The sequence below is a fragment of the Delphinus delphis genome, chromosome 5 (genome assembly GCF_949987515.2).
Source record: "Delphinus delphis chromosome 5, mDelDel1.2, whole genome shotgun sequence".
Lineage (NCBI taxonomy): Eukaryota > Metazoa > Chordata > Mammalia > Artiodactyla > Delphinidae > Delphinus > Delphinus delphis.
The window spans coordinates 65,946,375-66,090,553 of NC_082687.1; the positions used below are offsets into that span (position 1 = coordinate 65,946,375).

The following is a 144,179-nucleotide window of genomic DNA, read 5'->3' on the forward strand; positions in this document are numbered from 1 at the left end:
CGTTGCAAGGTTCAAATAGTGCCTAATGAAACTGACTACACGCTTCTTCCTCCACCGCCACCGTCGGGGGAGCCCTTCCGCCGGCCTTCAAAGCCGAAGCGCTTTCCCGCTCCCGGTCCTCCGGACCCTTAAAAAAAAAAAAAAAAAGATTTCTTTGGCAGGAAAAAAAAATCTAAACTGTCAATAACTCCTGATCCAGCCGGTGAACACTGCTGCCCACTCACTTCCCGCCACTGAGGACGCGGTGAGATTCGGAGCTGCTGGCCGGTGCCCTGGGTGAGGGCCTCATGGGCATCCTCCCCTCTCCCGGGACAGCTGGGGTCCTAGAGTTGGGAGGGTTGAGCCAGGGCCAAGGGATATTGGAGGAGGATGGGGAGATCAGCCTGGAGAACAAAGAGGGGAAACATTAGAGAGACAGAGACAGAGACACACCAAGGCAGGAAGAGTAGGAGAGACAGAAAAAAAGCAGAGGCAGAGACCTAGAGGGAAGCAGATAATAGAGACACAGACTACACTGCCAACTTTCAACTTTCTTCTCAAGTTAGAACCACGTGCCTGGCTCAAGCAACTCATCACCCCGGGGGGGGGAGGTGATTTGAAGTCTTGAGATGTAAGACCCTAATAATTAATCGTGGTCATTAATTAATTAAGGAGGAAAGGGGGGAGGTGGCTTGCTGCTGCTTGACCCCAAACAATTTAAATTAGGCTTTGTGAAGGTGGACTCCAAAAGCCTGCCGTCCCCCTCCTTCCTATTATTTCTCTTTCAAGCTCTCAAAATTTCCATTATAATCCTCAGCGGCCTGGGGCCGGTAGAGCTGTGCATCCCTCTCCAGCCCTTCCCAGCCAACTGAGGCCAAGCTGGCTTTAACTCCTCGGAGCCGGCTGCTGCGCACGGGGCAGGGAGCTCTTTCCCATAAGGAGCAGCTCCCACCTGCCTTTTTTCTCTGCACCTGCTGTGGGTTGTTTCTCCCTGAACTTCAGAAACCAAATAGTTGCCTAAGAATTAGTCCCGCTGCAGTGCTCACACAGGCTAAATATCACCACATTCTCTGTTCTCTCTCTCTCTCTCTCTCCCTCTCTCCCTCCACCCCCCTCCTTCTCCCTCTCCCTCTCCCTCTCACAGTCTTCTTTTTCCTCCCTCTCACTAGAGACTTGAGTTCCTTATTTGAAATGGGGCAGCTAATACAAAGTCATCAAAGCACTATGGTTCTTGTCTTAAAGTGACAGCCCTCTTTATGGGGCTGTTTGAAATACGCCCCCTGCTTTTCAATGTCTCTCTATCCATCTTTGTCTGCTCTTCAGAAAAGCGGACAATATAAAGCCCAGCCTGGCGAGCTCCCCACGCTCAGGCCTGGGCAGTGCCAACCTCCGCCTTTAAGCAGATTGAAATTGTCACTGCTTCATTAATCTGAAACTAGTTACTTTCCTAAGCACACAGCACACACTTCCGATCTGTCAGGATTCACTCAGAGGAGCCCCTGGGGCCTTCCTGGGTTTAGGATTTGGAAGACTCAACAAAGGTAGGACAAGGGTTCAGGAAAACATAGGGCTCTGCTTGAAGAAATGCAATGCCTGGTGCAGAAGGGCAGGCAGCGACATCAATATAAGGGCAGACAAAACACCTTTTCAGAGACAATGGGATGCCCAAGCTTTTGGAGGGTGCACTTGAGAACAAGGAGTCCAGCTATGGGAGCAGACAAGGATATCTACCTCCATGTAGAATAGCTTATGGGACTGTGAGAGCTCACAGGCTTTGGATTTTTCTCTCCCCAAACAGAAGAAACTTGCTTCCACATATGAGTCAGGGTTGGCTCTAGTTTTTTCATCTGAGCTCTGATTCATCTCTGTTCCTAAGAGATCTCTTTAACCTCCTGTTCCAGTTCTAGCCTGTGTTAACCACTCCAAGTGCCAGGCCCTTGGGTGAGAAGCCCTCATCTTCTGTGAGACAAGCTGACTCTTTTCTTCATACCTCCACCATTAACAAAAGATAATACAAAAAATTCTTCTACTTTTAATATTTCCAGCTGGCTTAGAATAGCAAGTTTTTGGATTCTATTCCATCTAATTTAGGGAAGAGACATAGGTATTTTTTTTTTCAGAGATGCTCAGTTTTCGGTAATGTGAGCCTAAAGATTTATAAAATAGATTTATATTAAATTATGTTAATAGAAGCCTAGTAAATGCACCATTTAATTGCATGGAAAAAAATGTTCCCTTTTAAGAGGTCTGTTACCTTAACAGGTACATTCAAAGATTCCCTGTGAATAATGAAAATAGGAACAATTGCTTTGATGCACTGAGCTGCATTCATGTCTAGGACAGCTTTAGGCTGTGTTTGGAGAGGATGGGAGGAGCTCCTTTTAAAGCAGTGATTGCTCCTTTAAACCCAATTTCCTCTAGCAAATAGGTTCTATTGGAAGTGTCATTCTCCCTCTCTCTTACACCCTTAAGCCTGGACCTGAGATCTTACCCAGAGCTCACTACAGTCTTCCCTGAGGTTCAGCCTTTTGCTCCTTCCCCTAGCCCAACTCTGAGCCTCTTCCTGCCTCCCTCAAAGAAATCTCCCAAGCAGTGCCATGAAAAATGAGTGGAAACTGCACGAAAGATAGAAGTGCGAAGCAAAAAAATAAGAAAAAAAATTCTAGTGAAAATAACTCTCTTCTTCCCACATACATTAACACCACCAAGAGTCCACACACACTTGTGTACATGCACACACACACACAGACCCCGTTGCCCTCTGTGACCACTTTGAGTTGGAACAATCACCCTTCTGGCAATTCCCTGACCACAGTCAGGGTGGGCCAAGCAAACTGCATTTCTAATCCTGATTAGATGTAACTGGGCAGCAGTGGTGAGGAGTGGGGGTGAGGGGAGGGAGGAGGAAGCCAGAAAGTCAAAGACTTCACAGCCCCAACTTTTTGTTTCTCCTAAAATATCTATGGATATCCTTGGGGGGGATATGGTGGGGGGTTGGGAGGGGGCAGTAAGCTATGATGGCCACTTCAGAATTAGGAGAGGAGGTGGGATCTACCATCACCAGTGTCTCTATCACCTGGGGCCATGAACACCCCAGGGATGGGCTGCTGGGTCCTTTCTGCCCTGGGCATGGTTTGCAATCAAGAAGCCTTGCTGGGGCTTCCCTGGTGGCGCAGTGGTTGAGAGTCCACCTGCCGATGCAGGGGACACCGGTTCGTGCCCCGGTCCGGGGAGATCCCACATGCCGCGGAGTGGCTGGGCCTGTGAGCCATGGCCACTGAGCCTGCGCGTCCGGAGCCTGTGCTCTGCAACAGGAGAGGCCACAGCAGTGGGAGGCCCGCGTACCGCCAAAAAAAAAAAAAAGCCGTGCTGTGTGCCACCGTCATTGTTAGACCCTTGGCCTTGGGCTTGGTTTGGTCACTGAGTGGGAGGGTGAAGGGGAAAGGTCTCTGCTCCTCCTCTTTGCTGGGAATTCTGGACTGGGTCAGGGCACAATGGCAGGAGGTTATTCTTCCCACTGTCCATCCTCCCCAGCCCCCAGCTCTTTTCCTGTTTAAAGAGGTGGATTCATCCATGCTAATGGTTCCTGCTGCTCACTTCTTTTCTCCTAATGGAGCAAGGTCCTGATTTTTAATTCTCATTTTTATTCTCTTTCTCTCTTTCCATCATGTGGTTATAGGCCCCTAAGAGGCCATGTTTTGGAGGAACAGAGTTCTGTGTTTCAAGTGGGGCGTATTGAAAAACTAGCATCTAGTGCTTCCCAGATAGAAATAGTCAAGCGTGACTCCACACATCTTAAACATTCCTCTTTTAATAAATCTGGGGACACTTCTCTTAGAGTGTTTGATATCAAGATTGTTTAACAGAATATTTGTACATCTGAGTGTTGGCTTAGGTGTTCTTACCCTAAGATGAAACTGTAGGCCTTTAAAATCAGACAGATTCCCAAAACCTTATTCCCAATCTTCAAAAACATCAACTGATTTTTTTTGGGGGGGGCGGGTGTTGGGGACGTGTAAAATAGGAGACAAGGAGACTTCATGGTTCACTCTGAAAGTGACAAGAAGATTCACCGGAGAATGTTTCTTTGGAGAATGTCCAGCGTCTTTGCCTGAATCTTTTTGCCTCTGGTGCAGGATTCACTGTTTCTCCTCTCTTCCCTAAGGAATATCCCTGAAGACAGGAAGGAAAGGTACCGAGCAGCCAACCCCAAACCAGGCACGGAGGGCTGGCCCCGCGTCTCCGTTGCCGGGTCGTAGAGCTGGGCGAGTGCAGCATCGGTGTGGCAAGCGGGCGGCTCAGCACTCTGGGCGCAGGGCCTGGGTGCGGGTAGCGAGGAGAAGTGCAGATGCTCTGGTCCCTACTGGGCAGGGACTTGGGGAGGGCCAGGCCCGAGTGCGGGACAACAGAGAGGCCGGGCTGAGAGTGGATGGGTAGGGGACGGGGTTGCCTGTCCACCTCTCAGATGAGGCTTCGCTTTGGGCAGGAGCGCAAAGAGGTGCGGCCGGGGCTCTTTGGCCTTCTTGTTATTTCCTGTGAAGGAATTCTTCCTTAGCTGCCAGTTTTTTGCGCTACGAAACTCCCTTCCTCCCAGCCCTGTACCGGTGCCCGGAGACGCCTGTTTATTGGGAAGGAGGGAGACGGAATCTTTGGAAAAGGCAGTGGGTCAGCGCCCCTCCTCCTTCGCGGTGGGCAGGGCGAGGGGGCCCAAAGCTTTGCTTGTGTGTGAAAGAGAGAGGGCAATCCAGAGCCTGAGCCTCCCAGGCCCGGGCCAGGAGCGAGTCAGATGCCTGTGACTGCTGCGCAGGATCGGGCCCAGGTCACTGCACAAAGCGGCGGCAGCTCCCCATTCAGTACGCACCGTCCAGCCTCTCCTCTCCCCTGCCTGCCCTGGCCAGCACCAGAATGAGAGATGACGACGGGCCTCAGGAGTGTGTGTGTGTGTGTGTGTGTGTGTGTGTGTGTGTGTGAGAGAGAGAGAGAGAGAGAGAGAGAGAGAGGAGAGATCAGAGAGAGAGAGAGAGAGAGAGAGAGAGAGAGTGAGGGAGTGTCTGGGCGGGGAAACCCATACTAGAGCCCAGCCCCACCTGGTGAGGTTTCAGTTCCTACAGACCTAAAGTAAATCAGACCTAAAGAAGTGTGAGTATGTGTGTTGTAAACAGTTCCTATGGCTTGGACTTTTTAGGTGGCATCTTTAGAGAAAATAATCAAAAACAACCCCAGCGGGTGTTTGTGGAACTCAGCTTGCAGGGAATGAGATTGCAGGGAATGAGATCTCCTAGTTTCCATGTTTCCAGCTTCACTCTCTCCCTTAAAGAACAGAACCTGGCTGTGCTGAAGAGAGAGCCAGGTTGCCTTGCTGAGGGCAAAGCCAAAGTAAGTCTTCTCCAGGGCCAGGATTGCGGGAATGCACTCTGCAAGGTGGTGGGAAGAGAGGGACTAGAAAGGAACTAATTTAGGTTAAAGTTAGGGAGACCAGAGAAAAAAACCAGAAGTCCGAAGGCACCTGTGAGCTATTTTGGAAAAGTGAGAATGTAAGTCTTTGGACAAAATAATTCCCTATTCCTGAACTTTTGTTTTCTCAGCAGTGGTGGAAACCAGCTAATTTCTTAGCTAGACAAACTCGGAAAAACGGTATTGTTTCTAGTCACTTGTAGCATCATTTGTAACTTTGCATGTGTTTGCTTCAAACCTGTTTGATGAATTGTTGCCCTTCCTAAAACAATTCCTACTATTCAGATTCCTTTACATAATTCAGGTTTTAGTACTGAGAGAGATGAAGAAGGAAAGAAAGGGAGGAGGGACTGATACAGAAAATAAATACTAGGTAAGGGATTTTCACCCTCTCCTGCTAAATAAATTTAAAGGTTTGCCTGTCATTCATTGTCAGTGTCACTCTAAATGGAGTGATGTATCCTGTCAATTGTGAGGAATTGAGCTATTTTAAGAATGGGGAGTACTACCTGGTAGGCAGCATCATGATGGAAGGTGTCTTCTTGGCAGAAGTTTCAGTGACACAGAAATCCTATAGAGCCACAAACTCCCTCAACCAAGAGACCCACATTACCAAGTTATAGTCATTACTTTGCTCTAAATTCTCAGACACTTTTATTCCCTGTCCATAAGGGGGAGAGAAAGACGGGGGAAGATGGAGAAAGCAAACATCACAAATTTAAAACCTTGATTTTGTTTCATTTATTTAAATAAATATAAATATAAATTTTATATAAAACTATTCACAAGGAGACTTCCAGTGACTTGGATTTTAAACTCTCCCCAGGCAAATTTTCAGAAAGCAAGACCTACAGGGTTTAATTTTCTAAGTTATTTGCAATTCAATACTTTCATTAAAAACAAAACAAAACAAAAAGAATCAAGAAACGCCGTGTTCTTATCAGGTTCTGAAAGACAGGGAAAGGGAAATTACATGCGCTTTCAAAAACCCACATACAGTTTTAAACTTAAACCAACCCTTTTTTCTTTGTTATATGACGAGACTTAGTTGAATCTAGATTATTTACATTTTAAAAAAATGATCTATAACTGCGAGTGGAGTCCCAAACAAATAGATCAAGTAGGAGACGGAAGTGACAGGCCCGTCATGTAAGCCCCCGGGAATACCTGTCTCCACCTTCTCCAGGCAGAACAACCGAAAGGCCAAGGATTTTGGCCCCTGGGTGCCTGCCGCGTCGCGTTGTGTGTGTGTGGGGGGGGGGATTACGGGAGCGTGTAGGGAGAGGTGGGGCAGCCCTCCCTCATAATGGGGAAATCTCCTTGTCATCGTTGGCCGAGACCGGCGACAAGGAGTCCTCATCCTCTGAGCGCGCGTAGTGCGCCTGGCTGCCGACGCACTTACAGCCCGTGTGGCTGTTCCTCTGTGTGCCCTTCCCTTCCTTCTTATGCTTCACCCTGCGGTTCTGAAACCAGATTTTCACCTGCTTCTCTGACAGGTTCAGGTACGTGGCGATCTCGATCCTCCGGAGTCGAGACAAGTACATATTGGAAGAGAATTCCCGCTCCAGCTCCAGGAGCTGCGTGCTAGTGAACGCCGTCCTCATCCTCTTGCCATTGGGTACCTGGCTGGCCTCCGAACCCCCTGCAGACGGGCCAAGAGAGGGCAGAGAGGTAATTCTCGGGGGTGGGTGTGGGGAGGCGCTCCCACCCCACGTGCCATCCCTTGGAAAGGATGCCTCGCAGGGACTCACCCGTGAAGCTCAACTAAATACCTGTATCCATCTCTCACTCTTTCTCATTTCAAGACACATCGTTACTTAACCGGGAAGGACAGGGACGCCCAAAGCAAGTGAAGGCCTTTGATGTTCGGGACGTAAAGTCAGAGGATTAAAGTGGGGGGCGGGGGAGGGGTTGCATTGTCCGGTCGTCTCCCTTCAAGCCTAGCGGAAAGGCAGGCAGGCTTAGCCCAAAGCAACGAAACCCAGCCAGCCTCGACGCCGGAATGCCACACTTAAATACAAATACACCCACCCCGGACCTCAGTCAGTTAACCTCCGATTTCTCAGCCCTCAAGTTCGAAGTCCTAAAGGCCCCGATGTTATGCAAGACTCGGGCACCAGATACCGGGAGTGAAGCTCACCAGGCTGCTTGGAGAGGCTGAGAAGGCTAACTCCCACCTTCGTGGAACTTCTGGGGACGACTCCACAGTTATACTAAAAGCCCCTCCTCCCTCCCTATCCCGCCCCCAGGCTCCCACTTCATCCACTGAAGGCGGAAAGTTTGCTCCCGGGAGCCGGCAAGGCACAGCGCGCAGGTGCCCAGAAACCCGGCCCTACCCATGGTGAGGCAGTGGAATCTCCGCGGGTCCGCCACGTTGTAGGTGGTGGCGGTGCAGACAGGTGCGTGGTGCTGCGGGTGCCCCAAGGCCGCCGCGGCCGCCGCCGCCGCAGCCGCCGCAGCCGCCGCCGCTGCAGCGCCGGGCTGCTGGGGCTGGTGGTGGTGATGGTGGTGCTGCGGAGGGTGGTGGTGATGGTGCGCGTGGCTCACACGCGGGCAAAATTGTGCGTCCCCAGGACCCGAAGAGAACTGACTCTTGAGCAGGGGCAACGCCCCGGCGGCTGCCGCCGCCCCGCCACCCCCGGCCCCGGCACTCCCGGTCCCTGCGCTCCCGCAGTTGGAGCTCGCGGGCCCCCGAGGGGAGTGCAGGTGCGAAGTGACGCAGAGCGGGCAAACGCAGAACGCACCGCTCTTGCGGGACGGGCAGCCCGTCCCGGACACGGACATCACCAACGGGGATGGCATGCCCAGCGGGATGAAGAAATCTGGCCCGGGGTGCGGCTCAGGAAGCGAGGGCGCGGGCCGTGAGGAGTCCTTGATGATGAGCGAGTCGACATAGAAGGAGCGCGACATGTCGCGAGGGGTGGGTGGCTGGAGGGCCCGGCCGGCCGTGGCGCCCCCTCCCCTCTCCTGTCCTGAGCTCTGCCCCGGGCGCGGCGCGAACGCAGGCGGTCAAGCCCTTGGGGACTTGGAGGTGTCGGCGTCTGGGCTGCGAACAAAGGGGTCCCTGGAGAGGGCTGGTCCTCACGTCCCCCGCCCGACGCCCAGGCTCCGGGATTTTATAGCCCCCACCCCGACACGTGATGCTGCGGAGTACCGCTCGGCTCAGGCTCCTCAGCAGCTCCCCACCCTCGGGATAGGCTGCCCGAGTCACAACAGAAGCGGCGAGGAGGGGCGGGTGCGCGGCGGGGAAGAATTCGGAGGAGGGGGATGGGGGAGACTTTGCAAAGTGTAGGTTTTGTTAATTTCGCGGGGAGGCCGGCCTCCTCCCCTTCTTTCTCCACGCTTTCCCGAGAAATCACAGAGCTGCATCCTCCATCCCACCCCTCTCCCTAGCCTGGGCCCCGGCCCAACTCTTCCTCGCTTCCGGTCACAGATCGCACCAGGTGGGGACTTTGAGGCCTTTCTAATAGGAATGCCTAGTGCTCCTTGCTCTTCTGTGCCAGCCGCGGATAAGTCACGGCATAGTGTGAAGCCTACGGTTTAGAACAGGATTGTGTGGCGGTGGACTGGCAGGGACCCAGTCCCGGAGCGCAGCTTGGGACACGGACGGACACACACACACACACACACACACACACACACACTCACACACTCACACAGAGTCCCCTAGCTTTTGGAACTGGCCAAGGTCATTCAGGTGGTTGGCTGGTGAGGGATCCGGGGGGCATAGCAGAGAGGCCTCCCAGCTCAGAAGTGGAGCTTTTCATTCTGATGCTTGGGAAGTTCTAAAATGCCTTTGCACTTGGGGCCTTCTGGGGCCACTCAGATCAACGACCCTTCCTTGTGCCTCTTTCTAACCTGAAACCACCCCCCTTAGCAAAGAGAGACATTGAAGATACGCTCTTGTTTTTCTCCGAGTGGTCCCACTGCTGCATTTGCAGACCAATCCTACAAACTCCATCTCAAGGACTTTGGGGAGAGGACCAAATCCCGGCCCTTCTAGAGACTGGGCAGGGGTTGAGGGAAGCCTTCGTTCTGAGTCCTGCTATCTACTGCTTAGGCAGCTAACCAGGAAGTTCTCTCCCCTATGCACGCCTTTTAAAGCCCATAAAGGTTTTGAAGGGAATTGAGTCACTCAGTGAATCCTGCCTCAGGATGGGAGAAGTGGCTTGGTAAAGGAAACCTCTCTGAGTGCCGGTGGAAGACTGGTGCACCAGTGGCTGGTGAGAGAGGGTGGCTGCTCACCTAAGGGCTATTGATCTTTCTGGGGAAGCAAGGCTGCAGAAGTGACAGCTTTCTCTTCTTTTTCCTTGTGGAAAATCTGGCTGGAGCAGGGAGGGTGAGCAACAGCTACAAGTCCAATCCTTTCCCCCAAACAGCAAACTTCAGGCCTGAGATAACAAAAGTGCTAAGAAACTTGGGGACGGGACTCCCTCCACCTGTGAGAACCAAGGGCCCAAATGCTAGGGGAGCATCAGCTTCTCAGCTGGTGACATGGCTGTCTCTCTGTCCTCTCTCCTTCCCCCTTTCCGTCTCTGTGACCGTCTCTCTTGCCTGCTAGAGAAGTGTAATTGGGTTGTAGGGACGACCCGCTCTGGGGAGCCCAGGATTTATGGATGGCAATTAAAGTTTTATGAATTGCAGCTGAGGCTGGTTATTGAGCTATTTGAATGTGATTAGAATTCAATTAGAAAGCGGTTAGTGGACGGTGGGTCTCCAGAGTGTAAACAGACAGCTATTCCAGAAATGTGCTAATCCAACATCTTGTGACAACAATTAAGGAGTCTCAGGGCTTAACTCAGGGCAGCTCAGCTGTAACTACTTTTGTACCACAAGGTTTGCTGCTGCAGCCATCGCAGGCGCTCAGCCTCAACCCAGCCTGCCTGGCCCAGCCCGCCCTCGCTCACAATGGGAGAATCCGGGAAGTTCCCGAATCATTCCAGCCTCAGAAAGAAAACTGGGAGCTCAACCATTGGGAGGTGCTTAATGGCAGGATGTTTGTATAGGCCTAAATTGTCCAAACAGGTGACGTGATTTCCCTGTTGACTTTGCAAGTGTATATATACATTTCACTTAAAATTTTGTATAATATATATTTATATGTATCTATTCACTTTGATCTGCAGTGGTTCTAGTTCTGCTCTTGGGAAGAACTTCTAATGTGCTGGGAGTTGTGCTTACGTGAGGATCATTTTATTTTAGAGAATCCTAATTATGATGCTTCAGCATCTAACTCGATTTATGTCTGCCTACAGAAACCTCTGGTTGGTGTGCTGGTGAATTTTGAGAAAAGTGAGAGGCCCATAGGGTTACTTAGGGCTGCGAGGGGAGTAGCGGCTTGGGGCCAGACTGAGGCTGAAAGCAGACCACGACCAAGAAATTTGTCTATTAGGATACTCGGTTAACTGCTTGAGCCCACCAAGAGCAAGTATTTTGGGGTCACGTTCCACATTGGAGTCTCTTTTCTCAGACTCTTCTCTTCAGTTCTCTTTGGATCTCTCAGTCTCTCTCCCCACCCCCTCCCCCTTTCCTCCACTCCAGCCCCGTCTTCAGAAGCTTCCCAACCCCGTGTGCCTTGCCATCGTTCCCCTGCCCAATGACCCTGTGGACAGCTTTGCGGCTGGCCCTGCCCAGACCTGCCCTCCCCCAGGACTGCAGTGCTTCCAACCCATTCGGAGCAGAAAGGGACCCTGGGCACACCATCGGCGTGCCCCCATGGTGCCCTCGCTAACACCCAATTTTATTTCTCAGTGATTCTGTCCGATAAAATTTCATCGTCCATTAAGTAATCCCTGAAATGAGAGCTCTTATGAGCCTATAATGAGCTCTAATTGCCACGACTCGGGGAGCCACGTGGAAGGATTTATTCGGTATTAAGCAGTTGGGTACAGAGTACAGGCTGTTACCTAAGCCATTACTTTCATAATTCAAGGAGAAAATTAGCTCTTTTAAAGGGGGGGGAATCCTTTGATTTTTTTCCCCCTTTTGCTGGGGATGACAGAGATGGCTTTGCTTTGTCTTTTATGATGTCACAAATGCGAAGGTAACAGAAATTGTCCCCACCATCCCGCAGCCTTGCCCAGTCAGGACACCCCACCCTTACCCTCAACTGAGGAAAAAAAAATCAAAGCAGTTCAGAGGCACCACCTTCTTGCCTCTGGACTCTCCAGCTTGAGTCTGGATGAGCAGTCTCCTCGCAGCCCAACCCTGAGATTCGAATTCTTGGATATACCTTTCAGAAAGTCTCCCAGTACTTTCCCCCATCTGGGATCACACCGGATCTGAACCGCACATTTTCCTCTTCCTTCTCTCTCTTCCTGTTTCTTTTCACAGGCAAAAACAGGGAAATAAAGGGCGTGGACTAAACCTTACTTATTCCGCAACCCTAGCGTTCTGACCCATTGATGTGCTTACTGCTCTTCTCCGGCTGGAAGTCTTACTTTGCCCCTCCCTCTGCTCCCCCTAAAGCTTCGCCCCCTCCACCCCAAGTCCGTTTTTTCCCTCTCAGTTGCAGCATTTGCCCACACGGTTCTCCCGCCCCAAACAGAGGAGGCCGCGAGCAGGGCGGGACAGCCGGGAGTTGGCGGGGCCGCCTTGGATTTATTTGCTCCTCTTACATTGATTTCATATTAGTTTCCAAAGCAATGAATGATCTCAAAGCTGGGTTTTGTTAGCCGAACACAAACAGGAGACAGGACTTACTTGCCCCCAGCTCCCTTTAATGAGGTCATTATCAAAGCGTGAACAAGTCTATGAATGTTTTATTGAAAGCTCATCGTTAACTTGTATCCATCCTTTTCTCTGAGTGGCATTGTGATATTGCTGTCTGTGGCACATCTTACCCGATATAGCCAGAGATTTCCCCATTCTCTGTAACCAGGCAACCCTTTCTGAATACCCAAAAATTGAAAAGAACTGCTTAGTCTTCAAGAAAGTCCTCAATAATAGTGGAAAAGAACAAAGATCCAGGAGACAACAAAATGCCACAGGGGTGACTTTTCATGAGCAATTATCTCTCATTAATCAGAAGAACAGCTGCAATATTAATTTTCTCTCTTTCTTCCTCTTTTTTCACAGTCCCCAACATTTGAATAATCATAAATTTTGATTTTATGAAGGAGTCACATTTTCAGAGGCTAGAGGAAAGCAGCTACCTAGGTGAGGACAAGGAGAAAATGCTCTCATTTGATTTTTGTTGTTGTTTGGGTAAAGCTGCCAACAAAGCAAAATGAAAAGAATATTTAAGTAAGAGAGAAAAATACCAGAGAAAATGGTCCTTCCCCTCCAGCCCCTCCCTTCCTCTAGATGGTGGCTGAGAATCAGGACTGTTTTCCTGCTCCCCCTTCTTTCCTCCCGCTGCTCAGACCCATTCCCCAGTTCTGGTCAGATCAGGGTGGAGGGAAATGTCCCGGCGTCTGGCGTGGGAGTTTCAGCCGGGGTTCTGCCTGTTTAACTTGCAAACGTGAAGCCAAGCGTTGTCGATATGACCAAAGAGACACTCTTTGGGCGTAACTTGCATTGTGGCCATCAAAAGCCCGCCAGCTTTGGATGAACCAAGACGTGCATTCAGCAGAAATGGGGTGCTCGCTCTCTTTTCAGGAGCCAGAGAGGCAATTGTTCACAGGATGTGTAGCCAGGGTGGAAAACGGGGGTCCCCAGATAAGGCTGTAACCTACAAACGGGCTTGGGGGAGTTAAAAGACTCTCATTAAAGCCGAGGCTGCAATTAGCAAATACACACTCTTAGGGAACCCAAGCTCCTCTTGAAAAAGCGCGAGTCGGGATGAAAGAGGGGCAGTTGGGAGTCAGCCCTCACAATTCTGCGCTGGCTGAGCGGTGAGGGACTCAGGTCCTGGCTTCCCCTTCAGCTGCCCCACTACTGTTACTTTTAATCCATGGTCGGGGGAGGCCGGTCCATGGAGAGGGCAGGCTGCGGGCCTTGGGCTCAGCCACTACCGAGAAATGATCTTGCTTCTCCCCAGTGTTTACTCAGAACCGACGGGCCTTTGAGAAACCTGAATTCGCCTTTGTGCTCACCACAGGCACAAGAGTTCAATTCGGCCCTCAGAGAGGAAGGGGGGGAAGGTTCTGGGAAAGAAGCGAGGAGCTTGGCTGAGAATCTCAGGAACAGCCTCTGAGCAGAGTTTTGATGGCACCCCGTCCCCACCACACAGCCTTTCTGCTCCCCCCTCCCCTGAATTAATATTCGCCCAGCCCCAATCCTTAAGCCTAACGAGGCATCCCTCCCCCACCCTTAAAGCTCCTCTCTGTCATCAGAATAAAATTTATTGAGCACCAACTCAGTGCCCAGCGTGCGCTAGGCGCTGCAGGGAGCAAGCCTGAAAAGGCCGAGACTGTATCCAATAGAATATTGTTTCACTTTACTAACAATGGTCTGAGGTGGGGAACAATTATCCGGATAATTGAAGCAAATGCTGCACCGCCCTCCTTCTCCCGTTCTCTCTCGGCGCTTACCATTTTTTAAAAAATCTACGTTTTTCAAAGTTGGTGGTTTTGAGTTAGAATCGGGTAGCTGGGAGTGTAAGGGGAGGGCTGAATTAGCACCAATTCTCCACTTCCCTTGGCCTAAGTTTGCTGAAAGCACTGGGCCTAAATAGCTGCTTAGTAATGGGATTCAAGACAGTTTTTTATATATAAAAAAATTGTTACTAAAAAGAGAGAGAACCTTTATAATTTTTAGCAATCTGGCCTTTCTGGTGTTCAACCTTGGTCATCTACAAAAATCTCCTGGAGAGTACGGATGCCCTAGAGATTTTGATTTAATGGTGTGTGGCCAGAACACAACTTAAAAACAAAAAGCATGGGTCACTTTCTGTGTGGTCCTGAAGGTGGTGAGAGTTGAGAAATAACAGATAAATTCTACCCTCATTTATCCAAGGTAGTAACCCCTCTGAGCCTCATTCAACAATTGATAGTTGTTGAAAGTGTGTAATGAGCGCCTACTATATGTCAAGTTTGGTGCCAGGGAATTCCCTTGCACAAGACCCGCCCCCCTGGGTGCTTCCTGTACATCAAAAGAATCGACAAATCAACTCAGATCTGGTGAATCCCAAAAAGTCGCGTGAATATGAAAGTAAAGCCCTCAAGGCTCTGGGAGTGGATAAAGCCGAAGGCTGAAGTGACCTGCTGGACAACCGGGTAGCCTCGGCCTGGGACGGGGTTGGGGGGAGGGGATGGGGAATGTGTCAGGACACCGAAGGGTGGGCACAAAAGCCGAGAAGAGTTTCTCTTGGCTAACTGCAAAAACTGAAGCGAGGCCAGGGAGACTGGTAGAAGAATCTCAGTTTCCGCATCTGTGAACTAGGAAAAATGCACACAGCTCTCGAATCTAGATAAATGAGGGTAGAAGAATTAAGCACTGCCTAGCACCTGGCCTGGTGCTTGGTAAGAGCTCGTGGCGTCTCTTGTTTTTGTTATTATCTGCGACCTGCAGCTCCATGGGTCCTGAGGCTTGGGAATGAGGTACCAGAGCCCCGGGTTTCCTAATGAGTAACCAGGGAGCCGGAGCCTCTGCCCAATCCCTTCTCCGCCCCCAGCAAAGGCTCCTCCGCAGCCTGGCGTCCGCACCCTAGAGCCACCCATCCGGGCGTTTCTCTGGCCCTCGGTTTCTGGGCGTACCGTCAACCTGGGCCTGGCTGGAGAGCCTCGCCACCTCCTGTTCCCCATCCACGTCAAAGGCCTCGAGCTCCATCCTGCTAGTCCCCACTTGGGACTGAGCTCCAAATTTCAAGGCTCCTTTGGCCCGGAGAAACCTTCCAGCTTTGTTGACTTGTTTTACAGGGGAGGCAACAGGAGGGTATGAGAATCCTCATAGCCATCATTTCCCGAGCTCTCATTGTGCGCCTTGCCCTTAACCAGGAGACTTTGCCCACAAAACCTCATTTAATTTGCATAACTGCCCTACCAGATAAAGCACTATTTTTATGGTTGTTTCTCTGATGAGAATCCCGAGCCTTATGGAAGTTCAAAGGCTTATCCGAGGTCACAGAGCTAGAGATGACACAGCCAGGATTCAGATCCTGTCTGTAGAATGCGGAAGCCTGAAGTTTTAGGCACTAGGCGATACTGTCTCCTAATAATATCTAGCATTTATTGAGCACCTACTATGTTTTTTAGAAACAATTTTTATTGGAGTATAGTCGATTTACAATGTTGTGTTTCAGGTGTACAGCAAAGTGAATCAGTTATATATATATGTGTGTATATATATATATATCCACTCTTTTTTAGATTCTTTTCCCATATAAGTCATTACAGAGTATTGAGTAGAGTTCCCTGTGCTACACAGTAGGTCCTTATTAGTTATCTATTTTATATATAGTAGTGGAGCACCTACCATGTGCCCAGCTATGAGTTAAGCCTTCAATGCATCATTTATTTCTAGCAATGACCCTGTGAGGTAGGTACTTTTATTATTTCTCATTTGTCTATTGTCCACTCCTTGGTTAACGTGGTTTTCCTATATATCAAAGATAACAAAGGCCAGTCTAATGTGGCCCATATGACAGAAAAGGCAGACTGGAATTGGGATGAGATAGGGAATGTGACTGTTTTTATTCACTTGCTCCCAGAACATAGTAAGTGTTGAAAGACATTTGGGCAGGTGTAAAAAAATCTTATTCTTTTACTTCAAAAGCCTTCCTCATAATCAATATGTATGTCTGCAGGTTTATTTCAGTGCTGGTTGAGTACCTCCCCCAGTTGACTGCAAGCTGCACTGAGCAGAAACTGGGTCTGTTTCGTTTATTCGCCAGTGTATATAAAACATCCAGCTCAGAGGTGACATATATTAGGAGTGGAATAAGTATTTATTGAATGAGTAATCCCTCATTTTACAGATAGGAAAAATGAGGCTCAGAGAGGTTATGCAACTTGTTCAAGGCCACACAGCTTAGAAATAGCAGAGGGCGAATTCAAACTGAGGACTTTCTAATGCTGACCCTGTCCCCCTTTTCACCCTAGCCCACAGCTTCCTGAGCTATGTCCTGTAGGTCACAGGGACTGAGCACGGGAACAGGGCTGCTCTGCCAGGGGCTGTCCGAAATCCGTGCTCAGTCACTCCTCTCTCCAGGTCTGGGTGAAGCCGAGGGAGGCAGAAGTTGCAAGAAGCCCGCGAGGCCAATCCCTAGTTGGGGGTAAATAGGCTCCGAGATTTTGCCGCGCTCACCGCGTGCCTTGCCCCTTCCCGGCGTTCTGGCTGCCACCGCGGGAGAACTGCAACCTACACCTGCTTGTGTCTGTCGCCCTCTCTGCGTCTCGGTCTCCCCCTGTCCCTGCCTAGCATTTCTTACTGGAAAACGCAGCGGCTCTAAGAGAGCTCATTGAACCCACAGCCTGAAAACGGTTCCAGCAGCAGCAGCCCCCAAACTCCAAGCACACCGGCGGCATTCACGCTCCGCTCAGCGGCCTCGCCTTGGCAGATGCGCAAGCGCGAGCGTGAGTGCAGGGCGGGGGAACTGAGTGCGATTCTGTATGTGCGCAAGAGCGTGTGAGACAGTGAGGGGGTGAGCGTGCGTGAGCGTGAGAATGAGTGCGTGCTGGAGGGTGTGTATGATGTAAATGTGTATATCAGCAAGTGTGTGAAGAGGTGAAGAGTGAATATGAGTAGCGTGTGTGTAAGTGTAAAAGTGAAGAGTAGGTGTTTAGAAGTTTGGGGGGTTGTAAGCATCAGTGTGCGTGTGACTATAGGAGTGTGTGGATATATGAATGTGAGAATTAGAGAGGCTGAGTGTGTGAGAGGACGTGTGAATGTGAGTGTGTGAGAAGCGTGGGGTCCCATGAGTGTGCGTTTGTGGAAGCTGGTGTGTGTGCGGGCCTGCCAGGGTGTCTGTGAAGAGTGTGACTGGGGAGTGTGCACGTTTGAGTACGAGTGTGGACGTGGAAGAGGGCGTGTGTGCGCGTGTATATATGTGTGTGTGTGAGAGAGAGAGAGAAGTTGGCATTTGAGAGCGCGTGCGTGCGTGGGGTGGGTGCGCGGGGCGTGGCTCCTCCCGCGGGCCGGGCCTCTTGGCTGCTCGCTCCTGCTTACGCAGTGGGCATACACCGCAGGGCAAGCTCCTCTGTCTGCATGGAGCCTTGGAACCTGCGACCTCAGAGGGAGGGAGGGGGGGGTGGGGGAGGAGGGAACCTCACGTTTAAAGGTGGACGTGCTAAGCGGGCGGGGCTCTGGAGCAATGGCTCCTGGAGTCCCCTTCTTTTCTGCCGCCGGTTTTTTTCACTCCCATCTGGATCGTCTTTCCATCCATTTTCTCAGTGAGCATTTATGGAGTGCCTACAGTATGCCAGGCTCTGCTTTAGGCCGCTGGGGAAACCAGGAGAACAAGATAGCTTAGGTCTCACTCATCGTGGAGTTTTCACAGGGCTTTCTGTTCATGGGTAACTACTTTGCCAAATGGTGATGATACAAACATAAATTTTGGCCTGTGCCCTCCAGCAGAAGGGCTTATAAGACAGACAATGATAGCAATGAGACAATGCACTGTAGTAAGTGTGTGTGCATTCTGCTCCATCCCAGCCTCAACCCTTTCACTGCACTATTGAGCTTGGGCATAGGGTTAGGAGGTCCTGGGTGTGAATCTCCTCTCCTTTGACAATGAAAATAATAATGACTCTTCTCATAGGGTGGCTGTGGGTGTTAAATGAGTTGCTATGACAACCGTGGGAAAATGCCTGGTGCATGGTTAGCCCTCAATATATACAAACCATGATGATGGCGATGATGGTGTTCCCCAGGCCTGATGGAATGTGGGAGAAGGGGAGATGCTGTGTTTGTGGGCTACAAGTTTAAGAGATTATCCATGGATTTAAATTAAATTAAATGAATCTGTGTATGTTTATACTGCATTCCTCTCTAGAATCAGGCTGTGAGTATCAGATACTTGGTCTTCATTCTTCTCTAGTGACTTCTCCTGAACCAATGGTATCAGTAGTGCTGTTGTCAAGAGGAAATGGAAAAGTATTGAGGGAAGACAGCGAGAATCTACAGGAGCCAAATGTTCTTTCAGGCAGCCTTAGAAGCATTTTGAGTCCACTCAGGTACCATTAAAGTGAAAGGGAATATTTTCACAGTGACACAAAATGCGTGCTGTAATTTAAACTTGTGAGCAAGGTTTCCGATGAAATATGACATAGGAAATCTGTTTCCTGATTAGCCATGTGCCTCCCTGGAACAAGATACTGTATAAACAATTGCAGGACATAATTTTTCTTTTTAAAGAAGGCTGTCTTATTAAGATTCTTTTATTTATTTATTTTGATGTTCTAACTAGGATCACAAAATAATTTTATTTTAAACCAAAAAGATCATGTTCAAAGATTTAATTTCCTTACTTTTTTCAAGAGAAAATAAAACAGAAAGAACTCTTGAAAAGTGCGAGAATTGTTTGCAACATCTAGGTTCTTGAATTTAGCAGCTGAAAAGGAATTTTGCCATTATCCTGCTGGCCCATCTCATATTATAGCCAGAGAAACTGACGTCCCGGGAGATGAATGGTCAGTCCCTTTAGCAGTCACCAATTAGTCACAATTTTATCCACAATTTTACATTTGCAGGAAGAATTCCTGCAACTAGGAGGGAAAAAGGGAGTTCCAGCTCCCTTCCATTTGGACACATCTCTGTTGCTGGCAGCTCTATCTTCTGGTGGGTCAGAACCAAACTTTTGGACTCTTCCTGACTCCTCTCTTTCCCTCTGTACATTTACTCCATTGGAAGTCCTGATGGCTCTACCTTTAAAAATATCCAGAACTTGGGCTTCCCTGGTGACGCAGTGGTTGAGCGTCTGCCTGCCGATGCAGGGGACACGGGTTCGTGCCCCGGTCCGGGAAGATCCCACGTGCCGCGGAGCGGCTGGGCCCGTGAGCCATGGCTGCTGAGCCTGCGCGTCCGGAGCCTGTGCTCCGCAACGGGAGAGGCCACAACTGTGAGAGACCCACGTACCGCAAAAAAAAAAAAAAAAGAAAAAAATCCAGAACTTGACCACTCTCAACACTCCCACCACTGTCACACTGGTCCACATCACAGTCTAGTCTCCTGACTGGGCTTTTTTCTCCTATACTTGCCTCTATAGTCTGTTCTCAACCCAGCAGCTAGAAGATCCTCTAAAAACAGAAGTCAGATCACGTCAGAGCAAAAACCGAATATATTACAATGGCCAGAAAGGCCCTCCATGATCTGGCCGTGTCTGTCTCTCTGACCCCCTCTTCTCCTGTTGACCTACGTGCTTGCTCTACTTTCCTTGCTTGTCTGGCCCTCTCTTGCACTGGCCTTCCCCTCTGGCGAGAATTCTTCCCCACAAGCTCACTTCCTCACCTTCTGGTCTTCCCTCAAATGTCATTTTCTCACTATTTTAAAAATACCAAAGCCCCTACTGTGCCCTCTGTACGCCCAACCCCCGCACCATGCTCTGTTTTGTTCTCCCATAGCACTTATCACTTTCCGGCATACTCTATAATGTATAATGTGTACTGTGTTTGTGTGTTTATTGTCAGAATCTCCCTGCTAGACTGAAAGCTCCTGGAGGATATTTATGTCTGTTGGGGTCACTGAGAACAGTAGGTGCTCAATCAGTACTAAGTACAGGATTGAAAGAAGAATGCCAGTGTTCTGGGTAGATGCCTAACCACAACTCTATCTTACCTCTACATAGCATTTTGGAGTTTACAAAGAATATGTTGTAAATATGTCTTAAATATGTTGTGTCATTGGATCTCACAATTAATATAAGCTAGACAGGATTTTTTTTTTTCCCAACAGTTATTTCCACAATGAGGTATTCACAGGTTAAAGGACTTGTCCAAATCAGATCCAGGACTAGGCTCTAAATCAGAGTGTCTTTTTGGGTGGGAGACACTTGGCTCAATGAGGAGAACTAATAGGTTACTGGTTCACTGTGGGTCGCTCTAAAATCTGGCCCCAGGATGAAGGTTGGGGTCCTCTGTCTACTGTCTGTCTTTAGTATTATGTATCTGCTCAAGCCCCAGCTAAATGAGTGGTGCTTGGGGGAACATAACACAATGGCCACATCCTCTTGTGTTCATAATTTGCACAGGGTTGAAAACAAGAGATATTGTCTTGTTAGCTCGAGCTCATTTGGAGTCTGCCCCGATTCCCTGGACTTGGCTGGATGCCCTACCTTGTCTGACTTGCTCTGGGCAAACCAACATACTGTCTTAGTCAGTGTATTATAGTTCCTTCCTCATGTTTGGTTTCTCTGTCAGTCCATCAGATTTAGCTGATGAGCTCATTGACTGCAAACTGATTTAGCAAGACAATGTCCCTCATTCTCTGGGCATACACAGCACCACTGTCTTCCCAGATATTATGAAAAATTGACATCTCCTTTTGAGAGCATTGATACCTCAATAGCCATTCATCAATAACTGGTGTTAGAGCAACAATTAATTATATCGAACTCTAAAATCAGTAAAAGAAAAAGTAATGTGATTCAGAAAATAGATGTAAATATAAAATTACCAATTCTGAACAAATTTTTAAAGATAGTACTTTTTCCTCAAAGATGTTCACGTGTAGTGAATGACAGTTGCTTCTTTGTTATCCCTCGAATGGCATAAATTGTTCCTTTTTTATGTGAATGGGGAAAATTAAAACATTTTGAGACAAGAAAAGGAAAAGAACAATTTAATTGTTTGTTGAAATATTAATTCAATGTTTGGTTATTCACAGATTATCGCCATGCCATCTCCATTTAGAATTTAATACATGTCTCAGTTATACACTGTTTTTCAGTTCCAGGTGCTCTACGGCAACAGAGATGTTAATTATGAATGCAGAAGGCATAGTTCAGAAAGGAACAATGGCAGCCAAAGTTAACTGCATCGTTGCTGTTCTAAAAAAGGCTTTTTACCTGTGCTTTTTCTGAGATCAGGCAAGTTAATGGAGTTCCAAACAGCGTAACTAATAAAGATCACAATACCATTTATATTGGCCAGAGAATGACCCCTACCCAGACAGGACTCGCTGGTGTATTTAGTTGTAAACACAAGCAAAGCATGTCAGAATAATGGCCAATTTTAAATATAAGGTCTAGGCCATATTGCTGGAGGAACTTCTGGAAGTAGAGCTACAGTTGCTATTAAAATTCAGTTCAGTTCAATTCACCATTATTTACTGAGTGCCTACTTGTGCTAGGTGCTAGGGTAACAAAGATGGCCAGAATCTAACCACAACCCTTGATGAATTCTAATGGAATACAACAATCTATGAAACCATGGAGAAGAGAGCCATTCTTTCTTCTAGCTGGCATCAGGGATTCTGAGATTGGGCCTTGAACTGTTTGTAGGACATGCTCAGCTTCAAAACAACACAACATCACCACAACAGCAGTGAGAGAAGAGACTTTTAGGCCAAAGGTCTGCTAGTGAGCACAGGCCTAGAAGGTGGATGTCTGTTATGTGGAGGTGGAATGGCTGCACGCAGCAGGGAGAAACAGCAAGGGCTGCTGAGCGCTAGAAAGCAAATGGTCTGAGTGGCAAGTGAAGTACTATGAGATACCTCCATATTAGATGGACAGTCATTGACGGTGCTAAGCAGAAAATTGCAATGATTATATTGTAATCATTGTAAAGGAATGATTGGAAAAGAGAGAAACCAGAGGCAGTTAAAGTCTTAAAGTCCAGTCCTGAGATGAAGAGGGTCACATTAATCAGTGGTGGCAGGAAAGGAGAAGGGAGGATAAATTCAAGAGTCATTTGGAAGAGAGCACCAACAGTCCTTGGTTACTAATTAGATGGAATGTGGGTACAGGAAGAGAAATGAGTCAGTGGGGAATTTGGATTTCTAGCTCAGGTATCTGTGTTAATGATGATGGTATTAACAAACATAGTGGTTACAGATGGAAGATAAGCAGTTTTTCGTTATTTCAGGTGGGCTTGTGGTTGGAGTGGGTGGAAGAGGAAGAAGAAAAAGTATTTGGTTTTAAACATTTTGAGTTGTTAGTACTTTGGGAACAGTCAAGGAGAAATTTTTTATGTATAGGAGTAGTTGGAAAAATGGATCTGAACTTAAGAGAAATTGGGGCTGGAAGTAAAAATGGCATCAGTTGGACTTCCCTGGTGGCGCAGTGGTTAAGAATCCGCCTGCCAATGCAGGGGACATGGGTTCGAGCCCTGATCCGGGAAGATCCCACGTGCCACGGAGCAACTAAGCCTGTGCGCCACAACTACTGAGCCTGTGCTCTAGAGCCTGTGAACCACAACTACTGAGCCCACGTGCCACAACTACTGAAGCCCCCGCGCCTAGAGCCCGTGCTCTGCAACAAGAGAAGCTACCGCAATGAGAAGCCCATGCACGCAACCAAGAGTAGCCCCCGTAACCCCCACTCGCCGCAACTAGAGAAAGCTCACACGCAGCAACGAAGACCCAATGAAGCCAAAAATAAATAAATAAATAAATAAATGGCGTCAGTCTACAGTATTTAAACTGTATTCGAATAATAGTTGCAGCATTAAGATAAGATGAAATTACTGCGGGTTGAGGTGATGGTTAGGACGGTGGTCAGGAAAGGCCGCAAGGTCTGATGGGTATAGTGCCCACCAGAGTAATTGGCACACAGTATTTAACATGTTTGTTGAAAGCTGATTCTGTTCCAGAGGCTCACTTCCCTGCTCTCAGGAACTGTATAATCTCTTGGTCAGTCTATCTAGTGGTAATCAAGTCCTTGCCAGTTGACAATGGGACTGGAATACAGTAGATTTGGAAACCAAATCAAGGTTGGAAGGTGGCTTGGTGGGAATTTGGGATTAAAGTTCGAAATAGCCTCCTTTAGCCAACCAGGTGCCTTAGAAAGTTGGCCTGAGCACTCTTTCTTCATCCCAGCCCATCTAATAGAAACAGAGTGAAGTAGGGAAATCTTAATGTAGTCTTCAGATACCCCGCCTTGTTTCCTTTCCAAAAGACTTCCTTTTCCATGTAGACCTTACACGTTTTCTGATTGATACAACTTTGAAGGGCCTATTGCCAACTTAGCATGCCAAGGACTCATCAAGTAGGGCAGTCAGATGTTTCTGGCTTGGTCCTAAGCAACAGCATTGCTCAGATTCGCAGTGTGAGTCACAATCCTAAGGGACTGCTCCGGGTCACAAGGTGTTTGTGTTTCGTGAACGACTTCAGGTGCTTGCAAAATGGTCTGTCATTTTGCAAACCTCCAGAAAGAAGGTTGCTCACCTTTGAGACCCCAGGTAGATGGAAAAAGCAGGGAGAAATGGTAAATCAATGCATATACATTATCACCATTTATCATCAGCTATAACTTTTAATTTATTTTCCATCCATCACCTCATTACCTATCTAATTGCCCTCATCCTAGTACATTCTGGACCAACATCTCTGCTTTAAGCAGGCAGGCCTGTTTGTGGTCCACAGCACACAGAGCTCCATGTCTGGGGCTTCCTACTGACATCTTTCCCCACTTAAAGTGCTTCTACCCTGTTTTTCTACCTTTTTCTTCCTAATGGTGAAAACACGAATCTAAAATTCCTCAGTGTTTACATATATAGTAACTATAAGTTTTATCTCTTCATAGTCTATACTGGGGCATAATTTCTCAGGATCTGTTTATGCAGATGCTAATCTTTCAAGAGCAATATCTTATAGACTAACCCTCAGCATCATCTAGAGAGATGGTTGAGTTAAATGAACTATTCAACTAAGTCAATTTGAAGTTTCTTAGATGATGAGAATAATAATGCTAATAACTATCATTTATTGTGTCTGCTATGCCAGAATAAGCATTTTGCCATGTTATTACATTTGGCTGAGTGAAGAGGATATCATCCTCATTTTACGGACGAGGAAACTGAAGTTCACAGAGCTTAATTTGCCTGAGGTCACATGATTAGTAAAGAGCAGAACCTGGATTCAAACCCATGCCTTTGAGACTCTGCAGTTCAAAATCTTGCCAAAGCACCATATTTTTAGTGTTCATTTTTTAAAGGACAAAAATAGTTCCTGGTATTTTCTTTATCTCTTTGCATTCCTCCTTGTACAGGGCTGTGTATTGAACATTGTAATGAAATGGGCTTTTTTAAGGTTGCAGGAACACATGGATACCCAATTTCCCTCAGCTGACTTGAGTGTTTTGGTAAGGATAGACAGGGAGGTAAAGGAAAGTAGGGTATGTCTCAGCAACTGCAAAGCCAGACCTCATGGAGAATTGGAAAAATCATTCCTTCTTATGCCCATTTCCTCAGAAGGGGAACTTAGAGATTTATGGATCCTTCCTCCCTTTGAGAACAAAGTTTGCTGATGTTCAGATCAAAGGCCCTTCATTAGAAACCAGTTACTTCATTAACTCCACAAATATTTATTGAGCGCTTACTGTATGTCAAGCAGTCTTCATGGCACCAGGGAAAAGAAAACAGGTAAAGTTTTCTCCTAATGGGGCTTATGTTCTAACAGTTCCTTATATTAAGTTTTAGGGGTATGCTGATAAATCTCATGGGACTGGTCTCTTGTTAATGCTTATTCTCCAGGTTTGGAGTCGTCTTCATTTTCAAGATTATACTTGAATTAAGAAGTAGGTATAAGTCAATATTTTCCAAATATATTTATAGTGGACAGCAGTTAGTTATTTCTACAGCATTGGTAGTGTTGTTGTTTCAGCCTTGGAATTCCAGGGAAGCTGATACTATCTATGGCTCCAAAGAGGGAAATATGATCTAGGGTAAGCCAGTCAGTATATGTTATCCCTTGCGTAATGATAGGCTTGGTAAACAGCCTGTGACCTGAGAGGATCCAATAAAAGCAAGTCTCAGAACTTTTGGTGGTGGGGGGGCGGGGTGGTGGAGTTTAAGAACACTGATCCTCTCTCATGCTCTGGAGAGTGTGATGTGTATATGTGAGGGCTGGATCTGCTGCAGTCATTTTGCAGAGAAGAGGAAGAATATAACACACAGATATAAACAGAATCCAGAAATGGAGCTTGAGGCCTGATCGCATTGTACCTTGCCTGCCCCACCTCTAGACTTTATCAGTGAAGTCAACAAATGTCTACTTATTGAAACAGTTTGAATTCAGTTTTGAAGGAAGGAAGGAAGAAAGGAAGAGAAAAACACTTATCTTCTCCCTTTGTTTTTTTCTAGAAGCATTTCACAGGACTAGATTTTCTCAGAGTAAAACATTGGGAAATGCTGATCTTGACAGTTGATGGCTGTTAGCCAAAGTCCTAGACAGGATAAAATATGCATCCCTTTGATCAAGATCTCTCCAAGTTTTAAGAAGTATCTTTATACCCACTGTTATGTAGTCTAAGTGCAAAGAGATGTTCTTAAATGCTGATCTTTTTTTTTTTTTAACATCTTTATTGGGGTATAATTGCTTTACAATGGTGCATTAGTTTCTGCTTTATAACAAAGTGAATCAGTTATACATATACATATGTTCCCATATCTCTTCCCTCTTGCATCTCCCTCCCTCCCACCCTCCCTATCCCACCCCTCCAGGTGGTCACAAAGCACCGAGCTGATCTCCCTGTGCTATGAGGCTGCTTCCCACTAGCTATCTATTTTACGTTTGGTAGTGTCTATATGTCCATGCCACTCTATCACTTCGTCCCAGCTTACCCTTCCCCCTCCCCGCGTCCTCAAGTCCATTCTCTACGTCTGTGTCTTTATTCCTGTCCTGCCCCTAGGTTCTTCAGAACCTTTTTTTTTTTTTTAGATTCCATATATATGTATTAGCATACGGTATTTATTTTTCTCTTTCTGACTTACTTCACTCTGTATGACAGACTCTAGTCTGTCCACCTCATTACAAATAGCTCAATTTCATTTCTTTTTATGGCCGAGTAATATTCCATTGTATATATGTGCCACATCTTCTTTATCCATTCATCCAATGATGGGCGCTTAGGTTGTTTCCATCTCCAGGCTGTTGTAAATAGAGCTGCAATTAACATTTTGGTACATGACTCTTTTTGAATTTTGGTTTTCTCAGGGTATACCTCTCATACTGTTGCAGTCAGGATGTTAGCTGGAGTTGCCACCATCTGAAGGCTTGACTAGGATGGCTCACTCACAGGAGTGGTGGGAGGCCTCAGTTCCTCTCTTGTGAGCCTTCCCGTAGAGTTCTTTGAGTGTCTTCATGACATGGCTACTAGCTTCCCCCAGAGCGAGTGATTTAAGAGAGTAAGGTGGGTGCTGCCATGTCTTTTATAACCTAGCCTCAGAAATCACATACTGTCACTTTCACAATCCTGTTGGTCGCACAGGTCAACTCTATTCAATGTGGGAGGGACTACAGGAAGGTGTGAATACCAGATGATGGGGCTCATTAGGGATCAGCCTGGGGGCTGGCTATCATACTAGTCAAATCATACTATTTCTGGTTCTGAGCCCCAAATAATAAAATGGCTATTGACCCAGCAAAGCTGATAAGAGGCATATACAGCCTCTGAAAAGAGTCAGGAACTTGAAACTACCTTCTTGGAGGAAAAATGATTGAAGTAAGTGGGCATGTTTAGCTCAAAGAAAAAATTTTGGGTGGAGATATCTTCACTTATTTGAAGGACTGTCATATAGAAGAAAGAGTAAACTTGATTTATGTCTCCCCAGAGATTGGAAAGAGAATTAATGGATGAAGATATATTGAATGACTCTTGAATTCCAGGCAATATTAAAGGGCTTGGAATAAAAAAATAGCAAAGACACAGTCCCAGACCTTAAAGAATCCAGTCTTTAAGAGCTGTGGAAGAACATAATACAGCATTTTTGTCTATGCTCAGTATGGTTACAGATATTTAATATAATTATCGAAGATGTTCAATAGAGAAGGAAGCACCACATGATTTAGACTGAAGCATGGTTTTGGAGGTTAGTGTGGATAAGATGACTTTGGGCTTCATTCTGATCTTATGAGCCTATGATTTTAGTAGTCTCTAGACATTTGTGAATTTAAAAGACGGCAGTGAGGGGCTTCCCTGGTGGCGCAGTGGTTGAGAGTCTGCCTGCCGATGCAGGGGACACGGGTTCGTGCCCTGGTCCGGGAAGATCCCACATGCCATGGAGCAACTAGGCCCGTGAGCCATGGCCGCTGAGCCTGCGCGTCCGGAGCCTGTGCTCCGCAACGAGAGGGGCCACAACAGTGAGAGGTCCACGTACCGCAAAAAAAAAAAAAAAAGATGGCAGTGAGGAAAACCCAGTACAAATTATATGTCATATTTACAGCATTGGTTTAAATCAGGTGAGCAGCTGTAGATATTATTCTAGGGTAATCTAGGAAAATCCATATGGATTTTACAGATTTATTATAAAAATATTTGGAGACATTGAACTAAATATGTATATACAGTGTGAAATGATCAAAGAACAATGAAAGCAATGAGTTCATATCTGTAGTCATCTAATATTTATAAAGCACTAACTGTATACTAGGCACTGTTGTAGGTGTTGGGAAGATGGAAGTGATCTGAATATTTCTCTGCTGGTGTTTAAAACTGGAGAGCATAGTGGTAAGGTCATGGGGTGAGGAAACGTACTGTTTAGGCTCAAATCCTGGTTCTACCATTTCCTAGTTGTGTGGCCTTGGGCCAAGTTACTTTAATTTCCTTTTGCCTCAGTTTGCATATGTGTAAAATAGGAATGAAAATGGTACCTATGTTATAGGGATGTTTGTGAGGCTAAATGTGTTGATATATGCAAAGTGCTTAGATATATGCAAATGTGTTGATATATGCAAAGTGCTTAGAATAGTGCACTATTCTAGTTGCACAGCTAGTTGCACATCTAGTTTCTCTGCAACTAGAGAAAGCCCGTGCACTGTATACTATATAAGCATTTGTTTCTTTTCCTAAGTAGAATAGCGTCTGCCCTCAGGAAGCTCCCACTCTAGTTTAGATCACCTTCTTTCTCTCTTCCTCAGTCACCACAGTTGTTCAGATGACTGTGGAAGCAGAAGAGGATAACTGGTGCTCCCCAAAGGCCTTTCACACACTTGTATTGCACACGACCTTTCCTTAATCCTAGGGCACTGGAGCAGCAGTGCTATTTTTCACTAGTAATACTCTGAGCACCACAGACTCTAAGATTGGGACACATAGTGTCAATTTTATGTTAAAAAAGATTTTAAAAATGATCAGTGTGGGGGGGGGGGCTTCCCTGATGGCGCAGTGGTTAAGAATCCGCCTGCCATTGCAGGGGACATGGGTTCGAGCCCCGGTCCAGGAAGATCCCACATGCCGCGGAGCAACTAAGCCCTTGTGCCACAACTACTGAAGCCTGCGTGCCTAGAGCCTGTGCTCCGCAGCAAGAGAAGCCGCAGCAAGAGAAGCCACCGCAATGAGAAGCCTGTGCACCACAATGAAGAGTAGCCCCCGCTCAATTCAACTAGAGAAAGCCCGCGCACAACAACAAAAACCCAACGCAGCCAAAAATAAATAAATAAAATACATAAATTTAAAAAAAAGTGCTAATGATCAGTGTGGGTTGAGAAGATTAACTTCTTTTTGGGAATTATACCTATGAGTAAAGACTAAGTAAGACATTTTATTTGTTTTTCCAGAGAACCAAGAAATTTGAATTTCTCCAGACAATTTAAAATTCTCCTGATGCAATTTAAACTTCTTCCTCTCACCTAGAAAGATGGTACTCATGGCTGGCACCAAACATTTCTGCTCCTAAGGCCATGTTCCCTAATACCACATCTACCCTATCCAAATATTAATAAATTAGGCTCTAGAACATACAAAATCATACGTTAGTTTTATTGTCCCTATCACTCTTCTTAGATAGTAACAGAGATAGAGTAATAAGAAGAAAAATAGTTGGGGCTTCCCTGGTGGCACAGTGGTTAAGCATCTGCCTGCTAATGCAGGGGACATGGGTTCCAGCCCTGGTCCGGGAAGATCCCACATGCCGCGGAGCAACTAAGCCCGTGCACCACAACTACTGAGCCCGTGTGACACAACTACTGAAGCCTGCGTGCCTGGAGCTTGTGCTCCGCAAGCCACCGCAATGAGAAGCCCCCTGCAACTAGAGAAAGCCCGTGCACAGCCACGGAAGACACAACACAGCCAATAAATAAATAAAATCTATTTAAAAAAAGAAAAGAAAAGAAAAATAGCTAACATCTTCTGTGAGGTTCCAGGCACTGTATGCTAGATCCCAACCCATTTGCCTTTTTTGAAAATCATATGCTAGAAATGATTCCTCCCTCAACTAATGTCTTAGGTCAGCCATTCCTGTATTACAAGTTTGGTGTAAATTTGCATATGGCAGTTAAGCAAGGTGTAGGCCTGGGCCTTTGATTTTTCACCAGAGATCTTTATCTCCTCAGCCCAGAATTCCACGAGAAAAATTTTCCATGTTGCTTCCTTTGCCCATGGGCAGAGTTTTTCTGGTTTCTGTCTTGCTGCCCTTCCTGGTTAGATGCCATGGTCCTGCCTTGAACCTGCCCAGGGCCAGGTCTCCTATCACAGCATATTGAAACTCCTGCCTTTAGCTGCTGGGACCTACTTCTGGTCCAGTAATTCCCCCTAACCCTTCCCCTCCCAGCCCCATGATGTAGTCTATGAGTCTATCACTCAAGCTTAAAGCTTCATCTTTGCTTCTGGCACTAAAAAGCTTTCTCTGTCTCTCTTTTAAATTCAGTATTTACTATATTACTAATTTTTAAAACTTAGGCTTTATTTTTTAAGAGATGTTTTAGACTTTAAGGAAAATTGAGAAGATAATACAGAATGTTCCCTACACTACTGCATGCAAGTTTTCTGTTATTAACATGTTACAGTATGTTTGCTAAAATGAATGAACCAACATTAATACATTATTATTAACGGAAGTCCATAGTTTATTCAGATTTTCTTAGTTTTTACCTAAGTTCCGTTTTCTGTTCCAAAATCCCATCCAGGATGCCACATTACCTTTAGTTGTTATGTCTTCTTAGGCTCCTCTTGGCTGTGACAGTTTCTCAGAGTTTCCTTGTTCTTGATGACCTAGGCAGTCTTCAGGAGTACTGTTAAGGTATTTTGTAGGATGCATCACTACTGGAATTTGTCTAATGTTTTTCTTATGATTAGAATGGGCTTATGGGTTTTGGGGAGGAAGATCAGAAAGGTTAAGTGCCATTGTCATCATATCATAACAAACGTACATACTATCAACATAATTTATGGTCAGCATGATGTTGACTTTGATTAGCTGGCTGCAGTGTTTGTCAGGTGTCACCACTGTAAAGTTAGTCTTCCCCCCTTTGCTTTGGAAGGAAGTCTCTATGTATGGTCCACACTTAAGGAGTGGGGAGTTATGCTCCCCTTTATTACTGTTTTTTTTAATGGTTATATTTAATCAAGGGGTTCTGTGTTGGCTCTATCAAATTGCTGGTTGTAGAAATTGAGTCCTTCCTCAGGATTTGCTGTTCTCCTTAATACAGTGGACACTGGTTTCTTACATTATCTCTGCAGCATCTCACTTGAACAGCTACTACCTCCTTCTTTTACTTTTTTCTCTCCCTTTACTTGTAACACCACACTCTCTGAGTTTGCCTCTCACCACTTTGACTAGTTTCTCTCAATTTCCTTTGTCAGTCCTTCCTCCTGTCTCCATCCCTACTCACTGTAATTCCTTCACCCTACATCATCTTATCTTCTCACTCTCTCCCGGGGACCTCACCTCTTGGCTTTTGAGCCATCTAGGGCACTTCTATGGCTACCTTTACCATCTATGAGTTGATGGGTCCCAAATGTTTTTATTTCCTGCCAAGACTTATCTTTTGAGCCTCTCCCTCTCCTCATTCTCTCTTCTCCCTGTCTTATCTATCTCTTCATTCATCTACCCACATATCTATCCATCTGTCTGTCTAATATCCGTGTCTATCTAACTATGTTCTACTGGGCATCTCCACTGGGTGTCCACTAAATCCATTATTCTCGCCTACAAACCAGGGAAATTTTTAGGAGTAGCTGAACTCAGGGGACTCAGGACATGGTCATCAGGAAAAGTCATGTCTGCTTCATTCCTTGGTTCTGCTTCCCCCAGTGTTGGCATCATTCTTAGACTGTTTCTACTACTGTAAGAGCGACATGGTTCCTAGTAGATTCATAGAAAAAGAGATCCCCCTCTTCCCAATAGTTATGTTAAAAGTTCTGGTATTGAATCTCATTGGTTCTGTCTGAATCATGTATCTGTTCAAACCAATCACTCTGCCCCAAGGTATCCCATGCTCTCTGACTTGACACCCTAGGTCATATGCACACTCTTGGAATTGGGGATGTGCCCAGCTTAACCCAATCATCTGTACTGAGAGTAGGGGAGATATGGTTTACCACAAACTGTCCAGGGAGGGGAGGATGAGTGCTGTTTCCAGAAGAAGTAGGGTATACATGCTGGGTAAGTTGGACTACTGGTCTCCCATTTGCAGATTTTAAAATGCACATCTGATAATGTCATGGCTTGGCTTCACATCCTCAGTGTATCTTCCTTACTTTTAGGATGAACTTCTGGCTCTTTATCAAGGCCTTCAAGTTTCTCTCAGCCTCTTTTATCCCATTGCATTTTGGCTCTGCCTTCCTTCCTATGGTTCAACCACACTTTGGTTTTTACCTGATTTGGATCATGTGCTTTTCTGCCTCAGAGTCTTTAAGTATTGCTATAGACTGAATGTTTGTGTTCTCCTCAAATTCCTATGTTGAAATCTTACCCCCCAATGTGATGGTATCAGGAGGTGGGGCCTTTGGTAGACGATTAGGTCATGAGGGCGGATAAATCTCTGTTGTTCATAAGCCACCTAGTCTGTGGTATTCTGTGACAGCAGCCCAAACTAAGACAAACATGCCATTTTCACTGCCTTAGAACTTTCTCCTCTTTTCTATTTCCCCACCCTCATACTTTTGCTTAGCTCATTATCTTAAATGTCATTTCCCCAGAGGAGAATTCCTGATTTCTCAGGATAAGTTAGGTCCATTAGCCCTCATGGTCCCCTGTACTTCTCCACAGGATTGATCACAACTCTGATAGTTAATTATTTTTATAGTTGTCTGTCACCCTTCCCCCATGGACTTTATGCTTCATGAAGGCAGGGACTGTGTTTCATTCACTACCTTATTGCTAAACCCTAGTTCCTGGTGCAGAGTACGGCACACGGGAGTAATTCAGTGCGTATTTGTTTAATGAATGAATGAGTGAACAAATGAGGGTTTACATGCTGTCTTAGCTCGGGCTGCTGTAACAAAATACCATAGAATGGTTGGCTTAAACAACAGAAATGTATTTCTCACAAGTTCTGGAGACACTGGAAGTCTGCAGAAAGATCAAAGTGCTTGCCAGTTTGGTTCCTGGTGAGAACCAGCTGCCTGGCTTGCAGGTGGAAGTCTTCCTTCTGTGTCCTCACACCAAGGCAAGGGTGTTGGGGAGAGTAAGCTCTCTGGTGACTTCTTATAAGGACACTAACCCTGTCCTGAGGACCCCAGCCTCATGATCTCATCTAAACCTAATTACCTCCCAAAGGCCCTATCTCCAAATACCGTCCCCTTGGGGGTTAGAGCTTCTGTATATAAATTTTGGGGAGACACGATTCACCTCATAGCACATGCATTATCTCATTTGACCCTTGATAACCCCATGACATAGGTCCCATTTCAGGATGAAGAAAAGGAAGCTTAGAAAGTTGAAACTACCCAAGGCCACTCAGCTAGGTAATGACAGAACTTGGAAGTTTTCAAATCTAGGGATATTTGCCTTAAAAGCAACTGTAGATTTGCTGCCTCATGAGGCCTCTGAGGCATCTTCCTGTTTGGTTTTGAGCCTTTTGGTGTGAGGGTACATGTGAAAGTGTGTGAAGCAGGAATGTAAAGGGGAGCTCAAATGGAGGGGAGTCCATACTGCAGAGCGCAGGAGAGCACCTGAAAGCTGAGGGAAAAGATACTGAGAAGGGAGATTTGTCCCCAGGAAGAGACTGGAAAAGGAGTGTGACAGGAAGCTGGACCCTGGAGGGCTGGAAATGGAGTTTGGGATTATGATGTCAACCATCATCAGGGAAATGTTTGACTCATCTTCCCTTTACCCTCTCGCCCTTGTTCCCAGGTCCTACACCCTTTTGCTGGCTGTGACAGGGTTTTCAGAACAGGAAAAAGAAGCGTGAAATAGGAGGAGCAAAAATAAGGTAGCCCCCGCCTTACACTGAGGCAGTGGGAGTTACAAAGTTCTCTCTGTTGGATAGATCTTAGAATAAGAACATTTCTCCCACACAGAACCAGTGTTAAGATAAGGGTGAGATTTGCACAGTCCTCAAAAGCCTAATTAACTCATGATGTTCTGGAAACAGCACCAGTAACAATATATCTCAATTCAGAAAGCATTTATTGAGCTCCTCCTCTGAAGCAGGAGCTATGGAAAGTGCTGGAGATTTAAAGGGCCGTGGGTGACTTCCCCTGCCCTTGTGTGATGATTTAGAAACTTTGGGGCACCAGCCCCTTATCTTTGCCATTATTTCTACAGAAAGGTGAATTCTCAGTCACGGCACACAGGGTGTGGGCCATGTCTGGAACATACTGACCTTTCTTCCTCTGGTTCCCTTTTCTCACCCTCCCATCTGCAGCCATTCCTTTAACTGAGCGCAGCCACTTGGCCTCCTAGTTCCTGCCAAGAAAGAAATTCAGGAGCTTGGCCTACCCAGTGCACTGAATTGAAGCCCTGAGTTTGACTCTTAGATAGCCATTTGGCTGTAGGACAGTCACATAGCATCTCTGAAACTCAGGAATCAATTACATCCTAGATTACCTCACAGAGTTCTTGGGGAATATTAAATGATATGTATGTGCTTCATAAACAGTAAAGCATTACATAATGCAAAACAATTGTGCTGATCCTCATAGAGTTGATTAGTCGGATGGGGCCTTAGAGATCTCCTATTGCCACCCAATATTTACTGTGTGCCAGGCTTTCTTCTATGCATTTCACATGTAGTAGTCTGTTTAATCTGCAGAGCAGCCCAGTGGGGTAGTACTATTATTATCCTCAACTTACACATGAGGAGCAGAGAAGTTAAATGACTTGTCCAGTGTCACATTGTAAGTAGCAGAGCTGAGATTCAAAGACAGGCAGTCAGGCAGGCAGTTAATCACCAAACCAAGCTGCCTCCTGTGTGCTCTGTTACCGCCGCCCTCTGATACTCCTCTGGGAGCACTCGACAGGATTATGATTGCTTGCCTTAGTGATAAATAAGCTACTGGAAGGCAGGAACTGTACCTCATTACACACACACACACACACACACACACACACACACACACAGTGCCTGCCACATGGTTGGAGCTCAGTAAATGTTTGTCGAATGCATAAATGTACTCAGGAGAGATACATAGCAAGTCTGATACTATCTACTATGTTTTTCCTTCATCTTTTCTTGGCTAACTATGCTCATTTTCTTCAGCCATTACCAGTAGGAGGTTCTTTGGCATTTCTCACTCACTATCCTAATTGCCCTCCCCTGCACTTTCTCAACTTTAACAACGACCCACCTAAACTGGTAGAAGTGAACACTGTACTTGGAGAATATTCTCACCAGCACTGGGTATGACTACCCTTTCCTGCCCGCACAGTGTATGTTCCTTGTCCTGGACTCTCTCAGGAGCCTACTCCTGCCCCTGAACTATTTGCCTGGGCAGGTTCTTGACCATGAAGCCAAGTGGCCAATGTGAACCTTAAGCCTTTACTGGTAGTCTAGACTGGTAAGGGGAATCCATTAAACGGTACCTCCCCTCTCCTTCCTTCACTTTTCCTTTCCTGGGAGGAGCTTAAGAACTTAGGGATTTCCTAAGTTCTTACGGGAGAAAAGAGGTTATAGCTGGTGAGGAAGCTGGGGCAGGAGAATGCTTCTTCTAATCTGGAATCCAGAGAATTTGCCAATTTTGCTTCATGGCATGACTAAAATGAGTTTTCTTGTAGGGAAAAAAAATCAGCATAATTGGCCTCATCTACTGGACTATATTTAAGGGGATAATGGGACAAGATGTTTGATTTTAGATATGTTTTGAAAAATCCTGTATTATAGTGGACAAAAAATATTTGCAGTGTGTCTGTTGAGTTCCTCAAATTGGAAAAGTACAGACTCTGGTTCTCATCACAGACTAAAAAGACTGACGAAAAGTGAGATTCGATTGTTAGATAAACTGGCAACCACATACACAATAAATTCTCTATTCCAATCAGGGTTTTTATCTTTTGTTGTTTCGGTTAGACATTACTCTGGGGAACTAAGTGCCCCACTGGACACTCAGAGATCTGTTCTTTGAGTCGGGGTCAACGCCACCAGCTCCCAGAGACACTCCCCTCTGTGGGTCCGCGACCCCTCTGCTGGGGAGCGGTGCCGCGCCTGCGGGAGCGCGCGTCCGAGGAGCCGTCGGCGAGTGGAAGTGGAGGAACGAAAGCGACCTGGGGGAGCTAGCGAGGCCTCACGTGCGCGCTCCCGCCATCCAGCCCGCGTGCTCGCGCGCCCGTTCGCCCGCCCGCCCTCCCGGGAAGTCTCGCGATGCCGTAGCCCGGTGCTCCCGCTGCAGGAGGCGCAGGCTGTTGCTGTGGTTGCCTGAGTTGCTGCTGAGGCGGCGGCGACGGCGGCGGAGGCGGTGGCGGCGGCGGCGCTGGTGGAGGTGTCGGCTCTTGGGCGGATGTTGACATTGTGTTGTTGTTATTGCTGACGGTAATGGCGGCGGCGACGGCCGGGACCCCATCTCCTCTGTAGCCGACGCCGAGACAGCCCGGAGTGAACTCCGCGGCCTCGGAGCCCGCGGCAGCGACTCCCTTCAGCCTCCGCCGCCTTGCCAGCCCGTATCCCGGCCTCAGCCCCTGGACAGGCCCCTTCGGGCAGGGGGCCTCGGAGGCTCAGGATGGCGGATTTCGACGAGATCTATGAGGAGGAGGAGGACGAGGAGCGGGCCTTGGAGGAGCAGCTGCTCAAGTACTCGCCGGACCCGGTGGTGGTCCGCGGCTCCGGTCACGTCACCGTGTAAGGCCCGGAGGAGGGCGAGGGCGAGGCCGGGAGGTGCAGGGCTGGGGCGGGCCCCTTACTCCGCGGGGGCCCTCTCGCCCCGGTGTGCGTCTGGTGTCGGAGGCCTGCGGGAGGAGTAGGCGACCAGGAAGTGAAAACTTGCTTTATTTTCATTGGTTTCGGTCTCTGAAGTGGGGACAGACGCTGCCCTCCCTTCCCCCGCACCCCTCTTAGTAGGCCCTTCGGGCCTGGGCGCCTTGACGGATCCCAGAAGGAAGGTTATTCTTCAGGGTCTGCCCTTCCGGCCACCCCTTCAGCTTTGGGGTGGAAATACGCATTTCTGAGGTGTCTCCCCCTGTTTTCTCATCCAGTTACCCTGTGCTTCTGTCTCCTCGTCTGTGCCTTTGAGCCTAGTGACATATGGCTCAGAGGCCAGATGTGGGCCGGGTGAGACCCCAGTGACGATCGGTAATGAGTGGTTCCCTGTCCTTGTGTATTTCACACACCCACAGGTCTTCCCAGTTTCTTGGCAGAGTCAGTTTCTGCGGAACTAGTGCAAGTTCCTGTAATTGTATATGATAAAAAGTATAGATGAACATATATATTTAAGATGCAGAACGATGTATGCTTACACATAATTAAAAAAAAAAATCTATGTGATGGGCACACACCGCTCAGGTTACTGAGGGTTCTCAGTATTCTAAGTCCCTCCTTTGGGCATGAACTCTGGGATGGCTTCTTCATTTGATAAGGGTTTCTGTAAGTCCAACTGGCAACATTTTAAAAGCGCAATATTATTCAAACAATAAGGAAGGAGAGCTTTCTGAAAGGTCATGACTAATAAAGGAATGTGAAGACTTGAACCAAATAATGAGCTGTCCGGAAGCAGGAAGTTTTGTAATGTTTCTCTGAGAAGTCCAGAGTTTTGTACAACTTGAAGTATTTATACTGTTTTTCATTTTAGATCTCTGTTCAAATCCTAGGTCAAACTTCATGCTTGTCAGATATCTCCCCACTTCACCTTTTTAGTAAAATAAAAGGGCCAGCAAGTCTGAGACTGCCTGGAACACTTTTCATTATATTTTTGGTTTAGGGTGAGTGGGTCTTGCAGTGAATAACTTTCAGTGAAACAGTAAGACTTTTCATATAAGACCGTCAGCAAAACCCTTGCATTTCTCAATACATGATGTGATCAGCCATATTGTTGTTTGGGTGTGCTTATGTAATGCTTTGATTTCTTTAGCACCTGTTAGTTTATATTCAGGTGACTTAACCAGGGTGAAAACGCTGCCTAAGTGCTGTCACAGTGCCATGAGAAGACAATGGAATTTATCACCACAATAACAGTTACTTAGTATTTTAACTGTTATCACCAGCAGAATTAAGACATGTAACCAAATATAGTGGGATATTAAATCTTTTTTTAACACATATCACAGAAATTTTTAAGTCTTCAGAGCCTGCCATTTAAGTTTTGTTTGACTATTAGGACCTTTTTACATTCTTTTAAACCTGAGGAGTGCTTAAAGAAGAGTTTTCAAACTTTATCATGTTGTCTGCCCACCCTGCCCCTTACATTCCTCTTGTCAAAAAAAAAGCTGGCAATATTTTATTTAAAAAGGTGCAACTCTAGTTATAATGTTTCCTCTGTTTAAGGGAAAGAAAAGCTAAGTACTTTCTTGGGCATGATGGAAAATATAATAGGCGAAGTGCTCAGAACCAAATAGGTGATTAGCAAATTTGATTTTAGTTGGCTGCTTAGAGAGGTTAACAGAGTGGAGAGAATTAGTGGTGGTTCTCAACGTTAGTTGCCCATTAGAATCACCTGGGGAGCTTTAAAAAAAAAAAAGCCGTGTCTTTGGCCCAGGTGAAAGCCAGTTATCTAAGTGAGTGTCCCAGGCTTGCATAGCTTGTTTAAAAAGTTCCACAGGTGATTCAAATATGTACCCAGGATTGAAAACCATTATTCCAGAGTATAAGAGGAACTATATGCCACCAGTAAACAGTATGCCTTTCTACGAGGGGAGTTAATTTTTCTGCGATCTCCCTCAGCAACTTCTCTTTCTTTCCTGTTACCTTGGTTCCAGGCTCTGGGTTCAGATCTATCCTCTGCCACTTTTTGGGTAAATTATTTATATCTAAGACTCTTCATTTAAGATGGGGATAGTTATAGTCCCTCACTGTTAAAATTATTAAGGATTAATTGAGAAAATACATGCAAAGAATTCATCACATTGTATGGTAATGTGCTCAATAGATATTAGCCTTTATTATCATTCACACACACAGTGTTCCACTTTGAGAAACATAGGAGTAAAGCACAGTACTAAGCAATCCGAACTGCCGTTTTCAAACCTAATAGTGATTCACTTTAGTCTTGTTTTTCCATTTCTAGACAATTTGTATGAGGTTAAATTATTGTGTGAAATATTTCAGTGAGGATTAATAAGAATCTTTCTGCATTGAAAACCTAATCCTGTTTTGTGGCGCCATATATAAATATAGTAACTAATGCAAAACTTTTTTTACATGACTCTGTCATACATAATTCACAGGCTTACTATGCCAGTAGGAACCCAGTTAACACCTATAAAGGTTTCTGAAATTGGTGTTTATGGGTTGCTATACCTGTTGAGCATATTCAGTTTTTCTTGCCTTTAAGTACAAATGTGGGGACTTCTCTGGCGGTCCAGTGGTTAAGACTTCGCCTTCCAATGCAGGGGGTGTGGGTTCGATCCCTGGTTGGGGAGCTAAGATCCCATATGCCTTGCGGCCAAAAAACCAAAATATAAAATAGAAGCAATATTGTAACAAATTCAATAAAGACTTGAAAAATTGTCCACATCAAAAAAAAATCTTAAGTATAAATGGGAAGAGCTATTAAAATAGTTATAATAAGACTGGTTAAGCTTATCACTGCAGCTGCCCTACCCCCTACCCATTTATTTAAACTAAGGAACTGTTCAGAGCCCTTTTCCCTTGAAAGGCAATTATAGTGTAATGTATAGAATCATCTGTAATACAGATCAATCTGAAAAGATATAGATCCATCCATATGTGTTTTTCACAGATTTCACTTTTGAGTAGACGCTTATAGTTGAATATTTCTACTCGTTTCTCCCCCTATGATTTACTACATCGTATTATACTATTACTCTCATTTTAGACATCACTATATTCTCATATGATGTAATTTGGCACGTCATTATAGTGACGTGAGAAATTAAGTCACCTTCCATTTTCTACTACACAGGCAGGTCTTGGTTAGTTTTGTGGCATAATCAGATTTTGGGAACATAAGTATTTAAAATGTATAATTTGCCTAAACGAAGCCTGCTTTAATGTAGTTTCTAATAAAATATTTTCATGTTGACCCCAAATCAGGCTTAAACTGTGTACCTCCATTAAGATCAGTATTCTTTCTTGATATTCTTCTAGATGAGTATAATAATTTCCTTCATTTTTGGATTTGCATGTAGCAATATGAAACAGGGTGGCAGCTCCAACAGGAAGAAATCTTGTGCAGAAGCATATTTTGAGGAAAGTGGCATTTGAAGGAAGAGAGGGAAATGATAAGTTCCTGTTATTGCATAATGTTTATGTACATGTAATTTAAAAGGCTTGAACTCCCACTTCAATTAAAAGTAGATTTCCTGTGTGTGTGTGTGTGTGTGTGTGTGTGTGTGTGTGTGTGTGTGTGTGTGTGTATTATGATGTAATGAAGATGAGGGGAAAAAACTGATTAACTTATTAGGTGGTATTGGCCAAATTTGTTAATATTTTTAAATTATGGTGTTCTTTGCCCCTTAGAATAAATTTGTGTAAAATGTAATGATCATTTGTTGAAGAGTTTAATTTTTTACAATGATGATAGTGATGTGTTAATATAAAAATTAGAATTTAAAACTGGTTTTAGGCCAGTATTTCCTATCTAAACTATCGTTATAACTGACATTAGTTCCTGTCTCATTTCATGCCCTCCCATATCAGAATCAAACCTGGAGCTTTCATAGGGCATGTATAATCTTTGACTTCTAAAATAAGCCCAGTCATAGAGCCAACTTATTTTACTGGGGTTTGTTTCTAATTTCACTAAATTATTGTGTCTTCGGGTACTTTCTTCTGAGGTATAATCTTCCTGTCATGTCCACAAATAATTCCTCATCCTTTACCAGTTTTTATCAATGGCTGTGGGACATCATTCTCTTTGTCTTCATCTCAGTTAAGCTGTGAAAATTGAAAGATTTAGAAATGTGACTTGAAAAAATATGGGAACACTTGGGATACAATAGGATCTTTGCATAGGAGACATCACAGGAACACTTTAGTGTATACTGACCTTTCAGATGGTAGAGTTAAAAAAAAATTGTCTTGAAATGTATTGGACCAAGACTGCTTCTAGATGCTGTGGTTAGCAACAAGAGACCTGAATATGATTTGCCCAAATAACAGATTCACTTTAGTTTAACAGTTTGTTTTAAACTTTATAACTCCCACCTCCTCTCTTCCACCCGACATAATTCCATTTTTAAAGATTAAATTTTTTGTTTGGAGATTTTTGAAGATCTTATTGATATTTCTGCACAAAACTGGATAGTTCTTTGAGGGCAGGAATTATGCTTCTTGGTTTTTATTTCTCCATTGCTTCATATAGTGTCTGGAATGTTATAGGTCCTGAAATGTTCTCTAAATAAATGAGGTGATTGCATACATCTTTGGATCTTATTAGAATTGTCAAAGGAATAACTGTTTTTTTTTGTTTTTTCTGTACCTACCAATGAAGGCAAACAATATTTTACAATAGAACTCTTATGAAATCACATTTATAAGATAAGTGGCCAGTCTTATTTCATTGATTTATTTATTGGCCGTGCTGTGCGGCTTGCAGGAGCTTAGTTCCCTGACCAGGGATTGAACCCGTGCCCTCGGCAGTGAAAGCACAGAGTCTTAACCACTGGACCGCCAGGAAATTCTCTGGCTTCTCTTTTTTTTTGTTGTAATGTATATATTCGTTTATTAAAAATCCATGCACAACCATATTCATTTTTGTAAAAACACATACAAATGAAAAGATGCATGTTAAATACATTTAATTGATTGCCTAAGAGGAGAGGAAGAAAATACTAGCAATGTAAATAGGAATAAAAGGAAATTAATTCCCATGTCATATACCTATCATTTTAAAATAACAATAAAATAAGAATGCCAGGGAATTGAGAAGCCAGGATACCAAAGGCAGAGAAGAATAGGGGTTGATGCCCAAGTCTGGGCTTCTATTTGCTCCACATGATTCACAGGGCAGGCTGATGTCTTTTCTTAAAAAACAAAGTTTGGTGAATGTGAGGAAATTGTCACCTAAAGTAGATATTTTTTTCCCAGAGAATTTTCTTACTCCGTATAATTTGAGAGGAAATTAGTTTGATTTAGAACATAGCATTGAATGTATCTCTGATAATATGAAGGAAAAAAAATGCTAAATGTTTTAACTGGATTAACTGCCAAAAATTCTCAATGGGTAAACTTTCTTGAAGAAATGAGAAATATGGTAGTAAACTGAAGTTTCAAAATTTTACTGTATTTGAATTTGAAATTCACATGATATTCCAGTCCAAACAGTTCAATGTGGAATTTCTGCCTGCCAACAGATGTGAAATTAACCAGTACTTAAGATTTTATGTGTCTAGCTAAGTGGAATATAGGAACTAAATGGTGGGACGTAAATGATATGAAATTATTTATGATGGTAAATAATCAAATACTAAATATTATTATTCTAAATAACATTACTCTAAATAATAATGTTATATGAGAGCTGCTCTTGAATTCCAACTTGAGTTTATTTTCCTAGCAGGTTAAACACCTAGGATATTAGACTAACTATATACTCAGAAGGGAATCTTTTAAGTCTCTCTAGTATCTATGTCTGGCTTAGCTTTCAAATCTGTTATAAAGCTACTTAAGATTTCATTCACGATAAAATTAAGCTTTAAAATATAACAGCAACAGATGCTGTTAGGTATCCTTACTCCAGTATCTTCTGTGTAAGATTTGTTGGTGACTTTTCATAATTTGTTTCAGAATCCACTTGTAAAATCAGATCTTATACCAGTGTTTCCGTGTTCATGCAGTCTAGCTTAATCCCAGTACAATATTTTTTAAACTTGCCTAATCATCAGAATCACTAAGGACATTTTAAAAAATATACATTTCGAGTTCTTACCCAAGACATCCCCAATCAGAATCTTTAGGGGAAGACTAGGAATTTTTATTTTTAATAAGACCTTGGGTGATTCTTATATCAGATGCATTTGGAAAACAATAGATGGTACTGTGGAAAGAGTGTGGTCTTGGATGTCAGGCAGATTGATTTCAGTTCTCAGAAACTTCCTAACTGTAACCATTAACCTTTCTGAACTTTAGTTTTCTCATCTGCAAAAGGGATATCTACCTCAGAGATTAGGTGTGACAGTCAGAAATAATTTATCTGATTACCTGGACCCATAGTAGGCATTCAGCAAATGATTACCATATATTTTGATATTTATCCCTTCATGCATATTTTTTGGTTAATCTTTACTGTTTTCTTGGAAATCAGTCTGAAATGTGACATATGCTTTCCTGCTTTAAAGCAAGATCCTGAGCATAAATCAGAATTATCTGATTGAGTAGGGGAAACATTTAATCAAAAGAAGATACTAACAGATTGGTACACAGTGATGTTCTTCGAGGCTGTTGAGGTATTTTGGGGTTTGAGGATCTTCTCTGAATGGCACTTTCTTTTGAATTTCACATGTGAGAGATTTTACTTTCTGTTTACATTCTTCTTTTCTTTCTAATTGATCAGCTGTAGGTTGGAAATGAGACAACCAACCTTATTAGAGCTATGTGTGAAGTAAGAGAAGTTGGTTCTGAGTGCTAGACTTAGATGCTTGAATTTTAATACTTGGGTTTTAAGATACTTGTTTGCTCAGAGTATTTTTGACTAATCATTATCAACTGTCTTATTGAGGTTTCCTGATAAGTAATTTAACAAGTATTTATTAAATTTTATGCTAAATGTCATGTGAGTCTCTGGGTATATAGTTACGAATGAAACATGCATAGTTCCTCTGCCCTCCTGGAGCTTACAACTAATAGACAAATTATGTCTGAGAAAATTGCTGTGAAGGAGACCATTAGAGTCTCTGATAGAAAATAATGTGATTAGGGAGAACCCCTCTGAGAAGGAAACATTTAGGAAGGGTGAAAGAGTCCTGTGAAGAGCACTGCAAGTCTGGAGAACAGCAAAATAAGTTCAGCTTCCCTGAGGAACTGAAAGAATACTACTGTATTGTGGCTAGAATGTAGGAAACAAAGGAGATAGTGCCTTGAAATGAGATTGGCGAGCTCAGGTAGGGGCCAGAAAGGATTGCAGAGAGATTAGAGTGAAACTAGGAAGAGTAGTTAGGAGCTCTTGGAACAGTAAAGATGAAATGATAGTGGCTTGGTCTAGGGTGATGGACTTTAGATAAAGGAGGTATTTCAGTTCTAACTGTAAACCATCAAATTTAGCAACTTTCCTATGAGGTATGGCAGAACTCGCATTGGCCACTTTTGCCATCTCATTCCCCAATTGTGGTATTTTTTGTTTTGTTTTTGGTTTTTGTTTTGGCTTTGTGGAGGGTGAGGTCAAAGAACTGTGGCTGCCCTTACTGTTGACTGGAGACTGTCTTGATGACATACCTACATTTCCTGTTCTGCTGCCACATGGCAACTAGTATGCCAAGAGAACAGCATGTGGCAGAAGTGGAGAGGGGCTTTCCCACAAGATCGTGGATTTTGAAGTGAGGACCTTTGTACCCTTTAGCTACAAGATGTGTGATGTTTGACAATGATCTGTTCATTAGGAGGAAAACACTATGCTTTTTACATGTTTACACTTAAAACTGAATTGTCTACATAAGGATTGAAATTTTCTCAAAGATCTGGAAAAATGATTTTCTTCTTCTTGAGCTCTTTTCCATCCTACATCTAGTAAGTGAAGTTTACTTAGGGTAGAGTTGGTTGGACTTTGTGTTAACTTACCTTTGTTCTTTTGATTGATAAGAAGTGAATGTTTATGTGTATCTCTATTTGTCTGTCTGTCTGCTTCCTGCAAGAGCACCTTGTTTTATTCTCTTTGATCTTGCATTGTATTGATAATTACAATGGAGTCCTTGATTAGTGCAGTGAAGGAGTTCCTGTGTATCCAGCCTTCTTTCTCTGCCCTTTCTAAACTATTCAATTATAAATGTTACTTGAAATTGATATGTTGGTAGTCTGTACTATAAACCAATTCAACTATATATTATTTCTTAAATGAACATAATTTATTGTATTGCTCATAGTATTTATATAAATATGAAGAATATTCTACAATATATATAAATTAGATATATAAGGTCTTTTTTCCTTGGTCTGGTACAGGTAATGTAAAGTAGTTGAGTTGGATTAGTTGAATCTCTAAATCATCAGACGTTAATACCATGAAGTTTAATCAGTATACATTTACATAACTTTATTGCTTTATATGTAATCGTCTCTTAATACTTGAAAATACCTTAATAATTGAAACTTAGTAAAATTCTAATGCTAGAATATTATAGAACTGTGTATAATTATGAGGTTATGATAGACTGATTGTAATACATGATTTAAATAAATTTTTGATTTCACTAGTTTATGAATGAGATTATACTCTCACAGAGCTGGTTGAACCCAAATGTATAGAATTTGGTCACACAGTTAAAATTTTTAGAGTTATATTATGAGACATATATATGTCTCCAACTCCAGGGGTTCTGTATCTTCTGGGTAAATATAGTACACTTTCAGTTCTATCCTTCCATGAGCCACATTGATATTCAGATGTGTATTAAGGCAGCCAGATGAATTTAAAGCGTGATTTTTATGCTTTGAAATCTGTTAATTTCTTCTATGGTTATGGCTTCATCTCCCAAAATAGCGAAAAAGCTGATTCCATTGAGCTCAGAGTTCAGCATTAGGAAATAAGTGTTGTCTTCACTTGCCATTTGCATAACCCATGTGTTCAGGTTGAATCTGAAATTTCTATTTCATATGTGTTGTCATATCGACAGGAAGATAAAATTCTCTTAGTCTATAGATTTGTACAGGTCAAGTGTCTCAGAGTTCAAAATATCCAAAACTGAATTTATAATCTTCCCCCCAAATCAGCTTCAAGTGCAGCCTTCCCATTTTCAGTTGATGACAGACCTGGCATCCTATTTGCTTAGACTAAAAAATCTGTGACACATTCTTGATGTCCCCGTTTCTCTTTCACTGCCTCTAATCTGTCAAGAAATCAATCTCTTGGCTCCGTCTTCAAAATATATCCAAACTCTGACCACTTTTTACCATCTGTACTGCTGGTGTGAATTATCATTTTCTCTCTTCTGCCTTGTACTCAATACTTTTCTTCCCCCTGCTCCCACCTTTGCCTCTCAACCTTTACGGTCTCTTTGGTACATCTGCCACAGTGATTCTTTTAAAACATAAGTCAGATCACGTCTCTTTTCTGTATCAAGACTCCCTGAAGCTCCCCATCTTCAGAACTAAAGTTCCTTTTAATGGCCTGTAAGACCCTACCTGATCTGGCCCATTTCTCTGCCTTCTACCATTCTTTCACTTGTTTACCCCAGTCTAGGCACACAAGCCTCCTTTCCATTCCCCGAGTTATTCTAGGCACACTTCTGGTTAGGGCTTTGCACTGGCTGGTTCCACTTTCTGGAATATTCCCCTCCAGATACCCAAATGGCTAACTCCTTCACCTTCAGATCTTTCACAATTATCTTAATGCATCCTACCCTACTTTCTACTTAAAATTAAAACTCCTCTACTTCCTCTTACTCTGTGCTTTCTCTTTTTTCATAGTTCTTCCTCTGTCAGAACGTGAGGTGAGCCAGGCTTGGTAGAGTACAAACTTTAGACAACTTTCTCTTGCAAAGAGGAAAACTCTCAAACTTTTTTGACAAGAATAAATGTTTAAAACTTTCTTGCTTTTTTACAGCAGCTGTTCCACCTATAAAATGTGAACCCAGAAAATATTGCCTTTTTTTTTTTTCTTAAAAACTTTGAGACTGCATTTGACTTTTGGGCCATAAATGACCCCGAGAAGCATGTTGTCTTACCCGAGGCAAATAAAACCAAAAGGTAGATTTGCTTTGTTGAGATAATATACCTAGTTCATACCTGAACCAGGGTTAGAATTCAGGCATTCTGTCTCTCCATTGTGTTGCTCTTATATTTTCACCACAGTAACTTCTTTGTGCTTTCAAACTTTGTCTCACCTGCCTGGATTCCTGGCCTCATGCTTGTCCATGATGGCTACAACTGTTTAATTTTGCCTGGCTTTCCTGAACCCAGCACCTCTCTATGTACCCTGTTTCCTCCACATTACTCCTGACCTTGACGAGGTTGGCAGAAAGTTGGAATATCTTTGACAGTTAACAGTAGCCAGTTTTATCATCGGCTATTCTATTTGCTAAGATATTTGAAGAGGATATTTGTGAAGTCATCGAGATCTGGACATTCTCTAATTTAGCATTATCTATAGTGGACATTAAATGATAATATTGTCAACTTTATTAGAAGGATGATAACCATAATAAAAAGTAAGCATACATTTACATTGTTTTATAATAATGAAAGCAGTTAAACATACAGAGTTTATACTGTGCACTGTTGGTGCTTTATGTATATGAACTCATTTAATGAGTTAGGGGTGATTATTATCCCTGGTATATAAATAGGGAAACTGAGGCTCAGAAAAGGTAAACTTGATCAAAGTGACACATCTAGAAAAGGCAGTATCAAGATTTCTATCAAGGCAGTCTGGCTCCAGGGTATTGTTTACTTAATTGCTTTTATTTTATTGAACCAGAGCAACAAACTTAAGCATTCTCTATATTATTCATCAACAGAAACACTTATAACAAAATCCTATACATTTTGGGATTTTAGATACAAATGTGAAAAGCTCAAAAACAGATTTTTTCCCCTAGATCCGTATGAGAATTTTAACATTTGTTATGTGTTAGTTTTATAATCTCTGTTTGATGGAAAAAGTTTTTTCCCTCCAATTCTCAAATATTTTCTCAATTTAGAGTTTCCAGTTCAAGGAGATAAACATTTTCTATGCTTACAGAGAAAGTTATTAGAGGCATTGTCCTGTAGTAGAAATTGCCCCGGGCTTGGGTTCAGGAAAATAAGGCTCTAGCCTAGATCCTACATATTAATTAGCTATGAGACCCAAGCTGTTTGCCTTTTATGCATCAATTTCTTCATCTGTAAAATTAAATGTTTGGACTAAATGATAGTTGTGGTCCTTTCTAGCTCTCAGATTCTGAGATTCTGTTGTGGAATTAGGAATTATTTTTTTCTATTTAATTTTAAAATTCTTTACAGTATACTTAATATGTATTTAAATATACTTTAAAAATCCTTAAAATATACTCTAAAATATACTTAAAAACTAGTAGAATTATCTTGAAATCTAGACATGTCAATTGCACATATATTTCCTTAGGCTGAGTTAAAAGTAAAAACAAAACTCCTTTAATCATCTACTTTTTCTTCAGGTTTAATGCTTTTTCTAATTATAATGAAAAACATAAAGATTATTAAAAATTGGAAAGTAGTACTTCCCAGTGAAGCAGAAAATAAACCATCTATAATCACCAAGAGGAAAAGGTCATTTAATATTTTGGTGTGTTTGTTCCTAGTCCTTATTAAAATATTTTGTTTAGTTTAAAATACTAATATATGTAATTATTGAAAATTTGGAAAACATGAAATTATGAAAATGAAATGTCACCCATAATATTTTTGCCTAGGGTTAGCCACTATTAATATTTTGATGGATAAACTTTTTCTGTTTTTCTATGTATATATAAATATTTTTATTAAAAATTGAGACCATACTTATAAAGTATTTTGTACTCTGCATTTTTCATTTAACATATTGGGAACATTTGCCAATTTATTACAGGTTCTTACATAGTCTGAAACATTAGGCTCTGTTAGATTTCAAAGAACAGAACCACCCAGGGGGCCTTAAGCAGTGCACGTTTTTTGTAAGAAGACAGGAAACTTTGCCATTGTATAGCCAGACTTCAAGGAGACTGGAATATTATTATTTTGGATAATTGAGTGCAGCTCTGGTGATGAAGTTATTCTGTCATTTTTCTCAGCAGCAAGTGTCCTTTGGTCTAGTGGTCTGTCACAGTGACTTACCTTCTTTCAGTTCTAGCTTCTGCTGTTGCAGTTGTGAACTGGCAGATTCCTTTTTGCCTCTGTCTCATAGTTTCTGCTTACTGTTGGCTTCAGCTTATTCTTTTTTTTAAAAATTCTTTTTAACCTCTACTTACATGACTTTACTGTATCTCTGCTTCCGCTTAAGCTTCATGTTACCAGTCTCTTATTCAGATACCTCAAGAAAGAGGGTCAGATTGAGTTAGTTAATGTTGTCCAAGTTGGGTAGGCCCTGCCATCCCATATGCTGCTAGCCAGCCCAGGAATTAGCTGTTCTTAAAGCAGATGCCTGTTTGTGGTCTAATTCACCAGAGCTTAGGGAGCTCCTAGTCAGGCACGCAGAGTAACAGGCTACTCTCTAGTGTACATGGTTTTGAGCTGTGTAGTATCTTTCAAATTGGTATATCATAATTAATTTCATACAGTTTTAGTCTTTCAATTGTTTTAAAACCTTCACTGGTAAAAATAGCACTGCAACTCAGAAACAAGGAAAATAAACATAGCACAAAACAAAGTTGAAGAAATCAGGTTCTTGTACTTCTGTATTTAAAAGACAAAATTCAAAATAACAATGCATTAGTGAATTCTAAGAGACATTAATATGAGGAGATACAAGGAACACAGAAAAATTAAAAATCGAAGTTAAAAAAAAGGTCTGGGGATTATGTAGACTAGAACTATAGAAAAGGTTGAAATGCATTCAGGAAAGCTATTGATTAGTGAACCCCAAACTTGTTTACTTATGATAACATACCTAGTTAATGCCAAATAAAAGATTCAAGTAGAAAAAAAATTATATTGATGTTATCGTATATTATAAAATGTGTTTGCATAGCAATTACTGTACATCTGCTGAAAAACAGATCCTATTTTAAGAAACAACAAATGAAACAAAATGTCTTTAATACTCCCTCACCAAAATAGCACTGCAGAATACTTGATTATTTGTGAACATATCTGTGCCACTGTAATTATTTTCTTCTAATACATTTCTAGAAGTAGAATTATTAGGTCAAAAGGTATGAACTTTTTTTAAGACTCTTTTTACATACTATCAAATTGTGCCCTTGAAAGGTCTTTCATTTTGTAAGTTTTTTTCCTTTACATTCTAGATCATATGTTACATGTATGTTTTTGTATTTTCTTTTTATTTAACAGTATATTATATGTACTTTCCATGTTATTAGTTTGCAAACTTCATTTTTAATAGTTGTCTAATATTCTATTATGCTGAGATACTGTAATTTACTTAACATTCCCATTATTTTATTCTTCTCTATTGTGAATAAAGTTTCAGGGAGCTTGTTTATGCATATATTTTTATTCACATTTCAGATTATTTTTTAGGCAGGATCCCTAAAGGAGAAATTACTGTGCCAAAGGTATAAATATTTTTAATGCCAAATTGATTTCTGGAATGGTTGTAATAATTTATAGTTCCACCGACAGTACATGATATTTTCCATCTTAAGACCTTCTTGCCAACATAAAGTGTTTTTTTTAATTTCATTTATTAGTCTTTGTAGATAACTAAGATGCCACCCGTCTTGAATTATATCTTTTAAAATTATTAAGTGCTACTTCTAGTTTTTTGGGTTAACAGAATGTTAGGTTATTAGGTTTGAAGGGAGTTCAGCTTCCTACCCATTACTCTTCTTTCCAGCATATCGAATTATTATTTTAAGAAATTTGACCTTTCCATTACTGTCCAGGGCCAACTGTACTTTGACTTAGAATAAACTAAATTATTATCATTATATTTTAAAACTTTAAACTTGAAGGAACATAATGGATAAAAGGAGTAATTTATAATGCTGTCCAGTTAAACTGAAACATACCTCTCATTTTCATTGCTAACAAACCCCATCTCCCACCAAACTTAAAAAAACAAAACCAGCACCACCACCCCCCAAACTGGAACTAAGGTAGTATCAAAATTAAGTAACTTAATGTCACATCAAAACCATCAAAGATGATATTTTGTAGTTATATTAACGAACATGAAGTGTGTGGCTTTTCTTATCCATTTAATAAAAAAGGATGGTTTTGTTAAAACTTTATCTGACAGTATTGTTTGGTTGGCACAGCAAAGGAGGTATTTGCTGTAGCCAATAACAAGTAAAAGACTTGCCACTCTGGTACTCGAGCTCTTTGCTAGGAGAAAGCATGCTATATGAAGTGGGACTCACTGAAGAGAGTGTTTTCAGCTGTTCTGTTGAGAGCAGTCTCATTTGTAAAGAAATGTGAATTAAACCCTGGATTGTAGTGGTTTGAATAATGAATGGGAGGTGAGATAAAGAGGTGAATGTGGAAGACTCTTTCAAGACACTGGATGAGGAAGGAGAAGAGATGGATGCCATCATACCTTGAGAGAGAAGAAAATAGGGGTTCAGATCTCAGGCTGGGTAGACTTATGCAGGATTGTAAGCTATGTGTAAGGAGCCAGAGAGAGGGAGAAACGAGTGGATTGCAGAGGAGACTGAAGGAGATGCAACCAGGAGCAAATGATTAGTTTGCCTCCATTGAGAAAGATGGTAAAGATACTGAAAACATAGGTAAATCTAAAAATGAAAGGGAGAGAAGGCATAGCAGTTTATGTTCTTGATCTTTTTTCCTCTGGTTGGAGGAACCATGGTTATCTGCAAAAAAGTGGGTTGGGAGGAAAAGGCTGAGCACATAGAGGAGCAATTGTGAAGTATGGAAAAGGGAGTTGATTAGGAATGAATTGCTATAGCATTAATCTAACTGAAGTTAGAAATAATTTGTATGATTTTTTTCTATTGTAGCTCCAGGCAGTGGGAATTGAGGTGAAGAAAGTAAACATTTCAATTAAATTGGATTGACAAGAGACACTCTAGAGGTGCAGAAAATAAAGGGTTTTGTTGGAGTATGGTTAAAGGATTGATTGTGTAGTTCTGGCAGATAAAGGAGGAAGTGGAGTCATAGGGAGCAGATTTGGAGTAGAAAAGTAAGGAGGAGTGGTAAGGAGTAGGTTACAACCAGAGACAAAAAAGCAAATTTGATAAGGGTGGGAGAAATGAAATGATTGATGGTAGTGGTAAGAGGAGAAATTTACAGTTCAGAATTTCAGAGGTGATACAGTTCCAGATGATGGTGTGGGTTGCTGAATTAAATAGAGGTGAATTTCCTCAGAGTAGATGAGGTCAGTTAATCAGTTAGGTTTTGGTGCTGAGTACTGAATTATTTGGGATGAAGACAAGAGTTCTTGTAGAAAGAAAAAACTGTGATGTGAATGTCTGTGTCATTAGAGAGTGTGAAGTTGTGCCAAAAAGAGCACAGCAGACTTGAGACTGCTATCCTTAAAAAGCCTTGCTTGCTGTGTCGGCTTTTGGTTGGTTGTCTGAGAACTTGGACTTTGGAAGCATTCCCAGTATGCCCAGAATTGATAAGAATGGCTCACTGTGCCTAAACTGTTTGTACAAACAGTATGGTGTATACTGAACACCTGCTTTCCTTCTGGGAGTCTGGAATTTTGGTACATGCTAAGTAGAGGGGGCCTACATGACTAGTCCATGGTAAAAGCTTTGGCACTGACTCTCTAATGACCTTTCCTGGTAGACAACATTATACACATGTTGTGAAAACTAGTTGCAGGAGGAATTAAGCACATCCTGTGTTCTTCACTGAGAAGAGACTCTTGCACGCTTGCTTCTGGTTTCCTCTGGATTTCACCCCATATGCCTTATCCCATTGCTGATTTTGCTTTGTATCCTTTTGCTGTAGTAAATCTAGCTGTGAGTATAGATTTATACTCACAGGACTGTATGCTGAGTCCTGTGAGTCCTCCTAGTGAATCATCAAACCTGAGGGTGGCCTTGGGGACCCCCAACACAGAGGGAGCGACCTGGAAGGCTGAAAATGACGGTTGGGCTTGGAACATGTGGAAATCATGTGTATCAGAGGAAGAGAGAGCAGTGGTGTGGAATTTTGCAATGAGGAGGTAGTGGAATGTAGACATTTCTTCTTGCTTGGAAATTATTTAGCAAATATTTCATGAATATTTATCAGGCATTGGACCAGACATTTAGGATATAAAGATTATTAAGATATCGTGCCTACCTATAACCAACTCATTGACTATCAGAGTAGGGAGTTAGGCTTATGACATAATTATAATGAGATATGATAAGGACTGTGCAAGAGAGAATATAGTCAAGTATTATGAGGACATGGAAGATGGAGTCTGGAAGATGAACTCCAGGGAATGAGCTATAGTTGAGAATTTCTAAGGAAAGAGTGTCATTTCAACAGGATTTTTGGTTAAAGAGAAGATATAAATAGGTATCCAGGTAGCAGATCAATAGATCAGGGGTTCCAAAGTTAAATATTAAAAGAGGTTTGGAAGGGGAAGAATCTATCAGGAAAGGGAAGTTCTGAATTAGATGAAGATGAGAGTGCAGGGTAACAGATGAGTTTACTCTTTGAATTTTGGCTATAGATTTAGGAACGAGGCGACAGTGAAATGGAAGTAAGTGAGTAAAACAAGCCTATTTCAAGATTCCATTTAGATTTAGGTGTAAAGTTGCAGTCCCTTTGCCGAGCTTTACCAGGTGTAAGAGCTTTGAAAATTACCTCAATTTATATAAAAGTAAAAATTGGGGGAATTCCCTGGCGGTCCAGTGGTTAGCACTCTGCACTTTCACTGCTGAGGGCCCAGGTTCAGTCCCCGGTCGGCAAACTATGATCCCGCAAAAAAAAAAAAAAAAAGTAAAAATTGGCCTCTTACCTGCTTGCTTCCTTTCTTTTTCTTTTCTTTTTTTTTTTTTTTTTTTTTTTTTTGCCGCACTGTGCGGCATGCGGGATCCTAATTCCCTGACCAAGGATTGAACCCGTGCCCCCTGCATTGGGAGCGCAGAGTCTTAACCACTGGACTGCCAGGGAAATCCCATGCTTTCTTTCTTAAAAAAATTTTTTTAAAGCTATATAAGCCTTCTGTTGTAGGACTTTGTGATCATAAAATGTTACATAGAAGGTGCTCAATAGTTTGATTTGAATGAATTTCTCTTTTTCTCCAAGTACTAGTAGACTTGTAAACTTGTAATAGGTAAAATAGGTTGTTTAATGTGTTTTATCTTCTTGTCATATATGTCATTCTTTGAAAATAGTTTACATCGTTTATCACTTCTAAAGCCGTATTTTAAGAGTGATTAAGGACAAGGTCTTTCATAGGAATAGATGTAGATGTAGCACATGTCTACATTTTTCAGGCATCTAATGGACTGACAGTTAATAGGTATTGAATGGTAAATAAGACAGTTGTTGGTAGCACTTTGCCAACCCTCACTTTCTTCTTCATTTCTTCTCTCCCTCTTTCCTTCTACTTCCCCTTTCCAACTTTTCCCTGTATTTTTCCTTCTCCTGCTTTTATTGCTTATGCATATCAAGGACACCTATTAAAATCCACAGCCATTGCCTATCTCCATTAGTAACATTCAAAGCTAGGAAAAAAAGTCATCTATTTTTTTTAAAATTTATTTTATTGAAGTATAGTTGATTTACAATGTTTTGTTAATTTCTGCTATACAGCAAAGAGATTCAGTTATACATATATATATTCTTCTTCATATTTTTTCCATTGTGGTTTATCACAGGATATTGAATATAATTCCCTTTGCTATACAGTAGGACCTTGTTGTTTATCCATTCTATATATTAAAATAATATGCTTTGAAGTTAGTTTTAAGGTATAGGTGGTAGCTCAAATTAACCTTTTTTGTTTTGTTTTGTTGGTTATCATTCAGCCTCTTATTTATTTTTTTTTAAGTAAAGCAAGACTATCACTTCAAGTAAAACAGCTGATAGCATTTGTTGTCAATAATTCCAGCTTTCAGATGAAAATTGGAATTTGGGAAAACTTACATCTGCCTCTGTGAGCTTGACAGCTTCTCAATACTTAGGATGAGATCAGTGGTCATGTTAATGAATGTAATGATTCTGATATCACACAATGAAGTGTGTCAACATTTGGAAATCTGCATAACTCAATCTACCAGTATTTTCCAAGGGACAAATATATGAAGTTATAAAATCAGGTATGGGTAAGAAAAAAAAAATCCATTTAAAATGCAAGATATACAATGGATTTTAATTGAACAGAGTATTCAAAGTTCATTGATAAAGCTTGTTTCCTCCTTACAAGAAATCCTTAATAAGGTAGCACTTACAAGTTTTGTTATAGTATCAAAGAATATATACAATTTTCCAACTACATATCTGGTGAAACTCAATTTTCTTTATAAACATTAATCAAAAGAGCATATCACTACAGATTGAATGCAGAAAGAGATGTGAGAATTCAGTGTCTTCCATTGTGTGACATTAAAGAGATGTGAGAAAATCTCACTAAAGTTTTTTGTTTTGAAAAATATTTCTCATAAAAACATTATTTTTGTTAGCGTAAAAATGAGCATTTTGGGCTCATTTATGAATAAAAATTTTAAGTGTTTTGGATGTCTCAGTTCTAATGTATAATCTGAAATAGTGATAAATCTAAATCACATAAGCTTAAGCTCACTGAGGTCCTCAAGGATTTAAGAGACCAAAGAAGTCCGAACACCAAATGTTTGAACACCCCTTGTTCACCCAAATGTTTGAATATAGTAGAGTACTATATTCCAAATGGAAATGAGGAAAGGGTGCCTGGGTATCATGGCTCAATCTGCCTATAATCATGAAGTACTTGATTTGAATATTAAATGTCTTTAAACTTTTTTTTTTTTTTTTTTGCGGGGCCTCTCACTGCTGTGGCCTCTCCCGTTGCGGAGCACAGGCTCCGGACGCGCAGGCTCAGCGGCCATGGCTCACGGGCCCAGCCGCTCCGTGGCACGTGGGATCTTCCCGGACTGGGGCACGAACCCATGTCCCCTGCATCGGCAGACGGACTCTCAACCACTGCGCCACCAGGGAAGCCCCAGTCTTTAAACATTTTTAAAGCGAAAGCAGATTGCAGTTGGGGTTCACTCCTGTGGCCTGGGGAGACTCCAAGGCCTTCAACAGCAGCATCTTCTTGCCCCTCTTTACAGGTATTCTTGTTAAGCAGGTGGGAAAGAAAAGTGAGGGGAAATGGGGCTTCCTTGGTGGCGCAGTGGTTAAGAATCCACCTGCCAATGCAGGGGACACAGGTTTGAGCCCTGGTCCGGGAAGAGCCCATGTGCCGTGGAGCAGCTGAGCCCGTGCGCCACAACTACTGAGGCTGTGCTCTAGAGCCCGCGAGCCACAAGTACTGAAGCCCGCACACCTAGAGCCCATGCTCCGCAACAAGAGAAGCCACTGCAGTGAGACGCCCTCGCACCGCAACAAAGAGTAGCCCCCGCTCGCCGCAACTCAAGAAAGCCCCCGCACAGCAACGAAGACCCAACGCAGCCATAAATAAATAAAGGAAGGAAGAAAGGAGGGAAGAAGGGAAGGCTGGTGGCAAAGCTAAGCACTCCCATCTGTTGTGAACCATGTCATTCTTTTGGGGGTGAGATGAAGAAAGAGAAAGGATTACTGTCTGTTGTTAAGACACAACAAAATTATGACTGAAGAGGACAGTGCCTAAAGAATGTCCTTGGAACTGCTAGTTCTTACTCAGAAGAATAACTACTAGCCTGACTTACAAGGAGCCCTGGCTTGCAGGAACAGCAGGGCAATTAGCTGGTAGTGCTCCCTGGGCAAAGCATCAACACTCAGCCTTATTATAAGGAAGTATCCAGGCTTGGAAGAGAAAGGAAATTAAGGTTTATACTCATACTGGATTGCTCCCTCTAAATTAGCATATTACTGGCAAATATAGGTATTTGATAAAATAATCTGTTCCAAATATTTAATGGCTGAAGGTGGAAGAGGAAGATACTTATCTTTAGGAGACTTGGAGGTATCTGGTTGTTGCTTTTCTAAAAAAATTTGAGGACCGGTTGGAAGGAGATGGTTAATTGCAATAATAAACATGGTTGAAGTGAAACCTGTTGCTTGAAGGAGAAGATCTTCAGACCAAGGGAGATAACACACGAGATGGAAGTGTATAATCTAGAAGGTCCAGTATTCTATAAACATTTGTTGAATGGTATCTCCTCTAAGGCAAATAGATGAAAAGGGAGTCCATTATCTAGAGACCTCATAAAACTGTCAGCGAGTACTGCATACCTCTTCCTCATGCTAGGGCCTTTACAGTTGTAGGTGAGTTATCTGTAGGGGCATTTTCAAGTAGAACCACATTGCTCTGAGGCCCCCACAGAAAAAACAGGTTTAGCTCAGAGTCTTAGAAAGAGAATATCACCAATGCCAGAATTATAGTAAACACTAATGGTTGCCAATTTACGTTTAGGGTCAAAACTTTTTTCATAAATAGTATTCATTGTTTACAAAGACATATTGATGTTATTTCAGTGCTGCTATTAAGTAATTTTTGAAAGTACTTTAAGATGATGACAGAATGGTCTCAGATGCCACCATCTACATGTTGTAAGGAAGTCTAGATCATGATGCAAACGACAACCTGACCCACAGAAGTGTTGTGATTGACTTGCACAGTATTATAAAGGTGGGAAATTTTGCAGAGAAATCTGGTTTTCCATCTCCTCTTAGAAGAAGAAAAATACAACCTGTCAAAGGTGGACCTGCATTCTAGTGTGACAGTAATCAGCTGGATCTGACTCATTACATTCACACACACACAAATTGTATACCTCTGCTTGGCTGGTCTCCACCACTCCTTATTGACTGCACACAGCCTACCTTATTTGATTTCTCTCTCTAGCTCCACTGATGGTTGAGTTAGAAACCCTTGACCTGGCCAGCTGTTTCATACAGAATATCTTAGGGGATCCCTCTTACCAGTGCCAGCTACCCAAGATGCAGTATTGTGTATTCAAGTGTTGCTAAGAGAGTGAATTTTAAGCATTTTCTTCACAGGAAAAAAAAAATATAACAGTGAGGTGATGGATGTGAACTAAACTTACTGTGGTAATCATTTCACAATGCATGCATGTATCGGATCATTAGGTTGTACACCTTAAATTAATGCAGTGTTAAATGTCAAGTATATCTCAATAAAACCGGAAAAAAAATTTGGCTCCAGGGTCCACTAAAAGTCATATGTAAGCATCTCAATTTTATTTCCAGGGTGCAGTCTGCTATTACCAATGTTGTCTGTGAATGTTTTATTCTTTCCCACTAACTTATGCAAAGAAATAGTCAAGTGCCCAGTCAATCCTCATGATCTTTAAAGACACTTAAAAGCTTAAAGATGTTAAAATGCACTACCTTGGTTTCATTTCTTTGGGGGTATGTGTAGCAAATGTCTTGGTATTTGAAAGTTGTAGTAGCTGTTTTGTTCCAGGTGTTTTTGACATTCTGTAGCTGTAATAGCAGTGTAGATATGCTGATCTCAGAAAATGTAATTTGCGTTCTTAGACATGTTATCCCTTTTTTGAGAGTTAACAAAATGCTCTTGACCTAAAGAGTAATTAATAGCAGAGATTTTAGCTTCCTGTTACTTAATTGGAAGAATCTTAGTAATTTTGACAGAATTGGACAGTTGTGTTGTTTTCCACAGTACTATTTGGCTCACAAAGATAGCTCCAAAGAAGTCATGTCTTTGTATATTCTCAGCCTCTTGTATAAAAGTTTTGATTCAGCTGCTAAAATTGCTTGTTACATTTCATAAATTGCTGATGACAGTGTGTCTCAAACTTCCATTGTTATTCTGTGTATAAAGTTGTACTCTATTTACTTGACATTTGATTAAGTTAAATGGTGTATTTGTTGCAACAATGACATGTAATAACATATTTTTCTTTTTTTAAAAAATAGATTTGGACTGAGCAACAAATTTGAATCAGAATTCCCTTCTTCATTAACTGGAAAAGTGAGTGTCAATTATTTAGGTATTATTTGTATGCCTCAAAACTAAAGTCTTTTCCTAACAAATTAGAAAAATTTATGCTAATGAGACATGTTTATTGACATTAATACTGCAGTGTTGTTATTTCTTAAAATTTTTCTTTAGGTAGCTCCTGAAGAATTTAAAGCCAGCATCAACAGAGTTAACAGTTGTCTTAAGAAGAACCTTCCTGTTAATGTACGTTGGCTACTTTGTGGCTGCCTTTGTTGCTGCTGCACACTAGGCTGCAGTATGTGGCCAGTTATTTGCCTCAGTAAAAGAGTAAGTTGAATTATATATTTTAATTTAAATATAGAAGTTGACAAGCCAAATCTTGCATTTACCTAGTTTTTATTTTTTTTATTGAATGCGTCACACTATTCTGAATACTATACAGAAATAATTTGATCCAATAGAGGAGTGATTAAGTTATGTCCACATGCTGTTAAATAGCAATCTGAAAATTATAATTTTTATGACATAGGACATTACGTTAGGGTAGAATATAGCGTTCTCTATGTATACATTCATGGTGGTAATTGAAAATTTGGGTTCAGGTCTGCCACTTATCTCTGACCTTCTAGGCATGTTTCCTAACCTATTTATTTATTTGTTTGTTTGTTTATTTATTGCTGCATTGGGTCTTTGTTGCTGTGTGCAGGCTTTCTCTAGTCGTGGTGAGCGGGGGCTACTCTTTGTTGCGAAGCTCGGGCTTCTCATTGTGGTGGCTTTCTCTTGTTGCAGAGCATGGGCTCTAGGCAGGCAGGCTTCAGTAGTTGTGGCACGCGGGCTCTAGAGCGCAGGCTCAGTAGTTGTGGCGCACGGGCTCTAGAGCGCAGGCTCAGTAGTTGTGGCGCACGGGCTTAGTTGCTCTGTGGCATGCGGGATTTTCCCGGACCAGGGCTCAAACCCACGTCCCCTGCATTGGCAGGTGGATTCTTAACCACTGTGCCACCAGGAAAGTCCCTTCCTAACCTCTTTAAACTGTAGTTGACATATTTGTAAAATGGCAATATTTACCTCCCTACTTGAATAGGACTGTTGTAAGGATAAAATAAAATAGTGTTTGTAAAACTTTTAGTTGAATAGCTCAGAGCAAGAGTCTAATATATGTTGATTAATAGCATTATTACTGAAATGTAAGATAGTACCCATGGAAGAAATAAAATGGTAATAGTGCTTATTTTTATTTGGTGAAATTATGGGGAATTCTGTTTTCTTTTTTTATTGAAAGAAAATTTTTTTGTTATTTTACAAGTTTCCTGTGATGAGTACATAATAATCCTGTAATCTGAAAAAATGATCTAAAGTGTAATAATTTTGACTGCTTATAATAAAAAATTTCCAAGATGTGGGTAGAGATAAGGCAAATTAGTATAGATTGAATGTGTTATATTTTTGTTAAAAAGCTTTAAAAAATTGTGTAATTAAATGTATAAAAATGAAATACCATTACATTGAAATTGTATAGTTTTGTGTGGCTACATTTCATTTTGTCATCAAATGATAGGAAATATGGAAAAGCAAATTTTATTTGTCCTTTTTTGTTTTACATAATAAGATATATATTTCTACTGGAAAAATATTTAACTAGTGCATTTTATTAATAGGAAGTAGATATTGCCTTCATAATAAAATTACTATTGTAATATTTACTTTTTTATATTCCAAGAATATCTTCCCCCCCCCCCCCATAGTTCTCACCAGATCATCTTCCTACCATAGATTAAAAGGAAAAAAAAATATGGTTGTACCTGCATCCACAGTTGAATTTGTAGCTCTTATAGTTTAGAGCCTCTCACTCCCTCCTACTGTTTGGGCATTTCCATTGTATAAGTGACTGCTATATCTTACTTGGTTGGCCATTTGCTGTTATTTAACCCAAGGAATCAGAGAGTTTTATTACTGTAGAAACCTTTGTGACCTAGTTATTTTTATTTTTTTGAGGTTTTGAGATTCTGTTTTTTACTTTTTAAATGAGTAAACAAGACATTGCAATGTGCACACAGTGTAGGATTTAGAAACCAAAAGTAAACTTCCTACCCTTCTCCATGAATTCTTAGTAAGAAGATCATATTTCAGATGCTTTCATTAAATTCCTTCTTATTTGAGACATAAGGTAGATTGACTTTTTAGGTTATTTCAGTCTGTAGTTTCAGAAAGTACACTTCATTCAACTGTGTATTATTACGTTTAAGGTCTTTCTTGTATTTATATGATTTAATTTTTTATGGACTCTACTGTCCAGTGGGCATAAAAAATTTGACTACTGCTTAAAAAACTGTTCATTTCCCTGTCGAGGGTTTAAACTATTATATAATTGGAGAGAGGGACTCTTCATGCATGTATGAAGAGTATTAGAGGCCCTGAAAAAAGGGGTGCTTTGTAAGATGGGGGCAGGATGATTTGGAGCAGGGATTTTTAACCTTTTATTTATCATAGACCCCTTTGATAGTCTGAGGAAGCCTATGAACCCTTTCTTAGAATAATGTTTTATTTGTGTTTGGAAAGGTTTAATGTATCTTAAATGTGTTTTCAAATACATTGGATTATTGAGGAAACCAATTACATAGTTATCAAAATACTGAAACCTCTCAAATGTGTGCTTTATAAATATTTATTAATGCATGCAAAATAAAATAGCAGGGGACTCATGGTAGTATGATGTTATAGGAAAAATCTGTGATTTCTATGAGTGATAAATATACAGGTCCTATTTAAACTACCACAGTTAGTTGCATGCATTCATAGCCTAAGGAAATATACTACATTTCAGTTAGAGGTTAGTGAAATTAAAGATGAATTTTTGTTCTGTCCACTTTCACAGACTGCTGGAATTCTATCTAGGTATTCCATGTTAAGAACCCTTGATTTAGAGGTACTAGTATAAATAAAAGCTAAAACCCAGCCTGATTGCCAGCCTCTGAACCCCTCTGAACCTCTGCTTTGTCCTCGTTTGTGATGTGGAATCGTCTTATACGGTTAGAATTGTCTCACTCTAAGGCAAATCAGGACCAAAGGCATACTCCATATGCAGCTTAGCGTTTTCACCTTCCTAACATTACTTAATAGTTTGAATAACTAGATTTCTGCCTTGTCTTTGAAACCCATCCCCAAATGAGTGATCCTTTTTATGACCTGGCCATGTTCCAGAGACCTGGTTTTTAATCTGTCCTATCGTTATTATTTTTAGGTCTTCCAAATTGCCTTTTCCTTTTAATTTTTTTTAAAATTTATTTATTTTTTGGCTGCGTTGGGTCTTCGTTGCCGTGTTTAGGCTTTCTCTAGTTGCGGCGAGTGGGGGCTCCTCTTCGTTGTGGTGCACGGACTTCTCATTGCGGTGGCTTCTCTTGTTGCAGAGCATGGGCTCTAAGTGTGTGGGCTCAGTAGTTGTGGCTCGCGGGCTCTATAGTGTAGGCTCAGTAGTTGTAGTGCACGGGCTTAGTTTCTCTGGGGCATGTGGGATCTTCCTGGACCAGGGCTTGAACCTGTGTCCCCTGCACTGGCAGGCAGATTCTCAACCACTGTGCCACCAGGGAAGTCTGCCTTTTCCTTTTAAAAAAATTACCTTAGCCTATTTTTGAAAATTATTTAATATACAGTAAAATTTTCTCTTTTTGATGTACAGTTCTATGATTTTTGACAAATGGATAGAGTTGTGTAACTACTGCCACAATCAAGATACATTACAGTTCTTTCACTTCAAAAAACTTCCTTTTTCTGTCCCACTGCAGTCACACCCTCTTCGGTTTTTAAACCCTGGCAACACTGATCTGTTCTCTATCCCTATGGTTCTGCCTTTTCTAGAATATTGTATGAATGGAAGTATGCAGCGTATATAGCCACTTGAATCTGGCTTCTTTCATTCAGGTAGTGCATTTTAGAGTCATCTATTTTGTTTCATGTATCAATAGTTTATTCTTTTTTATTGCTGAGTAGCATTCTATTGTATGGATGTATCACAATTTGTTTATCCATTCACCAATTGAAGGACATCCCTTGTCAGATATATAACTTGCAAATATATTTTTGCAGTCTGTAATTGTCTTTTCATTCTCTTAATGTCTTTGGCAGAGCAAAAGTATTTTATTTTGCTTAAGTCCAATTTGTTAATTTTAAAAAAATTGATTGTGCATTTGGTGTCATATCTAAGAATTCTTTGCCTAAATTAGGGTCACAACATTTTTCTCCTGTGATCTCTTCTGCATTTTACTTTTAGGTCTATCACCCATTTTGAGTCAGTATTTGTACAGGTGTGAGTAGATCAAAGTTCATTTTTTGCATATGACTTCAAGTTTTCCAGGGTGATTTGTTGAAAAGACTATCCTTTTTCCATTAAATTGCCATTGTATGGGTACATTGTCAAAAGTCAATCAACCATATATATGTGGATCTATTTCTGTACTCTGTTCTGTTCTATTGACTTGTGTCCATCTTGATTTCAATACCATGTGATCTTATTTATAATATTTTATAGCTGTATAGTATATAGTATATATATATGCTATAGTGCTGTAGTACCTACTATAAAACTATAAAGTACTATATACAAGATACATCTATATATATGTATATATAGTATCTAGTGTGTGTGTATATATATATATACATATATATGTGTGTGTGTGTGTGTGTGTGTGTATATATATATATAGTTTAGTACCTTATACCTTCATAGTAAGTGTGGAATCAGGTAGGGCAAGTCTTCCAAACTTCATTCTTCTTTTTCAGGATTGTTTTGGCTATTCTAATTTCTTTCATTTTTCATATATGTTTTAGAATCAGGTTGTTGTGTCTAAAAAAATATGCTGGGATTTTGATGGATTGAAATTATAGATCAATATGGAGAAAATAGACATCTTAACAACAAGTCTTCTAAACCATTAATGTGGCATACCTCTCTATTTATTTAGGTCTTCTTTGATTTCTTTTTCATCAGTATTTTGTAATTTTTTTGCATAGCATACAGATCATGCACATATTTTGTTAGCTTTATATGTACTTATTTCTTTGGTTTTGGTGCTATTAATGGTATTTTTAAATTTTTGATTTCCAGTTGTTCATTGCTAGTACATAAAAAATACAATTGATTTTTGTATATTGACATTGTGTCCTGTGATCTTATTATATTACAGGAATGTTTTTGTACATTCTATGGGATTTTCTACATAGATAACTATGTTGTTTTATTTCTTGATTTCTAATCTGTATACCTTTTATTTCTTTCTCTCTTTTTTCACTGAGTAGGATTTCCAGTAAAATGTTGAATAGGAGTGATGAGAGTGGACTCCTTTAGGCCTGATTTTCTCTATTTTTCTGTTTTCAATTTCACTGCTTTTTGCTCTTATTTTTATTATTTCTTCTTCTTGCTTTGGATTTAATTTATTTATTTCTAACTGCACTGACTAGAATCTCCAGAAAAACACTGATTAGAAGCAGTGAGAACATATGTCCTTGTCTTGCTCCTGATATTAGGGGGAATGCATTCTCACTTTCATCATTCCATATCATATTAATGACAGGGTTTTGTAGATGTCCTTTATCATCTGAGTAAGTTTTATTCTACTAGTTTGTGGAGAGTTTTTATCAGGAATAGATGGTGGATTTTGTCAGATACCTTTTCTGCTTCTTTAGAGTGGTTATATGGTTTTTCGTTTTTAGTTTAGAAATATGTGGAATTGATTGGATTTTTGGATGTTAAACCAACCTTGCATTCCTGGAATGAACCTCACTTGGTCTATTTTTCTTTTAATATTTTTGTTGGATTTGATAGACTATAAGTTTGTTTAGAAGTCTTATATCTGTGTTCATGAGGGATATTTTTCTGTAGTCTTTTCTCGTAATGTCTGATTTTGGCATTGGGGTAGTGATAGCCTCACAAAATGAGTTGGGAAGTATTCCCTCCTCTTTAGTTTTCTGGATGAGTTTGTGCAGAATATGCATTATTTTTTCCTTAAATTTTAGGAGCACTCATCAAGGTTCCTCTGTGTTGTAATGTGTATCAATTCTCCATTCTTTTTTATGGTTGAATAATATCCCATTATGCATATATATCACAGTTTGTGCTTAACTTCTCGAGGAACCAGAGCAGTGTTTAGTCTAGGGCTGAGCACTAGTGAGGCAAGACCTTCCTGGTTACTTTACTCAGTAGCTTGTTAATTGTGATGTTCTCTAGTATGGCTCATGGAAAGAGGCTTTGTGCTGGATATTTGTCAGTTTGGGATACTCTTCCTGTAATCCTTTCTAGTAGTTCTTTGCTCTACCTTTGGTAGTTTCCTTACCCATGTGTGCTGCTCAGCACTCACCTTGATACTCAGTAGAGACTATCTGCAGATCTTTGGAGTTCTTTGCAGCACTTTCCTCTCTGGTACTCTGTTCTGTGGCTTCTAGCTGCCTTGGTTTCCTCAGATTCTCAGCTCAGTCTCCTTAACTCGGAGTTGCCGGCTTTGTCTGGGCTCTCCCTCCATTCACTGTGGCCTGGAAGCTCTCTGACATCAGTAATCATGGGAAAGCATAGGGCCTTTCTCATTTGTCTCTGTCTCCCAGGAATTCTGGTCTTTCCTTGTCTGTTGTCCATTGTCTTGAAAACAGTTTCATATGCTTTGAGGGGTATTTTGGGTTTTTGTTTGTTTGTTTTGGTGGTTTCAGGCCAGAGGGTAAATCTGGTGCCTATTGCTGCATCGTTGCTGAAAATGAAAGTTTGAATGTCCTCTTTCTATAGAAGTGTTTTGACAAATAACTACTGTGCTGCGGATTGAAAGATTTATATTAACGCTATACTCAAAGAGCATGTAGTCTATTTGGAGAATTGGCTAGATGAGTGCAGAGATAGTTTAAGTTTGTAAGTACTTGTCATGTTTTTCATGAGGTAGCTCTAATAACAAAAGACAATAAATATATGTCCTTAGGGTCTAGAAATATGAGGTAGCCACCTGCAATCACAAAATATGTTTGAAGTCTTGTGTTACATCTCAGACACTCATCTGAATTTTACATTCTATTACATAACATATATTTGTTTTAATAGAAAATGTTTAAAATGACTTATTGAATAAAGTTGATACTCTTAGAATATAAGCATATGTGTCTTATGAAATTGCTGGTTTTAGCTACCACTTCTTTATGCTGCTAGTATGCCATTCTCTGGAAGTTACTTATTCATTAATTCAATTAATATTTCTAAAGCTGCACTGTGGACTTGGTACTGTTTAAGCTGCTGTTTAGATACTGTTTAGAGGTTATATGTTTCCTCTTGTAGACTTAAAAAGTAGACAGAAAGCAATGAGGTAATTACAGATAGTGATAAGTGCTTGGAAGACAATAAAGCAGAAAACCTCAGCCTTTTGCTGTTCTTTGTAAGAGCTTGAGGAGCTTACAAGCAAATAAAATGCTTCAGCTTCATTAAATAGATCTTATGGCCTTTACTTTGCAAAAGCTTATTTTCATTGATACTTGTGATTATACTTTGCTTTTTGATTGTGCCTTAATTGTAATATTATAGTTTTGAAAATTGATGTCTAAGTAAGTGAACTCTTTATGACTTGTTTTTCTTTCAGCCTGGCTTATTTATTGAGGAAACAAGTTTCATAATTTTACTGTACGTTGTGTTACAGTATTTTTTGTTTTAGCTTGTTTTCCATCCTAAAGTAACTATTAGTTTCAGTCTTCTAAGATTTTGCATATATATATAAAATATCCCACATTTAGTGGTTTTATAGACTTTGTTTATATATGCTCTCAACCATTATCCTTTCTGACTGAAGAACTCTTAAGTTTTAGAATGTTTATACACCAATTTCTTTTTTTTTTTTTTTTTTTTTTCCGCAGTACGCGGGCCTCTCACTGTTGTGGCCTTTCCCGTTGCGGAGTACAGGCTCCGGACGCACAGGCTCAGCGGCCATGGCTCACGGGCCCAGCCGCTCCGCAGCATGTGGGATCTTCCCAGACCGGGACACGAACCCGCGTCCCCTGTATCGGCAGGCGGACTCTCAACCACTGCGGCACCAGGGAAGCCCTATACACCAATTTCTTAATCTAATGAGTTGTCTTACCTCCTTTTCTTAGTGCTTTAATCTGTCTCTTACATATGATGACCAAAATTGTGTGGCTTTCTAAAAGTGCTCTCTGTATGGATTTGTTGTAAATAGTGTATATTTCCATTCCCTTTATACTTTTATTTGTATGTTGTCCTGTATCAGGGAATCATTTCTTTAGGAATAGGGAAATAGGCTGCAACATGTGGTAGCTGAGACCTGCACTTTGGTGCTAGAGGAACTGGTTTGGAAAGTGGTACTTACTCAGAATGACTGATCAGTTCACTCTCTCTAAACCTCAGTTCTTACCTCTCTAAGATGGCGTTAATCTCTTCTTTGCAGTGTTGTTTTAAAAATTAGAGCAAGTGCATGTAGGGTACTTAGTATAGCATTTTGGCTATAGTGTGTGCTTAGTTAATGGCAGTTGCTATTAATATCATTTTATTATTCTTCCCAGTGTCTGTCTTGCTAACTACTATATCCCCAGTGCCTCTCACAGTGCCTCTCGTCTACTTTATGTTCAATAAGTATTTGCTGAATGAATGTACCTTTTGGCTTTTGAAATTTGTGAGTAGTAAGAACGTAACATTTCAGAAGATATAGTCCTCACTATTCAAAATAATATTCCTAAGTAAATAAAAGCATCTTGTCTTTTAGAGTAAATAACATTTTTTTTTTTTCTGCAGGAGCAGTGTGATAAAGTATAAACAATAGTAAATTAGTGTTTGAAGCTGAGTGACTTTGAGAGAGTCGCTTAAAACCTCTCTGAGACTGGACTTTCACCACCATCCCCCCCACATCTTCTTTTTCTTTTAATCTCAGAAGAAGAGAGGCTGACTGATCTCTCTAGGTACTCTCCAGCCCTAAAAATCTATAATCCTTTGAAAATTGAGCTGTGTAGGTCTACAAAACATCGCTATTTCCAAGCTCTAAGTAAAGAAGTTCTCAATATTGATTTTTATTTCAAATCTAAAGATTTAACATTTTAGTAAAATATTTTCTTTCTTTGTTTTTTTTTAGTTTTCCTTTTACTTTTTTGGCTTCTCTGAGTTTTTTTTTGGATAATTGCTATTTAGTTTTGAAACTTTGATTAAAAAAAAAAAAGGCCTGTATCTCATCTGTTTTACTTTAAGTTGTATTATGCTTAGATTTACTTCTAGATATCTTTTCTCTCAACCTCAAGTTTAGTTATCCAATAATTGTGAGTCACTTTGGTTGGGGTATAGAAGGGGTGGAAAATCCAAATGGAAGAGGTCAAGAGTAGAGGGTTTTGAGTGAGAATGCAGCCTTGTAAGACTTAAAAAAATTCAAGGGAAAGTGAACCTAGGACAGTCATAACCAAAGAGCTGCAAATATTTGTATATGAGAGGAATTTGAAGTATACTTACTCAGTTATACTAACAGTATTAAAAGTTACCCAAAACTTTTAGAACTCTAATTTACTCTGTGTTTGGGATTTGAGCATGTGTATTCAGTAACTCTGAATCATAAGATGAGAATGTCAGTGAACCTTTGGATGAAGAATTAGATGAAGAAAAATGCTAACATGTTTCAGGTAGTGAAAGCAAAACAAACTTAAAAACATCATAATGAAATTTTAGTGAAGGGCGATCTTGAAAAGTTTCTGGTAAACAAAAGAGATGATGAGTTAAATGTAGTCTTATGACAATCATTATTATTAATTGAAAGTATAGGAAAACCAGTGCTAACTTTTTTTTAACGAATGCTATCCAATTGCTTTATTTCTATAAATATAACATATTTATAAGGGCTTTCATATGTTCAAGATAAGTATACATCTGTGAAACCAACATTATAAGCGGTGCTGTAAACCCAACCATCACCTCTAATAATTCACTCCTTTCCTCCCTCTTTTTTTGTGTATGTATGTGTGACAAGAACATTTAATGTAAGATCTGCCCCATGCATTCTTCCCCCACCCCCAGCTTTACTGAGATGTAATTGACACATAACATTGCATAAGTTTAAAGTGTATAACATGATGATCTGATACACATATATATTGCAAAACCCAAACGTTCTCTTCTAATCTTGAGTGTTCACTTTATGCCAGGGTCATTGAGTTAATCAATTTACTTGTACTGTGTCATTCAATCTTCCCCAAATTCCAAGAGTAGGCATTCATATTATTCCTATTTTAAGGATGAGAAAACTGAGGCTCAGAAGTTAAGTAATCTGTTTGAGATCCCACAGTCTACAAAGCTAGGCCATAATTTGAACCCCAGGCGTAAAGCCTCAGATATGCTTTTTTTTCACTCTTTGATAAGGATACAAAATCAAGCTGTTTTTTATTACTTATCATAATTTAATTTTATACCTGGAAGCAGGGGGATTTTAGAGGTTTGGAAGAAACTTAAAAGATCATTATTTCACAAGATAGGAGATTCAGGCCCATTGAGTGTTGTAAGTTTATCCAGTTGATTTATAAATGGTAACAGTGTTCAAGCATTTTATATTAGCTTTTGCAGTACTTTAGTTTTTCAGCAGATTTAGCTTTCCAATTATTTTTTCCCTAATATTTAAACAAATTTGTATTTTTTTGTGTGTGTGTGGTACGTGGGCCTCTCACTGCTGTGGCCTCTCCCGTTGCGGAGCACAGGCTCTGGACGCGCAGGCTCAGCGGCCATGGCTCATGGGCCCAGCCACTCCGCGGCATGTGGGATCTTCCCGGACCGGGCCATGAACCCGTGTCCCCTGCATCGGCAGGCGGACTCCCAACCACTGCGCCACCAGGGAAGCCCATAAACAAATTTGTATTTCTTGAAAATACAAACTAACAGTAAAGGAAGGAGGCCATAAAGGAGGTAAAGATGCAGGAAAACAGTATATTTTAATCAGATTTTATACAAAGTTCCAGTTGGACAACTAAGAGTTGATATATTGCTTTTGCTTCTGTTTTACTTTTATAAAAACAAAAATCAACATCCCTGTCTTTGAAAAATTATCAGGGTCTCACTTCCTAATAAATAAGTACACATTATTTCTGGTAAAGTTTTTTCTTTTTATAATATTACACCCTTCCTTAAAACTTGTGTATTTACTCTTAGAGAGACTGAGAATGTCATGTAAGGAGTTAATGCAAAGTAGGGGGGACAGGGACTCGCACTGAAGGTAGAGTCCGGTATTCTAACACCCATCTATCCTTAAGTGTTCAATTTGCAGTTTCTTGCCTCTTTAGTATCTCCCACATTATAAGGATAAATAGGTTTAACCTCTTTCAAATCTTACTTCAATTGCTGTGGAAAAGGGATCTCGTGTAAAAAATTTCTTAGGACCAGAAGAATATATTTATTGCTGTTTCATTTTAAAGAATACTTTAGGCGTGAAACTTAGAAAACTGATTCTTACATAAACTAAATAAATTACTTCCGTTAGTGTGAATGGCACTGATGATTTGTTTTTAGCTGGAGTAAAAACATGTTACTAAATTAAATTCTCATTATGAAAGAAGATATGCAAGAAAGAAGTGTAAACTTTGAGTCTTAAATGTGCAGAGATTGCACTGGGACTTTAAAGATGTGTTCGACTCCTTTAAAATGTGTTTTGCCTAGAGCTGGCTGACATTCAGTTCCCTCTGAATATTTAGAACATGGTATTGGTGTGGTGGTTTATAGAAAGATTTGCTCACCTTCTTCAGTGTCCAGTCTGCTGTTACCCCATGCCATGAGTTCTTAATTTCAGATGGTGTATTTTTCAGTTCTAGAAGGTCCATTTGATGTTTTTATAGAGGCTAGTCCTCTTTTGAAATTCTTCATCTTTTCACCCATTTTGTCCGTCTTTTCCCTCTATTTAATTGAACATACTAATCATAGTTAATTTAAATTCCTGTCAGCTAATACCCATACTTGGATTATCTGTGGATCTGTTTCTGTGGGTTTTTTCTTTTGATTATTGGTCATTTTTTCCTGACTCTTAAAGTTTTAAATTTTATGGTAGATGTTATAAACAGAATGAAGTAGAAACTCCAGAAAAAATCTTCCACAATCAAGGGTCCCATCTGTTCTGTATTAGGCAGATAGCTTGAGGAGAACGATCACTTTGATCTAATGAGAGATTGGGGTGGGTTGGGCTGGGTTGCAAGTTTAGTAGATTCAGTCCATCTCTGGTTTTCTATTTCTTGGGTATGACCCTTTCAGACTTTTGATTGAGGCCTGGCAGGTCTTTGTCCCCTCTCCTCAGGAGGTTGTATCCTTCGGATATTTTGAGTTTAGCTTTCCATCTTATGCAGGTTCAGGTGTTTTGAGGGGGAGACCAATCATGAGTTTGTTGCAGATCCTCCTCCATCTAGCAGAATTTTGTCTCCTAAATACTAGGAGACTATGAGTAATTTTTCTCTGCCTTTTTGTCTTGGTCCCCCATCCTTCCATGCTGCCCCAGAATTCAGTAGTGTCTCTAGGGAAAACTGGCTTTGCATTTTAGGGTACATCTAATTTCCAGTCCATTGGGCCAGGCTGTACAACCTACAAAAGCTCTGTTGATTTCCCTTTTCCCTAGTAGAGTCCCACTGGTGCCAAGCCTAATCCTCAGCTGACCTCTCTAATCAACAAAGAAAGAAAATGGCCAGTACATAATCATCAAATGATTTAGAAAGCGCTCTTTCCTTCTCTGGATTTTATTTCATCTAGTCCTTGTTGCTTCCAGAATTTTCTGATGTTTTAAAAATAATGGGGTTTTTTTCTTCTTCAGTTTATCCGTTTCTATTTGTGATGGGAGTGTTGGCTTGAGTTTGACATCCTACACAGAAATATAAGTCTCTAGTTACCTTGACTTTACATAAAGATTATGCTGTTCTTTGCATGTGGGGAAGGAAAGAATGGTGTGATTATCACTCTCTTGTTTTTTAACATTTTGTTTGAAATTTCTTCGTGTTTGGAATTGAAGAAATCGTATTTTAAGGACGTTGTATTCATTTTATGTTTGTGCCTTGATTGGGAGGATTTATAAATTGATGTCTCTTAATTCAGTTGCAAGTAAAAATAGTTATGCTTGCTGATCCCAAGTAAAAAGAATGTTGGGTTTAAAGTTTAGAGATCTGAGTTTGAATCCTGTCATTACCCTTACTGGCTGTGTGACCTTGGGCAAACTATTTAACTTCTTTAAGCCTGTGTACTTAATCTATAAAATAATAATATACCTCAATTCATGTTTTGTTGCACAAAGCAAGATATAAACAAAAACAAAATACATTTTGGATAAATCTCATTGAGACTTAAGAATAAAGTAGAATGAGTACTTCTAGACCTTAGAGCTGGAGAAAATTTAGTTTTAGATTAGGTTGGCTGTTCAAGGCCGATAGCCTAGTTAGTGGCTTAAGATACCTTGCGTGTCATAGACATGTTATTCAACAAGTTACAAATTCTTTACAAATTCATAGTTCGTTGAATAATGGAGAGAGCATGATGTTGAAAGCCATACAATCCCGGTTTCAAATCGCAGCTCCACCATTTCCTAGTGTAGCTTTAAGTTTCTTAACCCCACTAAGACACAGTTTTCATATGTAAAATAAAAGTTATACAAGCTGCCTTCTAGGTTTATTGTGAAGATTAAATAAGGTAACAAAGGGAAGACACATGGCATGGGGTCACATCCAAAGTGAGGATCAACAAATACTATTCCTTACTCCTTTTTTGTTTCTGTTTCTCCAGTTGTCCATTATAATTAATCAGCAGTAATTTTTTTTTAACCCCACCTGTTGGTTCTAGCCAGTGATTCTTCCTTGTGTAGTTATATAGATTTTAAAAATCCCTGATAGTAATACATTTGACTCTATTAGCTTAGTGAAATTCATTTGTCTTATGAATAATTTTTCTAATTTTCTGCTGTCAGTTGAAACTCAGTTTTAGTTTTTTGATATGTTATCAGTATTTTCTGAAAAGTTATCAGAGGTTTGTGGATAACCCCTTAAAATTGTGTGCAACATTTTACATATTGGTGCATAAATGCTTTTTTCATCATTCACAGGGTAGTCAGAGTAACGTTAAAAAGTTAAGAACCACAAGCCTAGTCATACACTCTTTTTTTTAATATAAATTTATTTATTTATTTATTTTTGGCTGTGTTGGGTCTTCTTGCTGCATATGGGCTTTCTCTAGTTGCAGCGAGTGGGGGCTACTCTTCATTGGGGTGTGAGGGCTTCTCACTGCGGTGGCTTCTCTTGTTGTGGAGCACGGGCTGTAGGCTCTCGGGCTTCAGTAGTTGTGGCTCGCGGGCTCTAGAGCGCAGGCTCGGTAGTTGTGGTGCACGGGCTTAGTTGCTCCGAGGCATGTGGACTTAGTTGCTCCGAGGCATGTGGGATCTTCCCGGACCAGGGCTCGAACCCATGTCCCCAGCATTGGCAGGTGGATTCTTAACCACTGCGCCACCAGGGAAGCCCTAGTCATATACTCTTGATTAAATTGTATTTAAGCATACCTTGTTTAAGATTAGTACCTGTAAGTCACTGCTCAGTACTAAGTTAAAAGGGCACTTTTGATACACAAAATATTTGCAGTTGTTTAGTTTATCTTCATCTAAAAATAGTACTTTTAACAAACAGTATGAAAAGGATTGTTCTGAATATACTTTAGTGGATATTTAGTTTAGGTTACTTAAAAGTTAATATTCACATAAAATTTTTAAAAGCGGCCTTTAAGTACAGGAAGGGAATTTGTTTAAAAATCCTTTTGAGGAATCTAATCATATTCTAGTTTGTCTTTTGGTGAATATAGAGTTTTCATGTATCATAATACTGAGATATGCCATTTAATTTTCTGCACATAACTGCAGTATAAGATTTATATTAATCCAGAACAGACAGAGGTGAATCAAGTAATTTTCTCTTAAGTTAAAATAATTATTTAAAATTTTGTATGGTTTCTTTCTAATGACTTATAACTAAGAACATTTTTGTTTCACTTATTTTAATGATTTGAATTTGCACAGATGTCAAAAGATAAGTATAGTTTTTATTTGAAAATACTTAAAAGTTTAAAAAATTATGAATACATTCAAAGCATTATTTTAGCTAAAGCTTAATTAATGCATTATAAACGTAGGAGTTTAAAACTAAAACTTGTTTTAAATAAGACATTGAACATTGTGATGTTATGAATAAATCCTGTTCAAATAAGCTTTAATTTTAAGTAGTTGAACTTTTACAAATAGTTATTAGTGAGCTACCCTATTTATACATTTTGTTAACATATCTTAGCATCTTATGTTCTAAAGACTGATAAGAATGCCATTTCTTTGAGAAAAATTCAGAGAAATTTTGTTACAGCTTCCACATTAAACGTTTTTCCTTTGGTTTTAAGTACTTTAAAATCTGTGAAATTTCTATTGATTTTATTAGCAAGTTCTAGAAAACTACTTCTTTGAAAAACCGTTTTTTCAAACAATTGATTGTGAGTAAATGAATCGTTGGTAATGAGTATGCTGTTAAGTAATAGTGGTAACAAAGTAGAGAAGTAATACATTGAAGATTTGCTAAATGATTTCTTGCTGTCCTGAAAGACTTATTTATATCTAGTGGCACATAATTTGTTTATAGGGAATAATAACATATTCCTTAGAAAGTATGATATTAGAAAAAAATTACAAAAATGTTTCTTCTAATAATATGTCAAATTTGAATTTTCAGGAAATCCTGATTTTCAATTGCAGTAACATAACTTTATTTAGGTGTTTCATATGTATTTTTCTATTGTAAGCTTACTCTAGATGCTTCTTTGGAAATTGATAGGGCTATATCATACCTAATATTAATTGTTGATTAATCATTATTTAATTAGCCTTTTATGTGAATTATCCAGGCTATTTTACCTCTTTTGCAGTTGGCATGTTTTGACTTATTTCCACAATTCTGCCAAAAATGTAAAGGAACCAAAGGAGTAGAAGCCAAAATTTCTATCCTCCTGTTATTACTACTTACTACTCAAGTTGAGTCTATTTAATAAATAAGTCTATTTATAATTGTAATGATGTTTTTAAACCTCTATTATTTTTTACTTTAACATTGCTGAACAGCTATATTAGAACTAGTTCACCAGTGAGAAAAATAAAATTAGCAAGGTGCTGAAATGAGGAAATGTGTTAAAAAAAAAGTTAAAGTGAGAGCTCTGTGATGAGGGAGATGGGTAGGAGTCCAGATGCTTGGAGCAGTCCTTTTCCCAACCAGGTTAGTTGACATGATGTTATTCTCATAAAAAACTTGTTTTGATTACATGGTATGAGTTGATGGTCTTGGTCCTTTTAATTAAGGATAAGAATCCATGATAAAACTAGATTTCTTATTGATCATCTTATGCAGAAGGACTGAGGATTCATTGGTTAAGAACCACTAACCTGTCCTCTCGCCCCCAGGGTGTGAGCACTGAAAAGGATTAAGGCCCACTGTAGGGAAGCTTGCACTGAAGCCTGCACTGCCCTTTCCCCTGTTCTTTCAGTTAAATAGAAGATTTTTAGTTCCCATGACTGTCAGTCTGGTGCTTTTCACAAGCACCAAATTCTTTTAAGAAAATTAAGATGACTTATTTTTAGATCCACTGACCTAGAATACCGAAAGATGATATATTTTTTTGGTACTTCATGTTGACAGACCTTATACATATTGTTTTTTTTTCTGATGCATATTAGTTTGCTTTAATTTATGTTGAATTTGGTGATCGATACAAACTTTTAAAAATCAAGGACAGATATTTATATGGTTAAGTTTGTTTGTCCAGTAGTAATCACAGAGTTAGGCAATGTTAAATCTTATATTTCATTAGAAATAGCTATCTGACAACCCTGTGGACATAAACTCTTAACTTTTATTTCTAGATTACTGCAATAATAAGGTACTTTCTTTTCATGTTTAAAGGCTTTAAATAGCTTTTATAAATGCTGAAGTGTCATATTTTTTTCAATATCTGCCAAATTGGTATTGTATTTAATTGTGAAAATATATTTTGATTTTGTTAACTAAAATAATTGCAAAGTATTAAACATTCTCAGTAGTTAAAGCTTTTTTTCCCCCCATTTAATTTGAGCTTTTGTTGTTACTAACAAATAATTTGTGGCACAGTTTCTTTTCTTTCTTTCTTTTCTTTCTTTTTTTTTTTTAATGACTGTTACAATCTATATACTTGTCACCTTAGTGTGCTAGAAATGTTCCACTCAGATGAAGGGTTCCTTTCTGGTTTTGTATGTTCTCACCTGCTCCTCACTGTAAATCATTGAGATGTCAAGTGCAGTGATTAATTAAGCTGCACGTGCAAGTGCTTTTTTTTTCACCTGTCAAGCAGGAAAGAAGTCTTATAGCAAGATTAGATGGTGTTAATTCACAGCTATTACTCCAGACTGTGAAGTGTGTAAAAATATTTTATATTTAGATGCTTACTTAGAATATGGCATACCACCGTTTGTTTGGTTTAGAATTCTTAAATATTGTAAGATATAATTATTATATCATCAAACCTTGTCATTAAACTTTCAATTAGAGGCAAAGGATAAATTCAGAATTCCTACATGAATATTTTGGAATTTAAGGTTCATACTTTATAATTACCTTTTATTCAAATACTGGTAGTTGATTTATTTAAAGTAAATATTTAAGTTTCTAAATTTATGTGTGTGTGTATGTATGATATACACCATGAGATCCATTCATAATGAGATTTGTTCTTGTTATAATATAGTATGGGTTTAAATTTGTGATGAAACGATGATTGTGGTAACTACCCTTTTTTCTGTGAGTAATGAATATTTGCAGATTGTAATGTCAGCCTTTTAATTTTTATACATTAATATGAAACAAGAGACTTGGAAAGCTTGTTCTCCCCACCTTACTTCTTTCATACCCCCTGCCCCCTTTTTAAACCATCAGTAAAAAGTAAAACCTCAAATTGTATAGTAATCTTAATCTATTATTAAAAGGTCCTAGAAAGGAAGATTACAAGGTAGATTCAGGTTTTGAATCGGTTTTGCCATTGGTTTAGCAGCGGGTGGGCAGGCAGATGCCTGCTCAGAGTAGAACCTATTGCCATTTTTCACCATTGATAGAGTAGCCTTTCAGAGTCAATGAGCTCTGTCAATGTGAGCTTGTCAAGGCTACAACTTCATAGACCTGAGAGGCGGTTTGAGAGGTCAGCCCTTTTCAGGTTCGCTGTGATGCAAATGAACTTTAATGCTTAAACAACTATTGGAATTTTTATGTCTGCTCCTTGTTCTTTTTTCTTCACAAAGTCATTGACGAGACATTCAGTGCTTTTTAAATTGGAAGTTGCATTGTGCTAAAGACCTAGTACAGATTTACGGAGGGCTGAAAGCAGTTAGATCATGTTCTTTTCATGGTGCGATTAGAATCAAATCGATTTCCCTACAGCCTTCAGCATTCAGATGGCAATTTTAACAAAGCTTGGGGGCTAGACAAGGGACAAAACGACTGAACTGAATGTTAATTACACTCTGCAGCCTTATTTTCTTTTGATTTGGGGCTGACTGGCAACTAAATTAACAAAAAGTGTGACCATAACTGCTGCCCTATTTTCATTTAAAAGGAGAGCTGCCTCTAAAAGGCTATCTTTACAAAGAAACAAGTGAGGTTTGCTGATCATTGTTAACAAGGGCACTTTTTTCCTTTAAAATTCTTGCCAAAAAACTGTTCAAAAAAAGTAATGTAATAAATTAGTCATTGGCATATTATTATCCAGGGAGTTAGTTGATTTTCTGATTTTTATGACATAAGCTTAGAAAATGTAAGGCAGTAAGTAGTAGTTATGAATTATAATTGGCACCTCTGTGACTGTGGTGTCTTTAGCATGTTTAACATGCTAAGAGGTAATATGGTAACTAAATTATAGTAGGTACTTTAAATAAATATTAAACATTTTATTATGTAACATTCAAAACCAGCTTGATCCTAACAGTTTTTCACCTAGCTCATCCTTGTTTGACATGAAGATTTTCGTATTTGATGATTAGTACTTATTTAGTTGTGCCACATTAATGGAGCTGTATGCTTTTCTCCTTTCCTTGCAAGGAAACTGCAGCTGCAGCAAGTTGCAGTTGCTTCTTGTGGCAACACTGTCCTGTTTGCACCTGCATCTGTGTCAGTCTCATCCTAACACCTGGCACCATGAATTATCCTCCCCTTTATTCCTCCCAAGCAAGAAACATTTCATGCTGCATAGTATATATTGCAAAAATCAAGTGATCTTAAATATAAATTTCTTAGTTGGTTCCTTTTACAGTAGTATTGAAGAGTTTGATTTTCAAATAAAACCAATTTTGTTTGAAAACCAACAAAAATGATTGGAGACTGAATGAAGCTGCAGCTGCAGCAAGTTGCAGTTGCTTCTTGTGGCAACACTGTCCTGTTTGCACCTGCATCTGTGTCAGTCTCATCCTAACACCTGGCACCATGAATTATCCTCCCCTTTATTCCTCCCAAGCAAGAAACATTTCATGCTGCATAGTATATATTGCAAAAATCAAGTGATCTTAAATATAAATTTCTTAGTTGATTCCTTTAACAGTAGTATTGAATAGTTTGATTTTCAAGTAAAACCAGTTTTGTTTGAAAACCAACAAAAATGATTGGTTTAAATGCAGTTTTGCCTCTGTTGGAAAATCTTTATCTGTGGAATAATAAACTAGCTCTTAAATTTGGACATTATTTTTAAGTATGAGGTAAAAATTAGTTTGATTTGTTAGCAAATTGATTTTTTTATTAACCTTTAATTATTTCCTTTTTAAATTTACTATAAAGGCCCTTTTCATTTCGTTAACTAATGTGTAAATAACCTTTGCTTTAAAATATATATATATTAAGATATTCTTGTTTTACTACTTAAGTATTACAATATTTTTGAAAGAAATGGGGATTTAAATTTGTGTCATTTGGTAGATATCATTAGCTGTTTAGACTTTGATAGTTTTAATCAGAGGCTAGTAAGTTCGAAACAGTTAAAAAATACAATGCCAAAAACCAAAACCATATCTTTATCAAAACAAAGTACTATTTCTGTTCAGGCTACAATTTAGTGCTTGAATATTGATAGTGTTATAGACCACCCTATACTCAGTCACTGTCTTATACCTCTTTCCTTTTCACACAAAAAGCAGCTGCAAAACAAAGTTTTTCTAAAACCAGTCAAGAGTAAACTTTTTTCTCATTTGTCTTCCAGACACGAAGATCGATTGAGAAGTTATTAGAATGGGAAAACAATAGGTTATACCACAAGGTGAGTACCACAGGGAGCAGCTTCGTACCGTTGGGGTCTGAATTGCACAGTATGGAAACAGATGCTTTTGTTGAACTAAAAATATGAAAGGTGGACAAATGGGTTAGTCTGTGTGCTGCAATAAAATAGAGCTCATTTTTCTTCTTTTACTCTCCTTCTTGTCTAGCTGTGCTTGCACTGGAGACTGAGCAAAAGGAAATGTGAAACGAATAACATGATGGAATATGTAAGTTAAAGGGCTGTTTTGTGAGTTTCTCTATTAAATGATCATTTATTTTGCTTCTGATCTTATTCTTTCCATGATTATTAATCAGCAAAGGTGTCAGGAGCTTAATCTCCTGAGTGCAAGGATTTTCTACGGTTCACAGATGCATGGTTTCATGTGCAAGACTGATTTATAAAGTTATGAATGACTTGAAAACAAGGCTTCACTGTGTTCTGAAAAATAATAAATTAATTGCCAAGATAAAATAGGCTGAACATGTGTTGATGGAGTGTGAAATTTTAGATGCTGTATAAAGAATAACCACAACTTTGGTTACGCAGCAAGTCAGATATGGCTTTTTTATATAATGCTAATCAGATTTCCAAGTATGGAAGAAAACCTTTCAGTCAAGCCGCTGGAGCTTAAGAAACCTTTAGCCTTTATAGATTTTAACTGCCCATACCTCAGTGGCCTTTAAAGAGTCTTTTAAAGTGTTATTGGAATATTATTTTGTAAAAATTATCTTAAAAGTAAACAGGAGATGAGATGTTGCTCATCCTGTGTTTATTCTTTAAACGACGTCTAATGGGCATGTATATACAATGATTTTAGAGCTTAGAATGGGATTTAATTTACTGACTGCTTGATTTACTTGAACAGTTTTTCTCCTTTTGAAAAGTTCAGAATACTATAGAAAATTATGAATCTTTATTCTCCCTCGAGCTTGGGTGTTTTATTTTAAATATGGAAAGGTAATATACAAAAATAAAAAGATCTGAGGAAGAGTTAACTATCTGACACATCATTTCTGACAAATTTTGTCTATTCTTTGAAATAGTATAGACATCATAGGTTTTGTGTGTGTGTGTGTGTGTGTGTGTGTATGTGTATAAAAGATTGATGAAAACAGTGCTTAGATACTGGAAATAGTTGGAAATTATCATAAAATTTTTTTCTCTGTAGCATTTTCTCTTTCATTAGCACAATCAAATCCCATTTCTAGCCTTGAACATAAAAGATATCTTTAAAATGTCTCTTCTTTCATAGAATATCTCTATTCAGTGAACCAAATAATGTAGATTTTATCATTATCTATTATATTAAGCATGTTAATTTATGATGATAAAAAGACACTCGATACTTCTTTATAATAATAAAAGCACATTCAAATAACTTGTTTTGAGATTGACCTATGAATATGCTAGTCTTATATTTTCATCATAGATGGTGAGAGAGTTTATGTATTTTGTGAGGAGGGATGGATATGTAAGAGATTTAAAGGATTTTGTGAAAAGAATATTTGCTATATTTATAAACCCAAACACTAAGCTTAAAATGGAGCTTTTTATTTATTTATTTATTTTGCACATTTCTAAATTTACTTTGGAAAGAAAAACATAAAAGTTATTCCCAATACTGTTATTTCCAGATAGAACTATAAGAATGTCATTCATTCATAAAATATGCATATTATATTCATGTTTATTTTTATGATGTTCTATTATTAAAACAAAATAATTTAATTTAACCTTCCAAAACATTCTGAACTTATGTGCTGTGTTTGTAAAATAGTTCCCTTTAATTATCATAAATTTTTAGATAAACACTCTACTAAGAAGAGTAGTTTAAAAAAATTGCTTAAAAAATGTATTTTTCTAAGTTTTCTTGGAGAGAGAGAGAGTGTGTGTGTATATGTGTATGTATGTATATGTTTGTGATAGTTGAATGGGGGAAAAACATAATTTAAAAAACCCCCTAAAAATAGTTTTGAAAAGTTAAGATAGTAAATAATCTACCATATATATCTATTTGACCTCAGATTTTATTTAACTTACAGAAATTTCATTTGTTAGTTAAAGGGAAGTAATTCTCCTCGATTATATTTTGAATATTGGAGTAAATCTATGAAAAATACCAACTTGTACCAACTTTTTTTTATTGAGATACGGCAGAGCAGTATGATCTAGAAGAAATGAGACGAGTGGTTAATTTTTATGTGTGGCTTCTGAAGGGAAAAGTTTGTAAGAGATATTCTTTAAAAACTAGTAATAATTAAAGTATAGTCAAAGATAGCTTTTATTATTCATTATGTAGTATATACTGTAAAATGTAATTTAATCATCAAATTTTAGAGCTACAAAGAATCTTGTCATCTCTCCAATCCCTTTATTTTATAGATGAGGAAACTGAGAAACAGAGGAATCTAGCTCAAATAAAAAAGCTGGATAGGAAGCTAATAAACATTTTGTAGGCAAATAACAGGTCAGGAGAGTGGCCCAGGGGGCACCAAAGGATAAGTCAACTAGGAGAGGAATGTTTTGGAGCCACGTATAGAAATACCTTCTTTATTGAGACAGATCAAAAGCCAGAACTGAAGAGTGAAAATGAAGGTTTCTGGCCCAGATGGCTAAATGTAGAAGAGTATCCAAACCTGGAGGTCATATCAAGACACAGTTTCTGAAAAAGAGTGAGGAGTTCATCATTTAGCATCTATTGCATATAGAGTTGGAACAAGAGGAAGAATTGATTGTAATTTAAGACAGTTCCAAGTTTAGAATAAAAATCAACTCTGGTCAACTTGTGTCTTTCTGTGTTACTGTGTTTTGTATTTGTTGATTTTCCTTTAGTTTTCTTGTAAAAAGTCTTTTGGAACAAATTTTAACCTTTAATTCTGCTAACTTAAAAAGAAAAGACTGTTTTTAAAAAATTAAGAGAAAGACGACCAACTCTTTTTCTAGAGATCACATATTCTGGTACAATAAAATGAGAACAACTCTAGGTAAAAGGGAGGAAGCCCGAGGAAGTGAATATTGGGTCAGCTACAGCCACCATAGGGCAGTAGAAAGGGCAAGGCTTTGGAGTTAAGACAGTCCTTTGTTCAAATACTGACTCCACAATCCATGGTGTTACACTTCTCGGATCATCAGTTTTCTCATCTATAAAATGAGTATGACAATACTTGCCTCACAGAAAATTGTTGGGATTAAATAGATCCATATAGTGTGAAACATTTGGTATGTAGTTAGTTCTCAGTAAATGGTAGCTTCCTTTTCTCATTCATTCATGCATGCACTCTCCTTCTGTCTGTCAGAGGCACTATCAAAATCATTTTAAGTGATGGAATATAAGTGAAATTTTTTTTAAGATAAAATTTTTTTTAAATCTTTTTAAAACTTTTTTTTCTCCTTCTACAGGTCATCCTCATAGAATTTTTACCAAAGACACCGATTTTTCGACCAGATTAGCATTTACTTTATTTATAGAGACTTTCCAAGTATGTTGTCTTTCCAATGGTGCCTTGCTTGGTGCTCTCCTGGTGGTGACATAACATTGGTTCTACAGAATCGTGTGGTGTTTTTTTCCGTTTTTGTTTTTTTAAATAACCGCATGTTCTAAGTGTGCATTTTTGTCAGACTTTGCAACAGTTATTTCATACAGATGTTTAATACTTAAGTTATTGTGCTCTTTTATGTTATGTATTCTGATTTTCAAGGATTACTTTTTTGTATTATCAAAAAAATACATTTGAACTTAGCATAAAAAGTGGCCAGCCTTTTTTATTTTACCACCAAGGTACACACAGTCCTTTATTTATTAATTCCTTAATATAGAAAAAGACCTTTGTAAGGCTCTACTTATCTGTTCTAGCAAGCACCCTCTTTGTATTATTTTCTTGCTTTTTAAATTTATTGTCATTATTTTAAAATAGTAAATTTTCTTTCATAGCTTTTTGAACCCTAACATATTTTCTCATACAATTCCTAATGCTCTGTTTACAGCAGAAATATCTGTAACATTATGAAGACGTATCAAAAAGTTTTGAAGGTATTTCTGTCTTCAAAAGTAGTAAGGCAGGATTAAATTATTTTCATTAGAATAGACAAATCCCTGAATGGTATGCATGCATCTAATGGTTACTAGAGCTCAGGATCACAAAATATAGTAGCATTACAATCTGTATATTTTTGATCAAGATGATATTAATAATGGCCTTATTTGGGTTATTTTTTATTGTTTATCAAATCTTGTATACAAAAGTATAGAAATACTCCTTTAAAAAATTTCTAAGGAAAATATTTGTCCCAGTCTAACACAGTTGTAGAATGGATATGTGTTTCTGAAAAGTTTTTGAAAGAAAGCAAAAGTTGTAGAATTAAAGTAAGCTGGTGTTTAATACCCCATTAATATTTAAAACAGATTATTACTAAGAAATGAAGGGCATATTTAGTACCGTTTTAGTCCACTAGTTTGCTTTCAGTCCAGTTATGTATACTTTTTTGATTGGGAGTGTGACATACAAGTTTGAGTCAGATCAGTTTGTTTCTTTCAAATATGTACAGACATTTTTTTCTCCTTTTGGTTGTACATATCTCCATGCATTTTAAAACTTTCTAAATTTCTAAATGGCCTATGTATAAATTTTTGTTTTTATAAACCTGAAATTATACAAATTTTGTGTGTGTCAAGAACTTGTTCCGTACAACTGTGGTATCGAGCAATAATGTGAATAACTTTTGAAATTATATAAACTATGCTTAATTTGTATTAAGAATTGGTACCACTATATAATACTTTTTTTCCTTGTATTAAATCTTTTAAATACCAGTTTCATTAATTTATATACCTGTATTTTTAAGAAGTATTTATTTATATTTCTCCAAAGTACTATTATTCTATGTAAATTTGGATAGTTGAATGCCAGTATCTTATATCCTATATTGGACATTAGGAACTGTCTTAAAAACTAGGATTTTTTTTTTTTTTTTTTTTGGTCTGAGATTTATTTGTTTCCTTTGCCTCCCAAAACACCAACTTGAATTTATATAACACTTTTCCTATGAAAAGCTCAAAGTACAAAGGATTCATACACTTCTCACTTTATTTACCTTGTGTCTTGGGTGTGTCCTGTCACCTTAAAGTAGTGCAGATTAAAAGGTAATGCTGTTCGGAAACTCTAGTATTCCTCTTTGGTTTCCCTGTGACAGATTATTGTATGGAGAATGCTAATTCTGCCTCAGGATTCCGAAAGAACAGAAAAATATGATGACTGTGTAGACTATGCAACACAGTTTTCCAAATCTAAAAGTTTGTAAATTTGTAAAGCACCATATTAATCAGCTTTATAGGAAGAACTATACCTATTTAGGCATAATTTTTTCTCCTATTATTCTTCTATAAATTGTAATTTTGACGTTATTATATTCCCATAAGAATATTGTTAACAGTAAGATAGTTTTCATACTTGATAATGTTAAGTATAGGATTTTTAAAAACTTTCCTAATTTTATTGAGAAGTATCAACATGTCAGTTGCTTAAGGATTCCCTAGAAATGGGCACTCATGCTTCTAATGAATATATAGAAAAGAGCTGTCAATGCTTAGTATGTGGCATTACCATAAGCCAGTGATGCTTTGAGGAGTTAGATTTTCACGCTTGGGTTTTCATTAGTACCCCCCAGTGTAAGCCCTCTGGTTTACCTTTTCTTGAATCATGAATTTAAGTGCCCATGTTACTGGAAATTAGGAGTGTCAGAGATGCCTGTGTTATATGAACATTAGTCCAAAGAAAGTGTTTTAAATGATGATCTTTAGTGTCTGTTTTCTGACTTAAAGTTTGTGAGACATGAACCATAGTACTTGTAAAACTGGCCAAGGAAAGGTATTAGCAGAAAATCTAATGTTTAGATTTTACTTATGATCTTTGTTCATATATTACTGGCATTTTACAATTAGTCCAGTATCCCTTTGTAGAAACACTCCTTTATCAAATAATGTACTTTGCAAACTTTATTATATTTTAGTACATGACTTTTATATACCTAAGTTAAAATATGTAGTCCAAAACCTAATGACTACAGTAAAACTGAAGTGACACAGTTAGCTTTTAAGGTATATATGCCCCTCTCTCACAACTTCACCTGTATCAAATGGTCATCAGATGATTTTTTAAGACTTTTTAATGACTAGGTTTCATCCATTTAAAATATAAACATGTAATTTTGGCCTGAAATCAACAAGTGTTCAAGCTTGAATACTAGTAAACAATGATATCCTTTTCTTACTAGAGAACTAGTTTTGTAACAACTTTCTCCATGGTTGTATTTTCAGTGTTGTATGTAGAGAGCTTCTGATTGCTTCTTTATGTTAATAGACACAGGCTAACCGTATATAAAATCTTGACAGCATTCCATATCAATCTTGGTTATAAAAAATGATATTAAATAGTAACATGTACAGTTGGATCCATAGTTGCATGAGTTCAAACTACACTGGTTTAATATTTTGTATATAGACTGTTTCAACTTTTATGGTATTTGCTTCACAGTTATAACCATTAGCTGCTTGCCTGATGTTTCACTGTAAATATTTGCTTTGGCTCAGCTCTTGGTCAGTAGTACTAAATCATAAGTACCTTGTGTTTGAAACTGTCTTTGACTGAATTCCAGCATCTCGTCCTGGACTCTGTTTCCTTCTCCTATCCCACTGAAGTACTGTGGGTGCTTTTGCTGCCCTCCTGATGTCCAGAGTCTTCACCCAGGCATGGACATAGTTCAGAATTGCCTTTCTGTCTTCCTTCTCCAAAGCTCCCAGTAAGAATGTTAATTTTTTGGCACTCTTAGCTAGGTGTTTAGAAAGCCAGTTAAAGTGAGTCAGTCACATTAAGTGATGAATGGCTGACACACTGAATTCTGCTAAAGTGGTACTTGCATTTTTAAAAGGGAATTTTTTAACTTAAATTTCCAATTGGTGCAGTGGTACAATTGGTGTTTTCCTTTTCAATAGACCCTATCAATCTGGACTTTCCAGGAAGCGAGTAATAGAATGGTTGCATATGGGGCTTCTCAAACCACTATTTCTGAAGAAAGTTGATTTATGTTAGTATTAAGGTGGAAAGAATAGGCTCAAGACCAATCCCAAACCAAAATATTGGTTATCCCATAATAATTTGTGTTTAAATAAATACCCTTTTTAAAATAAATAAAACAACTCTTAATTTTCCATGGATATAATAGCCAACTTTATGTTGTTTTTAGGATCATACCTTTTATATAAGTTGAGATTTGAAGGAGATTTGTCTTTAAATCTTGAGTTACCTTGTCTGTACTTTTACAAAGATTTTTAGATAGTAATTTAGGAGAAACTTAAATATTGTTTACATTATTAGTCATAATTTTGTGTACTTGTTTCTGTTCGAGGGAGCAATAGCCCCCCTACCCCTGCCACCTGCCCATGGTAAATTTAAACAACAGAGGTTGTTTGTAGCCTTAATAGACAGTAATGAAAACGGAAATTCAGATTGCTGATTCTGATTTTGAATTGATTTCTGATGTTCTGCAAGATCATCAAGTTACTTGGCATCTTTGCTTTTCATTTCCACAAAAGGAGGATACTATGACTACCTCATATTTTTTAATCATTTATTTTGCTGTTATTAAGTCCTATATAGAAGTTAAGTAGCTAGATGTTTAATAGTAATGACTGAGTAGCTTTTCTGACTTATTTACAATATCGGCAGAAACTTGAGTTATTATCAAATTTTGCTTTTAAAATGAAAGAGAGTGAGTACTTCCTATATATACTTATAGTAATGCTTTGCTTGTTTAAAAAGTCAGGTAAACATTAAGTATAATATTTGAGAAAAGTTTCTAATAAGACCTTTTAAAATATAGTTACACCTCCAATATTAAAGTAAAATTACACCTTTCTTTTGGTTTGTTTTTTAACATTTACTTCATAAACATGGTGCTCTGAATTTGAGAATTGACTTTTTTCTCCTCATGCAAAATAGACAGTATATTGCTCTCTTAGCTCTTTATCTCAGAAATAGTTCAGTGAACTAACTATACCAGGTAATACTTAATTTTGGCAGATAAGCTATCTATTCCTTTTTTTTTTTTTTTTTTTTTAAGAACCATAATGTCAGCCAGCCTTCAAGAGAAGATAAGTAACAGGTTGGTGTTCTGGCTGCTCTCCTCTACTGGCCCATGATGTACCCTCAAACTGCAGATTTTTCTCTCTCATTATTTTTCCTACTGGTTCTTAATTTAGTAAAACTGGTTCCAGTTCTTCTCAATATAAATGCTATATCGATTTAAAATGTTTTAGAAGAAAAGCACATTCTAGGTCCTCAAGAAACCTTTTGTACTAAATAAAAGACCACCATCTCTTCCTTTTTTTCCAATAGCAGTTTGTTTAACTAGGTAATTACTACAATCTCATTGCATTACCATGAAGTCTTCATAAACAGGAGTTTGTTTTAACTGAAGTTATTGAAGCCCTTTAAAGTCACTTTCTTTTTACATTTGTTAGAGCTAGTGACATTTTGACCTCTCAGAAGAGTTAAGCATTGTAAAACTGGCAGTGGAAAGCAAGGTAGACATGATTTGGAAAGCAATATGCTGAAATCTACTGTTGGAGAGAAATAACTGCATTGTTATCCTACAGTTTGGTTTACAAAGGGGAAAGTTATGCAGTGGTCAAGAACTGCGCACAGCTTTCTTTATGTATTACAATGGAAATTATTTTTTAAAAGAAAAATATTGTTCTAGATAGAGTTTTCCTCTGCTATATAATGTCCTTTGAGAAGATAGGAGGCTACCTTGAGTACAGTATTCTTCTATTTATTTTTTATAATTTAAGTGTGACAATTTAAAAAAGTACCAAATAAAGGATTTTAGGAATTTGTTCCTATGTCCTTGATGAGCATGGAATAGTTTACAAATAAAATATCAATAATTCATCAGAAATTTTTGATGGGTGAGCAGTTATGCAGACCCAAGAGGTCCCTATTAATTATACTTTCAGGTAATTCTAATTACATTCAGCTAAGTCTAGTAACATTAAAATAAATGAATACAATTTTGGTAAAATACGCAGTTGAATTTTAAAGGTGTGTATTATATTTTTCTTTCATTATTGAGAAATTAAAGCCATTGTCAAATGAATATCATCTGTTTTTGTTAAGATGAGATTTTTCTTATGGTTAGATAAAAATTTGTTGGCTTTTATAATTGTGAGGAAATCTGTATTTAAGGTGGCTTCGTTTTTGTTCCAGTGTAGGTTGCAGTATATTTAGTCTTGCAAAATTAAACCTTCACTGACATGGTTTTTCTAGTAAACAAATGGAGACCTAATTTGAGCTACAGGATTTTTTGTTTTGTTTTGTTTTTAACTTTTACTTTGCTTGCTTGCTTTGCCTAGTTGAGTTTTTATTGTTCTTAAGTGAGTCTGTTGTAACACATGACTTCAACACATGATTACATGCTCAAAACTGAAATATGGGCTAATTCACAGTATTTGGTCTCTAAAGACTATAATATGTCAAATAAAATTTTAAGCCAATTTAGGTGAAGTTGGAAAAGGGAGTCTGGAATTTAGAGATCAAATCACTTTAAAAGAAATTGACCAAACTTAATAATGTCTGTTGAAATGACCATGTGAATGAATATACATACACATATTTCTTCTGTAGACATGACCTTTACAAATATCTGGGAATAAAATATTTAACATTATGAATATGAGTTTAGGAACTATGAGCAATAAACTTATTAAAGAAAATTTTATATTGTGTTCATGAACTTGCTTTAGAGTTGGAACAAAGAAGAGGAAAAAATACAACTTACATATTACCTTTATTTCCTCCAAAGATCTTATTTAAGTTGTCCCTAAATTTTTAAAGCCAATACAGCTATTAAGGTTTAGCATTGGTTTTTCAGTTTTTAGGGGGAGGCAGATAATTCTAATCACTATTCCTGTAAATATACACATTTAGCATTTAGCTAAAGTTTATCTGTTGCATTGTATCAAATGACTATTTGTCGTACAGACTTTTATTTTTTTCATGTTACTTGATTGACCCAGGTTCCATTGCAAACCTTTAAAAAAAACAGTTCCATATATATGGAAAAAAGTGTATGTGTGCATATATACACACACAATTCTAAGATAAAGTAATTATAACTAAGAAATTCACTAAGACATTTCTGCAGTAGGCAGTAGAGATGCTTTTAACACTAAGACATTTCTGCAGTAGGCAATAGAGATGCTTTTAAATCACCTGGATTGTTAGAGTTAAAATGCAAAATGACAATTGAGTCTATTTGAAACATTTAAAAACTAAGGGAAATTTTGTGTTTGTGGATAATTTTTTTTGTTTCCTTGAGTCATCTCAATATTGTAGTTTTAAAAGAATTAATTTCTTATTTTCTGAGTTTTTATTCCTTTACTTATTTTTCTTTTCATCCTGACAAGAAAAATGCAAGGGTTCTCAGCAGCATATTAAGTTTCCCTTTTCACAGGTGGAGACCTAAGCAAAAATGCCATTACTGCTTGCATTAGTTACTATCTTAGAATCCATCACAGAAAGCCCAAAAGATAGCCCAACCTTTTGTACCTACAGTCTTAGATATTGTTAGATAGCCATTCAGTTTTCTTTACATTGTGTGTGAGATGAATATTTCTTGAGACTTTTTTGTTTGCTTTACTAAAGAAATCAACGAAGGAAAAAAAAAAGTCCAAAAAACAAAACAAACAAAAAACACCCTGTAACTCATGTGAAGCATGCATGGTGTTGTAATTTCAGTTTGCAAAGTGGTGTGATACAATGTTGCTGAGCCAAAAGCACATGATAGATTTAATGTAGCCAATTGTGTACTTTTGAAAAAAAGAGTAACTGTTCCCTGTGAGTTAATTTTGGATTTTTTCAAAATCTCTCTTTTAGGCTTTGTGCTGGATTCTTCCAGACAAATGCGTATTCCATGTGGGCCACTGTTCTGCTAAATGCTCTCAGTTCTCCTTTTGCAATCAAGATTATGTTGCTAAGGAGATTTTGCTTTTATTGGTGCCATTGATTTGTGTTAATACGTTTTGAATACCTCTCCGTATTCTTCCATAGACAAGGCCAAAAGAAAAACTTCCCCGAGTTTCCCAATTTACATTACAAATGGAGCGGTGGTGTAATGAAGCCGATATAAAGTGGGCAGTTGAAAGGGAACTAAAGAAGGGCACTCAAGTGAGAAATGAAGAAATGTGCTGAGTGTAGTCTGTGGGCTGCCTTTGGTCCAGCTGCAGGAACTGGCTCCGGCCATAGGTAGAGTGAGTGAGCACCTCCCTCTGCAAAGACCACCCACTTTTTGGAGCCCAAGCTGGCATACCATAGATTACCTCATTGACTAATATAGGGCCATTTAAAAAGTGAGAAACTCTTCTGAGGTGGCAAAGAGATTATTCTGTCTCACCCCCAAATCTCTCTTTGAGTCCTTCCTAGAGCATGACTGAGGCTAGACTTCCTATACATTATGACCTTAAGTTATCCTTTAAAGGAAGCCTTATCGATGATTGTGAGGACCAGCATATTCAAGTATTGTTGGTATGTCTCTAGGTGAGAAGGATGTTAACTAGATTAAATTTAAGGTTTTAGTTATATGCTTCTTACTTTGTATCATATTCTAGACTCCAAAGACCATCTTCTTAAAAAACTCAAATGTTCTGCTGTGAATGGAAGGAGAATCCAACTTGACATGTCTTGACTCAGTGATTTACTTACAGTGTAGTATCTGAAGGTGCCAAAGAATACCTTTGTGGCACAGTCATACCTTTTAGTGGTTTACATTGTTCAGTCTGGTGTTAACCCATATGGTTTTGTTCTGTTGGTCTTTTAATTCAAAGCACAAATACTGCATGGATATAACCTGAAGAATTTTTAGACATTTTAAATTAGAAATGTCAATATATTTGAAACTATGAAAAAAATTGCTACACAAGTCTGAAGAAATTAAGAATTGATCAGAAGGAAAGCATCTCAAGTGTTAAAAGAACAAGCCTGCATTATTTAGAGGTGAAAAATGCCTTGTTTCTGTCAAAATAATTTATTAATTACTTCAGTAAAATAAAAGTCTAAATTATCAGTCCTTTAATGTTGTATGATCTGGCCAAAAAGCATAAATTGCAGAGGCATTCTGCTACCAGTGGGAAATAAGAACTTTATAAAAACATCTGAAAAGGAAATCTTTAATTTCTATATTTATAGTGTCTCCTCAGTAGGTTTTTTTCTCCAAAAGATACTTGTCAGCTACTGTGCTTCATGGTTAAAATCCCAGTTTTCAGACTAAATGTGGTAAGAATTTTTGTCATCTATCCCCAAATCTTCATGTACTGTACTTCTGGGGGTTTTTTGCCTGTAACTTTTTTAAAGCTTTTAAAATTAACTACAGCTTAAAGACTAAAGTTGAAAAATATAGGGATGAATTTATATTTTCAACCTGGTATTTTTGGCTGTATTTGTCAATTTCTATATTAATGATACCATTCTTCCATGGTATAATCTTAAATTTAAGAATTGTATTATAGGTAAAAGGTAATGAGACAAGTAACACAAATATTTCTGTACTATATATTGAGAGCTTTTTTATTTTTCCAAATTGGAATTTAATCTATTGAAACTGACTTAAATTACTTCAAGCTTATGCTTGGAAAGACTGACCTGACGAGGTGGGCAAACCTGTTTGTGTACATAAAGCATAAGCAGTATAGTTTTACTCTGAGCATCAAACATGTAACAAAAACTAATGAAGCTATTTTGCAAAGATAGGTAAAGTTTACCAGAGGCATTCTAAGATTTATGAACTCTGAAAAACCAGCTCTTCATAGTTTTCTGTTTATAACATTCTATACCTGCTGGAAGGTATTTTTGTAAAAGAATGTAAGTGTAAGAAGTCAACCATTCTGCCCAGATTGACCAATATTTCTTATATCTACTGTTTAGAGCAAAGATGAGTTAGATCTATAAATACATGGTGAGTGTTTAAATACTATCAAATCCACTGACAATTAATCTGCACTAGGAGAGCCTTGCAGAAAGTATGTGTGTAGGAAAGCACTATCTTCTTTTCCAATTTTGTCAGCACAGGGCCTTGCTCTTTAGTTATAGAGACCACATACATTTTTAAAAAGATAGAATCTCAGAGCTGGAAGAAACCCCAGTGGTACCCAATGGGGATGTGCCTTGGAATCAACTGGGGAGTTTTTTTGTTTTGTTTTTTTCAAATACACTTGTCTGTACTGTCCCACCCCCTACCACCCCCATTAGAATTGAGAGGAAAGTAGAATATGTATATTTTGAAAGATTTTTCTCAATTATGATGACATCGTTCTTCCCCATTCTAACCTTATAATGACCTAAGGAGTTTGTCATTTATCTGTGCTCACAGATTGTTAGTGACAGAGCTTATGTGTGTGTGTGGGGGGGGGGGGGAGTCTTTCCTGCATTAAATACTATAAATAGAATCTTCCTTTTTGCAAACTTAGCAATTTTTTAAAAATCCTAAAAGCTGTCATTTGAAATCCAGAAAGTGTTACCAAGATTGATTCTTTGCAACTGAAAGACTATCACCTATGCCTAGAGCACCTAAAGGCAAATTGTTGAAGAGAAACAACCCAAAATTGCTTATCTCGCTAAGTGGTGAAATTCTAGCTCTATCTACTGTCCAACCTGAGAACTGTGACTTAAACATTTAATTATTTATCGCTGGTCCGTGTGAAAACATTTAGAATGGCTGGCTGGCAGCCTACCAGACCCTGAGTTAAACATTCTACAGCCTGACTAGACTGCTGGGTAGCCAACTTCACATCAGATTAAGCACATTCTCTTCATGATGAATAGCTTGGAACCCAAAAACTTGATTTCCTTACAAAAAAATGCAAGGGGTGTGTTGTTTTCTAAGTTAAAATTATTTTATGTTTTACTGCCACCGTTCTATTTGTGATTGTCAGAAGTATTTTCCTTGGTGGTGGTGAGATAGAAGAGAAATGGACAATGACGGGCTTTTGGTACTAATAAAATTCAAAAAGGACTCCAGCAAGGTTGGACACAATGCAGCCTAGAGGTGAACATTCATGCATTTTGCATAGAAAAAATTTACATTTCATTAACATTTTAAATTACAAAGGCAGGTCTACAAATACCGATTTGTGTGCATGTGTGTTCTCATTGCATTTTCCAAGCAAATGGTGAATAATGTAATGTTAACTATATTGTTTCCTTACCATTAATTTCCCTTTTTATTTTAAAGTGTAAGCTAACTGTAATGTGTAGTAACATTAATTTCAGTGAGCCGTACTTTACGTTATCTATGGATCTATGCACGTAAGCTCTGTGTAATGTTCGCTTATGTAATAAATGCTTCTTTGGGATAATGAAGGGTACTCTGAGCATCATTGCTCAGCTATGTAGTAAACCAGTTCTCCACAGACTTGCCATTCTAGTTCTGCATCCACATGAATAGAAATCAACTCTCTTGATAGTGAATGACAATATGAAAACGTAATATTTGATGATGAACTTTCACTAGATAGGATAGAGTTCAACTCCAGTTGCCATTCTTTCAAATATGTTTTTGGGAAATTTATGCTTCGGGAAAGTGGGAAATTACAAAGAATCTGAAAGGGTTACAGAGGAAATGGTGGCTAACTATGTAATGAATTGAAATGTTGGAACTAAGAACTGTGCTCAAGGGAGCTGTCTGTCCAGCAGGCTGCCAGTTGAGAGTAATTGACAAGCAGGTGCCTGAAAAAACGACAGGAAAGGCCTATTTTTAGTTATTGGCATCAATAATAATGACATTATGGCTTTAGGCCATGATTGAAGAAGATTATTTTCTGAGAGTAAAGTAGTGTATCATGAATTTAAAGTGTTAGCTGTTCAACTGCAGGAAGTTACAATGTCTAAAATTTTTTAATGACTGAAAACCCTTCGACCAGAATCTCTCATTTAAGAACGTGTTCTTGCGCAGTTTGAAATTTTTAGCAGCTTAAAAACAAAATTAGCTTTAGATATATTTTTGATAAAGGAAAATTGTAAAATATACTTTAAAAATCACAAAATGTTTACTACTTTTATGAATGTGTTTTTTCATTTATTGAATGTTTGGAGCACTCTCAGAAACTTACATAGTTTTGGAGTTCTCAAGGAACCAGCCATTAGTGAAGAATATTGATATTGCAGGATTACTGAACTCTTGACAGTTACCTTTCTTACACTTCTTCTAGCAGTATGGAGTCCCTATAACTATGCTGCAAATGTGCTATTATTTTTAAATGCCACATTTTCAAACATGAAAGTGTAACTATGAACAATTTCTTGGTTATCTCCTTTGTTTCCCCATTGAACTACCCTGATTTACTCATCAAAATTGCATTCTTGAAATGAATTTGTATCAAGATCACAAATGAAATTTATTAAACCATTCACAATCAACTGGAGAATGTTTTTAATTAAATGAGAAGATGAAGTACAGGAGTTAGCAATGTTGAAACCTAGATTCTTAAATAGTATGTTAAAATTTAAGTATGCTTTTGGGGTAATATTTAAATAGATTAAAACAAAAGGAATAAAAGAAAAATGATGTTTGCTTTTAAATAATTCAAAGTATTGGCCAGAGATAGAAAGTCAGTGGTAGTTCTGCCTTGAAATAATGCTTAGATTTCAAAATTTGAGTTTTATTTTTATGTTTTTATTTTTTACAGAGAGGTTATTTTGCTTTCTTCACAAGAGAGTGTTTAAGACTTTGAACTTTTTGAAACTTCTAGATGTAATAAGTTTTTAAAACAAATACTGTAGAAATAAAGAGAATGTCAAGTATATTTCAAACAAGATAGAATTTACTATTATAGCAAATCTGTTTACTCACAAAATGGCATTTCAAAGATATCTTTTAAAAACAAAAGGGGAAAACAAATTTTTTAAATTTATTGTCATTTTAGTGCCACTTTAAGCATATGTTTTGACCCCAATTTTATTCTTCACAATTTAAAAATAGATGATGGTAATCCTTTTCCCTTCAATAAAAAGGAATCCAGCTCAACTTCTAAAATCTGTGTTTATAAGCTGCCCTGTTAATACACACTTTTCTTCATAGGATTGTCCATCACATTTAAGTAGATAAATAACTTGCCTCTTAATTATTTCATACTAGCTATATGACTTTATTTTCATTACTTTCAACAATTACAACTTTAGCTTTAAAGAATACTTCTATCAGTTTTTTTGCATCAATTCAAAATTCAGAAGGTACAAAAGACAGTGGTAGCTAGTTTCTTTTTTTTTTTTTACATCTTTATTGGAGTATAATTGCTTTACAATGGGGTGTTACTTTCTGCTTTATAACGAAATGATTCAGTTATACATATACATATGTTCCCATATCTCTTCCCTCTTGCGTCTCCCTCCCTCCCACCCTCCCTATCCCACCCCTCTAGGTGGTCACAAAGCACCGAGATGATCTCCCTGTGCTATGCGGCTGCTTCCCACTAGCTATCTATTTTACGTTTGGTAGTGTATATATGTCCATGCCACTCTCTTACTTTGTCACAGCTTACCCTTCCCCCTCCCCATATCCTCAAGTCCATTCCCTAGTAGGTCTGTGTCTTTATTCCTGTCTTACCCCTAGGTTCTTCATGACATATTTTTTTCTTAAATTCCATATATATGTGTTAGCATACGGTATTTGTCTTTCTCTTTCTGACATACTTCACTCTATATGACAGACTCTAGGTACATCCACTTCATTACAAATAGCTCAATTTCATTTCTTTTTATGGCTGAGTAATATTCCATTGTATATATGTGCCACATCTTCTTTATCCATTCATCTGATGTTGGACACTTAGGTTGTTTCCATCTCCGGGCTATTGTAAATAGAGCTGCAGTGAACATTTTGGTACATGACTCTTTTTGAATTATGGTTTTCTCAGGGTATATGCCCAGTAGTGGGATTGCTGGGTCGTATGGTAGTTCTATTTGTAGTTTTTTAAGGAACCTCCATACTGTTCTCCATAGTGGCTGTACCAATTCACATTCCCAGCAGCAGTGCAAGAGTGTTCCCATATCTCCTCACCTTTGCCAGCATTTATTGTTTCTAGATTTTTTCATGATGACCATTCTGACTGGTGTGAGATGATATCTCATTGTAGTTTCGATTTGCATTTCTCTAATGATTAATGATGTTGAGCATTCTTTAATGTGTTTGTTGGCAGTCTGTATATCTTCTTTGGAGAAATGTCTATTTAGGTCTTCTGTCCATTGTTGGATTGGGTTGTTTGTTTTTTTGTTATTGAGCTGCATGAGCTGCTTATAAATTTTGGAGATTAATCCTTTGTCAGCGGCTTTTGCAAATATTTTCTCCCATTCTGAGGGTTGTCTTTTGGTCTTGTTTATGGTTTCCTTTGCTGTGCAAAAGCTTTGAAGTTTCATTAGGTCCCATTTGTTTATTTTTGTTTTTATTTCCATTTCTCTAGGAGGTGGGTCAAAAAGGATCTTGCTGTGATTTATGTCATAGAGTGTTCTGCCTATGTTTTCCTCCAAGAGTTTGATAGTTTCTGGCCTTACATTTAGATCTTTAATCCATTTTGAGCTTATTTTTGTGTATGGTGTTAGGGAGTGATCTAATCTCATACTTTTACATGTACCTGTCCAGTTTTCCCAGCACCACTTATTGAAGAGGCTGTCCTTTCTCCACTGAGTGGTAGCTAGTTTCTGTTCTCTCCAGTTGGCTTCCACAAAGTGACTGTTCTGTGGTGAGTCTTTTTGGTTTTATTTTTGTTAGTATTTATTTTCCTTTTAGTTATCAAAGAGATTTATTTCTGCACTATGTTCCCAAATTATGTTAACTGCTAATCCTGGAATAGCAGATGAAAACTTCTATAAAAAATATATGTTTAGTTCCAAGAGATGACACTGCTGTAACGTAACCTAAAGACCTGTTGAACTTCTGTTCCTGGGTGAGAAAAATAATCCAGTTAATATCTTCCAGTCCACAATAGATCTAGGAAAATAGTCTGAATACCAGTTGTCCACCATCATGGGTAATGTGCAGATTACTAAATCATTAATGTAGATTTCTTTAGTGCCAGATAACAGAGCTAAACATATGTTACTAATGAAATTGGAGACATTTGACTTGTTCTCCTTAATAGTGCCATACTCTAAATTGGTTTGGTTAGGGAAGGGTGTAAAGAATATGTGTTAAGCTTGGCCTGTTTCCCGGCATTATGCCAAGTACAAAGGCTATCAAGGGAAATAATATCACTCTACTTCTGAAGAGTTTAGGCTGGAGGAATAAACATGTAATGTGGTATAATACGTGCCAATAATCAAGGGAATTATGTGGTACGGTGGGACTACAAAGAAGCAATAAATTTTGTATTGGGTGAGAAGGTCAATGAAGTCTTCAGGAGATAGTCATGACGATTTTGAAGGATCAGTTGAAAATGGACAGGTGCAAAGGCAGAGAGGGATATAAATAAGTTGCATTAAAAAATGGGTTCTGCATGACTGGAAAATAGGGAAAGGCTATCTGGTATGTAGTAATTATCTCTTAAGTTAATGAATTATGGGAAAACATCAAGAGATAAGGCCAGAAAAGGGAGAAAGGGCATGTGTACCATGCTGAAATTTTTTACTCTAACCTGAAGCTATTGAAGGGTTTTTAGAAGGTGATTGGACCCGATCAGATCTCTCATTGAAGAACTCACTATTTTAACAATAAGACCAAATAATAGGTAAGATGGAAGGAATAAAGGTGTAGAAAAACAGAATTGACTTTTGTTTAACAGAAAGACTAACCTTCTGACAATTCTGGATAATTACCTGGGACATTATCAAGGAATCTCTGGAGTCAAACCTGGACTGTAATTCTGGCTCTGCCACTTTCTGGCTATTTGACCTTGGAAATATTACTCAACAGTTTTGTGCCTCTGTTTTCTCATTTGTAAAATAGACTTATAATAGCACCTGTTTCAAGAAATTGCTGTGAGGATTAAATAATGTAATGCATATATTCTATTGACAATGCCTCCCAACCTAAGATTACCAGGAACACATGAGGAGTTGAACAAAATTGGGTTAATTGTTGAAACTAGAGCACACACAGTGGTGTATCAGTGGAGCTGTTACAATCAGAGGGTGCTGAAAAGACCTTATAAGATTCGGGCTCGTGTTTGGTGATTTGGAAGAGTTCAAGGAAGCAAGAGTTTGGTCTGGATTGCATCCTCTCAGGAAGTGGGATCATTTTATGATTGGGTATCTTAATGCATCTTGTTTAGATGGTGGGAAGAATGAAAGGAAGTTAAAGCTGTAATTGGTAAAGAAGCAGCAGTCACCTAGTTTTAGGTGGAAGGGGGGATATTTGGTATTTTGTGCTTTGCACTGTGACTTGGCTTTCTATCTGTGCTTAGACAAAATTATGAAGAGGTCTTGCCTGTTTGTCTTATTTCATCAGGGTCACAGAGTGCCCTTGCCTGATATTGATGTTCTGTGAGATTAAATTTATGTTCAACAAGAGAATACCAAGACCTAGCTGACAGTAACAAGCCAGTTCCCAGATGCCAGGGGGCTGCTTTCCTCTTCTCATCACTCAGCATAATGCCTATCATAAACTTTATAGTGTTTCTCATGGCTGAACTTTATTTACCAAGTGTAGTTATTTGTATAATATCTGTGTTCCATTATATACCATGAAACCTGTTAGTCTTGTTATCTTATCTCTAGCACTAAGTGCAATGCCTGGCACACAGTAAGTGTTGAAGAAATGGTTGTTGAATAACTGAAGGAGGAGGAGAAAAGAAATTGTGTTTGGGAAGCAGAACTGAAACTAGAATCTATTGAGCGGTTACTCAATGCCAGGTCCTATTTTAGGCACATTGCAAAAGTTATAAGGAAATTCTGGACATAAAAGTTAGTATGTCTATTCTGCAAAGGAAACTTAAGCTGAAGATAAGTAACTTGTTCTTCTAGAAAGTGATAAATAAAGCTTGATTCCAGACCTGTGTCATACATCAAACATTTAATAAACGCTCATCTTGTATTGCACTGGGAATTGAATTTATCAAAGCCTATCATTAGCGATTGCTGCTTTGTAATTACATCAACTCCTTCAGCTCCTCTCCCTCTGTCACAGTCAGCTGGGAGTCTCAACTTGTTTTAAACACAGCTATCCCCCTACTCTGTGCTTGCACCTAACAGCTGAATGGGGCTGGAGAAAAACCTACCACCAGTGCTAATTTCATTTTCAGTTCATTATCACAAATGTCAAATAGTCACCACCCAAATATCTTACCATACTTCACATACATGTTTGTTCTCTTACTCTCCAAAATTACTTTGTCATACCTTCACTTCCCACTTCAAATGTTCAACACCAACCTTCTCTTACTACTGAATCTTTCCATCAGCATACGAACATTCTCTTTTACCTCCTATCTTTAAACAAAATAATACCCTCCCTGCACCTCATATTCCTTCTGCCATGTCTCTCACACCTCACAGAAAGCTTCTCAAAAGTTTCCTCATGTTTCAGCTTACCTCTACTGACCCTTACTAGGTTTTGGTTACCCATTCCCCTGAAGCTGCTCTTGTCAAGATTACCACACACTTCCACTTTGCCAAATCAGTAGTCACTCCTCTATGTAAAAGCATTTACTCAGGGCTTCCCTGGTGGCGCAGTGGTTGAGAGTCCGCCTGCCGATGCAGGGGACACGGGTTCGTGCCCCGGTCCGGGAAGATCCCACATGCCGCGGAGCGGCTGGGCCCGTGAGCCATGGCCGCTGAGCCTGCGTGTCCGGAGCCTGTGCTCCGCAACGGGAGAGGCCACAACAGTGAGAGGCCCGCGTGCCGCAAAGAAAAAAAAGCATGTACTCAGTTGACCACTGCATCCTCTTCATACGCCCCCTCCTCTTGTCTTCCCTGACAGCATGCTCCCCCAGGTTTTTGCTCCTTGTTCCATCCATTGGCTTCAGCTCCTCCTCTTCACCTTTAAATGTTGGAGTGCTCCAGGGCTCAGGTCCAGGACTTAACTTTAGCTCTTCTCTTTTTCTACCCAGTCTCATCTAATCCCATGCTTTAGATACTATCTGTATGCAAATTTATGTTGCCAGCTCTGACCTTTCCACTGAGCTATAAATTTAGATATTTAGATGCCGACTTTACACTTCTCTCCTTGAATGACAAATGGGCATTTCACACTTCTTGGTTTTCTTGGTTTTCTCCCTGTGAAAACTTCTTTTTTCATTCTTCCTAACCTCACTATATGGCCCCTCCTTTCACTCAGGTATTCAAGACAAGAACCCAGCCATTGTCCTTTTCCCTCCATTTCCCATACTCTCCATACTCTACCTTAAGAATACATCCTCAGTATATTTCTGTCTGTATCCATTGCTTTCACTTGTGTCTAAGCTTCCATTATCTTCTGTCAGTTCTTACCTGAATTATTATGATAACTTTTTTTTTTTTTTTTTTTTTTGGCCATACGTGGGCCTCTCACTCCTGTGGCCTCTCCCGGGCTCTGGACGCGCAGGCTCAGCGGCCATGGCTCACAGGCCCAGCCGCTCCGTGGCATGTGGAATCTTCCCGGACCGGGGCACGAACCCGTGTCCCCTGCATTGGCAGGCGGACTCTCAACCACTGCGCCACCAGGGAAGCCCTATGATACACTCTTAACTATTATTTAGCTTCCTTCCTAATCTGGCTCTTGTCTACCTTTTGACATTTCCTACCACCCAGCACCCAGTCTCACCCACTGCAATCCCACTGCTGAACGGTCTTACTCAAAAGGACAAAGTGTAGTCCTCCTTTGGGGTCTTTGGTTCAGTGTTGCCTCTGCCTGGAATGACTAACTCCTGTCATTCAGGTCTCAGCACAAGTGTCCATTCATCAGTGAAACCTTTCCCAACCATCCAGTCTGAATTAGCACCTCTACCCAGTCAGTATCCTACTGTATTCTCTTGACTGTGCTTTTCACTGTCTGCGTTGATCTTATTCATAGTTTTGTCATTTGGTATGTCTTCTATTAGGGTACCAGCCCCACAAATTGGGGCCCTTGCCACTATATTCCCAGCACTAAGAACATTGCCTGTCACATGATAAGTACTCAATAAATTTGTTGAATACATAAATATATAACCATGTTTGTTTTAATATCAAACTAAATTTCACCCCCACAACTTTGACCCTAGGAAAACGCACCTTATTTCTCCCATGGCTCTGTGTGTTCACGGCTTCATTACCTCATTTCTTTTTCTTTCTTTTTTTTTTTTAACCTGGAACTGGGTCTGCATCCCTGCTTTGCCTGAGAACCTAAGGTCAGAACCTGTGATAGGCAGAATAATGGTCCTTAAAGATATTCACACCTTAATCCCCAGGAGTTTTTTGGTTTTGTTTTGTTTTGCTTTGCTTTTTTAGAGTTCCCTGTGCTATACAGCAGGTTCTTATTAGTTATCCATTTTATACGTATTAGTGTATATATGTCAATCCCAGTCTCCCAGTTCATCCCACCCCCTGCTTTCCCCCCTTGGTGTCCATATGTTTGTTCTCTACATCTGTGTCTCTGTTTCATTACCTCATTTCTTTGAGAAGGTTCGTCACTCTTTTCACCTACACTGTTAAAAAATAATAGTCTCCAAACTCCTTCAGAATGAAGAGAAGGATGATAGTATCTTTGAATAAACATCAGTAAAGAAGCTCATCAGTAAATCATCAATATAGGCCAAAACAAAAAATAGAGACACTGTCATAGAAATCTCCCACGTACTTGAGTATTTGGCTTGATTTAAATAAACATATATACTTCCCTGATGTAGCTGGTAAAAGGTAACATAGTATTATGTGATGTAAAGAGAGATGAGACAAAGGCTTGAGTCTACTTTGAAAATATGTTAAGTCTCTGATTTTAGACCACACATAGACAATCCTATGAGGAACAACACAGAAAAACAGCATAAACTTTCTATCCTTTTTGTGTTTGTCTAAAGCAGAGGTTAGAGGATAGTCCCAAGGGTGCAATTCTCTTTTCCAAACACAGAATAATGTTTATATTTCTCCAAATTGGTTTTTTTTTAAATTTTTCAAGTGAGTGAAACAATGAAATTTAGTCTTAATTTAAATGTATTTCCTATTTTAAGGATGTGTGTGTGCCCAGTAAACTTTACTAAGCATTTAAAGGTGGAAAACAGAGTCTGATTACTACTCTTATTTACCTCATCTCTTTTCCCTTAGTCAAAATTTGTTTTTAAATATGGAAACTCTTTTGTATCCTAGATAGTTAATCTTAGGAAACAGCTCATGGGCTAAAATAAAATCTACCAGTTCATGAATTTGGGGTTGTCTCAATCTAATCTGTTACCATGTTCACTTTTGCTGTTTAACTTTTACTAGGTCTCTGCTTCCTTACCTGTAGATGTTGATAGTGTTCTAGTCAACAGTGTTAGGGTACAAAAAAATATGGTACCAAGACAGATTAGGAAAACTTTAAAAATTGGTCAGTTGCTTTTGATCTACCCACTTGATTGTTAGCTGTAAACAAATGATTTTGAAAAGATTTTGAATTTTACCATATGTTTGAAGCAATGCAATAGTTTTTACCAAATAGGTTGGGAATGGGTCATCCCAGAAAAGAAAAGAAAGAAAAAAAAGAAACAGATTTTAACAGTCATGAGATTTTAATTACAACAAAATTTTTTTTATTCCTTTAAGTAACAATGGAAGATAAGCCTTTTTACCTTCTTTTCTCTAATATTTGCCCATGAATTAAAATATTCAAAACACAGGTTTAAAATAATCCTGAGTGTCATTTATTATTTATCACTTTAGTTCAAGAATAGTGAAGTTAACTACTGATACTGCTGACCCAGTCCTACTTGCTAAATAATAACTTGGGATAGTGAAAGCTGAATGGGACCTGTTTAGGCCATGGCCTGAGCTTTGGCCATCTCTTCCAACACTGGTTGTATTATTATATGATGCTAACTTGACAAGCTCTGGTCATTATTTTACATTTATTCCAGCAAATCCAGCCCCTGTGACACTTAATGCTGCCATTGTCAATCAGTCTACTGCCTTTAGGGCTCCTGCTGTGTGCCACATCCAGTGTCCACTGGGTTCTGGGAGAGACACCAAAGAAGAGGTCATTTACGGCTCTGCTGAGAGTAAATCAAGCTCTAAGAAGGAAGGCTCAGGGAGGAGGGCTTATTAGTACGGCACAGAAAGGCCTTAAACATTCTCACTTTTGATTGGAAAAAGAAGCCCACAATACCAAGGTTTTTCTACAAAGAGATGCACCCTGAAAGATAATACACAGCTCTGAAGAGTGAATTTGGAGGGTACAGGGACCACCCCCCCGCCAACTTCCCACACTCCTTTTTCTAAGTGACAAGGTTATGGGGCATGGCTGGCTGTTAGAGATTGAGGTAGGGGAGGTATTGATTTACTTCCTCGCACTGCAATTTTAAAAAGAACAGAATAGAACAGATGAGCCAGATGAAATCTTTTTTCGTTTGTTTTTCAATGAGGCAGGGTATATATTATTTTAAAAGAAAAGTTAACCTGGAATTCTTGAAAACAAGGGACCAGTAGGAGAAAATGGGGCAGGGGCGAATGTAATAGAAAAATAGCGACACCTATTCTTTTAGGGGAACAGCAAGGGTCACTAAGAATGGGACCCTTTTTCCTGGAAATGCAGACCATGTAGAGCAAGGCAGTATGACTTGTCCACAACTGAAATGCAAAACATAGATGAGCTAAGGAAGTTAATGAAACACTAGAGTGCAATTTATGTAGAGTCCAGACATGTACATCTCACAGGGTCTGCATCCCTCTTCTCTGAAAGCCCCTGCACTCTGCATGAGGAGAGAGCAGCAGAGAATGGGGAGAAGGAACAAGAGGACAGGGCCAGCCTTAAATATCTGGTGGTATATTGTCCTCAGCTCACCAAGAGAACTCTGCACAATGCGGCTCCTATTAGGAATGAGAACAAGTACCTATTGTTTAGGCTTAAACAGCTTGAGTGTTTCTCCTAGAGATAATTTAATTAAAATGGTCCCCGAAGCCAAACTGAGCTTCATATTGAGCACTGCACACATTCCTTCCAAATTCCAGCACAGGCTATTCAGAATGAGCAAGCCATCAGCCATGTAACTCAGCAGATGCACTGGGCCTGGTCCCCACAGACTAGCCTTTTCACTTCCCTTGGAAAGGAGGCCCCAGGTCAGGGGCTAAGACAGGGGGCTCTTCCTAGGCTGAGGGCAGGGCCATTAGTTCTGATGCAGTTAGAGAAAAGATCATCTTTCATCTGTGAATTTAGTTCCAAAAATGATGGGGGCATATTTTTTCCCTTAGGGATCAAGGGAGAAATTGGGCTTACTGGCTGCATCCAAATCAAAAATCCTCACTCCGTGTAGACTCAGTACGTTGGTGCTCAACGAATATACGTTGAATGAATGAGTGGATACGTGAATGAAAACCAATCCCTTTGACTGGCTTTCAGCCTGTTTCCTTCTGGAGTAAGAAAGTAAATGGGTAGCCTCTGATCTTAGATCAAAGCTACCAAACTGTCAAGTACCCCAATGGGACATAATACAATGCTGTGGCACTGGATGGTGGTTTATTTGTGGTGGATGTAATTCAACATGTTTGGGATATATGAACAGAGTAAAGATCTTTGACTTTGTGATCCTTGTTGTCTAGCAAGGGTAGGGGGATGGAAGGCAAACAAAAGCCATAAACATAGTAAAATAAACATATGATATGTTAGAAGTTCTATGTGCTAAGAGAATAGTAGTGCAGGGTAAGAGATCCAAAGGCAGTGTTGGGGGATATGGGAGGGTGGGAGTGGCTTGCAATTTTATAGAGGGTAGACAAGGGTAGACAGAGTGGGTCTCTTTGAGAAGGTGATGCTTGAGCAAAAAATTAGAGTGGTTAGGGTGTAAGCCCTCTGGGTATCTAGAGACAGAATAGTCTCGGCAAAGGGAAGCCAGTACAAAGGCCAGAGGGCAGGAGTATGCCAGGTATGTTTGAGAGCAAAGAATAAAGAAGCTACTGTGATGCACTTTGAAGACAGAAGAAGGGGCCACAAGCCAAGAAATGTTGGTGGCCAGTAGAAGCTGAAAAAGTCAAGGAAACAGATTCTAGTTATGAAAGAACAAACCCTGCCAACTTCTTGACGTTAGCCCGGTGGAACTGATTTCAGTCTTCCTGAACATCGAGATAATAAATACATGTTGTTATAAATCAAAAAAAAAAAAAAAGGAAAAGCAGCTACAGTGGCTTGGAGGGGGAGAAAAGTAACTGTGTCTATGTGGACGCACAGAGAATTGAATTCTTCTATGGTAACAGGCAAAGAGGCAGAGAACAGGCATGCAGCTGTCGGTAGGTGGGTAGATGTGGCTGTGGAAGTCTCTGGGGGTTTTCTCTGGTTCTCTCAAATGTCTTAGAGAAGTAGGAAGCAAAGTAATCAGCTGAGACAAAGGGTAGAGAGGAAGGTATGAACTTGTCCTCTGGGAGAACAGGAGAGTGAATGGACTGGGGGAACGTAGGACAAATACCAGGCAGCATTAAGGGCCCACTTAATGGTTAACGATCACAGACTCAAAATGAGGCCAGGCAGCAGTTGAGTCTTTCACCAGGCATACTCAGCTGTTCTGGTACAGGCAAAGAGTTGGGTTTTGCCAGGGTGGTGGTTTTGCTAAGCAAGTGCGACAAAGTGAGAAAGAGGCAAGGGACTTCAAGGGTTCTGAAGTGAGTAAGTACAACTTGATAATGACCAGAGAATCCAAGCCGAGTAAGCAGAGAAGATAGGACCTCAAGTAAAAAGAGGGAAGGATCAAATGGATTAGAAATCCCCATAGTTTAGAAGGATTGGAGGAATAGGGGTACTAGAAGGAGTGATCTGGAAAAATGGGAGGTGGGGTCAGAGTGGAATGTGTCCAGTTAAGATTATGAAAATGCATCTAAAATCTGAGGAGAGTCTCTGGTGCAAATCGGGTACTCAACAATAAATAGCTGTTGTTAGGAGTTCATAATATCTTATCCAAAACCTTTGAGGCCAGATATGTTTCATAATCCAGAATTCTTCAGATTGGAGAAAGGTTATCTAGTGCATTTACATCTCCGTGGAGGTCTTGGAAGTCTTTTCATAATCAAATACACTTGTATTTCTTCAGTGAAATATATGAATATTCATATTAAGTGGTATATATAGCCTCATGTAAGCTCAGGCCAGACTTTGCTATTCAATAAGTTTTGGCACTAAAATAACAAAGCAAATAACTTTTGTCTTTAAGAGCCTATGAGATTTCAGAATTGCAGACAAGAGAAGGTTAACCTATACTGGCATTTTAACTAAGTTGTGGATTTACGGGCAATCACTTCATCTCTCTGGACATTGATTATTTCAGTATAAAAAGAGGACTTTGAGTTTGAAAAATTTCTTAGCTACTTTTGAGCTCAACATTTTATGATGCGTTGATACTCATTGCTGAACTTTAAAAAATTGTTTTACTAATAAATTTTCTGTAAGAGTGTTGGATAAAGAGTCTGGACCTAGATTTTGTATTAATAAATGAACTTATTTTGATTAACTATTATAGTCCTGCTTAAACTGATAATATCAGAAGAATTTAGATACTCTTTTTCCCATATTCAAGGCTAAGAAAAATACAATTCAATCACAGGCATTTAAGCATCTATCAAATTTGGTGAAACCTCATAGGTCAGATAAGTTAGAAGGAGATCAGGCTGAATTCATACAAAGTTTTAACGAAAGTACTTATGATATACTGCATTATGTAATTAAATTCAAGTTCATTTTTATAATGCCTGAGTGTTTCCCGGTAGATGTTAAGCCACGACTTGCTTTGATGACTAGATGAGGCTGATTTTTAACTTAATACATAGCATCATTTGCATATAGTGTGCTTATAAAATGTTGAAAAAAAAAGTGTCCTTGAAGTGGATTAAATACATACCCTGCTTTTGGTTACTCTATTCATTATCTTAGCAAATCCTTTCTTTGTGCAGCAAAGGGAAAGGTCAGCCCAGCTTTGTTCAATTACCACATATTCTCCAGGGAAGCTTTCCAATATGGAGTTCACTTTCTGGTAGTGAGCAAAATTGTAAAGAATGGAGCAAAACGCCAAATACTAAGAAATAGAATGTTTTGCATTTTCTATTATATTTTCTGTAAGCAGTGATAAGACATAACTAGTTTAAAATAAAAAGGCCCCAGGGACATCCTCAAATCTATCTTCAGCCCAGGTTGTGCTACTGAGTTTCTATCCACACCTACAATTGCATTGACACTTGTATTTGAGTTTGATTCTATGATTTGTTTGAACTTCTTTTACACAATGGTTATTCTCCTCCAGGTGCCCTTGCTACCCTTCCCATTCTTTTTGCTTAGCTCAGTGTTACTCATTCTTTAATACCCAGCTCAGGTGACATCATTTTAGGAAAGTCTTTCCTGTTTCCATCACCACCACCATTCCCAAGCCTGGGGTGGGTGTCCTTCCTAAGTTTTCCTATGGTAACACCGTATGTTCCCCGTTGTAGTATGTCTCTCTTTAGTGTCCATGTACTTGTCTTGATCTCTCACTAGGCTATCGAGAAGGGAGGGACTGTGTCCGTCTCACACTTTGCTTCTTCAGGGCCTACCTATCTTAAGCTAACTAAAGGTTTAGAGTTCCAGAAGTAGGCCTTTGCACTGCAAACCCAAGGATGCGTAACCCAAAGCAAGATTTAATCCCATTCAGCTTCCTCAGAAAGAAGCCTAGAGGAAAAGAAAGGAGGTGGATCCCTGGCTGGAGAGAGAAGAATTACAGTTCAGCACTCCATGCCAGAGGAAGATGGGGTTGTCCTTGCATCTGACTGGTCCCTAGGGAAACTAGGTCCTTTATCTAGTCAGGGGAGAGAGAGCACTCGTCTTAGGAGGCCTCAGCAGGTAAAAGAGGAAAAGGGATATAAGATAAAGATTTCATTTTTTAAGGCATTCACTCAATAATACAACAAATATTTTCTAAATACCTATGCCAAACAGTGTGTGGCAGCATCTATGTAGGGAGCCCCAGGGCATGCTCTTTTGGGAGCCTGGTCTCTCTAAAGAAAGACTGAAGGGGCTCAAATAAGACAACTATCTGGCCTTATTTACAGGGTCACCTGTGTGTATCTCTGATCTTATTAAGAAAGGGGTGGGTCTGCCCAGGTACACACATTTAAAGACACATCATTCCACTACATACAGACAACTAAACGCTAACTATTATATTTCAAACACAACATTGGCTCCTACACTCCAATTGCTATATTACAATCATATTGCATCAGCCAGCATTATAGTTAAAGCCCACAGGCTTCAACTAATTAAAGAGACTGGTGATTAAAGAAAGAAAGTTTCGGAGGGGTGGGATAGGGAGGGTGGGAGGGAGGGAGACGTAAGAGGGAAGACATATGGGAACATATGTTTATGTATGACTGATTCACTTTGTTATAAAGCAGAAACTAACACACCATTGTAAAGCAATTATACCCCAATAAAGATGTTAAAAAAAAAAAGAAAGTTTCATTATAAAGTGGTATTTGTTTAGCTAGTCCAGGTCCCCAAAAGAGGATAGGTCTCCCTATCTAGATACTATCATACAGTGTTTGGCATAGGTGCTTGGTAAATACTTACATTGAGTGAATGCCTTGAAAGTGGAATTTTTATATTTGATTCTTTCTTCTCTTTTACATTGTTCCCTGGGTTAAGCATGATGAGTTCGTAGTGACACATGACTTCACATTTCTCTGTGTGCAGGAGAGAAGGTCACTGATAAGTGCACAGCTGAGGCTCCTTATTGGGCTGAAGAGTCTAGCCATGACCCGCATCAGCTATGATCATTATTATTTGTGTGAATGGGGGAGCAGGAGACAGTTGCTTCACAGAGTAGCCTAGAGCCTTGTTACTGAAAGTGTGATCCTTGGGCAAGCAGCGTCAGCATCCTCTGGGGGCTTATGTGGAATGCAGCATCTCAGGTCCTATCCTAGATTACCTGGACCAGAATCTGCATTTTTAACAAAACCTTCCAAAGATTTTTAAGCTCACTAAAATTTAAACACTGGCCTAGGGAGTCAAAGGAGGACAAGCACTTGGACCTCACATAAAGATTACCAAGAAGATAGCTCAAAGAAGAGCAGAAAGGGCAGTCTGGAAGGGGGACTGGAACCCTAGGGAAAGAAGGTAAGGCAGTCAACTCAAGGGTGGGGGGTGGAGGGGGCACAGGAAAATCAGGAGTGACTAGACTTAGAGCTGAAACTCAGAGAGGAACAAGCAGGCCCCAAACCAGTCATGGAGCATCAAGTGAGGGTTTGGAGGGTCATGGCTTTGGGCTCAGAAGACGTTTAGAATCAGACATCCTTGGAATTCAAATCTTGGCTCAGTTTTCTATTGTTGCATGACAAACCACCCCATGTTTTATTTATTTATTTAAAAATTTCTGGTCACACCATGTCATGCGGGATCTTGGTTCCCTGACCAGGGATTGAACCCACGTCTCCCCCAGAAGGCAGAGTCTTAACCACTGGACGACCGGGGAAGTCCCAACCACCCCATGTTTTAGTGGCTTAAAACAGCACCTATTTGTTTACTCACAAGTCTATGTGCTGGCAATTTAGGCAGGGCTCAGCTGGGATGGCTCATCTGTGGCCCACGTGGTGTTGGCTGTCCTTACTTCCATGTCCGTAGTCAGCTGGCAGATCGGCTGGGAGGTGGCTGGTCCCAGATAGTGTCACTGGCTTCATGTGTCTGGTTTGACTGGGATAACTGGGCCTTTCTCTCCATGAAGTCTCTCATCCCCAAGGAGGCAAGCCTGATTTTGTTCACGTAGTAGCGGTGTTCCAAAAAAGCTAGAGCAAAAGCTGCGAGCCTTCCTGAGGTCAAAGGTTGGAAGTCACTTCTCTAGTCATTCTGTTAGTCAACGATGGTCAGAAGGCCAGCCCGGTGGGCTGACCTTCAGAGACTGACCAGCTGCCACGCTCTGTCATGTACTAGCTCTTTGACTTGAGGCAAGTTACTTAAACTTCTGAGCCTCAATTTCCTCTTCCTTTAAAGTGTAAATAATAATACATTTTTCATAGGATTATATTATACGAGACAAATAGTTCTAGTGACTGGCATGTTGTTAGCACACAATAAATGGAAACTATTATTGTTAATACATAGCTAAAAGGTGTCTTCTCTCTCTACAGCCATCTTTCCAGCTCTGCATAGCAAGTACTTTTTTTTTTTTTTTTTGTGGTACGCGGGCCTCTCACTGTTGTGACCTCTCCCGTTGCGGAGCACAGGCTCCGGATGCGCAGGCTCAGTGGCCACGGCTCACGGGCCCAGCCGCTCCGCGGCATGTGGGATCCTCCCGGACCGGGGCACGAACCCACGTCCCCTGCATCGGCAGGCGGACTCTCAACCACTGTGCCACCAGGGAAGCCCGCAAGTACTTTTAAAGTGGCTAAAGCATTATATTCTCAGAGGCAGGTTTGAAAAGGGGCAGAGACAAGACTCTGTGTGTGTGTGTGTGTGTGTGTGTGTGTGTGTATGAAAGAGCTGAGGACCCATGACAGAAGGACTTTAGTGAGGGAAAACTAGATGTTTGCTGTGCATGATTTATAGAAATGGGGGCCAGATTGACCCTACAGCTCAAATACCATGAACTATTCAAGTTCTATTCACCATGCTCTGAAGACCAGCAGTACCAGCATCACCAGAGGTTGCTAGAAATGAAGAATCTTGGGCCTCAGCCCATACCTATTGCATCAGAATCTGCACTTGAATGAAATCCCAGGTGATTCACATACACGTCAGATTCTGAGAGGCAGTGCTATTAAAGAGAGCCGCTTGCCACTTCACTTGGTCTGCTGTGTCTGAACTCGTGTGGAGCTCTTTGGGAACAAAGAAAACTACTTCTATCTGAGTTGGACATAAAGGGAAAATGAAGAAAGCCTATGTCAAACTTCCCTCATCTTTTGAGATAAGGTGGGTCATTCGAAGAGGAAGAGTTTGGTTTGGAGCCATCACTTTGATCAAGTGATAGGCACAGCCAGACAAGGCAAGGGAAACGTGCAGAATTTTAACGGACGTCGCTTATATATTTATAAGGGTCATGGCCTGGTCAAAATGGAAGAACAGAAAAACATTCAGAGGAGAATCAGGAGGGAATTCCCTGATGGTCCAGTGGTTAGGACATGGTGCTTTCACTGCCAAGGGCCTGGGTTCAATCCTTGGTCAGGGAACTAAGATCCAATAAGCTGCACAGCACCACCACCACCACCCTCCCCCAAAAAGAAAAAGAAAAAGAAAAAAGAATAGAATAGAATCAGGAACAAATAAACTATTCTAGCCAATAAAGTGGTGAGCAAATGGGCGGGATCTGAATTATAGATAAACCAGGTGATGATGTATCTTGAAGCTGAGAGAGACCACCATCCTCAAAACAGTTCACCGTGTTGCTTGTCATTGTCACAGAATAAAATCTCATGCCTTGGCCCCAAACCTGCAGCCAATGTGAACACTCACTCCACTAGAGTGGTGATCTCTACTTGTTTGGGGATGGTATAATTGTTTTCTTAATGGGGCTTTTAATCCTGTTAAGATTTAGAGTTAAATAGGTAGTGAAGTAAGTCGAATCCACAGGGTTAGCATTTTTGCGTAAGTTCAGGAAGAGATTTTTATAATCTTGAGGATGAAGTGTGTTGTTTGGTATTTCAAATATTTGTAAGGGAGGATTTAACCTGTTAGAGAATTGCAGTCCCAATTTAAAGAGTGTAATTTGTAATTATTAGCTAAAATGTATAAAGAGAACTTTAAAAACCTATTGACTAAGGTTCTAAACCATTTTGGTTTAAAAGAACTGGAGATTACTCTAGTTACATTTTGCTAAAGTCATGTAAGTAGTTGAGAACATTTTGCTTAGAAGCATTTGAAGTGCTAAAAAAGATCCACTATATTAAATATATAATGCAGCTTGAAATTTCTAATGGAATTTAATTAATTGAGTATTTAAATGAGACTTTAGGAGAATTTAATTCCTGCAGCTTTAGTTGACAGAGCTTTAATCCTCTTGAAACTAATGGTTAAAATTTACTTGACTTATAAATAGAATAATAAGGTTTCTACATTGAACTTTAGGTTTAAGGAAAACAGTTTTAGAATTACTTAAAGTTTCTTCCTTTAATAAATTTCATATTCATTAAAAACCCTAAGGACTCTGCAAATAGCCTTCATTTTGCTCTAAAGCTTCCACTAAGGACACCAAAAACTCATGTCAACATAAATAATTTAAATTGTCACCAGTATCTGATAAGTTAAGACGTTTTAAAGCCAAAGGCATGTTTTTTTGGTAAGTGTGGGACACTGCTCTTGCGCTAAGACTTTCAAAGCCATAACCTTCAAGCTCACAGGAGAAATACTTTCATATACCATCTGTAGATAACTGGCCAACAGACTGCACACATAGCCCCTACGGTGGTCCCCCTGCAGTCACTGCCACCACCATGCATTTGTCTCAAGTCCCCTCCTCCTCTCACCCAGAAATCCATGACAACAGAAGACGAAAGCCAGCCAGTGAAGCAAAAGCTGAAGTCCTTCCATGATGTCTACTGACCCACGCTACCGATTAGAATCACACAGTTTGCTCACTCTTCCTTCTCAAAAAGCCAAGAGCTCAAGCCTGTATTTCAAGTTGCAAATGATTTGGAAAATTCTGTTTTAAAAGTGATGCTTGGCATTCTGAGGAGTATTTTCCTTGGGTATGAGGGTGCCTCGCCGCTGATGGTGATGTCAGGGAGCCAGCTAGATATCCAAATTCAAGGAAGCCTTGGGCCTCCACGGACTGCCAAAAACACCTCTCTTTCAGACTTTGATTCTGTTGGCTCTTCTGAGGATTTAAAAAAAAGAGGAAAAAAGATTCACCCTCAACCCTTCCTACAGCAATTGCTTTGCCCCCGAGGGCTTGATAAATCCAGCTGGCTTCATAACAAAAGTCACTTGAAACTGGCTGAAGCCCCACTGGGTGCTCAATGTTGAGAGGTCTGTCCTTTTCCCCACCTTTTGGAAGAATTGTAGCTAAGGAGAGAAGGAAGCCCATGAAAACAGCATGTGTTTTCTTAATCCAGTATGGTGAAAGGCAACCTCGGAAGGCTTTTGCTTCTAAATCGATGTACTTCGTGCAGAATTCATTGTCACTGTTGTTGCCCCCTCTGCCCCCTTCTTCCTGAAGCTTTTCCTAGTTTCTCCTTGGGTACCATCTTATATCACATACTACTGTAATTTGTATATACTTATTTATTTCCCCCACCCCAGAGTACCTCAGCGCAAAGCTTGCGTTTTATTCATCCTGTATTTCCCTGTGGCTTCTTCCAGAGCATTTCATACATCCTAAGTGCTCAAAAAAGTATTTGTGTAGAGAACAAGTGAGTGAACTATAACACTGCTAATTACAGTAGAAATGTTTACAGAAAGGTATATGGAAGGGTTGCTTTCTCAGTTTTTCAGGTTCTGACTTTTTTTCCTATTTTAATTTTTTATTTCTTTGGCCATGCCACGTGGCTTACGGGATCTTAGTTCCCCGACCAGGGATCGAACCCATGCCCCCTGCATCGGAAGTGTGGAGTCTTAACCACTGAACCGCCAGGGAAATCCCCATACTTTAATTTTTTTTATTATTTATTTAATTTATTTATTTGGTTGTGCCGGGTCTTAGTTGTGGCTCGCGGGCTCCTTAGTTGTGGCATGTGAACTCTTAGTTGTGGCATGCATGTGGGATCTAGTTCCCTGATCAGGGCTTGAACCCGGGCCCCCTGCATTGGGAGTATGGAGTCTTAACCACTGCACCACCAGGGAAGTCCCCCTACTTTAAATTTTAAGTGTAGGTTTTACCCTAACTTCATGGCTATAGTGTATTATCAAACATGTGCATATTTTATAGGTAAGGTCTGCCTGTACTAATGGAGAAAGAATCATAGAATTTATTTATTTATTTATTTATTTAACATCTTTATTCGAGTATAATTGCTTTACAATGGTGTGTTAGTTTCTGCTTTATAACAAAGTGAATCAGCTATACATATACATATATCCCCATATCTCCTCCCTCTTGCGTCTCTCTCCCACCCTCCCTATCCCACCCCTCTAGGTGATCACAAAACACCGAGCTGATCTCCATGTGCTATGTGGCTGCTTCCCACTAGCTATCTATTTTACACTTGGTCGTGTATATAAGTCCATACCACTCTCTCACTTTGTCCCAGCTTACCCTTCCCCCTCCCTTTGTCCTCAAGTCCATTCTCTATGTCTGCGTCTTTATTCCTGTCCCGCCCCTAGATTCTTTAGAACCATTTTTTTTTTTTTACAGAATCATAGAATTTAACCAGAATAGGTCTCAGAGATTATCTACTTGCTAATAATAATAATATCTTATTTATTAAGCATTTACTACATGCAAGGCATAGTGTTAAACACTGTATATACCTTATCTCATTAAATGATTGAAACAACCCTAAAAAGTAGGTATTATTATTATTCCCACTTTACTGATCAAGAAAGCATACTCCAAAAAGTTACATAACTTGCCCTGTTTAGCAAAAATCGTTCAAATTTTGTATATCAGACTTTGATCATGGCAGATTTATCTTTCCAATACATTATATTTAAGCTAAAATGAAAATCATTTTATATTAAAAAATATATATATAGTCCCTCCACTCAAAGAGCCAAACCTCTGATAGTGAGACTACATCCTGATTTGACAATACAAGGTAGAGCATGTCAGCTCATGAGAAGAGAACAGATGAAAAGTCAAGGTTCAAACCACAGTGGAGGGAATTGGTATGTGTGTGGAGGTAACCTGGGAAGGGAGCCTTGAAAGATGCAGGTTCTGGTTTAGAGGCGATGGGGCAGAGGGACAAAGAGGAGCCCTTCCAGGAGAGAGAAGAGCGTAAGCAAATACACTTGAAACAATTAACCAAGTTCTTCAGCTACTCTCTTCCCAACACTATCTCTTCTTACCACAGAGAAAAGTAGTTTGTACCAGGAGTAAAAGGCCAACAGTTTCACCTGTGCTTCTGACTCATCACCCTCTCTTCCCTCTGACTAACCTCTCTCAACTGGTTCCCTTCCTATAGCTCATACGTAGGTTCAGGTTTTATCTGTTAAAAAAGAAAGAAAATCCTCCATTAATCTGTATCTCATTGTGGATTGTTTCTTTCCTTCTTATCCCAGTCTTAAAAAACAAAAAAGTCTCTATAGTCTCAACACTCTCAACCTCTATCCTCTCTTCATCCTAGTACAATTCAGCACTTCTACTTATTGTCCTGACTCTTCCCTACCAGCACCCCACCTCCACCCCCTCAAAAGAGAACACTGCTTCCTAGGATGATCATGACCTCTTCATTGTCAACTCCCATGAACACATGGCCTCTCTGGTAGATGACATTGTTGCTAGCATCCTTCTTCATGAAAACTCTATCCTCCCCTGGCTTCTGACTACTGCTCTCCCTTGCTGACTCTTCTTTCTATGTCCATATTTAAAGAGTGATGTCTTAGTCCATTCAGGCTTCTGTAACAAGAATACCACAGACTGGGTAACTTAAAGGACAAGCACTTATTTCTCACAGTTCTGGAGGTTGGGAAATAAAAGATAAAGACATTGGCAGATTTGATGTCTGGTGAGAGCCCACTTCCTGGTTCATAGACAGCTGTCTTCTCACTGTGTCCTCACATGGCAGAAGGGGCAAGAGAGCTGTCTGAGGTCTCTTCTTATAAGGGCACTAATCTCATTCATGAGGGCTCCATCCTCATGACCTAATCACCTCCCCAAATTTCGAACTCTAAAAATCATCACAATGGGAATTAGGCTTCAGCATATGAATTTTAAGGAGACACAAACATTCAGTCCATGACAAGTGGTGTTCTTTTACTCTGGTTTTCAGCCTGCATTTAGTCTCACTACAAATAGTCCCTGAGGGACTGTATTGAATCCAGTGGATTCAACGTCTATCTCTCTTCAGGTAAGTACAGAATATCTCTAAGGGTAAGTACCAAGTCTATTTCCTGAGCTCCCTTTCAACACGAGGTCACAGTGCCTGAATGCTTATACTCTGTACTGAAGACATCTCCAGAGCAGATACCTCCATATGGACATCCCATAATACCCTGAATGGCACAAATCAACTCTTCCCTCATTCCCTAATCCATTCTTCTACTGAATTCCCCATCTTTATTAATGGTACCACTCTTCACCCACATGCCCAAGGAGACAATCTAGCCCCTCTTCCTTATGTCCACTTGGTAATTGGAGTCTTGCCAAAGCTTTACCCTTAAGCTCTCTGGGACCTATTTCTTCTCCATGCTGTCTGCTATGCAGCCTCCGCATCTCCTACTTGGAATATCCTAAGAATCTCCTAAGTCTTCTCCTCTTCAACCTCTTTTCCTTAAAATTCATGCTGCAGGAGTAAATTTCACAAATACCACCTATGCCACATTACTCTTCTCCATCATGTGGGGGACAGAGACCATGCCCCTCTGTCCTCTGGCTCCAGCCTTCTCCCCCTTCACTCCTCCGCAGCCACCCTGAATACTAGTCCTGCTTGACATCCAGCAGCTTCCCGCTCAGGCCTTTTGTGTGCCCTTTGTATGGTCCCCTCCATCCAGAATGCCCCTGACTCCTGCCCCCCTGGAGAACTAATACCCCCTTGAAAACCTAAACATTCCCAAGCTCTTCAGGCAGGGTGGATGCTCTCAGATTATGAGTTCCTATAGGGCCCGACTTGGCCTCATTCCTCTTGATATCAAGGGTTGGTAGGCACGGAGAGGCCCTAGGAGATGCCAGAAGAGGAATGAAAATCTAACCATCTCAAGTTTCTACCCTAATCCTAAGCAACAAGCCTCCATGAGGGGTTAGCTTTTTTATTAATTCAAAGATTCATGCATACTAAAGGGTAGTTTTCACAGGAGCCAAGACTAATTTTTTCCCTCCTGCTGGATTCCTCGCTGGGGCTTGTCATGAGGGAAGTGAATTCACTCTCGTGGGAACAAGCAGACCATTTAGGGCCTCTGTTGTCCATCAGCAGCCTCTCTGGCCCTGCACCCAGGATCTCCGCTGTGCTATCCGCTCAAGGAGCTGGCTCCCCATACCCCAGCCCCACCACCTGGCATTAGAAAATGAAGCTGGGAAGCAGATTACTGACTCTCTCTGAAATGCCACTTCTGTAGGTGATCTACCACCTTGCAAAGAGATCGCTATTGTTACACAACATCATTAATGATAGCAGCCTTCCGGAGGATTAAACTGTTATCGAGCTTTCATTTTTAAGAATGTGTTTGATTTGCAACACGGAAGAGTGAATTTACAACATTACAGAAACAAAATGAAAGATTAGAGCAATTAAATGAAAACTGCCACCAATTAATTTAATCTAGACTAAAAGCTGCAAAATGGTTACTAATACTGATCATAATTACAATGACATTAAGGCGCCTTTTTGGGTTGCTTTTGTTTCTTTGTAAATGGGATTTAAGTAACATACCCTACGAAGATGATAAATCTAACTGCATGACTACCAGGTGCAAGAATTCTATTTGTGTGGCATGAACAGGGCTGCTAATCCCTCGCTCGTTCTTTTCTGTTTGGCAGCTAAACACTTCCTGGTGTGCCCTGTAATAACAGGCAGCTGTCCTGTCAGCTCCACTGAAAAATGAGATAATAAGGCAGGCAAATGATGTCCTTTATGTCCTGAATCTACCACTTCCTGCAGTTTTCTTCTCAAATGCTTTAAGTAACAAGGATCTGTGCAATTTTCACACAGTTTCTTCTTCTAAAAAAGTTTGTCCAAATTCTTGGTGAATGTCATTTCCCTTTGGACATTTGGTGGAAAAAGAGGCAGCCTGCTTCATTGCACCAGGACAGAAGGCTTCCAAAAAGCCTCTGAATGGGGTTTATGAATGGAAATCCCCCCTCAAAAGCCACTGAGGTGATCGGAGCTGTAACTCGTGTTTGGAGGGATGGGCTTGGCTTCTCTAAAGACAACTGCCATGGACCTTTCTGTTCTGCCCCTGGGATAACTGGTCGTTTTAGAGGCGACAGCAAGAGCAGCATTATCCTGCCACACTTGAGAAAGGCTGCCCAGTGGCCTCCTGGCTGGGAAAATTGTGGCCAGATGGGTCTATGCCTGACGTCTTACCTGGGGAGCCCAGGCGGTGTAGAATTTGTGAGTTTTGAGGCATCTTGGAGGTCATCTGTATCTGTCCCACCTTTTACCAAAAAGGAAGTGGCTGCTCTATGCTGGAAGGCAGAGTTGGAACTTGAACTCAGGAGTCCTTCTGGCCAGGCTGGTGGTGGTACCTTTTCCTGAAACAAGGGTGTGTTTCTTGGCGTTCTTTATAATCCACACTGACTCAAGGCTGATAACAATTGAATCCTCATTTTAAAATCCTATTCATAATGTAGAAGAAGGTTAATGTTCAGAGAACGTATATTTTAGAAAGTTTTCAGGGACTCACTCAATTATCTGTCATTCATTCATCCATCCATCCATGAATCCTGCCCTGTGCAGGGGTTAGAGAGACAAGTAGGTCAATTGATCTTGCTGCCTGCAGTGGTGCTTCAGGAGGTGGCAATAACTAGAGAAATGCATTCCAGGCATTCTGGACATGGGTGTGTGTGTGTGTAGGTGGGAAGGACTAACAATCCAAATGAATCCATAAACTTTTTTTTTATAATCATTATTATTCTTTATTAATTTATTATTTTTGGCTGTGTTGGGTCTTTGTTGCTGTGCGCGGGCTTTCTCTAGTTGCATGAGTGGGGGCTACTCTTCGTTGTGGTGCGTGGGCTTCTCACTGCTGTGGCTTCTCTTGTTGCAGAGCACGGGCTCTAGGTGCATGGGCTTCAGTAGTTGTGGCTCACGGTCTTAGTTGCTCCGCGGCATGTGGGATCTTCCCGGACCAGGGCTCAAACCCATGTCCCCTGCATTGGCAGGTGGGTTCTTAACCTCTGCACCACCAGGGAAGTCCCTCCATAAACTCTTAAACGGTCTGAGAGAAAAAGACTTGCTTCAGGACTTCCCTGGTGGCGCAGTGGTTAAGAACCCACCTGCCAATGCAGGGGACATGGGTTTGAGCCCTGGTCCGGGAAGATCCCACATGCCGCGGAGCAACTAAGACCGTGAGCCACAACTACTGAAGCCCATGCACCTAGAGCCCGTGCTCTGCAACAAGAGAAGCCACAGCAGTGAGAAGCCCACGCACCACAATGAAGAGTAGCCACACCTAGAGAAAACCCACACGCAGCGACAAAGACCCAACACAGCCAAAAATAAATAAAATTTATAAAAAAATAAAGACTTGCCTCACTTCATCAATTTATTCCAACTATCCAGACTCTGTTTTCCCTGTGGAAGAAAGATCCCACTTCATGACAGTTAGATTCATCTTTCCTGCCCTTTACTTGAATTAGCCTTAAAAGAGCTGCAGGACAAGGACTGCCCCGGGGGCTGGGAACACTGTGCCCACTGTTTGCCCGCAGGCCCCGGGAAGCCTGTGCAGCCACCTGGGCTCAGAGGCTCAGGCCACAGGGCGGCAGGCATGGAGCGGGGCTTTGTCTCTCCAGGCCCCAGGTGGGGGAGGAGGGGGGAGGGCATTCAAGCTGAGCAGAGGGCTCATAGCAGCTCCACGGGGAGGAGCCCTCTGGGGAAAAGAGGAATTCAATAAGCCGTTGAAGGAGTCCACTTTGCAGTCCACACTTTTTGCTCACTCTCTTCTCACTGAAGGCAGGTCTCAGCAGACTAAGAGGCCTCGGTGGTTTATTTGCACTGTTGACTCACCTTTCCTGCGGGAATAAGCGCCCCTTTTATTCACTCAAAAATTCCTCTCTCCAGTCTCCTCCCCTCCTCAAGTATTTTTTCCCCTTCCATTTGTATTCTTAGGGAAGAATGATATATCTAATATTTACTGTGCACTTATTATATGCTCCAGCACTTGTTCAACGGCTTTAGAAGTATTAACTCACTGAATCCTCATAGCAACACAATAAGGTATTTCTGTGATTACCCTCATTGTACAGATGAGCAAACTGAGGCCCAGAGAGGTTGAGTGAAGTGTGCAAAGTCACACTGTTGGTACGTGGAAGGAATTGGGGTTCAAATCCAGGAAGTCTGGCTTCAAAGTTTCTTCCTCTATACAACTCGTCTAGGAGCAGATGATGGGTTCATCCTAAATTTTCTAGAAATGCACTGTCCAATACAGTAGCCACTGGCCACATGTAGCTATTTAATTTAGCATCTAAATAATTCTAAGTAAGTTAAACATTCATTTCCTCAGTAGCACTAGTGCCATTTCAAGAGCTCAGTGGTAGCTACCATATTGGAAAGTGCAGATACCAAATGTTTCCATCGCAGCAGAAAGTGCCCTAGAAAATCCCTGACTTCCTGTAATTTTATTCTGTTTGATAAACATCAAGAACAATAACACAAACAATGGTGATCTGTAAAATCTATATTAAGTGAAATTTAACTTTTGAGGATTTTTCATGTGCTATTAATAGACTAAAACATGTTCTTCCTGGATTTCCGTGGCGGTCCGGTGCTTAAGACTCCGTGCTTCCAAGGCAGGGGGAGTAGGTTCGATCCCTGGCTGGAGAACTAAGATGCCACGTGCTGCACAGTGAGGCCAAAGAAAAATAAAAAGATAAAAAAAGTTCTTCCTGAAAAGATGTTTCCAATGCAGTGAGTGAAAAAAATCAAATACAGGTTTCCCCCACTATCTGAAAGCAGAGGTTCCTATGAAACCTTTCCTAAGCTGAAATGGCCTAAAGTGAAGAAGCAATTACCTGAGGACATGTCTTGCTAACAGATGCATGGAATCAACTGAGATGAAGCACAGATGCTCACAGACACAGTTCAAAGCTATGGCGGCTGATGCTGAGATGCTGAGTATATTTCCCAGGAAGGAGTTGGCGGGTCCACTCTCTGCTGGCTGTGCCTGCCTCTGTAATGTCTGCTGCAAAACCAGTGCTGAATGCTCTTTTTGCTTTTCCTCTTTTTTTTGTAAAACTGAAATCTTCTTCAGATTTCTTTCAGTTGTGGAAACTAAGTGCTAAGGTAAAAGACCTGTGGCATAAAGTGAACTTTTGAAAAGTGAGGGATACTTGTATCAACGAAGTATGTAAAGTGGAATGCATTTTTGTTAAAGACAACACATGCGTACACACATGTATGCACACACAGAGAAACACCTGGAAGGATGCACCACACACTAAGCCATGGCTATCCTTCCTACAAAGTAGATGGGAGGGGATGATAGCGGGGAGGGGTAGATTTCCTTGTATAGTTTTGTTTTACTTAAAAACATTTTTTACGACATTTATGACTTGCTTTGATAATAGAAAAAACTTCTAGAAGAAAATTTATTGAATAAGAAAAGATAGGAAAAGTGCTTTGTAAAATATTCTGATTTGGTGTTTGGATAACGTGATCTCCATAATCACAATTTTAAAAATGCCGTCCCACCCTGAGGATATTTGCATTTTGAGAGAAAATATGAAGACAGAAGCTGTGAGGAGAGAACTTCAGGTGTCAGGAAGCTTAACAAGATCCTGCAGCTCTTCCTGGGGGGTGCAAAAAGCAGAGAGCTGGGGGCATGGGGCAAAGGCAAGTTGGGGGGCAGTCAACGCAGAGACCCAGGTGTGGGGAGAGAGACCTGGGTCGGTGCTTCGCATCCAGCAACACAGAGTTTGTGACACTGGCTCAGGACCTGCACTGGCTTTTTGCTTCCCACTCTCACCCACTTGTGACCATCCCCCCACGCCCCATCGCCCCCCTCCCCAGCCAGAGCTAATCCGGAGAAAGCTACCCCAGGACAGGAATTGCCCTCCCCTGCTCAGCTGAACACCTGGCTTCACCATCACCTCCACTTGCCCTCCTGCACTCTCTCCAGGCTTCTCTCTTTTCCAAAATAAAGAAAATCCCAGCCCCAAAACACACACACACACACACACACACACACACACACACACACACACACACACAGAGTACATTTTAACACTTGCTAATATTTGCAAAAACAATTTAAAAAGAAAAGAAAGAATGAAGGCAATCTGCACCGTGGTAAATCCTTCGGAATCTACACCTGTTGGCTCTGGGGTCAAGCACAAGTGTGGCCGCCCTCCTCGTCCACCCATCGCTTTCTAGCTGTGCTAGCTCCCCCATTTCCCCGTGGAGCAGCAGCTGGGGTTTTTGGTGTCACAGCAACAGGCCAAAGGAGACTTCTCGGACAGGCTTCTCAGAGGACGCGTTACGGGAGCAGGCCAGCGGCAAGCAGGCCGAGGGGGGCACGCACGCCTGGGGCCAGCCTGAGGTCCGCAGCAGGTCTGCTGAGGATGCAAGCCCAAGCTGATGGAGTCCTCATGGCTCCCTGGTGGTGGAGGAAGCAGTTCCCCTCTTCTTTCCCCACCAGCACGGGCCGGCTGCCCAAGCCGTCAGCTGAGGCGAAGACCAAAGTCCCGGTCCCTCGCACATCTTTCAACATGCAGCACATTTGTGGTTTATAGCTTCTGCCGAGGGATTGAAAGGTCTGAGGTTCAAACTCTCAAGGGAAAAGAAAAGGACTCTTGTTGAGAAAACATTTCTAGCAGCTCATCTCGAAGGATCATTTGTGAGGCCTCAACCCTCGACCTCTGTGTGAGAAAGCGTGTCACTAAGTAGAAAACCGGAAGGCGTTTGACCCCAGTCCACAGTCACAAATTCCTCCCTGGACTCAGCCACACACACTGCTCTGCTCCGAGCTGCCTGGGCGGCTCGCGAAGGCCCTGAGGGAGGCTGGGCTTCAGGGCCCCTGGGCCGGGGAAGGCCGCATGGAGAGACCTTTCAGTTCTTTTCTGTGAGAAATGCGTGTCTGGGATGCAGAGCTCAGAACTGTGGCATTTAAGAGCCCGGGAGCTGTGAATGATGGGGAGGGACGCCTTCTTTTTGTCCCACAAATTTCAATGCAAGGAGAAGAAATTCACAACTTAACTGAAAGAGAAATGCAGAGAAAAGAGACTCCATGTCATCTTGAAATGCCTTTCCTTCCAGGAAAGCAAAATTCAGCTAACGTTTGAGGCCCCCAAAGCCCCACAGTATGCTTAAACAGCTTTGGAAAGTGAATTACCTGGTATCACTGCTTAAAAACAAACAGGCTTCTTGTCTTAGGCTGTGTGCCCTAGGAATTAGGACTCTTTACCGGGCATCTAGATTAGCAGCCGTCTCCTGGTATCCTTTGAATTTATTCTTTCCAGAGTGTGATCTGGATCCCATTCCAGTCAGGATAATTCTGGAACGGTCAGAAACAGACTAAGTGCCAAATAAAGATTCCCCTCTGTAGGTGACAAAATCAGACCCTCTACCCTCTGCCTGAGGGGGAGTAAGGAGTCCCTTGTAAACCTCTGTCCACCTGTCTGTGCCCTGGACCCAGCTTTCTCCTTAGGATTTCATGTGGAAACTATGTGAACACTTGTAGTGACATTATTTATCACTCAGGAGTCTCTTTCAAGACTTTTACACTCACATCAAGAATCTACTGGGGGCAGGGGATCCCGCAAATCTGTAGGACAGTAAAAAAATTCAGGCAGAATTTCTTTTTATCTCAGTTTCTGGAACAGCACATCCAATCCTAAGTGGGCCATCACATTCATGGCTTGTCAATGAGAATTTTAGGTGATGCCTGTGAAAAGGTTAAGAACTTGAAAAACGTTTCCAAATATTTTCATTGTAATTCTTTGCAATAATCGTGCAGGAGATCCCTGTAAGCATCTCCTAGTAATACTGACAGGATGAGGAAGTGTTTGGAGATAGACCAAGTACAGCCCGCTCTCGTTATTTGCGGTAGTTATGCTCCAGAAAGTCACTGTGAACAACGAAGTAGCAAATTCTGAACTGCTGTTCCTGCGGAAATACAGAGTTAGCTTCTTGGGGCCTCTGGTCACAAGGTTTTCATCAATCAAGCAATACATAACCTTGTTTTATGTGTTTCCATTTAAAGACACCTTACTTAATGTATCTATTGTTGATTCATTCACACTGAACTCATGGCTGACGGCACCATAACTCATGACTGAAGGAAGCTTGTCTAACACACATGTTTTCTCCTCAAGGCGTGTCACAGCCTTCTGGCGCTTAGAAACACTAGGCAGCACTTCAACAACATGTTTGGGGGCCATGAAACAGTGAAAACACCAAGAAAAGCACATCAGGACAAAAAACATGGAACTATCAATACATGGATTATGAAAAGGACCCTTGTTACAGTCTGGGAGCTAAAACAGGAAAGCAGAGCCGGTTTTACTGTGATCTGGGTGGGACTCATTTTTCAGCCCTCTGCATGTCTGTGAATGACCACAGAATTCCTGCCAATTATTGATTTGGGTGTGACAAGTGAATTTTAGTGGGTAGGCGAAGTCACAAATACAGAATCCACGAATAATGAAGATCATCTGTATATCCTTCAGGGTGAGATCTCATTACCCTGGTTCCTGTTCCACAATACTTCCCTGATGTTATAAATTCATCACTATTAGTTTGCCTACTAAAAGGCAACAACCTCCGGGAAGGGAAACAAATGATTAGTTGAGTCATTTGTATCTTATGGATTTGTTTATCAGCTTCTTTGCTGGAAAGGACCTATCTGAGAGCAGATTTAGAAAGGGTTGTATTTAGAGAGTAGATGCGGGCAAGAGGGGATGGAGAAGAATTATAAACATACAGAGAGCAAACTCTTAAGGCAAACTCTAATGTTAGTGTGTCTTCATTCTCCCTGAAGTATGGTGGGACACTGGAAGTCCACTTTTCTATGGCTCAAATGCCACCCTGTCCAGCTCCCTTCCCACACTCCCCCAACCCCCCCAGACAATTTGCCAGAATTCAATTGACTTCAGTACTTTGTCCTCAGTCAGCCAGAGCCATTCTCCCCAAATGCAGCTGATTTGCTCACTTATGAAAACACTTCCTGCTTATCACTGGGGCTGGAAACATCTGTTCCAAGACCCAAGTTTAAGTCAATCTGATGCAACAACTATTTCTGAGCTTCCACACTGTGCAAGGCTTTGAGTTAGCTGAATTTGAACAGGCAGGTGGAGGGCAGATGAGGACTCTCATCCTACCTTTCAACCTGGACTCTGAAATCTTTGTCTCCTCACTTGGACCACAGTTTTATGCACCGTGGACTCCTTGGCCTCAGGCTAGACTTCCTGGCTTCCGCCCCTGCCTTGCGACTGACCTCTGCCCTCAGAATTCTCCGTGGTCCTGTCCTGATTTTCCAGTTTCCTGACCTTTTGCTTGGCCTGATCTCTAGTAGCCCCAGGCTTTGTAACCCCCAGCTTGCCAGCTCAGCAGCTTCCTAATGCAGCTACATCCTGCTGGTGTTACGCCCTCCCTGCCTCCGTGGTTCAAGTCCCTCTCGGTGGATGGCTCTGCATCCCAGGCCCAGCACGGAGCATTCTGCCAAGTGAGTTAAACCAAGGAAGATCCGAGCCTGGGGGAAGGGACTTGCTAGTTTCAGGTCTGTAATTGGCTTACTGTGAACTGCGGAGCCGCAGTCTGCATCATGAGTGTTTAATGTTCTTCTGGGTCAATGATAATCACAGGATGTTAGAGCCAGAAGTGACACTGTATTCTCTCATGTCAAAGATAAGAAAACGGAGACACAGAAGTATAAAGGAACTTGCCCAGAGTCATGTAGCTATTAAATAAAAGGGGTGGAACTAGAAGCCAGGTCACCTGATCTAAATTCAATGCCCGGTCCCTTATGCTATGTGGCTTCTCCTGTTTAGCTGAAGGGGGCACCTGAGAAAAGAAAGATTACACCACTCGTAATGATTCGAGTTTAAGTGCAGATAATAGAGACCACTTTAGTTGCTTTAAGCAGAAAGGGATTTAATGAGGGAACTAGGTGCCTACAACATTTCTGGAAGGGGATTGACATATACACACTAATACGTATAAAATAGATAACTAATAAGAACCTGCTGTATAGCACAGAGAGCTCCACTTCTCTGTACAGTAGAAACTAACACAACATCCTAAAACAACTATACCCCAATTAAAAAAAACAACAACATTGCTGGAAGGGCTGGAGGAGTGGCCACAGACTGGCCTCTGGGAATAGCTTCTAGGAGGGTGCTGTAGAACTGGCCTGTGGAGGGAACTAACTTCTCTGCCCCAGTGGGGAGATTCAGGAAGTTGCTATCCCAGCCACTGGGTCCACGACCCCCTATCTTGACTGTGATCTGGGGATCAGGAAGCCACTCCCAGAACTGTAGGCACCAAAGCCTCATATACCTACAATGATCTGCAAAACATAGCCTTGCGTGCTGCCTCTTTTCCTGCTTACCTGTGTTTCAAAATCAAGTCTTAAGCCTATGCAGCTGATTGATGGAAGCTAAATCATATCCAGAATCTTATTTGCAAGGGAATCTGGGAAACGTGGACTTTAGCTTTCCAGGCTATGTAATACAGGAAGGAAGGTACATCAGAAGGAAACTGGAATGGATGTTGAGTGAGCTAATCTGTGGTGTTCCCGCCACACTATGCCTCAGTTTCCTCATCTGTAGAATGGGAATAATGATTTTACCTACTTCATAGGGTTGTTATAAGCAATGAATAAGCCTATATTACAAGTAAAACACTATTCCTGGGGCATAGTAAATACTCCATAAGTAGTAGTTATTAGTTTCAAAACCTTAGCAGGTTTACAGTCTGATCTCTTGAATTTTCAGTTTTCTGTGTATTCAGCCTAAATTTTTAATCTTGTTCAGCCCTGTCAAATTATGGGGTACGGATGACTTTGTAAAATTGTTTGACTAAAACAAACAAAAAAAGAGATATTATTAAAATAGGGCTTAAACTATTAACAAGTTGATTAGAAAGAATTTTATCTCTCCCCATTTTACAGGGAAGAAACTGAGGCTCAGAGCAGTAAGAGGACCTGCCCAAAATGAAACCATAAACTAATTGCAAAGCCTGAACTAGAACCAGTCTAATGCTCTTCCCAATACAAATAACCAAAATGCATGCCGATGACGGTTGAACCTTCAAATTTGCAAAACGTTACCAAAAATGTAGTGAGTTTCATTTTTTTAAAACCACTCTGCTTTGTAAATATACACAGACTGGGAAAACGAAACAAAACAAACAAACAAGAAACCTCTCATTATTGTAAAAGAAAAAGCATGATAAATGCTGTCTCAAATAACAGTCAACACTCTATAAAAAAGTGCAGTATTAGAGGTAATCCTCTTAAGATCATGAATGAGATGAGGATTCCTCCTATCACTATCATAATTTAACATTTTTCTACAAGTCCCAGTTAATTCATTGAGAGAAGAAAAAATAAGATGGAGTATAGCTGTCAGCAGGAAACAGACAAAATTTTCGTTATTTACAAATCTCTAGCATTATATATACTATATAATTATCTACAAAGAAAACACAAAAGAATCATTTGGAAAAACTACAGTATTCAATATAAGAATCCAGTGATATGGCCAGTTACAAAATAAGTATTTTTCAAATAAACTGCTTTCTTTTATACCAGTAAGAATGAATTAGCAATTATAATACAAAAATAAAATCCTATTCTCAACATGAACACAAGTCATTACCTGGAAACAAGAAGAAATATGCTAAACCTACAAGAAGGAAATAACAATATTTTACAAACAGATATAACAGAGGCTTGAATAAATGAAATATATACTTTGTCCCTAGAGGGAAAAACTAATAATGTAAAGATGTCAATTCTCTCCAAAGTAATAAATCCCTTTAATGCATCTCCAATAAAAATTTTATAAAAGGAGTCTACAGGCATTGTGACAAGATGGTTCTAAAATTCACTTGGAAGAATAAATAAGTGAAAACCCATGAAACAATATGGCATTTTACTTATGGGTAGACGTATATGAAGTTAAAGGTTTAAAACATGGACTGGAAGGTTCCATGTACAATTCATGCTTGTGGTTACTTCTAAGCAGGGAGAAAGGGGAGTGGGTCAGGGACTTGGAATCAATCTGTTACATTTTCTACCTTTTCCTAAGACACACGCCTGAAGCAGCTATGTTACAATGTTAATATCTGTTAATAATCTGTGGTAGGTGGTATATATTATTCTCTGCAATTTGCTGTTTTTATTTTTTTTTTCCAAAAAAGAAGACTGAGGGGTATGTGGAGTCTGCACTGCAAGAATTCTCAATAATAAAAAGAGTATCATTTTGCCTGTAAATAAACCAATGACACTGAAAAGAAAGCTAGAAGCAGACCCAAGGGGAGGAGGTATTTCAAATCAGTGAGGGAACCAACAGAAGTTCTTAGTGATGTTCTCACCATCATGCATCAGAATTTTTTCTAGAGAGGTTAAAAGAAGTAAAACATGAAACCATGAAAGAGCAAAAAGGAAAATACTATTGCCTATTTATCTGATTTCGGGGTAGAGAAGGTCAAAAATCTCCTCATGAGACCTCTTCCCACCCCTGGGCCTTTGCTCAGGCTGTTTCCTGCCTGGAAACCTCTTTCCTTTCCTCTTCACTCGTGCATTTGTTCCCCAGGAAGCCTTCCCTGTCCTCCCTCATTAGCTGACACCCTGAATTATGGCTCTCTCGAGCACCATGTACCTCTCTTTTGTGTCATTTGTCACTTTTGTGATTTTGCGTTTGTTTGTGTGATTATTTGACTAATAATCTAGTAGACAATCAGCTCCATGACGACAGGTCTTGCCTGTTTTACTTGTTCAAAAGTAAAGCACTTTGCCTACAGTGTGTGATACACTGTAGGGGTCTGATAAATATTTGTTGGCTGAATGAATGAGTGAATGAATGAGTGGTGGCCGAGAAGAGTTGTTTTGTCCTGCTCGTTTTCATGTGTGCTATACATATGAGGATCTCCGTAATCGATCACTCTGAGCTCCACACCTCTTACATGTTTGGAGCATTGGTGGTCTTCGTGATTGGCATGGTTGCACATCAGGGACGTGGGACAATCAACTTCTCGGCCTCCCTTCACAGACATCAGATTCTAGAAGTGACTTCTTTTAGAGCTACTGGAAAGCCAATTTTGCCTTAGCTTCTAGAAGAAGGAAACAGCTCACATGTGGGACTGTGAACTTGCTGCTGGCTTTGTCTTCCTTTCTCTAGTGAGTCCTTCCTACCCATGGGGATTGTCCCCAGGAGATGATGGAATTAAAGTCTCATAGGCATAGAGGACCACAGTCTTTCTCCAGATGGGTCTCCCTGGGCCTTGGGACACAACCAGAATCACAGCTCTGGCCATTCCATCTCATAACAGTCCCTTCCTGCGGGGATGACCAGATATCTAGTTCTCCAGCTTCTGCTTCTGTGTGGTCTCGTTAGGTTTTTTTATCTTTCTGGCAAATGCATCCAGAAATAGAGTTTTGAGAATGACATGACAATTACTAGTCATGTATTCATACTGGAGTATAGACAAGAGCTGAGGAGAGGACTGTCATTCATGGAGGGGCAGCCCTTCAAGGGGAGGGAGATGCCCAGGGAAGTCTGCGGGGGCGGCACATCGGCCTGGGCGGGCTGCATCGCTGGAACGTGAGAAGCATGTACAACGACTTCAAGCTCCCAGGGAGGAACAGGTGGGTGTTTTCTCTGACCTGCACGGTTACTTAGCCAAATCAGTATTTTCATCCCACTGGGCCCCAGACTCCCAGATGGGCCTGGAGTTAAGGCTGTGGGTCTTGAACCCTGGTGTCCACCTAACATTGTCTCTAGATGGAACAAAGGCTCTGTCCCACACATCCAATGCCCTACTATTTTCAAGATGCTGGTGGATGGCGTTGAGGCCAACAAAATACATTTAAAATGTGACTGAATGTAGAGAGGCTTTTTGGTTTCATGTGTTCTTTCAATCAAGGATTTAGAAATATATAATTATTATGTTTGGAGGGGTCCCAAAATTTTTTGAGGTACGTAAGGGCTATTCGCTGTCAGCAAAAAGTACAAGGAGTCATTGATGTAGATGCCATGATCCAAATGACTGAACCTTCCTTTCCAGTTTCTGGCCTAAGTAATCTTAAGTAATCCATCTGTCCACTCTGTAGAAAGAGGAACCCAGCCAGCTTTGAGGTGTAATAACAAGTAATTACCACCATCCATTCAATGCTTACCATGTGCCAGACACTGTGTGGACATGAACTATTCTATTTCATCTTCCTGACCAGGCTGTGAGGTATTATCATTCATTTTACAGATGAAGACACTGAGGATGGAGTCACTTGCCCAAGGTCAACGTGTGAGTGATGGATCTGGGGTATTGTAGCTTTAAATCTCACATTCCTCAATGCCATCTTTCATTCGGTCCACCGGACACTGTGCTTGGCACCAGGCACTTCCCAGCCCACAAGTGCACTTGCTGGGTCAAAGAGTGTGCACATTTTCACCGTAAACGGGAGACCTGGGAAAAGGTAATATTTCGGTTTGAGTCTGAAGACAGGGAAAGAGCCAATGCCCTGGTTCAAAGACTGTTAGGCAGGAAGAATTCTCTCTTACTTTCTGTTCTATTCAGGCCTTCGAGTGATTGAATGAATCCTCATTTTGATCTCACGTTAGTACTTATGAGGGCTGATCACCACATATGCTATTTCTGCCTTTTGAGCACCTAGTAAGGTTGTAATTCTTGGTTCCCTCTCACCCCTTGGGGTTAGTTGGTACCGTGTGATAAATTCAAGGTCAAGCTTTTTAAAAAATATATTTATTTATTTTATTTATTTTGGCTGTTCCGTGTCTTAGTTGCGGCACACGGGATCTTTAGTTGCACCATGCATGCGGGATCTAGTTCCCCAGCGAGGGATCGACCCCAGGCCCCCTGCATTGGGAAGGTGGACCCATTGGACCATCAGGGAAGTCCCAAGGTCAAGCTTTAATTGCTGTTGAGACCCTCCAGGGCTCTTTTTTTAATCTCTGCCACCATTTCAGAGAGTGGGTGCTTCATCATCTATCTTCCAAGATAATGCATGACAGACATATAGCCCTGTAATGGACACACAGTACAAGCAAGAAAGAGACTTTCGTCATTTTGAGCCACTGGTAAATAAATTTTGGAAGTTTATTTGTTATTACAGAATAACATTGACTATCCTGACCGCTGCACGCTATTTGGAGAGGGTGGCTGGAGAGACTGCTTTCTAGAAAGCCTCCTTGCCCTCTATGGGGAAAACATTGTGCTTGCGCATAAATGCCCCGTCCTATTTTCACTCTGTGTCATTTTCTGGGAGTACTTAAGACGACAAGTCTATCTCACTCTTTCTGTTTTTAAGATGGCCAATTCGAAGTCAGAATCTTGCAATCCAAGCTTCAAGCCACATGTTTTAATGACCGATTTCCACGAAACATTTAAGATTGTTCTAGAAAATCCAACCTCACCTAATCCAACGTGACACTTATTCATGTGGTGGCTGCATGAGTTACAAAAAAAAAAATTCATGAAACATTGCTGAACAGTTATTAAATAGTCTCTAGTCCCTAATGGCAAATTCATTTTCATTTAATAACAAGTTATTGTGAAGTATAATGAAAAATAGAGTGGCATGCAAAATAGACTGGCCTCTGTTTCCGTTGACACAGTGCCAGTTTCTTGGGTGCAGCGTTATAATACTATCCATCTTCATAAAGCACTCTTTGGGCGGCATTATGAAACAGTGGGAAGGAATGGCGGATGACAGCTTCATTAGTCATGAGTAGGTAATCCTGGCCAATTTCTCCTGGGAATTATTAACACATTCCTAAACACCCCTTGGTTGATGACATCCAAAAAAGAAGAGGAGGAGATCGGTTATAAGATCTTGGACATTATCCAAATCTGGCTACAAGTGAGCTGCAGAAAGCCATGGAACAGTCCCTCTTTCCCAGAGCTCTCTGGAAGGCTTCTGGGGAATGGGACCTTGTGAGCCAAGATGGACAAGACCTCAAACTCTTGCCCATTGCTGAATACCTTAGTGGGGAGAAAAAATCGAGATGGTGTCTACCTGGCAGACAACTTCAGGCTGTATCACTTGGTAAGTGGATGAATTGGCCTCAAATTCATTCTCATCACTGGCTAGAAACTAGGAACTCCAAGAAGGTATCTTAGGGAGGCTGCTAAGTACACAATAAACACTGAATCCCAGAGGTTCCTGTGAATCGCAGCAACCGGGATCCCTTTGCCAAAGATTACCTAATCCCTCCAGAGTCTGATCACTTAGCCTGGAAGCTTGAAGGACAATGTGGCCCCTGACAGTCAAGATTTCTCATGTTTTTGTGGCCTTCTCTAGTGAAGCTGCCTTTTCAGTTTCTTGGTGAGTCAGCTGGGTGGGGTTGTATGGGGCTGGCAGGGAAGTGATTTATTCTGCAGGTCAACAAAGCTTTATCTGTGGGTTTAGACTCCCATTAACCATGGTTTGGTAATTCATGGTATAGCAAAATGGCTTATGAATTGGAGTGAGACTTGAACTCAGATCTTTGCTCAGCCGCTTACTACTGATGGCTGTGGGATCTAGGTTAAGTGAATTAACCCTTCTCAGCCTTAGCTTCCTCATCTGCAAAATTGGGGTGATGATATCTATCTCAGAGTTGTGTGAGGATTACTTACCACAGCTAGGTAAAGCACTTGGCAGAGTGCCTCAGTAAATATTTCTTCCATATATGGAAGCTATGTCCTACTTAAAAAATAAAACCAAAAATAATCAGATTTATAGGAAAGAAAAATCAGTATGAGTTGTTTATATTATCCTGTCCGCTGCCCCCAACTAAATTATAATCTCTTGTTTTCATTTATTTTTAAAAGAAGAGCAGTGATGGCCAAAAACATTTGTAGGCCCCCAGACCATTGTCAAATTTTCACATCAACTCTATTGTTGTCCCCATTTTCCAGATGAAGAAACTGAGGCACAGAGGAGGGATAAGTTGTCCAAGGTCACACCAGCAGTAAGTTTTGGAGCTGGAAACCAGATAGTCTGCCAGCAGACTCTGTCCTTATCCATCACAGCTATGTCCATGAACCTTTGTTGAATTGGTTGAAGCTAATAGAAAACTCCTATTTAAACAGCAGGTTTCCTAAGGACATTTAAATGTTTACACATTACTACGCTAGGGTGTCTCCCCGGCTACTCTGTGCAAAGCTAAAGCCTACGCACACTCCAGTTCCAGATCCTTCGGAAGTCTCCCTGATTTGTTCTATCTGCTCTTTCAACAGTCCTAGCCTGAGCCGCACCACCCACTCAGAGCACTCAAATCATTCATCGTGGCTCCCGAGAAGATGAGAGAGAGTGACAGCTGCAGAGGATGCCAGAGAGAGACAGGCAGAGAGAACAGAAGCCAAAAAGGAGAAAGAGGCAGGGGGGAAAAAGGAAGATACAAGCCAAGAAAGAACTAAAGGTGCTTAAATTTCAAGGTGGATTTTCTTTTTAAGTATGCTGTATCATAAAGTCTGACTATTGTCGGAACCCTTTTTTTCCCTGCTGCCTCTGGCTTTTGTGAAACAGTGAAGTGTTTTTGCTTTAGCCATCATGGAAGAATCTTATTTTTAGTGATTCCTTACACCAACTAAATAGTTAGCAATCAATGATCACTGTGAACATTTTTCACGTATTTTCTTTCAAATCAACTTCAGATTTTTTTTTTTCAGTTTTATGGCATTTGGAAGCTATTTCAGGGATTCCTTTTCTGTAAAAAAAATGTTAAAAAATTTTTAATCCAGTTGGAATTTAGTACCAGGTATGATCAATTCGGTAAATCTTTATTAAGTGCTTACTACCTGCATGTCACTGTGCGAAGTCCCAGACACAAGGGTGAATAAAGAGGACCTCTGCTTTGGTGGAAACTCTAGGCTAGCTGGGGCTTCCCAGCCTTGGGGGCATCGCTCTCTTAGGAACCCTGTTAGAAGTCTGCCTGTGTGGGCTCCACTCCAGGACTGCCTGAGTCGGTAGGTGATTCTGATGCACCCCAACGTTCAAGACACACTGGTTGGGAGCAGGCACTATTTGTAGCAGTCGTGCACCCCAGCTTTAGAGAGCTATCCAGGACTCTGAAAGCTCTGGAGACACCTCAGCTACCCGCTGTCTGCATGCAGCTCCTCAGACCCCAAGAAGGCTCCACCCTAAATAAGGGGGCATGGATGGGCTAGGGCCAGAGACAGATCAGTTTATATCACAACTAATGGAGAGCCGAGTATTCTTGTTAAAAATTCTCAAGGTCCAGAATTAATCTTGGGTAACTGGGAAACATCTTAATTTTAGAATTTTAAAAATCAGAAAAATTTGATTGGAATAAACTATTTTTGTGTGTGCCTATCTTACCTCCTGATTTGCAAAAGGGTGAGGGAAGACTTGTCTTCTTAAATCAAATTTGTACATCTCTGGAACTGCCAAATATAGTAAGTTCATAAGTGATCTGATAATACAAAATACATGCTTGTGCTTCTAAACCAGCAAAGTGCTGATGGAAGAATATTCTCCAAGTTCCAATTGTTCCCTCCTCTATGCCTGCAAATTTCTATAAACTGTTTTTCTGACCATATTCCTGCCCCACCTTTTTTTTTTTTCCCTCCAAAATAAAATAAAGGCAATGGTTCAAATGACTGGCTCTTCATTTCTAAGTAACTTGGGTGAGGTTACCACAGTGAGTTTTACTTTACACAATTTGAATCAGGTCAATCTGAAAAACAAGAACAAGATTATGTAACTGTAGAGATTTGTATGTGTGTTGGGGTAATTGGAACCATTTTTATAGAGCAGTGAGTAGTTTATAGAGAAGCTAGTTGGTGATACTTTTCCATCGTATTTGAACTTATTATTTCAACAAGCCATTTTGAGCACTGACTGTGAGTACTACCCTTATTCCAAGGGCATAAATATACGTTTCCTACATAGAATGCAAGCTCCTGAAAGGAGGATAGAGATTATATCTTTTTTTCTTATATACCCAATGCCCCCCTACCCCCTGCCCAGTAAAGTGGGACAGGAGAGGTGGAAAGGTGAGGGGGAAGGAGGTGGGATTTAGGTAATAAGGATCTAGCCCCGCAGGTTAAAGCAGTGTGATTTTAGCGCGATAAAGATGTAGGTCAGTGAAACTGGCTAGAGAACTGGACCTAGATCTAAAAATATATAATAATTAAATAAAGGATTATGGGAGCATCACGAAGGGAAAGCAAGAATTATTCAGTAAATGGTCTTGTATACAAAGATTAAAATTAGGGAAAAAGCACTTGAGATTCGTACTTTAAACTGTATCCTGAAATGAATTTACCCTGACACTTGATAACTGTTCCTTAACTTTCTCCCTTCCACGTGCCAGTCTTCAGAGACCCACTCAGGCTCCACACTGAACTAGTTGATCAGCAGGGTGACTGCTTTATCACAAGTGAACCGTCACCAGTGCCGTGGCACTGGGGCTGACCTGGGAACAAACCCAGATGAGTTCCAGAGTGATGTGGTATTTGGGAAAAGGACACACTGCGAATTCTCCAGAGATGGAATGGCACAGAAAATATTGAACAGAAAGGGGAATGAGAGTTGGGCCTGGGTCTTCCTTCCCCACACTGGCTGCACAGGCATTCAGCAGGCTTCGCCTCCTGTGTCGACGCAGAACACGGTCTCTGGCCAGTTCCTCTCTCCTCCCCTCCCCTTTGCCTGGAGCGTAAACCCGGCGCTCTGGGATCCCTGTGTTGGAGGAAAGGCGGATGGTAGACACAAGGGGCCGAATGCCTGCAGCGCTGGTTGGTCCTGGATTGGGAATGATTATTTGCTGGTTGGGATGAGGCGGGGCTGGGAAGAAAATTCAAGTCTCATTCTTAAGTGATGTGGAAATGTATTGCCATTGGCTCTTACTAGGTAGCTCTAAGCCAGTGACGAAAAAAATGTTTTCATTGGCACAAGAACACATTTTATATCCACATATATGTGTGTCTACTTTTGGGCAGAATGCAGAAACTTGTAGCTTCCGTCCTTCCTGCTCCTCTGTCTAGTGAATTCTACCAGTGGTTCAAGGTGTAGCTCAGTGCCTGCCTTGAACAGGAGGATTTTCTTTTATTTATTAACATCTTGATTGGAGTATAATTGCTTTACAATGGTGTGTCAGTTTCTGCTTTATAACAAAGTGAATCAGCTATACATATACATATGTCCCCATATCCCCTCCCTCTTGCGTCTCCCTCCCACCTTCCCTATCCCACCCCTCTAGGTGGTCACAAAGCACAGAGCTGATCTCCCTGTGCTATGCAGCTGCTTCCCACTAGCTAGCTATTTTACAGTTGGTAGTGTATATATGTCCATGCCTCTCTCTCACTTTGTCACAGCTTACCCTTCCCCCTCCCTGTGTCCTCAAGTCCATTCTCTACGTCTGCATCTTTATTCCTGTCCTGCCCCTAGGTTCTTCATAAACATTTTTTTTTTAGATTCCATATATATATATATATATATATATATATATATATGTTAGCATATGGTATTTGCTTTTCTCTTTCTGACTTACTTCACTCTGTATGACATCTCTAGGTCCATCCACCTCACTATAAATAACTCAATTTAATTTCTTTTTATGGCTGAGTAATATTTGAACAGGAGGATTTTCTTGACAACTTCAGTTCACACTGATTTACCCATGATCTCAGCTCTTGCTGCAATTACCATCTTCACCACAGTTAGGGCAGAGTTATTGTAAAGTGACAGAAGCTTAGGCTTTAGAACTTCTAATAATGCTTGGGTTCACGTGGTCATATGCTTCTGATAACATTGCAAATGTAAGATATTCAATATTTTAACTGCAGTGGGCTAAGGATATTGTCTTCTTCTACTCAGCTTCCCCCTCCCTTAGTTCTACCCCCAGGAGTTACGTGTTGACGGAGAGGCTCTTAGCATTTTGGGGACTCCAACTAGGAGAAGCTGAGTTGGAGATTTATTTGTTTTGGGTTCAATGGATCTATTCATGTGGTTCACACTTATTTCCGTGTTATCTATTCTCATGTAAGAATGGCTTCCAGGAATACTCCCGATAGCCTTGGTACATACTCATCTGGCATCACGGGTCCTATTGCAATATGAGCGTGTCCCACTGCGCCTACCACTGGAAACGAAGAAGAAGAGTCAAAATGCGCAGAAACGAACGCTAGTCTGAGGAACGTTCTTTGAATCCTCAGATGTAGAAAATTATAAGTGGAATATTTGATTCTCATTGATGTCTACTCAAAACAGAAATTGCCTTCAGGAAAATACTCAATAATGCAGTGTATACGATTATAACACACCCTACTACCATATGCTTTTAAAATGGGAATCAGTGCAAAATAGAATTGACCGGAATTCTTGTGTTAGCAGGGCACCAAATGGTAGCAATACTGTAAACCGTGAAGTAGGATTTTTATGCATGCCAAATTGAATTTTTATGCCTCCCAACATAAAAACCAATGGGGATCTCAACTGATCCCCATTGGACCAATCTTTGCATGTCTGCAATGCCTTGTCCTGATGAAGCCTGGCAATTTCAGAAAAAAAAAAAGAAAAAATGACATTCGAAAGCTCTACAATCACAGCAAAGCAACCTAAGTGCTCCTGTGACAAAACTCCCATGCATATTCATCTATAAGTTATTGCACCTAGTTTAAGGGTTATTTGATTAAACAATTAGGTAGCTCAATCCAATATAATGGCATTTCATAATGCACTTGAATCACTTTCTCTTCCCTCCATGAAAATGATATTACAGAATTATTGTCCATGAAGAGATGATCATACCGGGTATACAACCCCAAAAATATGGAAAAGTATAACAGAAGTATACTATGTAATTTTTCACAGTTTTATTATATTTACAGTATTTGTCACCTTCTAAAAATTTGTAATTTATAATGATTTTTTCAATCAAAATACATTCCACTTTCATACCTGATTTTGTATTCCTGTTTTGAATTCTTTTTCTTAAAGAGTCTCTCCTCCATGTATGAGCTTCAAGACCCACGTAACCTGAATCTGCCCTTGACCACAGTTGAGCAATTTCTTCTTATATTATTCTTGTAACAGTTATTGAATTTTATTTTACTATTATTTTATTTTTGATTTTAAAATTTTTATTGGAGTATAGTTGATCTACAATGTTGTATTAGTTTCAGGTGTACAGCAAAGTGAATCAGTTATAAATACACCTATATCCACTCTTAAAGATTCTCTTCCCATATAGGTCATTACAGAGTATTGAGTAGAGTTCCCTGTAGTTAGTGAATTTTAAAGGTAACCATAATAGTTTATGTATGGGAAATAATTTTCAACAATGCAGAGCTTTGTGTAGAAAGTAAATAATATGGTCTCCTAATACTAATTTTGTTTTTTGTTTATTTTTGGCCATGCCGCACGGCTTGCAGGATTTTAGTTCCCCTATCTTAGTTCAAGGGGTCAAACCCATGCCCTCTGTAGTGGAAGCACGGAGTCCTAACCACTGGACTGCCAGGGAATTCCCTCCTAATACTTCTTGCTCCCAGGGATAACCAATGTTAATTTGATGTCCCTCCTCAAATGCCTTTCTTTTTTAGCCAGTTCATAATGAGTAAGTGTGGGCTTTGGAACTAGCTGCCTGGGTTTCATTTTCACCTCTGCCCTTGTGACCTTGGGAAAATTACAAAATCTATTAGTGCCTCACCTGAAATCTCTTAGTGCCTCACCTGATTTTTTTGTATGTGTCTCAGGAGTCCTGGGAGAAGAGTTAAGGGCTTAGGTAGAACAGCGCCTGACATGCTGTACTCATCGTATGTTGGTTTTATTGGTAAATGAATATACTACAATTTCTTATCGGTTATCTTATGTGACAAGTATATTGCTCTCCCTTCCCCCAAGTCTGTAAGCTTCTCAAGTTTGAGTACTAACGGGAAATGTCTTTGAAATCTCCTTATTCCTCAGAATTGTGAGGATGTGAGCGCCCTCTAGCTGCATTATTTAGTGGCTCCGCTGATCACCAGGTGGATTTCCACTGATTTGGCTGTTCTGGGTCAAAGAATAATACTAGATTTATCAGAAACTGGAGGGCAGCTGGGGATGTGACAGAAATTCAGAACCAACGTATCAGGAGTCACTCCTGAGAAGCTAGGGATCCATCAGACACAGAAGAGTCTCTCTGAAACGTGATGAGACGATGTCCAGGAGAAAACAGGACAGTGTTGGATTTATACAAAATGCCCAGGAGCACACAGTAAACGCTTGTCTCTGCACTTCATTGAAACAGCACCTGGAAGTGTCGCTAAAATGCTCTTCAACGAAGGCCTGGGGAGACGGGGAAAAGAGAACTTGGGGCCTTCCCAAGATAACACAGCTCCACAACTACTTACAAAAGGAGCTGGGGAAAAAAAAAAAGGGAGGAGATGATAAAATATCAAGGGATGAAGAGATTTGGGTGGGGGAAGATTGTTTGGGTATATACCCTATTATCGTAGAAGATTCTCCTTAGGAAACAAATACTGATAGATTATCAATCGCAGGCTAGGTAATGAAGTATACAATAGCTGCTCAGGCCTCCCCCACCCCAATTCACAATCTGATATTGAGTGAAAAAGCTCGTTCCAGAAGACTATGAACTCAGTTTTGTTCTAAAAAATCTATAAGTGCACAAGACTAGAAAAATGACAGAAAGAAAAATAGTGACATATAAACTGTGGTTATTGGGAGAATGCAATTTTGTGGGAAACTTTTGTTCCTTGTGCTCTTATGGACCCTTCTCCTAATTATAATAAACATGTATTTCGTCTGTAATTAGAACAATACCTATTTTAAAACAATCATTAGATATCTTTTTACTTATTGTAGTTCTTTGCATTCTTGTTTCTGTCATTTTTTTTTATTATATGGCCCAGTATTAAATTGTGATTGAGTTTAAAAACAACTTGCCTCACAAAAGTATATGTCCCCCAAAATGCAGTATAATGCCCCACATATTCTAGAATCAGTCCCTGTAAATCAAAACTCTTGACTGACCTATTAATCTATGAATAAGAAGTCTTTCTAGGGAATTCCCTGGTGGTCCAGCAGTTAGAACTGGGCGCTTTCACTGCTGAGGGCGCAGGTTCAATCCCTAGTTGGGGAGCTGAGATCCCTCAACTGGCACAGCCAAAAAACAAAGTCTTTTTAGCATGAAACCATCTAATCGGTCGATTAAAAAATGTCTGGAAGAATAATCAAACTCCCAATAGTAGGTATTGCTGAGGGTGGGAGGGAATTGGGCACTCATATTGTCTGTTTTATACACTTCTGTTTTCTCTGAATTTTTCACCACTATGTGTTACGTTTATAATTAGAAAAAAAAATTCGTTTCACATAAAAAAATAACTTCTGCACCAGGCTCTGCAAAGCTTTCCTGTCAGCCCCTTTCCCATCAGAATATCCATCTAATTATATCAGATGTCTTAAACTCCTCACCTGGAGTATATTTTCCTTTTCCTAGTCTGTTTTAGCTTGGACTTGAATCTGGCTTTGTAGGTTACAGCAGCTCTGTGACCATGATGATAAAGGACTGTCCCCAGCCTTCACTCATAAGGAAAAGCATGATAGTGGTCCCTCACGGCTGCCCAACAGCAAACGTTTGTGATTTCTCTCTTTATTTTCTCTCACTGCAGTTCCCCTGTGGGGTAGGGCAAAGATCCACCTCCTGAATTCGGCCCTCAAAGCCCTCATAGTCTAGTGTGGTAGCGGGTACGGGGTCATCAAGGGGAGATGGCTTTCAGCTGGGCTGGGAGGCCATTGACGCGTGCTCGCTGGAGGGCTCACGTGCTCGCTGGAGGGCTCACGTGCTCGCTGGAGCGCTCACGTGCTCAACAGAGCTGTGAGGGGAGGTACGTGTGCACAGGTGTGTCTGCAGGAAGGCCAAGGCTCGCGGGACTGTGGACTTGCTCCCATTTTGCCACCCCCGTCGGCTGTGCTGGCCTGAAGGGCTCCTGTTGGCCTGGACCCCGTGGCTCTCACCCCCAGATGTCTGGTTTCAACTGAGGCTGCCTTGTCCTCGGTCACCACCCCAAAGGCTGTGACTTTCTGCACCGACCTCAGGTACCGAAGGTTTCTGTTTTTTTCCTGGCGGACTGTTAGTGAATTCATTCCGTTGTTTCTTACCAAAGACTCCTTGGAGACTCAGAAACCTGCACTCCTCTAAAATAACTAACTCCCAGGCACTGCCTGACCTCCAACTGATTCTAACCTTGGTCTTGGATCAGTCAGGCCACCGCCCCGCGTCTGTCTCCTCTTCTCTGGTAATAACGGTGGTGACTATGTGTAGCTCAGGGTCCCTGGAAATGGAGCCTGAGATGGAGATTCTTGTGTGTGTGAGTTACGGGAGGCCCCCCAGGAGAACGGGTGAGGAGGCAGGACAGGAAAGGGGAATATGTCCAGTTGGATTCCAGCTCAGTCTGCTCTCCTGGGGACTCTGGAGCACAGACTGCAACTTGAAGTCCACCCTACCTTGAGGACGGACCGGCTTTCATAGCCCAAGTCAGCCAGGCATTGACTATGAGTATAGGGGACGGCTTGGGCATTGGGGAGTCAGAAGGTAACCATCTGGGCGAGGCTGAGGGCAAGTCTCCAAAGAAAGGGGAGAGTTGGGGCCACCAGCAGCCAGCCTCACTGCAGCGGAGACTAACTCGGTGCGCCTCTGGGCCAGGTGTCCATGGTGTCATTGCGATGATAGCGATAAACTCTGGCATTCACTTGAACGCCAGTTCAAGGCTGGCGTTCACAGCCTTCCAGGAACTTCAGGGAGGAGCACACGGGAGGACAGTGCACTGGGCCCCCCGGGGAGAGGGAAGTACAGACATTAAACGAGTGCTTCAAGGAAAAGACAAGGATCCAGTTGGGTCTGGAAAGCTTAGCAGATACTAACATTTGGAGGACAGAGCAGGGTTTTTCCGGTGGAGGGAACACCATGGGCAAAGGTGAGGAGGGCGAAAGCCTGGTGGGGATGGGGGAGGGTGGCAAGTGCTTGGCGACAGGCTGGGGTGGCAGCAGGTTGTGAGGGGCCTGGAGGGTCAGGCAAGATGGTTCAGAGCAGTGGCCGCCAAACCGTACTGTCTGCGAGGCTGGCCTGTGGTCCGTCTTCAGCTCGAACAAGCTGGTTCGGTGCCAGCGGCCAAGGGTGACTGTCCAGGCCCAGAACTCTCTCACTACCTGGACCTGGAAGAGGAGAGATGCCCCACCTACCCTCGACTCAGCTCAGTGCCACCACCTCTCTGAGCCAGATGTAGGTTGGAAAAGTGATGCTGAGCGAGGTCCACAGGCAGGCAGGGGGTAAACTCCAGAGACTATGGTCTCGGGGAACATTTGGAATTGGCTCAATAAGAAAAAGGAATTTTATAATCAAAAAAGGAGCCACAGGGACTTCCCTGGCAGTCCAGTGGTTAAGACTCTGAGCTTCCGATGCAGGGGGCGCGGGTTTGACATGCTGCACGGGCGCGGCCCAGGATGCGGGACGGTGTTGGGCAGGAGTTATAATAGAGATCCCCTGTCACCTGTCTCTCTCCAGCTATCTTGGGCACTCCTCTCAAAGAAAACCAAAAAAACAAGGAGCCCAGGGCATAGCTCTTATCTTTCTTCTCATCCTGTCGAAATCTAACTGTGACCCTCGGAAGGTCTAGCGCACACTCCCACCTTTATCAAAGCCTTTGCTTGGGACTAGATAAGCACTGGGGAAGGTGGGAGTGGTGGCCAGGCCAGATGAAGTTCATAGTTCCCTCCCAGTCGGCTGTCTGGGTACAATTCAACTATTTATGATGTAACCAGGGGCAAGGGAAAACATTGCCAAGAACTGGGACACCTTCTTTGTCTCATCATTAAAGGGCAATACAATGAGTTAAGTTTTCACAGGGGGTGTGTGACCCTACAATTACTAAGAACCACTAAGAAAGCAGAAGCTTGCTTTACTTCACCAAGATGTCTTCAGTGCCTTGCACGGCGCCTGGCAACTTTATTACTCCTTGTGAAATATGAGCTTTTGTTTCTCCCTATGTCTCTTTCTTTCTAGTGACTATACAAAGCCTGTTGATGAATCCTAGCATCTCAGGGTTTTACAAGATCGCCTAAGATTTTCACGTCTACCCTAGGCCTAAGTCGTCATGGTTAATATTGGCTGAGTGTTATGTGCCAGGCTCTGTGCCAAAAGCTATAATAATAATAATGGTAATCATAAAATTATACATAACATCAATACTTATAGAAGGTGTGGTGCTCCAAGGACAGTGATGCTTGAAGGACAAAGGATGACCCTGCCTGAAAAGTTTCAGCGTTACACCCCCTACCAGACTCTTAATCACCCTCCACACCATGGTGCAATGGTTACGACATTCCACCTGGGCAACGGGACCTGTCCCAAATAAGGAAAGGCGTATGCCCTGTCCCACTCCCACCCTATAGAAGGACCAATCAGTAAACGAAAATTTCACCTTGGACCATTCTTTTGTTTTCTGGCTATAAAAACAGATCAATAGCACATGTTCAGGCTCGACTCTCCCAGACTACTAGGAAGTCGGCCTGCTGTTCTGGCAGCGACCCTTCCCTCTAACAAATTCCATCTTCTTTACATTCTGCCCTGTGTCTGGAAATTCTTTTCCAATCCGCGTTCGGACCACGACAGAAGGTACGATTGTAAGTGCTTTACCTGTAGTAGCTCATTTAATCCTCGCAGGAACTCTGAAGTACGTATTACTATCCTCATTTTACCAGCGAGGAAGATGAGGCTGACGGGGTTTTGTGACCTGCCCAAAGTAACTGAACCTGGGATTCTAACCCGGGACTCCACATCTGCAGCTTGGAAGAAGAATGTTTAGGCCTGTCCTAGACCTAGCTCACTCTCTGGGGGCAGCATCACAAGGGTTCCCAGAGCCTGGTTTGAGGTCTGGCCCCTGTGACACCCTTCCCAGGGTCTTCCAGTGTGGGTTGGGTATGGAAGTGATCCCTGTCACCATCTGGGTACCACTGGATCCATTACTCTGGGCCTGGAAGGCAGAACTGTGCCTTGAATCATTTCCTGGGATGGCCGGTCTAATGGCCTCAGGCCTATTTGTGTTTCCTTTTTGGGGTGGCCACTTAAAAACGCTTCCCAGTAGATTTCTGGGAGAAGCTAAGCCCAATGGATGAGGTGCAGGATGGACTGCTCCATGCCTTTCTCAGAAAAAGGAAAGCTGTGTCTCTGAAGCCCTTGGTTTCCTTCTAGTGACATGACCTTTGTGGTCAGACAGGGGCGTCTCTGTAGATTTGAACAGCGTGGCACTTTCGGGAGAGGTGGAGGTCTTCTGAGAGGTCAAGGGACAGGCAGCACTCAACTGGACTTAACGCTTTCTG

At 40.5% G+C, this 144,179-nt stretch overlaps 2 protein-coding genes across 4 annotated transcripts; one reads left to right on the top strand and one right to left on the bottom strand.

Moving 5' to 3' along the window:
- Positions 1-6,734: 6,734 nt before the first annotated feature.
- On the bottom strand, positions 6,735-8,343 carry GSX2 (GS homeobox 2). Its single transcript, XM_060011745.1, has 2 exons — positions 7,770-8,343; positions 6,735-7,075 (listed from the first exon to the last, which is right to left on the bottom strand). Exons 1-2 carry the CDS (start codon positions 8,341-8,343, stop codon positions 6,735-6,737), a joined length of 915 nt encoding a protein of 304 aa, XP_059867728.1.
- A 27,586-nt stretch (positions 8,344-35,929) lies between these two features.
- On the top strand, positions 35,930-83,617 carry CHIC2 (cysteine rich hydrophobic domain 2). Of its 3 annotated transcripts, none has more exons than XM_060012516.1 (7): positions 35,930-36,402; positions 58,486-58,540; positions 58,682-58,837; positions 66,383-66,558; positions 78,752-78,812; positions 78,979-79,038; positions 81,375-82,190. In XM_060012516.1, the coding sequence occupies exons 1-7, from the start codon at positions 36,284-36,286 to the stop codon at positions 81,390-81,392; spliced, it is 645 nt and encodes a 214-aa protein (XP_059868499.1). In that variant the 5' UTR covers positions 35,930-36,283; the 3' UTR covers positions 81,393-82,190. The 3 variants fall into 3 exon arrangements, with proteins under 3 accessions (XP_059868499.1, XP_059868497.1, XP_059868500.1); XM_060012514.1 differs by lacking the exon at positions 81,375-82,190 and adding an exon at positions 82,212-83,617 and having other exon boundaries at positions 35,931-36,402; XM_060012517.1 differs by lacking the exons at positions 66,383-66,558; positions 81,375-82,190 and adding an exon at positions 82,212-83,617 and having other exon boundaries at positions 35,937-36,402; positions 78,756-78,812.
- The last annotated feature ends 60,562 nt before the right edge of the window (positions 83,618-144,179 follow it).

Bases quoted from the DNA above. Each gene is read 5' to 3' on its own strand.
- GSX2 (XM_060011745.1), bottom strand. From the start codon at position 8,343: ATGTCGCGCTCCTTCTATGTCGACTCGCTCATCATCAAGGACTCCTCA. The intron at 7,076-7,769 runs GTAGGGCCGGGT...GCCCGTCTGCAG, and splicing joins ATTCCACTGCCTCACCATGG to GGGGTTCGGAGGCCAGCCAG.
- CHIC2 (XM_060012514.1), top strand. From the start codon at position 36,284: ATGGCGGATTTCGACGAGATCTATGAGGAGGAGGAGGACGAGGAGCGG. The intron at 36,403-58,485 runs GTAAGGCCCGGA...TTTAAAAAATAG, and splicing joins GGCTCCGGTCACGTCACCGT to ATTTGGACTGAGCAACAAAT. The intron at 58,541-58,681 runs GTGAGTGTCAAT...ATTTTTCTTTAG, and splicing joins CTTCTTCATTAACTGGAAAA to GTAGCTCCTGAAGAATTTAA.